Genomic DNA, 144,179 nt, shown 5'->3' on the forward strand with positions numbered 1-144,179 from the left:
CCATCAGTGCTGTATAAGAGTTCCAATTTGTCCACAACCTTGCAAACACTTATTTTCTGTTTTTTTCGTAGTAGCCATCCTAATGGGTATGAGATGGTATCTCACTGTAGTTCTGATCTGCATTTCTCTAATGATTAGTGACGTTGAGCATCTTTTCATGTACCTGTTGGCATTTTGTATGTCTTCTTTGGAGAAATGTCTATTCAAGCCTGTTGTCCATTTTTTAATCATTTTTGTTGTTGTTGAATTTTAGGATTTCTCTATATATTTTGGCTTTGATTCCCTTATCAGATACATGCCATATATATATATATATATATAAAACTACATACTATATATATCTACATATATATACATTATATATATACATATATATATATCTACATACTATATATGTATACATATATACATTATATATACACACACATATATATGTATATGTATATATATATATACACACATATATCATTATATATATGTATATATATATATGTATAACTATGCAGGGGAGAGGAACCTAAGTATAAACACTGATATTAACAAAAATATTACCAGCTTTTTCAGTGTGGTTAGAGAAATGAATATATTTTTCTTCAGTTCAGTTCAGTTGCTCATTCATGTCTGACTCTTTGCAACCCCATGGACTGCAGCATGCCAGGCTTCCCTGTCCATCACTAACTCCTGGAGCTAACTCAAACTCATATTCATTGAGTCAGTGATGCCATCTGACTAAATTTAGGGGAAACTAAATTTTCCTTAGTTTCCCGTTTTCCAAATTCTATTTAACAGCACATTAATTTTAAAATGAAACATGCTTAAAATATTGGTTGTAAAAAAATAATAAAATGTTGGTTGTTAGGATTACAAAATGGAAAAATACTTGATATAAAAACACAATAAATATATTTATGGTATGGTCATGACTCTGTGTGTATAGATAGAGAATGAGAGAAAAAATGGAAAGAAAAGTGCCAAAATGTTAGGAAGCGTTGTTTAATATGGGATGATTGTTGAGTACTTTTTTCCTCTTTATTTTCTAAGTTTTCTGTAAGGTGTTTGTTGATGTTACCTTTATAATAAATGCATTTTTATAAGTATACCAGGATAATCATCCTCAGGTCCCCAAGTTTGCACCAGGTCTTATCTTGGCTTTCTGCTGAGACTTGCCTCACGTCAAAACAATGATAGGCCTATATATAGTGCATTAAAATTCTATTGTGTAATATTAGGATTTACCAAGCCCATAGCCAGATCCCAGGCAAAGCTGCTGCAATGATTTTTCACACTATAGATGAAAGAACACTGAATGGACCAAGAAGCAAGAAACATTGTTTCTATTCTCAGAGCAAGATCCTTCTTCAGGGAACTCATTTAATTCTGTTTCCCAATTTCTAAGCCTAAAGCATAGATTGCTTGTGAGACTCTCTAACTGCAGATCATAAACAGAAAGGTCAGCTCAGAAAGGTGAGATCTGAGTAGGACAGATGTAGAAACTTGGTGCAGAATGAAGCAAGACTCCAAGAGAGTTTGGGAAAGCAGGCAGTATGGTTTATGAACTCTCGCCTAGAAAAATACTGAGTAAGAACTCAACGAGTTAGGTCAAGAACCAAAGATTTCCCAAAATTCTGAGCAAACTTTAGACATCTGAGTAATGGCACAGAGCATTAACAACAGGGCTTGAATCACCCAAGGATTTTTGTACATTCTCTCCAGGAAAGGACAGAGTTTCATGGTAGGATCTGACCACATGGAATTTAAGTAGGGACTCCAGGCTAGAATGGAGAAATGTACAGAGAAAAATGCAGTTCCAGTTACATAAGCATTTCACTAAGAAAATACTATGCTGAAACCCAAAAGTTTCCTTTAGTTCTGGGAGGCAAAGTACTTCTCAAAATAGCACTGTCCAAGAGAACTTGTTGAAATGATGGAAATGTTCTGTATTTGTAATATTCAATACAGCTACCCAGGTAGCTCCTGGTTATATGGAACTATTGAGTAGCAAGTAGTAGCCACTGGGTTTATGGAAACATACAGCAAGTGCAACTGAATTTTTATTTCATTTAATCAATTTAATTTTAAATGTAAATAGCCACATTTAGCTAGTGGCTACCATATTGAGCAGTACAGCAAAGGTCCAACAGAATCCTGTTGTTCTTTACAGTCACAGAACATAAATAATGAAAAAATTCTGTTTTTAGATATGAAGAACATTACATTTTTCTTTGTAGCCTGTATACAAACATGTATAAATGTTGTGTGTGGTATGGTTCCATAAGGTGCTAAATCAGTTCCACATATTTCACAGAAATCCATGCCCTTCCCAGAGTAAACCTAGATTAACCACTTTCTGGGATCAACCTGAAAATGCATTCACCCAAGATGAACCAGAAATCACCTTTGCTCCAAATGAGCTTCTAAACTATGGACAAAGTGAGACAGCACCACAGGGCTGAGTTAACAGCTCTTAGGCCTGCCTTCATCTTTTTTATTTTTTTGCCTTCATCTTAAGTTCAGACCAGATTTGGGCTCTGGGGTTTGGAAGGCACAGCTGGACGTTCTTTCAGTGGTACTCACCACAGAATCAATGAGCACAGACAAGGATATTCCTAAGTGAAAACTGTCTCTAAGTTTTCCCTAAGTGCAATAAGTAATAGAGGCCTGTATAACAGTCAAATTGCCAAATTTCTAGGGAATTTCCTGGTGAACCAGTGGTTAGGGCTAGGCACTTTCACTGCTGTGGCCCAGATTTGATCCCTGGTTGATGAACTAGGATTCTATAAGCTGTGTAGTGTGGACAAAAAAAAAAAAAACCAAACATACAGATTTATACTCCAGATTCTAGACTTAGAAATGCAGAAACATTCCAATTTATTCCTACCCTGACACAATGAAGAAAAGTGAGAGATAACCTAATGCCAAAACAGGTTTATTGCTTATTACACACAAAAGAATGTGAGCAACTTGCAAGTATTCAATATAAAAAGACTCAGGACAACTTGCCTTCTTTTCACCCTAAGAAAGCATACCATCTCCAGGCAAACAGAGTGCAATCAAACTTAAAGTTTACATAACAGACATACTTTAAAGAAGTCCCTGCTATTTAGGAAAAACGACAAAACTGTCTAAAAGTAAATGAAATGAAAAAAACTTAGAACTGTTACACTGATTCCTGTAGTAACATTAACTATTGCTTGTCTATAACATAAGATAGACTGAAAACTTAAATTGAAAAATAAAGTTGGATTTTTTCAGCTTTATTGAAGTATACCTGATAAACTTACTTATTAGTATTTTAAAAAGGAAAAAAGTTCTGATAAATTTGTTGGGTATCATTTTTTTTAAACTTCTGGCTAAGAGTTTTACCAACCCCCTTCAAACCAAAAAATACAACAAAAAAATTTTAAGTATAGGTTCTTCCAGACACTAAGTCCAAAATTTTTCCCTTCTTCAAATCTTTTAAACCCATATTATGAGAAATAATTTAGTCTGGCCACAGGGAACATTTCTACAGAATGACATAATCAGAAAATCTACTTCTTCCATTATTTAACTTATTCATTCCCATCCTAATCAAATTCCAGGAATACAGAAAGTAAGAGGATATAATTTTCCCTAAAGACTGTGACTGAGGTAAAACTGAATTTACAACATGAGAAACTTAAGCACTGAGGAAGGCCCTGATGGCAGAGGAAATAAGCCACCTTAATGGCTTCAAAAACAAATTGCAGATCTCTAAGGCAGATTGGGAGAATCTGGATTTAACCAGGAATCAGTCTTTTCCAAAGCTGGGCAGGGAGGAAGTGTGGGAAGCACAGCTTTTCTAAAAGGATGAAAAATGCCACTTGGAGACACTCTGGTTTCCTGAGGAAGGGAAGGAGACACTGAAACATCTTGTTTTGTACCTTTTAGATCTTCCTTGTTTTCCACCATCAATAACTGTTCTATCTCCTCTTTCAAAGATAAACTTGTCTTAAATTCTTGTTTAGGTATCTTGAGATGTTCTTTCTGAGTTATTCTCTGGTCTTTAACCCCCTCTGACTCAGGGTAATTTAGGTTGTAACTGGAATCCTCGCTGGCATCTTCCTTTGTGGGAGGTAGATATTGAGGCTCTACCGTGGTTTGTTTACTCTTAGATTCTTCTTTCAGTAAATTTACATCCTCATGAGATGTAATATTTGGAGCTTTATCTTGTGTAGAATTTTTACAAAGTAAGAAACCTCGTACTTTTCCCTCTTTCCCTGCCGTCTCTGTCACGGATTTCTTTGGATGCAGTACTGTCCTTATTAGGAGTCCCTGCGCATTTACTCTATATTCTTTTGCCGCTTTCTCTCTGCGCTGCTTCTGGAAGTCCTGGAGTTGAAGCAGTTCCTCGGGGAGCTCCATACATGTAGGCTAAGAAAAGAAAATGAACACAAGTCTACTATAACTAAACTTCTGAATATAGTCCTTAAAATCACTTCTACTAAACAGTATTTGGCAAGCAAGTATCTATTCAAATATGTTCTTATGGCACCCTCTAGTGTCTTCAACTATAATAGTACTACTTTTTGAGTAATTTAAAATATGTTGAATCCAGTTTTGTATGTTGTACATGTGTGTATACATAAAGATTATACAAAAAAAGTAAGGGTCCATTCCAATCTTGCCCCAACTGCCTTAGCAGGTACACCCTGTAAAAAGCAGCTTTTTGTGAGCCTCCCAGAGACAGCCTTTGCATATTTGATTTCTTACTAAATATCTTTTCATTCGATTATATTTTTCATTTTTTATTTTCCTCCAACTTTTTATTTTGATAACTCTAAAAGTATTTAATACAAATTGCAATATTATATTTTTTCCATCTTTATTTTTCCAACTAAAAAATTTGTCTTAAGAGATTTTTCCATGTTGGCAATTTTAATGGCTGTATGGATATACCATATTAACAAAACCGTTGTTATGGATGGATATTTGGGTTGTTTCCAGTATCTTGTCATTACACAAATGCTACAATAAAGGATATATTAAGAAAATGTGCTCTCTGTTATGAGGCAAATAATTTTCCCCAGGTTGCTTGCCCTTTGACTTTGTTCACAGTATTTTCACTATACAAAATTTTTGAAGTCAAATTTATTTATCTTTTTTGAATTCTGAGTATTTCTGTTGCATAGAAAAGCAACCTCTCATACAAATCAATAGCAAAAAAATAAATAATCTAATTTAAAAGTGAGCAAAGGACTTGAATAGACAATTTTCCAAAGAAGATATTTAGATGGCCAACAGGTACATGAAAAGGTGCTAAATATCACTATTCATCAGGGAAATGCAAATCAAAACCACAATGAGATATTATTAACACTTCTTAAGATGCCTATAATCAAAAAAGACAGAAAACAAGTATTGGTGAGGATGTGGAACAAAGGGAACTCTCATACACTGCTGAGAGGAATGTAAACTGGTACTGCTACTATGGGAAACAGTATGGAGGTTCCTCAAAAAATTAAAAATAGAACAATTATATGGTGCAGCAATCCTATGTCTGGGTACATATTTGAAGGATTATGAAAACAGGATCGTAAAGACACAGGTACATTCCTTGTTCACTGTGTCATTATTAACAATAGCCAAGATATGTAAACAACCTGTGTCTATCAAAAGACAAATGAATAAAGATGTGGTGTATATATATACACACAATAGAATATTTTTCAGCCATTAAAATGAAGGAAGTCCTGCCATTTGTAATAATATATTTGAACCTGGAGGGTTATGCTAAGTGAAATAAGCCAGAGAGATAAAGAAAAATGATGCATGGAATCACTGATAGATGAAATCTTAAAAAAAAAGGAAGCATCAAACATGTTACTTCATGAAATAGAATATAGAATGGTGGTTCCCAGGGGTTGAAGGAAAGGGAAATGGGAAAATGTAAGTCAGAGGGTAAAAACTTACAGTTGTAAGAATAATAAGTTCTGGGGATCTAATGTACAGCATGGTTACTATAGTTAATACTTGAAAGTTGCTGAGAGTATATCTTAAGCATTCTCAGCACACACACAGAAAAAAGGTAGCCATGAGGTGATAGATGTGTTAATTATCTTAATCTTGGTAATGATTCCACAATGTATGTCGTATCATAATGATGTACACTTTCAGTTCAGTTCAGTTCAGTCCCTCAGTTGTGTCCGACTCTTTGTGACCCCATAGACTGCAGCACGCCAGGCCTCCCTGTCCATCACCAACTCCCAGAGTTTACTCAAACTCATGTCCATTGAGTCAGTGATGCCATCCAACCATCTTATCCTCTGTCACCCCTTTCTCCTCCTGCCTTCAATCTTTCCCAGCATCAGGGTCTTTTCAAATGGGTCAACTCTTCGCATCAGGTGGCCAAAGTATTGGAGTTTCAGTTTCAACATCACTCCTTCCAATGAGTATTCAGGACTGATTTCCTTTAGGATGGACTGGTTGGATCTCCTTGCAGTCCAAGGGACTCTCAAGAGTCTCTCCAACACCACAGTTCAAAAGCATCAATTCTTCGGTGCTTAGCTTTCTTTATAGTCCAACTCTCACATCCATATATGACTACTGGAAAAAGCATAGCTTTGATTAGACAGACCTTTGTTGGCAAAGTAACGTCTCTGCTTTTGAATATGGTGTCTAGGTTGGTCATAACTTTTCTTCCAAGGAGTGTCTTAATTTCATGGCTGCAGTCACCATCTGCAGTAATTTTGGAGTCCCAAAAAATAAAGTCTGCCACTGTTTCCACTGTTTCCCCACCTATTTGCCATGAAGTGATGGGACCAGATGCCATGATCTTAGTTTTCTGAATGTTGAGTTTTAAGCCAACTTTTTCACTCTCCTCTTTCACTTTCATCAAGAGGCTCTTCAGTTCTTTACCTTCTGCCATAAGGGTAGTGCCATCTGCACATGAGGTTATCGATATTTCTCCCGGCAATCTTGATTCCAACTTGTGCTTTATCCAGCCCAGCGTTTCTCATGATGTACTCTGCATATAAGTTAAATAAGCAGGGTGACAATATACAGCCTTGATGTACTCCTTTTCCTATTTGAAACCAGTCTGTTGTTCCATGTCCAGTTCTAATTGTTGCTTCCTGACCTGCATACAGATTTCTCAAGAGTCAGGTCAGGTGGTCTGGTATTCCCTCTTTCAGAGGGAATTCTCTTTCAGAATTTTCCAGTTTGTGGTGATCCACACAAAAGCTTTGGCAAAGTCAATAAAACAGAAATAGATGTTTTTTCTGGAACTCTTTTGCTTTTTCAATGATCCAGCAGATGTTGGCAATTTGATTTCTGGTTCCTCTGACTTTTCTAAAACCAGTTTGAACATCTGGAAATTCACAGTTCACGTATTGTTGAAGCCTGGCTTGGAGAATTTTGAGCATTATTTTACTAGGGTGTGAGATGAGTGCAGTTGTGTGGTAGTTTGAGCATTCTTTGGCATTGCCTTTGGGACTGGAATGAAAACTGACCTTTTCCAGCCTGTGGCCACTGCTGAGTTTTCCAGATTTGCTGGCATATTGATGCAGCACTTTCACAGCATCATCTTTCAGAATTTGAAATAGCTCAACAGGAATTCCATCACCTCCACTAGCTTTGTTCGTGGTGATGCTTCCTAAGGCCCACATTGACTTCACATTCCAGGATGTCTGGCTCTAGGTGAGTGATCACACCATTGTGATCATCTGGGTCATGAAGATCTTTTTTGTAGAGTTCTTCTGTGTATTCTTGCCACCTCTTCTTAATATCTTCTGCTTGTTAGGTCCATACAATTTGTCCTTTATTGTGCCCATCTTTGCAGGAAATGTTCCCTTGCTATCTCTAATTTTCTTGAAGAGACCTCTCTTTCCCATTCTATTGTTTTCCTCTATTTCTTTGCACTGATCACTGAGGAAGGCTTTCTTATCTCTCCTTGCTATTCTTTAGAACTCTGCATTCAAATGGGCATATCTTTCCTTTTCTCCTTTGCTTTTCGCTTCTCTTCTTTTCACAACTATTTGTGTACGGCTTCCCCAGACAGCCATTTTATTTTTTGCATTTTTTTCTTACGGATGGTCTTGATCCCTGTCTCCTGTACAATGTTACGAACCTCCATCCATAGTTCTTCAGGCACTCTGTCTATCAGATCTAGTCCCTTTAATCTATTTGTCACTTCCACTGTATAATCGTAAAGGATTTGATTTAGGTCATACCTGTATGGTCTAGTAGTTTTCCCTACTTTCTTCAATGTATGTCTGAATTTGGCAATAAGGAGTTCATGATCTGAGCCACAGCCAGCTCCCGGTCTTGTTTTTGCTGACTGTATAGAGTTTCTCCATCTTTGGCTGCAAAGAATGTAATCAATCTGATTTCTGTATTGCCCATCTGGCGATGTCCATGTGTAAAGTCTTCTCTTGTGTTGTTAGAAGAGGGTGTTTGCTATGACCAGTGCGTTCTCTTGCAAAACTCTATTAGCCTTTGCCCTGCTTCATTCTGCACTCCAAGGTCAAATTTGTCTGTTACTACAGCTGTTTCTTGACCCCCCTTCTCTTGCATCCCAATCCCCTATAATGAAAAGGACATCTTTTTTGGGTGTTAGTTCTAGAAGGTCTTGTAGGTCTTCATATAATCATTCAACTTCAGTTTCTTCAGCATTACTGGTTGGGGCATAGACTTAGATTAGCGTGATATTGAAGTGGTTTGCCTTGGAAACGAACAGAGATCATTCTATTGTTTTTGAGACTGCATCCAAATACTGCATTTTGGACTCTTTCGTTGACTTTAAGTATACATAATTTTGTCAACTCTTCCTCAATAAATTTGGTGAAGACATTTTCCTACTGTGAGATAATTTTCTTTTAATACTTTTTGCCATTAATTTCATAATTCCATTTTTTTATATAAATACTTGATCCATGGGATTTACTTTGGTGTAGCAAAATATGTAACAATACAACTCTGATTTTCCTCCTTCCACAATGGTTAGTCAATTGTCTAAAGCCATTTACTAAATAATCTTTTTCTCACTGATTGGAAAGTCTACCTTTATCCCAATCATTACTGATATATATGAAATCTATGTCGGGGTTCTCTCCTTTCTTCCACTGATCTGCCTATACATGTATCACTGACATTTAACATAGACATATAATATGTTTTAATATCTGACAGGACTATTCTTCATTATGCCTATTCATCCCTATAAACATTATAGTCACAGTTTACCAAAATAATTACAGTTTTAATATTTTTCCTAGAATAAAGTTAAATTTAAAAGTTAATTCAGGAATAAGTGATAGGCAAAAATACTTAATGTCCCCACACATTTAAATCCTCTTTTACACCATTCAGTAATACTTTAACATTTTCTTCATCTCTATATAATCTATTTTTTGTTACAATTATAAATGAATGTTTTTCTCCCATTATATTCTCTAGCTGTATAATTTTATGTTATATTTGTACCCTTTACCAAATTGCCTTTTTGTTTGTGGCAGTATTTTCCAGTCGATTCTCTTTAGTATTTGAATGTATCATGAGTAAGTCATAATTCCTGTTCCTCTTGTTCAATTTTTATAGCTCATTTTTTCCTAATCCCACTGGCTAATAGCTTCAGAAACTACTAAAGTAGTGGTTATAGTCACCAATTTTGTATTTTGATATTAATGTTCCCAATCAAATATTATGTAGTCTTCTTGCTTGAGATATGCTTTATCATGTTAAAGTATCTATTCCAACTTTAATCAACAATGTACATAGAAAATTATCAAATTTTTTCAGCAAATAACAGTGAGAGTAAAATATTAAAAAGATAAAAAACTGTCCTTTACAGTGATAAATGAAAAACATTAAAATTCTCCAATCAAACTAACTATACAAGGACTTTTATGTTGTTCTTTTTTTGTTAAATGGTGAGAGCAAAATACATAAAAGTTACAAAATAACCTCCTCAGCATTTATGAGATAATCTTAAGGCCTTCTTGGCCCTAGTAAAATATACAGAATTTAACATAATATAGTCGCTCAGTCATGTCCTACTCTGCGACCCCATGGACTGTAGCCTGCTAGGCTTGTCTGTCCATGGGGATTCTCCAGGCAAGAATACTGGAATGGGTTGCCATGCCTTCCTCCAGAGGATCTTTCCAACTCAGGTATTAAACCCAGATCTTCCGCATTGTAGGCAGATTCTTTACCATCTGAGCCACCGGGGAAGCCCATAATATTTTCTATCAATTACTAAATATTATGAACATAATATTAAACCATGCTTGTAACTATAATCCAGAGACACATTAATGGAAAATATAGGGGTTTCCATGGTGGCGCAGTGATAAAGAATCCACCTGCCAATGCAGGAGACATGAGTTTGATCCCTGATCCAGGAAGATTCCACATGTGGCAGAGTAACTAGGCCTGTCCACTACTTTTACTGAGCCTGTGCTCTAGAGCCCAGGAGGCTGCAACTACTGAGCCCATGTGCCGTAACTACTGAAGCTCACATACCCTAGAACCTGTGTTCTGCGACAAGAGAAGCCACAAGAAGAAGTCCAGATACCACAATGAAGAGTAGCCCTCGTTCTCCACAGCTAGAGAAAAGCCTGTGCAGCAAAAAAGATCCAGGACAGCCAAAATAAAATAAATCAATACTTCTAAAAATAAAAAAGCGTGATACACTGAATGGAGTTTGTATCAAAACTGCTATTATTTTATTTAGGACTTTGCATCAAAATTCCTAAATGAGAATGGTTTAAAGCAGCAGCCTGAGAACTTTTTATGTAAGGAGTCAAATAGCAAATATTTCAGGCTTTGTAAGCCACAAACATGGCTTCTGCACACTTTTTTTTTTTTAACAACACTTTAAGACTCTACAAATCATTTTTAGCTTGTGAGCTGTATAAAAATGGGCAAGATTTGGCCTTAATGCAATAGTCTATCAACAATATAAGTTTTCTTATATTGTGCTGGCTTCATAAAAATAACTAATGAAATATTAAATTTATCCTTTCTTTGAAAGACATATTTACTGGAAATATAATTTAATATTTAACAAAGGAGTTGGGACTTCCAGCACATCAACTTTTAGTTTTATTGAAATGCACGTCACCAGTTGTATCATATGAAATAAGTGTCAGTGATCATAAAAAATATATGTATATTTATACATATATAAATACATATAAATATACATATATATAACACATATATACATGGTAAAAAAAAAAAAGTGCTCAAGTAGCTGCATTAAGCCCTTCAAGAATATTTACCATCAAGTCTGCTGAAAAAAATCTGGTGCAGCTGTGAAGACTGGGTATCACTGTGACCCCCCATGAGAAAGCAGAAGTCTTGAAAACAAAGCCACAGAGTGGTACCTACCTCCATGCCTCCAAGTCGGTCTGCAGACCCTTCTCGGTAGGTGTTTAGGTATCCGTCCACCAGGGTAGTTAGGTCAGACATCATTTCATCCAAGAGTACCAAGCGAAGGGGGAGCAGGTAGGTAGCTTCCAAAGCCAAAATTTTCAGCAAAGAAGGTGAAAGCGGTCGTGTGAACCACAGTTCTGGGTTTTCCTAGAAATATCAAAACAATTTTCTCAGAATCTTAAACAAAACTTTAAAGAATGGTTTATTTAAGTTTTGCTTAACTTAAATCACCATTACTGTCATTTTCTTCAGTTATTACCTTCTACTTTCACACAATGGGTAGCCTTCTGAGAATATACACACATACACAAACATACTGTGTGTATACATTTGAATGTGAGTATGTAATGGGGGAAAGATGTGGGGGAGGGAGGGAGGGAAGAAGGTGGATAGGGGGAAAGAGAGAGAGGGCTTGAGAGAGAGATCAGGGCTTCTCACGCAAAACTGGAAGCAGCAGGACTGATTATATGGCCAAAACTGCAGCCAATATGATCATGACTTAAGTTTACATGCAAGGCTATTAGAAGCTGAAGAAAATCTATCTAACTTTGGGGGAAGTAATTGGCATGATCTTTGTTCCAGTGCCTTAATCCAAATTCCCAATAAAATCCCCCCTTATCCAACTTGAAAATTTATTTTAAAGTACTTTAACCAACAAATCTGGATGCTGGTTTTTTTCCCACTTGAGACCACAAACTGCTCCCATTTGAAACAACTAAGATTTTGGCAATGTCCATATGCTTTTCAGAGAAGCTGTCATTTTTCTATTTAATATGCTAATAATCCCACTCACAAGACACTTGAAAATATTAATGTCATATGCGACATACTTTAATACTCACTCGAATCCATCTTTGTCTCACTTCCAGAAAGGAGAGATGTTTAGGGGCTATTTTAAGGTGTCTGATTAAACTCTCCTGTAAAGTACTAATGCAGTTTGGAAGAAAGCCACCCGTTTCCACGGAAAATTGAAGGACATCTGCTACCTGTGGCATTCAAAAAGAACAAACAGACCAATCCATAGAATATATTACAGACAGCTATCTCATGACAGAAATATATTTGGAGAAGTGTCTTTAAATACCATTTTTCCCAAGAATCCATGTGACAGACAATGCCATCAGAAAATTTTAAGTTGTTAGGTTAACTTATTCCGAAAAATTAGAAAAGAAAAAGGACCACGCAACTTTAATGTGTCCCTATTTTCTCTTCCACTTCTTTTATTTGCCCACGTTATGATTATTTATTACTCTTTGGTGCCTTTAACAAATGGGGAAAGGAAGATAAAATTAAAGGATCACTTCTACTTATTAGCAACTCTGGCAAAGTTTTGGTAAGGAAAGCTAATAAAATTAAGAATTATAATCATTATTTATCTGTGTGTGGTATGCTAAATAATGGCCCCTGAAGATATCCACATCCTAATTTCTGGACCTGTGAATATTATCGTAAATGCAAAATGGACTTTGCATCTGTGATTAGTTAAGGATACTGAGATAGGGAGATGAATTATCTGGGTGGGCCCTAAACATAATCACAAGTGTTCTTATACGATGAGGCAGAGGGAGATTTTATTACAGTCAGAGGAGAAGGTGATGTGATGATGAAACAAGAAATTTGAGCGATATACTTTGAAGATGGAAGGAGTCACAAGCCAAAGTACAGGTGAAAGCTGAAAACGCAAGGAAACAGATTGTTCTCTCACAGCCTCCAGAAGAAACTAGCCCTGAGGACACCTTGACTTTCACCTGGTGAAAATGATTTCAGATGTCTGACCTCCAGAACTGTAGGAGAGTAAATTTATGTTTTAAGCCACAAAGTTTATGGTGATTAGTTACAATAGCAACAGAAAACTAATACACTGTGTTAAAGGAAGACAAATTGAAATAATTCTGAATTCCTGCTTCTCGCACTATGAAAATCTGAAAAGAAAAATATGGAAAGACATGCCAGGGACTTCCCTGGTGGTCCAGTAGTTAAGACTTAGCCTTCCAATGCAGGGGATGAGGGTTTAATCCCCAGTTGGGGAACAAAGATCCCACATGCCTCATAACCAAAAAAAAAAAACAAAACCAAAAAAACCCAAAACAGAAAATAGAAGCAATATTGTAACAAATTTAATAAAGACTTTTAAAAATTAAAAAAATGACAGGACAATGTCTTCATTAGACAACATATATGGGCTCTAATCAAGAAGCTGAATGGCCTCAAGGGAATGATAAGCAATTCTTTTACAATATGGAGTTAGCAAAGAAGCAATCTCTATACAGTGAATGCTCTTGAAAGAAGACCCACAGGTCTTCTGGCACAAAGTTCATTATAAGCAGATACATAAAGAGCAAACTTCAACCACATACAATAACATAAAGTTGAACTTTTAGGAATTTCTGTTTAAAAATAATTGGCTAACTCGTTATTTTAACCCCCCTCAAAGGTTCTAGGTTTATATATTCAAGATCTTCCTTTCATGGCATTAATCTAGAAGATTAGAAGAACTTAAATAATACATAATGAAAATTAGTAGTTTTATGGCTCTCACAGACAAATCAGAAACCCAGATTAGCTCTAAATCTAGTATAGTCTAGGAATTTCTCTAGGTCCTTTAGACCAGAGAAAAATCACTTATCTCCAGGGTATTTGGGGCCAGAATAGGCTTTGGGGGCACATCTAGTACAACCTGCATCCCTGAGCTAGAAGCCCATTAGCCATTAGCCTTAACTGATACCCGGTGGCTTAGATGGTAAAGAATCTGCCTGCAATGCAGGAGACCCAGTTTCAATCCCTGGGATGGGAAGATCCCCTGGAGAAGGGAATGGCTACCTAGTCCAGCATTCTTGCCTTGAGAATCCCATGGACAGAGGAGACTGAAAGGCTACAGTTCGTGGGGTCGCAAAGAGTTGGACACAGCTGAGCAACTGTCACTTTAACTGATACATGTGTGATAAAGGCATAGACATGACTGCTTACCTCACAGTAAGAGTCTGTGTCAGATTTCCAAATAACCCTAAAATTGTTCGAGTTTCTGAATGTTACAGAGCTTAGAGCTTGCTTACTTGAAAAATTCTGGAGCAAAATGAAGGGAAAAAACCCTAAATACTTACTAATAACTTTTCTGCAGTGCTTCTACAGTTCACCAAATGTTCTCACATATTGTACAAACATATTACAGAAGAAGTGGGCAGGAATGAGGCACACACAAAAAGACTTCAATCACTCATCAGACAATGCTTATTTTCTACAGAAACCATATGTACAATAGATTGATTCAAGCGTTTCCCTACATGTACCTGGGTGTCAAAGACATTATTCAGCAAAATTCCATACTGATGAGAGAGGCAATCAGAAAGCCAACGACAATCATGGATAACCTAAGGAATCAGAAGACAGAGTTATTAGAACCTTGTTATTACTCTTACTAGCAGATGAATCAGCTTACACACTCACCTTCAAAATTCTCTTGTCTTCTAATACCATCTGAAGTCCATTGTTGAAAGCACGACTTCCCAGAAGGAAAATGTCAAACAAGTAAACCCGGCTATTTGTGGCCACCTGCAATAGACCATCCAGACACATATTATAAGACAGAGCTAGGGAAGAGGAAGACATGAAAGAAAGGTTCAAGAAAGACCTGAAAATAATATTTAACATCCACATTTTTAAAGTAAACAATATGCACTCATTGACTCTTAGGGAAATAGGTTTAAATTTATCTTAAGTTAAAAAAAAAACCACACTGGAATCAACAAGTCCACATAGCTATTTTTTTTTCACACTGCTATATTTAAAATGGATAACAAACAAGGTCCTACTGCATAGCACAGGGAACTCTGCTCAATGTTATATGGCAGCCTGGATGGGAGGGGAGTCTGGGAAGGAATGGAAATGTATATGTAGGACTGAGTCCCTTTGCTGTACACTTGAAAATATAACACTCTTAATCAGCTATACTCCAATATAAAATAAAAAAGTTTTTAAAAAATCCACAAATACACTATCTCTGTGATCTTTCAAAGGAAAGAAAAGGACAAGTTGGTGGTTTGGCTTTTAGCTTTTTTCTTTCTCAATGTTTTACATTTCACCTGTGGCATCCTAATATTCCGGAATTATAGGTTTAAGGGGAACTAACAGTATTTAATTCTCAATAACACAAAATGCTATTTCTCTGAATTCCATAACATGCATGGTCATGTTAGGTGTTACATAAAATTACTCAGAAGATCCTTGTCCTCTAGCAGTTTAAAACAGGCAACAACATGCTGGCACAAATGGTAGGATGTGAAATACTGTCATTTTGATCAATTTTATACAATTATAAGAATTATAGGCTGTTTCTGATCATAAAAGTCACAAAGGTTATATAGTTGTATAATGTGCTGAGTCAAAGAATAAAGGTAAGAACAGATCCAAATAGGCCTTGAGAGCCAGTTATGGGACAGGCGGATGGCATCTTTGTCATTTCAGGAGCTACTGTTGGTACAGTTACAATTACCAGGCCAACCAGGCACCCATTCTCAAATCTTTCACGTTTTTGCTAGAATGTGACACCTGAAATAGTCAATCTCTGCTCTTTCTCTACCTCTTTAATTATAAAAATTGAATAGACACATTACAGAAGCTTGGAAAATAATTCTTTGCTAGACTGCAAACTCTGTGAGAGAAGAGATTATGTCCAACTCACCACTCGTAACTGAAGCAACAACTAGAACAGAGCCAGGCCCGTGGACGGCTGTTATCCATCTTTTCAGTGAATCAGTGCATCATGCAGTACAACACTCCCTTCTTTTTTTTCCATATAAAAATGTATATGACTCTAATAATATGCATTCAAATCTATACCCTGCTTTTTTCTCTCATAAATTTTCAAACATTTTTCTATACTATATTTGTCAATTTTTGGCAGCCACATAAGATCTATCAAATATACTGTATTATCTCCTACAGTTAATTATTTAAGTGGCTTCTGACTTTTCATCACTATAAATGCTGCCAAGATGAACAGGTTCGCACAGAATTAATTTTTTCTCCATATTTTGAATTATTTAGGATAGATTCCCAGAAACAAACCTGAAAAGTGTGCCAAATGATTAAAAAAAAAAAACCTTTATGACTCTAAACAAATATTTGCTACCTTCACCTTAGGACATAATGTTATATCTGAAAATATTTGACAACAGATGAAGGTTAAACATTTAAATAATGTAAAGTCAAAGAAAAGCAGTCAGAAATACTGACAGAAAAAAAGCAGATTAGGAAAAACAAAACAGAACAAAGAAAGAAACACAAAATGAAAATAAAGGTATAGGAATTGAAGGTGCCAGATACTAAGAAAAGTGAGGAGCTAGAAATAAGGTGATGGGCTGAAGGTCTGTATAAGTAAGTCTCTAAGTTACCCCTTTCCATTCCCATGGAGGACAGAAGATATATTCTCTGGATAAATCCAATGAGACAGGCTCTAGGGTTGGGAATATAAGATATAGAAGAGGGCAGGGGGTTGGTAACGGAGTCAGAAATGAGTCTGCACACTGCATTCTGAGCCTCCAGGCCTCTTCCTTGTAGTTTCCAGCTTGGCATCACCAGCTTGCATTGGAACAAGAGGATAGAGGGCTCCAGGAAAAATGGCTTCAACACAAAAATGCAGCCCAGGTTATCAGAATAGACGTAAGCCTGTGAAAAACTATACCAAGGGGAAAATATGGGAAGGCTTAGCCACAAATGAAAGGAAAACAAAGCTAGTAAGATGGCAATTATCAATTCTATGAAAAACAAAAAGTTGGGCAAGAAAAGAATAATCTTACTGGCTCAACAAGGAGCAATGATTACATAGTCATAATCACATACAGCCTGAATCCTGTCTTAATCAAAAATTGGGATATAAATTCCCCCCCCAAAAAAAAAACAACAAACAACACCTCACCAAAAACACTAATTTAAAAAGACACACAACCCAATGTTCAAAGCAGCATTATTTACAATAGGTTATTACCTGGAAATAATCTAAGTGTTCATCAACAGGTGAAAGGAAAAAGAAGTGGTGGGAGACGCACGCGCGCGCGCACACACACACACACACACACACACACACACAATGGAATACTACTCAGTCATAAAAAAGAACACACTTTTGTCATTCACAGCAACATGGATGGACCTGGAAGGCGTTACCAGACACAGAAAGAGAAATACTGTAGAATATCATTTATATGTGGAATCTAAAAAATACAACAAACTAGTGAATATAACAAAAAAAGAAGTCAACTCACAGATATAGAGAACAAACTAGTGGGGAAATATAGGGGTAGAGGGGAGCAGGAGGTACAAACTATTGGGTGTAATATAGGCTCAAGAACGTATTGAACAACATGGGGAACACAGCCAACAATTTTGTAATAACTGTAAGTGGAAAGTAACCTTTAAAAATTATATAAAAATATGGGTTTCTCTGGTGGCTCAGTGGTAAAGAATTTGCCTGCCAATATAGGAGACACAGGTTCAGTCCCTGATCCAGGAAGATCCCACACACTTAGGAGCAACTGAGACTGTGCACCACAATTATTGAGCCTATGCTGTAGAGTTCAGGAGCCTCAACTACTTAGCCCGCTTGCCCTAAAGCCCAGGCTCCATAAGAAGAGAAACCACCACAGGAAAAAAAACCTGTGCACCACAACTAGAGACTAGCCCCTGCTTGTCACAACTAGAGAAAAGCCCATGCAGCAATGAAGCCCCGACACAGACAAATTAAATAAACTAATCAAACTATATTTAAAAAATCAGTTGTATTCTTATAAAAAGTTATATAAAAATAAAAATTCTTAAAAATTGGGATATAGCTACACTGGTAGGCTCTATGGAATATGGGTGTTACAGAGAGCAAAATCTTTATTTAGTATAATAAAAGTTAATAATTTGTAAAACTAATTAATAAAGAGAGAACAATGGCAAATTATCAGAAAAAGGAAAACAGAAATATTTCAACATGTTAAAAGTCACTGCCTCTGTATTTTGTGTGTCTGGTTCCCTGGTTTTTGAGGCTGCTACCAGAGGATGCCCCTTGATGGCACGGCTCTGGTGCTGGGGTGGCTTGTATTTCTAGGTCCTACAGGACTGTGGCAACTGGAGGGAGAGTTCTTGGCAGGCTACCACAACCCCTGCCCAGGGCACTACACAGACAGTGGACTGGGGCACATACTCCTGTCTTTCTGTGAAGGAGAGCTCTTTGCTTGTCCTGGAGCTTCAGCCTGAGGGGCAGGTACCAGGGTTGGTACACTTTAGTGGACTATGGAGTTGCACTCAAGGAACATAAGCTATGAACTCCATCTTAACGCTTTCCCTTGCCCCAGCTTGCCGATATCACCCAGAAGAGTGCTAATACATTCATCTGGAACCCTGATTTCTGTAACTGCCATGAAGGGGACATCTCCAGATTGCCCAGCTCTATTGGCCAACAAGGTTTATACTTGTGGTCCCGTCAGTTCAGTTCAGTACCTCAGTTGTGTCCGACTCTTTGTGACCCCATGAACCGCAGTACGCCAGGCCTCCTTATCCATCACCAACTCCAGGAGCCCACCCAAACCCATGTCCATTGAGTCAGTGATGCCATCCAACCGTCTCATCATCTGTCATCCCCTTCTCCTCCTGTCCTCAATCTGTTCCAGCATCAGGGTCTTTTCAAATGAGTCAACTCTTCACATCAGGTGGCCAAAGTATTGGAGTTTCAGCTTCAACATCAGTCCTTCCGATGAACACCCAGGACTGATCTCCTTTAGGATGGACTGGTTGGATCTCCTTGCAGTCCAAGGGACTCTCAAGAGTCTTCTCCAACACCACAGTTCAAAAGCATCAATTCTTTGGCGCTCAGTTTTTTTAATAATCCAACTCTCACATCCATACCTGACCACTGGAAAAACCATAGCCTTGACTAGACGGACCTTTGTTGACAAAGTAATGTCTCTGCTTTTTAATATGCTGTCTATGTTTGTCATAACTTTTCTTCCAAGGAGTAAGCATCTTTTTATTTCATGGCTGCAATCACCATCTGCAGTGATTTTGGAGTCCCAAAAAACAAAGTCTCTCACTGTTTCCACTGTTTCCCCACCTATTTGCCATGAAGTGATGGGACCAGATGCCATGATCTTAGTTTTCTGAATGTTGAGCTTTAAGCCAACTTTTTCACTCTCCTCTTTCACTTTCATCAAGAGGCTCTTTCGTTCTTCTTCACTTTCTGCCATAAGGGTGGTGTCATCTACACATCTGAGGTTATTGATATTTCTCCCGGCAATCTTGATTCCAGTTTGTGCTTCATCTAGCCTAGTGTTTCTCATGATGTGGTCCCATAGGACTGTATACATTTGCATACTTTAAAAAGTTGATGGCCGAGGGTCTCATTTCCAGTCGCCCTGAGTCTATGTGCTGAGATCATCTCCATGGGGACACTGACAGGTCTCGGGATATCCTCAACTACTGGGAGTTATTAAAACAGGCTGCTTAGACAGCAAAGAGGTTTGAAAGACAACCAGGAGCCGAGGCAGAGTTGAAGAACAAGGTAGGCTGATGTAAGTCTTCATTCAAATGACGGAGGACATCGGTTGGCAATTCAGCTGGCTTTTTTGGCCCACAAACCCTTTAAATACCAATCCATGGGGCCCTAGTGGTGAAGAATCCACCTGCCAATGCAGGAAACTAAGAGACAAGGCTTCAGTTCTTGGTTCAGGAAAATCTCCTGGAGGAGGGCATGGCAAACCACTCCAGTATTCTTGCTTGGAGAATTCCATGGACAGGAGAGCCTGGCAGGTTACAGTCCATAGGGTCACAAAGAGTCAGACACAACTGAAGCGATTTAGCACACACACCCCTTAAATACTGATGCTGCTGAGTTTGATTCAAATGTGGTTACCCATCCTATAGCTATTCAAGGCTCAGTACAAACTTCTTTGGATATAATAGAGACCCTCATCTGACATCTCCTTGATCCAGGAAAATGAAAATGACGTGGCAGAAATCTACTGTGGAAAGTTACCAACCAGAAGGAAAGATAAATTCTCTGTATATCTAAGGCAAGAGAACAGAGCTGAGAAAGAAGACCTTAAGTAGAGCCTATGAGACATCACCGATGATTATAAAGCTCTTTCCTTTTGAAAATAATAAACTGAGTACGAGGAAACTGAAAGACATTCCAAACAAGTTACAGGACAGCAACACTGGGGTGACATAAAAAGACAATTAAAATAAATTTACCAGTGAATCTACAATTATTTCAAAAGTTTTAAGAACTCTCTCACCTGAAGCCAACATAGTTTCCCATGACGACACACATTAGCTCCTTCTGCTGCCACACTCAGGACACTTTGCTTCTTGATGTGGAGCATCTGGTGAGAAAAGAAAGAAAATAAAAATCTCCAGGAAATAAATGCTGCAATTATGACATCATGAATGGTACAAGTAAAATTGCTAGATGTAAACAAATTGGATCATACTTTTTAAACTTACAAAATCCCAAACACGTTTGCTTCATGCACACACAAACACATACACACACATCACACTGAATACCTCTGATCTTCTTTTCAGTGTTCACAAAGTTATTCCACAACTGGAAAATAAATCATTCATATCGCAAATGCTAATAAGAGTTGAAAACTCAGATACCTTTTGTAACCACTGATGTTACAGTGAAAAATTTCTAGTCCTTATGGAAAGATTCTTCATGCAAAAAACAGCAAACTAATACAGGGAAACTTACTGTACCAAAAGGGAACTCATGGTGGCTGAGTCTCACAGTATCTACTGCTCAGAATGAGAAAAACACAGACTCAACAGATCCTTTAAAGCCTTGAATTCATTAAATTATTCAAAACTGAAATAAGAGTATCTCTCAAACACATGCTGGTCCTCTTATTATCTACAATCTTATCATATTTCAAAACATTATACAATTCTAAAATCCCTACTCCATAATCCATGAAAATATCTATATGGCAGAAGATTCTCCCCATTTTACAGGTAGATAAATTACTCAAGAATAGAAAGGCAAAGCAATGTACACTAGCACAATATCTTTCTTTTCAGAGCATAAAGTTTTCTATACTCTGCGTATCTTTCATCAATGATTAAAAAAGGGGACTGAATTTCCATTCCATTCTCAATCAATCAACAAGAAGGCTGCAAAACCAGGAAAAAAGGCTGTATTTCCCTATTGATGAGAATTTCCAACCAGCTCTTTAAATTTCCAGAGCAAAGGTTGTTCTCATCTTATTTTTGGCTGCTGTCATGGATCCTTTAAAGCACCTGTTGATATATTAAAAACTTCTTGTAACAATTAAAATGACAATGGAATAGCTATTTCTCTAAAGAAAATATACAATGGGAAAAGAATCTTGAAAAAAAAAGAGTAGATATATGTAGAACCAATTTACTTTATTGTACACCTGAAATTAATACATTGTAAGTCAACAATACTCCAGTAAAAATTTGTTAAAAATAGCCAATAAGCACATGAAAATACGTTTAATGCTATTAGCCTTTAGGGAAATGCAAATCAAAACCACAAAGGTATATTATTACTTCATACCACTAGGACGGCTATAGTTAAAATGACAGATAATAAGTGTAGGTGAGCATGTGGAGAAACTGGAACCCTCATGTCCTGCTGGTAGGAAAGTAAAATGGTGTAGCAGCTTTGCAAAACAGTACCAGCCAATCCTCAAAGAGTTAAACACAGAATCATTATATGAACCAGCAACTCCACTTGTAATTATCTATCCAGGAGAAATGGAAACATATGCCCACACAAAGACTTGTACACTGTCTGTTCACAGCAGCATTATTCATAACAGCCAAAAAAGTAAAAACAACCCAAGTGTCCCTTAAATGGTGAAAGGATAAATGAAATGTGGTATATCTATGCAAAGGAATACTATTTGGCAACAAAAATATATGAAATACCAATATGTGCTATAACAGAATTTGAAAATATTATTCTAGGTGAAAGAAGCCAAACCAATCACAAATAACCATACATTGTATGTGCTCATTTATATGAAATATCCTAAACAAGCAAATTCACAGAGGCAAAAAATAGATTAGTGGTTGCCAGGGCCTGGGGACTGAGGAGGGATTGGAGGTATTGGCTAAGGAATATGGGGTTTCCTTTTGGGGTATTAAAAATGTTCTAAAATTAATTGTGATAATGGAAGTACAATTCTGTGAATATGTTAAAAGCTGATGAAGCATACATTTTAAATTGTCAAATTTTATGGCAAGTGAATTATATTTCAATAAAGCTGTTTTTTATAAAAAAGAATCTAGTTGAAAGTTAACACTCCATTAAAAAAATATACCTGGGCACACATGAGCATAAGCTTGCATCTAAACAAAAAAACCTAATGACTTCCCTAACGTCTATCTGTGAATCATAACCTAGGCTGAATAGTTAGTTACTGCCACATGTCAAATTAATAAATCATAAATAAATTGCCTAAACAGAGCATCCAGTCTTAAAAATATAAGTAAAAAAATTTCTGACTCCCCTCTAAAACTGCCAATGACTCTCTATCTTACTCAAGCAAAACTTGAAATCCTTATGTCTAAAAATCCCTATCTGATCTGCTTCCTGCCCACTTCCATTTCTTAACACTCTTGCACTGTGGTCCTTCCACAAGGACCTCCCTGCTGCCTCTGCACACAAGTCAAGTGTGTTTCAGCTACAGGGCCTTAGCTCTTGCTAATCATGCCTTCTTTAACTTTTTTACCTATATATCCACATGATTAGCTCCCTTACTTCTTTTAAGGTTTCTGCTTCACTGTCACCTCTTCACAGAGGTTTTCTCTGTCTACCCTAAATAAAATAGGAACTCCTTGACATTCTATTCACCCTAGTACACTTTTGTTTTCTTTATAGCATTTATCAATTGACATATAATTATTTATTTTCTTGCATTAAAATAAGCTTCTTCAGGGCTGGAACTTTATCTTTTGTTTTTTTCTGTTTTTCATACAGAATTTTTAAAATTAATTTTTGGTCATGCTGAGTCTTCATTGCTGCCTTTGGGCTTTCTCTAGTTGCAGTGCTTGGGCTTCTCACTGCATGGGCTTCTCTTGCACAGGCTCTGGGTGAGCAGGATTCAGTAGTTGCAGCACATAGGCTCAGTAGTTGCGGCTCTCGGGCCCTACAGGGTATGCTCAGCATTATGGCGAATGGGCTTAGTTACTCTGACGCACTTGGAATCTTCCTGGACCAGGGATCAAACCCATGTCCCCAGCATTGGCAGGCAGATTTTCATCCACTGGACCACTAGGAAAGTCCTGGAATTTTGTCATTATTTTATCCCAGACCTCAGAACAATGCCTGGCACAAAGCAGGCATTCAGATATTCTGTTAAATTATTAGGGAAAACACTGATCTTACAATAAGAGAAAAATTTATGAGACATAGACATGATACCCATTTGCAGACAATGCTGAGGATGACTAAGGGCAATACTTACTGCAGCACCAAACTTCTGCTGGAACTGATCAATGACTGTGTATGTCACCTCCTCTTCCTCTACAGGAGAACAATATTATATATATTTGTCTTCCTTGACAACAGAATAGCCCTCCCACTAATTTTAGCCATACTCCTAAACTCCAACTCAACAGCAACTCAAATGTCTAGAACTACTGACACTATGTCTAGAATACTGAGAACTACTTCATTATCACCTGTATCAGTCCACCCCACTATTAGCATCTGAATTGTCAACTGAGAATAAACAAAAGCCCCAGTGATGATAATCTCATAAAGTGAAATATTTACTCATTTCCTGTGATAATCCATGTTTCCCTCACCATAGGTTTATGTTTTGAATATTTCAAGACAAGTACTTCATTTTTTTAAAATTTTTTATACAGTTGTTAAAGGTTATACTCCATTTACAGTTATTACAAAATAGTGACTATATTCCCCGGTGTTGTACAATACATCCTTGTAGCCTATCTTACACACAATAATTAGTACTTCCCATCCCCCCCCTCCATATATCACTCCCTGGTAACCACTAGTTTGTGTTCTGTATCCATGAATCCACTTCTTTTTTGTTATATTCACTAGTTTGCTGTAATTTTTAGATTCCACATATGTGATAATCATACAGTATTTAAGATGCTCCTATATTGGGCACATATATATTTATAATTATTATATCTGGATTAACCTCTTGACCATTATGTAGTATCCTTTTTTGTCTCTTAAAACAGTCTTTGTTTTAAAGTCTATTTTGTCTGATATGAGTATTGCTACTCCAGGTTTCTTTTGATTTCCATTTTCATGTAATACTGTCTTCCATCCCCCCATACAGTATTTAAGACATATGCTTTCTAAAAGCATATTCATAATAAAAAATAGCATTTTAAAATTAATTAGTTCCAGTGATGGGCCAATGTCCACATATTTGGAATTCTCTGGATCCTGAAAATTATTTTTCTAATTATGTAATTTAAAATATTAGAGGTATAACATAACATATACTAATGTATCTAGAAGGAAACACAGGAGGAAATCTTTGTGAATTTGAGTTAGGAAAGATTTCTTAGACATGACATCAATAGCAAAATCCATGAAAGAAAGAAAATGGATAAACTGTATATCAAAGTTTAAAATGTCTTCTCTTCAAGAGATGCTTTAAGAGAATGAAAAGGCAAACCAGAGACTTGCAGAAATATTTGCAAAGCATGTATTTGAGAAAAGACTTGTATCCAGAATATATATAAAAAAAAACTTCCAGCACTGAATAATAAGAGAACAGTCAAATAAGAAAATGAACAAGATATGAATAGACATTCACCAAAGATGTTCAGATGTCAAATAAGCACATTAAAAAGTCCTCAACATCCTAAGTCATTAGGGAAATGAAAAAAAACAACCAACCAACTTCCAATGGTTTCTCTTCTCACTGCAGAGTAAAAACCAAGCCCTTTTAATGATCAACAAAATCTTCCACGATCCACTCACCCCACCTCATCCCAGACTGTTCTCCTTACTCCAGCTACACTCATCTCCTTACATCAAATCACGGCATATTCCTCTTTCAGGCCTTTGCATTTGTTCATTATTTATGCCTAAAAACCAGTTCCTCCGATATTCATACATTTTGATCCCTCACTTCCTTCAAAATTTTACTTTAAATGTCACCATTTCATTGAGACCTTTTCTGGACACCCCAAAATTGTAAATCCACCCTCTTCACACATTTCTTCTCTTTCATTTTTTTTTTCTACTTAACATGTGGCACCAGCAAACTACATAGTATACTAATTTATCTTATTTAGTGTGTTTCATGCACCATAACTCAAGGAGTGTAGAGATACCAAACTTTAGTATCCCCAGTGCCTGGCAGATAGTGTGCATGCAAATATTAAATAAATGAATCACAATCTTTTATCTTAATTTGGACCCTAGAAACAATGTCCTAGCTGAGAGTTCCATATAGAACTCTGAGTTTGAATCTGAAGAATTCTGAATCACAAAAAAGCCTAGAAATTCAGAGCCCTAGTACTCACCAGATGGGCTGTACTTGAGGTCACTCAGAAGAGAGGTTATTGGCACCTCAGGAGTAGGAGAAGCAGGCTTCTGTACATTTAGGTCTTCATCTTTTATTGTATCCACCTTGGTTCTTTCTGTATTTAGACTATAATTACATAAAACAACACTTAGGTGAACTTGTTCTTTGTTGTTAATGCCATACACACATCAGTGGTAAGGACTCTGGACCTTTCATAGAGAACCCATTCATCCACTGCTTACACTGATTTGAAGATACCATCTACCTGTTTCCTCATTTTAGGAACTACACAACTAGTGAATTAGAGTTAAGGTTTCCTACCCTAATATGTATATTTGGGTAACATCATAATTAAGAAAATCATTCCATCATACCTAACAGAAGAAGCCTTTTCTCTTACTGCACCGTGTTCCACTTCATCCAGTAGTTCCACTGTAAAATAACCAGATGGATTTCAACAGGGCTTCCAACCTGAAAGCAGTTTACTACTCCTCTCTCACCCACACCCACAGTTTGATTATGTAACACAGACAGTAACTGGGAATGAAATGTTAGTCCATAGATGACTTCACCGACCAGTAACAAATAGAGCAGAAAAGACCAACCAAAGTACTGAAGACCCTTAATCTACATAGCTTTCTTGGTCACTTAGCAGGATTAGGAACCTCTCTACATGTCCACTTTACCCTTTCTGTTCCAGGGCACTGTTGTGGTCAAGCAGATTGGTTCTAGAGATATCTTTTCTTTCCTTTTTATCCCCATCCTAATGCATCTTCCCTCACACTATGTACCATTTGGGGTTTTACTCTTAAATCATTCACATTGACTCTGTCACAGGCTGGTACACTAAAGGTCAGAAACATAAAAGGTAACAAAAGTTAGACTGGAAATCACAAAAGAAATATGAAAGAGACATTCCATAGAGACTCTGCAACCACTTTTTTATTAACCTAATGGTTCATGGAATACAGGGAAATATTATATTGATATATTATCATTGCTTCTAAGATGCACATTTTATTTTTTTTTAAGATGCACATTTTAAACAGCTCTGAAATTGGATATGACTTACAGTAAATACACATGATAACTAAACTGGCAGCATTTTTTTCTTTTTTTGGAAAAAGAAATAATGCACCTTACCATTGATGGCATCTAAGATCCAATTAAGTACACTTGGGTACTATTCAGTGGGGGGAGAAGCTTCTGAGGGGTCACTATGTTTCAAAATGTCTCTTTTCCCTACATTCTAAAAGTAATGAGCTTTGGTCAGAGAAAGCAAAATTCACTGAAAACACATATTAGTCAATTATTATTTTGTTTTTGTATTAGTCAATTATTATCCTTCATCTTGATAGTTCTTACTCAAGGTGCTTTTCAACACCTTGGAGACCCCTCCATGGCTGACTAAGCCACAGAGCAAAGATAGAAGGAGATGACCATTCTCTGAACTTAAAATTATGAATGAAGTCCAAATCGTGAGAATGAATTTAGGAGGAAATGAATCCATCTGCACAAATTCCAAAGCTGGTCAGTGATCAGCCTTCTCCTGAGTTAGGAGATGGTAGGAGTGATTCGTTCATTTACTTTTACAAACTCATCTACAGCCTAGCTTTGTTCCAGTCCAGAACTCTACTCTACTGCAAAGTCTAACAGTCAAAACACAATTAAGAATCCCTCTATTACCACCACCATCACTGCTAATTTGAAAAGGTGTTCAAGAGACAAAAATTGTTTCCAGCAGCGTTCAGTTCGGTTCAGTCGCTCAGTTGTGTCCAACTCTTCGCGACCCCATGGACTGCAGCATGCCAGGCCTCCCTGTCCATGACCAACTCCCAGAGTTTACTCAAACTCATGCCCATTGAGTCAGTGATGCTATCCAATCATCTCATCCACTGTCATGCCCTTCTCCTCCTGCCTTCAATGTTTCCCACCATCAGGGTATTTTCAAATAAGTCAGCACTTCGCCTTTTCCTCCTGCCTTCAATTTTTCCCAGCATCAGGGTCTTTTCAAATGAGTGAATTCTTCGCATCAGGTGGCCAAAGGACTGGAGTTTCAGCTTCAGCATCAGTCCTTCCAACGAATATTCAGGGCTGATCTCCTTTAGGATGGACTGGTTGGATCTCCTTGCAGCCCAAGGGACTCTCAAGAGTCTTCTCCAACACCACAGTTCAAAAGCATCAATTCTTCGGCCCTCAGCTTTCTTTATAGTCCAACTCTCACATCCCTACATGACTACTGGGAAAACCATAGCTTTGACTAGATGGACCTTTGTTGGCAAAGTAATGTCTCTGCTTTTTAATATGCTGTCTATGTTTGTCATAGCTTTTCTTCCAAGGAGCAAGTGTCTTAATTTTATGGCTGCGGTCACCATCTGCAGTGATTTTGGAACCCAAAAAAATAAAGTCTGACACTGTTTCCATTGTTTCCCCATCTATTTGCCATAAAGTGATAGGACCAGATGCCATGATCTTAGTTTTCTGAATGTTGTTTCAAGCCAACTTTTTCACTCTCCTCTTTCACTTTCAAGAGGCTCTTTCATTCTTCTTCACGTTCTGCCATAAGGGTGGTGTCATCTGCATATCTAGGTTATTGATATTTCTCCCAGCAATCATGATTATAGTTTGTACTTCATCCAGCCCAGCATTTCACATGATGTACTCTGCATATAAGTTAAATAAGCAGGGTGACAATACACAGCCTTGATGTATTCCTTTCCCAATTTGGAACCAGTCTGTTGTTCCATGTCCACTTCTATTACTTCCTGACCTGCATACAGATTTCTCAGGAGGCAGGTCAGGTGGTCTGGTATTTCCATCTCTTTCAGAATTTTCCACAGTTTGTGGTGATCCACACAGTCAAAGGCTTTGGCATAGTCAATAAAGCAGAAATAGCTGTTTTTCTGGAACTCTCTTGCTTTTTCAATGATCCAGCTGCTGCTGCTAAGCCACTTCAGTCGTGTCCGACTCTGTGTGATCCCATAGACAGCAGCCCACCAGACTCCCCTGTCCCTGGGATTCTCTAGGCAAGAACACTGGAGTGGGTTGCCATTTCCTTCTCCAATGTGTGAAAGTGAAAAGTGAAAGTGAAGTCGCTCAGTTGTGTCCAACTCTTAGCGACCCCATGGACCGCAGCCTACCAGGCTCCTCCATCCATGGGATTTTCCAGGCAAGAGTACTGGAGTGGGTGCCATTGCCTTCTCCAAATGAACCAGCAGATGTTGGCAATTTGATTTCTGGTTCCTCTGACTTTTCTAAAACCAGTTTGAACATCTGGAAGTTCATGGTTCATGTACTGTTGAAGCCTGGCTTGGAGAATTTTGAGCATTATTTACTAGGGTGTGAGATGAGTGCAATTGTGCAGTAGTTTGATCATTCTTTGGCATTGCCTTTCTTTGGGACTGGAATGAAAACTGACCTTTTCCAGCCTGTGGCCACTGCTGAGTTTTCCAATTTGCTGGCATACTGAGTGCAGCACTTTCACAGCATCATCTTTTAGGATTTGAAATAGCTCAACTGGAATTCCATCAGCTCCACTAGCTTTGTTCATAGTGATACTTCCTAAGGCCCACTTGACTTCACATTCCAGGATGTCTGGCTCTAGGTGAGTGATCACAACATTGTGATCATCTGGGTCATGAAGATCTTTTTTGTATAGTTCTTCTGTGTATTCTTGCCACCTCTTCTTAATGTGTTCTGCTTCTGTTAGGTCCCTACCATTTTTGTCCTTTATTGAGCCCATCTTTGCATGAAATATTCCCTTGGTACTCTAATTTTCTTGAAGAGATCTCTAGTCTTTCCCATTCTATTGTTTTCCTCTATTTCTTTGCACTGATCACTGAGGAAGGCTTTCTTCTCTCTCCTTGCTATTCTTCAGAACTCTGCATTCAAACGTGTATATCTTTCCTTTTCTCCTTTGCTTTTCGCTTCTCTTCTCTTCACAGCTCTCTATAAGTCCTCCTCAACCAGCCACTTGGCTTTTTTGCATTTTTTTTCTTGCAGATGGTCTTGATCCCTGTCTCCTGTACAATGTCACGAACCTCCATCCATAGTTCTTCAGGCACTCTATCAGATCTAGTCCCTTGAATCTATTTGTCACTTCCATTGTATAATCCTAAGGGATTTGATTTAGGTCATAACCTGAATGGTCTAGTGGTTTTCCCTACTTTCTTCAATGTAAGTCTGAATTTGGCAATAAGTTCATGATCTGAGCCACAGTCAGCTCCCGGTCTTGTTTTTGCTGACTGTATAGAGCTTCTCCATCTTTGGCTGCAAAGAATATAATCAATCTGATTTTGGTATTGACTATCTGATAATATCCATGTGTACAGTCTTCTCTTGTGTTGAAGAGGGTATTTGCTATGACCAGTGTGGTCTCTTGGCAAAACTCTCTTAGCCTTTGCCCTGCTTCATTCTGTACTCCAAGGCCAAATATGTCTGTTACTCCAGGTGTTTCTTGACTTCCTACTTTGTATTCCAGTCCCCTATAATGAAAAGGACATCTTTTTTGGTGTTAGTTCTAGAAGGTCTTGTAAGTCTTCATAGAATCGTTCAACTTCAGCTTCTTCTGCATTACTGCTTGGGGCATAGAGTTGGATTACTGTGATATTGAATGGTTTGCCTTGGAAACAAACAGAGATCATTCTGTCATTTTTGAGATTGCATCCAAGTACTGCATTTTGGAGTCTTTTGTTAACTATGATGGCTACTCCATTTCTTCTAAGGGATTCTTGCCCACAGTAGTTGATATAACAGTCATCTGAGGTAAATTCACCCATTCCAGTCCATTTCAGTTCTCTGATTCCTAAAATGTCAATGTTCACTCTTGCCATCTGTTTGAACACTTCCAATCTGCCTTGATTCATGGACCTAACATTCCAGGTCCCTATGCAATATTGCTCTTTATAGCATCGGACTTTGCTTCTATCACCAGTCACTTCCACAACTGGGTGTTGTTTTTGCTTTTGCTCCAACTCTTCATTCTTTCTGGAGTTAGTTCGCCACTGATCTCCAGTAGCATATTGAGCACCTACTGACCTGGGGAGTTCCTCTTTCAGTGTCCTAGCTTTTTGCCTTCTCATCCTGTTCATGGGGCTCTCAAGTAGCACACTCCAGCCACATACTGAGTGAGAAAGGGCAGTTAGCTAAGTGGCTGGACTTGTCTGCTTTAAAGGAAGTCTGGACTGGCAGTAATTTGGTGAGATTTTCATCTCTCCCTAAATTCTATTTAGTTCACAAAACAATCTTTCAAGAAGTAGTAATCTCTCATTTACAGGAGTCCTTTTCCTTCCTTGTATCTGCCTCAATGATAAGAAATGCACAATTTTATGAGGTCCCAGGTCTTCCATTCCCCCACTCTCTTCTACCCAACACTGATATTTACTCCTCCTTGGATGGCTTTTTGCTTTTGCATTCTTGAAAGCAAGAACAGTTCTTGTTTGCAACCTTTTCCCTCTTATTTCATTTGGCTTGTCTAAAGCACACTGACCAGATGAGTGTCTATATTCCTTTAGGCAAATAATTGGATCTATTCTTGCTAAATGATTTTTTGCTGGCAGAAATAAAGAGTGGGGCTGCTTCCTGTAATTGCAAACCCCAAAAGTCTGAAAACCAAAAATTTTGTGTAACTCTTTTGGGAGCAAAACCTGAACTGTCATACTACTTATAGTCCTATTTTATCCCACTTAGTATGATTCTCCACCCATTTTTCTACAGAAATGTGTTATTACAGAGTGCTGACCAGACCCACTGAAGTGTTATGTAATATGACCAGTATATACCCTTTTTTGTTGTTTAGTTGCTAAGTAGTGTCTGACTCTTTTGCAACCCCATGTGCTCCATAGGAGCCCACAAGGCTCCTATGTCCATGGAATTCTTCAGGCAAGAATTCTGGAATGGGTTGCCATTTCCTTCCCCAAAGGATCTTCCCAACCCAGGGATCATGCCCGGGTCTCCCTCATTGCAGGCGGAGTCTTTACTGCCTGAGCCACCATGGAAGCTCCCAAACCCTTTGTCAGGCTTTTAAAAATCTAGAACTAGACTGGGTTCTGAAACATTTGGCCCCAACGTTTCAAATAATGTACCGTGGATGTACTGTGAACGTGTGGTGTTAAACTCACTTGCTCAACAAGATAACTCTTCTCTGTTCAGACTGATAATTCTGCTTGCAAACTGACCTCTAATATTGAGAACCAGCTGTCCTCACATTGTAAAACCAAGATGATTAAAATTCTTTAAGACAGTTCTGTTCATAATACCTATTGCAACAGTAAGATAAAGGACAATTCTCAAATGACAACTTTAAGAGTTCATAAATGCAAGATAACATCTTGCGCCACCCCCTCACCACCAAATATTGGAATGAGGCAGAGCAGTGAGCTTCCTGCTACTGCAAATCCTGATACCAGCAAGTAGGAAACATGAAGCTCTCACCATTCACAATCTCATGTCCAAAAAACATCTTCACTCCTGGGACACTTAGACCAGTCTCTACATTCTTCACTGTTATAGAAAACAATTCATTTGATTAATAAAAAGAAATATTCCCTAAAACTGTAAGAAAATATGATACCTCTCAAAACTGCCCAAATCTGAGTTTTATTAAAATCACCAAATTATCTTCCCCAAGGAATAAAGAGTCAAAGCTAAAATATAGCTAAATTACAAAGCTATAACCTTGAAACAAGTAGTATAAAGAACAGAGAGAACCCCAGAATAATCGAAGATACACTAAAAGGGCAGTAGTAATACACCAAATTTAGACTTCTGCCAAGAATATCCTAAGGCCTCTGGGGCTAAGGACTATGTATTTATTATACTTCTACTGATTTTTATTCCACCTAACTCCAGAAAAAAAATTTTAAGGCATCTGACTACTTCTAGAGTCCACACCCTTTTCATGTCATGCTACATGATTGAACTATGAATTGTCAGAGACAACAGCCCAACTCCTAGACCAATTACAGGCTCTTCCATGAGTAGGTAAAGGATTTAGAAGTTTAGATGTCATGTTTACAAGACAGTGTCATTTTTTCTAGATGGAAATGCTCACAGCATCTGTATATCTCTACATCTCTCAGCAACTGAAAACATTGGAGTTTCACTCTCTCTAGTCCACTGAATATATTCTTTGCTGTTGTTGCTGTTCAGTCACTAAGTCATGTCTGACTCTTTGCAACCCCACTGACTGCAGCACACCATGCTTTCCTGTTCTTCACTATCTCCCAGATAGTGCCCAAAGTCACGTCCATTGAGTTGGTGATACTATTTAACCTTCTCATCTTCTGCTGCCCTCTTCTTTTGTCTTCAACCTTCCTCAGTATCAGGGTCTGTTCCAATGACTCAGCTCTTCACATCAGGTAGCCAAAGTATAGGAGTTTCAGCTTCAGTATCAGTCCTTCCAATGAATATTCAGGGTTGATTTCCTTTAGGATTGACTGATTCGATCTCTGTGCAGTACAAACTCTGCAGACTCCCAAGTCTTCTCCAGCACAATTCGAAAGCATCAATTCTTTGATGCTCGGCCTTCTTTATGGTCCAATTCTCACATCAGTACATGACTACATGAAAAACCATAGCTTTGACTATACAGATTGTCTAGGTTTGTCATAGCTTTCCTTCCAAGGAGCAAGTGTCTTTTAATTTCATTGCTGTAGTCACCATCTGCAATGATTCTGGAGTCCAAGAAAACAAAATCTGTCACTGCTTCCACTTCTCCCCTATCTATTTGCCATGAAGTGATGGGACAGATGCCATGATCTTAAGTTTTTTGAATGTTGAGTTTTAAGCCAGCTTTTTCATTCTCCTCTTTCACCTTCATCAAGAGGTTCTTCAGTTACTATTCACTTTCTGCCATTAGAGTGGTATTATCTTTATATCTGAGGTTGTTGGTATTTCTCCTGGCAATCTTGATTCCAGCTTATGATTCATCAGGCTGGGATTTAACATGATGTACTCTGTCTATAAGTTAAATAAACAGAGTGACAATATACAGCCTTGTCTTACTCCTTTCCCAACTTTTAACCAGTCTGTTGTTCCATGTAAAGTTCTGACTGTTGCTTCTTGACCTGCATACAAGTTTCTCAGAAGACAGGTAACTGATGTCTGATATTGGTTGTCTGATATTTCCATCTCTAAGTGTTTTCCACAGTTTGTTGTGATCCACATAGTCAAAGGCTTTATTATAGTCAATGAAGCAGATGGGTTGGTTTTTTTTTTTTTTTTTTTGGAATTCCTTTGCCTCCTTATGATCCAACAAATGTTGGCAATTTGATCTCTGGTTCCTCTGCCTTTTCTAAACCCAGCCTGTACATGTGGAAGTTCTCAGTTCATGTACTGCTGAAGCCTAGCTTGAAGGATTTTGAACATAACCTTACTAGCATGCAAAATGAGCACAGCTGTATGGTAGTTTAAACATTCTTTGGCACTGTCCTTCTTTGGGATTGGAATGAAAACTGACTTTTTCCTGTCCTGTGGCCACTGCTAAGTTTTCCAAACTTGCCGACATATTGAGTGCAGCACTTCAGCAGCAGCATCTTTTAGGATTTTAAATAGCTCAGCTGGAATATATCCTGAGGTCAAAGATCACCAACTGCCTATTTGTAAAATACCTGGTTAAGTTTACTATCTTATACTTGGCTCCCATGCATCCTTTGACAATACTGTTCTCTACTTTCTTGACTTACAAGACATTCTTAGTGTTTATTTCTTTTCCTACTAATTATCTAGAGTCATCATACTAAGCACCTAAGCGAGGCATCATGCTAATTTATTGCCTATGTCTAGTTATCCAGTAACATAATGAGACAGGCATTTCATTATCTTCATTATGGAGGAATCTGAGGCTCAGAAAGGTTGAATAACTTGCTCAAGGTCACACTACTAGTAAAAGAGTCAGGATTCAAACCCAGGCCTCAGTGATTTTAATATGCATCTTATAACCAGCATTCCAGCGTCTCCCTGATTTGCTCCCTCTGGTCTCCTCAGCTGCCTCTACCACCACCACTTGTAGCTTACACACCGATAGTCCCTAGGGTTATGTTCTTCATCCTTCTTCCTTCTCCTTGAATGATCATATCCACTTCCTAGTCATCCTAATCCCTCATTTCTCCAATATGGATTATTTCTCTGAGGTCAACTAATGGCAGACTTACTGCAAGATTTTTCAAACTGATCATTATCTTCGTGCAGTAACCAACAAACCTGTTCCTCTTCCCATTTCTATCAATAGTAGTATTATACATCAAATCTCAGTCAAATGTAGGAGTCATTTTCCATTGCTTTATGACTAATTGACTACTAAATTACTAATCCCCTCTCTTAAGCATTTCTAGAATCTGTCTTCCCCATTCCTTGACAAGATTAAGCTCTGACTCCTTTACTTCCTCTTTACTGTGTCCCTTGATTGCCTGAATAGTTCCCTGTCTATTCTCCTTGTTTCTTGTTTCTCGCTACTTCAAAGTGTTCATTTTACGCTGCTATCATAGTGATGTCACTCTCTGCTTTGCCCAAATAGTACATAAAATAAGTAAATCAGGTCAATTCATTCATTTAGTCATGCCCAACTCTTTGCAACGCCATGGACTGCAGCACACCAGTCTTCCCTGTCCATCACCAACTCCTGGAGCTTGCTCAAACTTATGTCCATCAAGTCAGTGATGCCATCCAACCATCTCATCCTCTGTTATCCCCTTCTCCTCCTGCCTTCAATCTTTCCCAGCATCAGGGTCTTTTCCAAGGAGTCAGTTCTTCGTATCAGGTGGCCAAAGGACTGGAGTTTCAGCTTTAGCATCAGTCCTTCCAATGAATATTCAGGACTGATTTCCTTTAGGATGGACTGGTTGGATCTCCCTGCAGTCCAAGGGACTCTCAAGAGTCCTCTCCAACACCACAGTTCAAAAGCATCAATTCTTCAGTGCTCAGCTTTCTTTATGGTCCAACTCTCACATCCACACGACTACTGGAAAAACCATAGCTTTAAGTAAACAGGTATAAAGAAATACATTCAACCTCCTTAGGAATATTTTTAAAAACATGCCAAAATAAAATATCACTCTTTGCCTGTAATACTAATAAACACTGAGGAAAGCTACACATTTGCATTTCTTAAAAACCCAAGGCTAGGTTATCTACTGAAATTCACTCACACATTACCAGTAGCAAAGTAAAAACACATAACCTTTTGAAAAACTATTTAGAAACATGCATCAGAAACATTTAAAATATCTATAACTTTCACCCAGAATTTTCACTAGGAACTATTTCTAAGACAACAATTATAAAATGTAACAAATATAGAAATGTATTTTATAATTATAATTTATTATAACTCATAATTATAAAATATATAATTGTATTTTAATTGTAATTTACTATAATTTATAATTATATTACAAAATTTTTTAAGTTTTTAAGCTTTTGTTTTAAAATGTCTAGCCAGAAACTGAAGTTTCAAATAACATAAGAAAATGTTACGGTGTTAATTAAAAAAATGCATACATGATATACCCAATTTCTTATGTCAACTACATGAAAACTATGTAATTAAACACTAAAGAGAAATACACCAAAAATTTCATCAGAATTGAACACTCTGTTGAATGAGCATGTCACATTTACTGTTATCTACTTAGTGCCCTTTATTCAGGCTACCAATATGCTCATTCTCCCTAGATAACGGTGTCTGTTAAATTTCCAAGACATCTCTTTAAGATGAGAAACAACCCCCTACCCTATCTTTCCTCTTACTCCTGTCTTTAACTCCACCAGCTACTACCATATGCCCTTGAGGTTTGAAGCCACATGGTGAAGATGGTACTACAGAAAGGTAAAGAACAACTTTGGGTAGTGTCAGAGTAGCTCTGGGATACCTGCCTTCTTTTACATGATTTGTTTAGCCCACTAGAAGTGATTCTGTTTCTGGCAGCTGAGCACAGCTCCTAACTGATACAGCATTAAAAATTTTAGGCAAGTAATCTGAAAATCTATATGCCTCCCACTTAAAAGATATTTCAGATTGTTTCTCTTTGCTTTCAGAAGTTCCAAATGTTATGACATGTGAAGTCCTTCTGATCTGCCCCATGCTTATTTTTCTTCTCCAGCCTTATCTCTCACCATATCCTTACATTGAAATTTACTTAGATTGTCTTTTGGGGCTGCACCACAAGGCATGAAGATTCTCAGTTCTTTGACCAGGGATAGAACCCCTGTCTTGGGCAGTGGAAGTGAGGAGTCTTCACCACTGGACCTCAGGCAAGTCCCATACTTAATGTTTTCTGAATGCACCAAGTTTTCAGTTCTCTACTTTTGCATATGCGGCTACTTCCTAAAACAATGGTTCTCTCAAAGTGTGTTCCCCATCACAGAATCAGCATCACCTGGAAACTTCTTGGAAACACAAATTCTTGAACCCCACTTAAGACCATAAGAATCAGAAACTCTTCGAGAGGGTGGGAGGCATCAATCTGTGTTTGAACAAGTCTTTCAAGTGATTCTGAAATATAGATGAAGTCTGAGAACCACTGGCTTAAAACAACTTTTCCCACTGTTCCCAACCAGTTAACTCTTGTGAAGTTACATCTAATTCCAAATACAGTTCCGATATCAATTCCTCCTTTGGGAAGCCTTCCTCACTGTCTCAGATCTAAATTAGAAACTTTGTGCTTCCATAGCGTCCTGTGTGTCCTTCTATCAGAGGATATCACATTGCATTATATCTTACTACTTGTTTTTTTTTTTTTTTTCTACTTGTTTATCTGTCTCTTTACTAGCCTAATTTTTTCAAGGACAGAGACCAAATTATTCTTATCCATATCCCTGGTACTCAGCACTGTGCCTGGGATATAAAACTCAATAAATGATTACCAAATGAATTAATATTACAAAAGCCTGATATAGTCCCATCCTAGCCTACAAAAGTTTAACTAATAATGGCTTAACAATAGTAATCTATCAAATGTCATTTACACATTTCAATTGTGAACTTGAAACTTACTGTGCCAGGAAAACAACTACTCTAACAAGTCAATGTTCTAGATGAATAAAAACTCTATATCGAGGCTTCAAGGTGAACACATGTAAGAGGCTAAAAGGGTGGCATGCTTAGACAGTAGAAACTCTGAGCCCATTCCCACAAACCTTGCCCTATAAAACTCCTCCATCTGGCTGTTCCTGAATTATATCCTTCATAAAGGAACTGGAATTGAAACTGGGAGGTGTAAAGGCTACACTATGACCGTGAGGATAACAGGTGAACACTGAAGTAGCAGGGTAGGAGCAGAAGATGCCTTATCTCTCCTGGAATCTTTCAGCCACTGCACTATTCCTCAGCAATCTACCTCTGGGCTTCTTTGTGCATGACAAAAATTAGCCCCTTACTGTCTCTGGAATTCATCTGTTGAAGCCAAAAGCAATTCTATCTAATACAGTGTTCATTTTTAATTTCAAGGTGCATTGAAAAGATGTACCCAATTAAAAAAAAAACCTATATACTGAAATTTTCCACTATCATGTCAATAAAAGTACTGAGGTGGACAAGCCAGCATATACAGTCATATTGCTCCATTAGGGAATATAACATTCTAATCTTCCTCCCACCTTTCCCCTAAAATAGGAATAATGCCACTCTTCCAGTTGCTAAGAGAGCGCAGAATCATCACCCAAATGCACTTCTTAGTCTCCTAAAAGGCAGGAGATTATGAGAAATAAAATGAGACCTTTCTTCAAAACAACAATCTTGTCAGGGTCCACATGTTGCAGCACTCCTTCAAAAATGCCACAAACTAATGTGAGTCTCACTCTTCTCCACAAAATCTGGTTGAGGAAATGGTAGTCACTGCTGAGATCCATGCTATTTGATTCCAAAAGGAGTCTTCAAATAATCTTCTTTAGTATCTAAATCCTTGAAAATAAAAGAGATCTATGATTTTTTAAACATTTTGGGAGAAATGACGTTATTTTTCCGTTCCTCATCCTTGGGATAAGAAAAATAAAAATATTCAAGTAATTCTGTTTATTGTTTAGAATTATAATGAGAAAAAGATCACTGCAAGTATCAACTCTAACTTATACATGGGAAACTGAAAGACTTCAGGCAAAGAGGGTTTGATTTCTTTGTCTATGAAATGGCCTAATATCACCTATCCTTCCTTAGCTAAATGGAGCAAGAAGAACGTTTAGAGGCCTTTCAATAGCATATACATACACCATTTTAACATCAGCCAAAAAAACTAAAAGATAAAAAAAAATTATATTGGCAAACACTTGACAACATATGTTGCAATGAATTGTTTACCCAGAAATGTCCAGGATCTAATCTCTTCTGGATATAACCTCTTCTAGATTAATAACATTTCCAGAGTTTCACACTGTTAACAACCAAAGAATAAGTGAGTTAGAGTCATCACAATTTCTGCATTACCAATCCAGCTGCCATGTCACCCTGAGGGTCATTCCACCCCACCCTAGCCACAGCTCAGGGACTCGGTTGCTGTAATGTCACCAACCATGTGCAGCCTGACAGATTAAACCGCCACATGCCACACAATGGTTTTGTAAAATTCAACTGTTTTTGTAAAAATGATGTATGCTCATTATAAAAAGGATAACAATGCAGAAATGCACAAAGAAAAAACTTCTATCTTGCAGAAATAACTATCATTCACAGTAGATACTCTTATATTCCTTAGTGTAATACTGTAATTTAAAAGATGAATTCTTTTTTTAAAAAAGATCTTTTAGAACAATCCTGTTATTTGGATGTCTTTGTATTTTGAACCTCAGCTAAGTGTTTCTCCACAGTGGTTTAAATTTAAAAGCAGCTTGCCTTCACCACACTTGGAATAGTCAACTAGTGAATTTTGCAACTTAGTTTAACTACAAAACATTGACCAAATAACTAAGGCCCAATTCATCTAGGAAGAAGGTGAGGTTACATAGTGTTTTTAACCAGATAAATAACATACACTTTAATATTTTAAGGTCTAGCAAGTGTTTTCACAACTGTTATTTATTGCCCACAACAACTGCCTGATTTACATATGTAGAAACTGAGGCTTAAATTAAGATTTAAGACACCTGCCCAAGGTCACACAGCTAGAAGGTAGTGAAACCTGAACTAAAACCAGGCCCCTAGTGGAGATGCGTGCAGCACGGAGTGTTAGCTTCCAGAGGGAACACAGAACAAGTCACTAGAGTGCCTGGAAAAATCATTCTTCCTTGTTCCAGTCAACCCAACAAGCAAAAGGGGAATTTTTACAGAAATAAAAGAGAATATAAAAATGGAAAAACCAGCCCTTAACTAGAGGTAAAAATTAACTTACATTTTTAAAAGATACATAAGAAATAAGCTTGTGAAATGCTTGAGAATAAAGGAAATTTAAGAAATGTTAAAGTAAATCAGAAAAACATTAACACAAAGCAAAGAAAGCTCTACTGAGGACAACTGCAAAACGTTAAGATTCAAGATTAGTAAGGAGCAAGGTCAGGATCCAGAGATGGGCTTCACAGCACACTCAAAACGGACACTCAAGTTGCTGACAACACAGATTTTTCTATCATACTTATACTCTCAAGATAAAAAGAAGCTCCTGTGGCCGAGACGGGCATATCCAACATGGCACCCTCTACTTAGGAAGGAAGACATCATTAAGTCAGAGGAGAGCAAGTCAATCATGAAAACAGCTCAGTAAAACTAGAATCTCTGTAACCTAAGTTGACTACCAGCCCGCTAAGACAGTCTTCTAGGGCTTAGGTACTAAGTGAGATCTGTCAGAATTTGGTTCTTCTGTAAGTGAAACCAGTTTTGTACAAAGCAACAGGGGCGGCGAAGGGGTGTAAAGGCATTGAGGCCACACCTACTGAACTGGTTCTCCTGAGAAGGTGTACTAATTTGATAGGTGGCTTTAAACGTTTTCAAGAAAACAAACAAAAATATGCCATAAGAACAAAATGCAAACTTCCTCATTTTTAAGGCAAAATAAGAAACTTAAACGGCGGGCCATACGTTAGAAAGTCTGTCCTCCGCCGTTAAGTTTTTTTTTCTCCAACGGAAACTTGTGCCTATTTCAGCCAAATAGTGAATTCCTCGAGCTTCAATCTTGAACTGAAAAAAGAAGGACTGCTTTTAAGAAAGAAATCTCGAGAAGTTCCAAACCCTGGGTAGCCGTTATCAGAGAGCAATCCCGAAAACAACGAGAGAAAAGTACGCAGCTCGGGCGCGCACACTCTGGAGCCGACGACTGCGCTGTTTCCCGAGGAGCCAGTCGGCGCGCGGTCCCGAGACTGGCTCGCGAGCGCCCCCTGCGGCTTGGAGGAGAGAGAGCCTCCAGGAAAAAACGAAGAGGTTCAATGCAACTCCCAGCATGCAGTTCCCGGGAGACACACCCTAGCGTTCAACCAAGCCACGTTTTGCCTCTCTGTTTTTGTTTCTCTCCGCAATCCTTACTAACTGTAGGGTGGGATTTCTAGTGTTAGAGTTCTGTGAGAAACAAGTTGGCTACACTGACTGCCACAGGTCAGTGTGTTGTAAAACAGTGGATCAATGGCGTTGCCCTTTTAGTTGCGGGCGCTAGGGCCAGCGTGGCATTGCCCCTTTAAGACCGGTGGCATCATGGTTCCGGGGGCGTGGTCCGTTTTTAGTTAGACGCGGCCCGGCGCTGGGCTAATTCATTCGGGGCTGGAGCTAGGAACGTCGACGTCGGCTCCAGCGCTGAGCGCAGCCTTACTCCCAATTGGCTGGGCCTCCGGCCTGCCCATCCCCGCGCACCACCCCTGGGTTCCCTGCCCAGTCCGCAGTAGAAGCACTGCCTTCTCCCTTCTTTGACCCCGGCCCTTCCTCCCCTTCGTCCCTCCCTCTTACCGCCGCTGTCGCTTCAGGCGCCCCTGCTCCCAGCGGAGCTCCCGGCTTGGAGATGGGGTCCCGGGCCTCCACGTTATTGCGGGACGAAGAGCTCGAGGAGATCAAGAAGGAAACTGGCTGTGAGTTCGGGTAGGGGGTGGGAACGCGGCCGGGCGCCTCCGGCTGGCCTCAGGACCGAGGGCGACTGTCGCTGAGATCTGGAGCTGGGGTGCCGAGAGGTTGGGTTCCTGGGCATCTTCCAGTGCTGGAGCTTCGGGGATGATGGAGGACCTGTTCTTACAGCTAAGGCTACCCGAGGTGGGACTCTGGCTCTTGTGCGGCTCCCCTTCTTCTCAAAGACCGGAATCGCGATCACCCGTAAATCACTGATCCCGCTCTTTTCTCCTTCCCCTGCTCTTGAAAGTCCCCGAACTCTTTTCCTTTGTCTTTCCTCGTACCAGACTTAAATTCAGGAACTCTGGATAGGTCCTGTAGAAAACATTGTCTTCGTTCCTGTGACGTTTCTAGGCAAGGACTTGAAACCACTGACAACTGTGGGAAATCAGACAAATTCTTGCCGCAACTGGAAAAATAAATCCAGAAAGTGAGATCATGTAGTAAGGATTTGGAAGATATGACCTGGTGATGGAACACCTTAAAGAATCAGGGGTCTGAGAGTATGAGACTTCCTTCATTCTGAGCTTGTGGAGAAAAAGCGCAGATGTTGTCACTACCAGTTTTTTATTTACACTGAGGATAGTGGCTGTCCTAATTTCAGATATATTGATTTCTACTGTGCTGGTGTATTTCATGCAGTCCCCATGGAAATTGGATGTGCTCCAAAAATCTCAGTGAATTTGTAGAGGAACTGATTTTTATAGTCTAATCTCTTCCGCTGAATCTGAAAGGGGCAGATTCAGGGTTTTGTGGGTTCAGAAGCTCTGTAAAACACCATGGTACATTTGTGTAGCCCTTGATAATGCATACAATATTTTCTCAGTAATCCATTATGACTCTTGTATTTTACATGAGTTATGTAAGCATCTGGGCTCTGAGTCTTCATAATTTCTGTTTTTGATAATGAGATGGCCACAAAGTAACTCAGTGATCCATTTGCAGATAATATTGAGTGCTGGGGGAACCTCGGAATCACTCAGGCAAGGGTGGCCTGAGATCAATTAAATGCGTCCCATGCTTTCTGATAGCCCAACTTTCTAGAATCTTCAAGTTGGAAGGGATGTTATCTAGCCTCATCCCTTGTCATATTGGTTTACTGCTTTCAGCCTCTCCTAACTTACAGTCATTAAATCTCTCTATAAAGATTTTAAGGAGCTCACCACCTACCAATGAGTCCTTTTTATGATTTTGAATGAAGAGAAGAAAGTAGGTAGATGTCTATAATGTGCAGTACTTGTTTAGCCACTTGACCTTGTGGTCATTTTATTACTTACTCTGATTCTAAGGGTAGAAACATAGACGGTTTGGATTCAGCAAGCATTTTATTACATTTTGTGGCTATGACCTCTGGCCACACTTGTAAACATAAGAACTACTTTAGGTCTAAGGTGACACCAGAGTTAAAGCATAATTTCTTAAAATAAAGAGTCACATAATGAGGGAGTCTAAACCAGAGTGCTGGTGGGAAAAAGGCTGTTCTTCCCTCAAGAGGAAGGGAGCAGTAATCCCATTCTGGTTTTATTACATTTGACCAAATGAAAGTGGCCTCGATTGCCTTAGGACTGTAGGTTTTTTCACTGTGTCTGTGAGAATGGAGTACTCCTGCAGAGCTATTTTCCTAGTTGCCGAAAAGAGAATCAAGCCTGAGGGAGCGTCTCAGCCACACCGGGACAAACGTACATATTGAGCCAGAAAGCCTAATGAAACGAGTACTTATTGAATTTTTGCAGTGTCTGTACTCACTACGGGGAGAAGGAAATGGCAACCCACTCCAGTATTCTTGCCTGGAGAATTCCAAGGACAGAGGAGCCTGGTGGGCTGCCGTCTGTGGGGTCGCACAGAGTTGGACATGACTGAAGTGACTTAGCAGCAGCAGCAGCATACTCAGTACGATACTGGGTATTCAAAACAGGTAGTGACAAAAGATGCCCACAACCAGGTCATGGAGGTACGCCCACAAGAGTTTGGATTAGCATCAAACATGAGATAACTTAAATTGTGTAGCACCCCTTCCAGAACTCAGGGAACAGTCCTTGTGAACTGGCCTTGAGGAGAATAGGAATTGGGCCATGATATATGCATCAATTGATTAGATTTGGATAAATTAAGCTAGAGCATTTTGAGTGGCTTCCAGGCATCTCCCCTGACCTGCTATGGCTGTCATCTGCTTTGAGAGTTGAGCTGTCAGTTTATCCAGTTAGTGCCCATCAGCAGAATTGATTTTTAAAGCAGTAATCTTAGCATGATGCAAAAGGTTTAGAAGAATAAAAACAGCAAACACCTGAGGGTGGGGTAGAGCGATGAAATTAGCCCTATTTTCCTCTGCTTCTTGTTCTATTAAGAGTTTGGGGAACTGTCAGTCCGAAACACTTCACGTTAAGAACAAGTACAAGACATTTCACTACTCCCTTTGCCAGAAGAAAATGTACCATAAATAAGTAAAATTGACTTTATATGCAGTATGAAAGCTTTGCATGGGTAAGTCTAAATTGGTTAGGATTCATATATGACTAGTTTATCCAGTATTTGAAATGTAATCTCTTAAGTGTTTAGAAAAGTACTTCTAAGTAAGAATTCCTTGTACACCTTTAGTTTTTTTTTTTTCACCTTTAGTTTTATCATCTGTAAATGAGAATAAAAATAGTACCTACTTTATAGAATTCCTAGTGAGGATTAAATGAGAAAAATGATGTCAACTACTTAGAATAGTGTCTGGATATGTAATAAGCACCAGGTGTTAGCTATTTTCATTTTGAACTATATAGGTAACAACCATCTTATCGTGAAAACACCATTAGCATGTGCTAGTTATAAAAACCATGTCTAGTATATAATTGGAGAGGTGACAGTATTTTGCACTTTTCCTGTTTTCAGGGGATATTGGACTAGGAATCAGGTTTTCCCAATTTTAAGAAATAAAACTTTGGAAGGAGTAGAAATCCTGATATATCTAACAGTTTAAAAAAAAAATACTGTCTAAAAACAGGAGTTGGCATAAAACATTTGCTATATTGTCTTAGTTCTGTTACCTTCTTTCACACTTCAGTATTTCTATAAGTTAAAGTCATTTGCGTAAAAGCTGTCACTAGGGGAAAGGTCACAGTGTCTTGGGAGTTTCCGAAATCTCCACCCTTAGTTCCCTTAACTATATGGCAATAACCTGGCTGTGAATTACTTAAAACCTTTTCAACAAAAATAGCCACATAATCTGTGAGGAACAATTCACGCCAACTGAGTAGTGATAAATTCCAATTGATTTATTTTTAGTCTCTGTCTTCTGATATGTGTTACGTGATATGGCAAAGGTGCTGAACAGGTTTGGGAAGTAAGTTCTACAGGCCAGTGAGAAGTTCTGTTTGTTTGAAAGGGTGTAGTGATGATGGCACTAGTGTGGATTTCTCTATAATTGTAACAAAGAGCACAAGCCTGGCAAAGGCAACTGCTTGAGAATAATTTCCTGAGCTAGAATGTAAGTGGAAGTTCAACTGAAGGCTGTTCCTGCCTCATGATACGGGACACATTCGTGGCCCTCAGCTGCCTTGCCATAGTGCCTGAGGGTTCTGTCACTGCAGAAGACCCTGCTGCCTGCTGTCTCCCGGCTCCTATTGAAAGAGCATTGCACACATTACTAACATCTTCAGCTGGTTTTGGATTAAGTGATTTGCAAAGCTCTGTACCTCCCCCACCCTACCCCCACCTTTTTATGATGAAAAATTTCAAACATACAGAAAAGTTAAAATAGTATAATGAACATTCATATAATTCAGCATTTTAATTCAACAGTTGTTAACATTTTGCTATATTTGTGTGTGTGTGTGTGTGTATTCTTTTTGATGAACCATTTTAAAGTTGCAGATAGCCAAACTTTTCACCCCTTAAGCCTTAAGCATGTATTCCTGAGGACAGGGATTTTTTTCCTACATAACCACAATACTATTATCACACCTAAGAAAGTTTGACTCTGGCTAGGAAGACTGAGGAATGCGGGTGTTAGGGAGACTTTTCATTATATACACTTTTTGTACTATTTTTACCATGTGGATAGATTGTTTTCTCAAATTAAAAAAAAAACAACCTAGTATAAAAAGAAATACAATTTGAATGTGTTCATTGTTAAAAGTAACCTGAAGTATAATACTCTAAGTACTAAAAACTGACCCCGTGGGCTAAATATTATGTAGTTATTAAAAAGCACTCCAAAGCAACATAGAAAAATTATGAATTAATAAATGAAAAATAAATATTATAACTATGTTAAGTGTCCAAGTGACATATTAGGTAATATATGAAGACATGAAAACAGTGGCGTTGATATTGTAAACAAATTTTGTCTTTTCAAAAAATCTTTTGAGTCATTCTGGAACCAACTTATTTTGTGAAAACTAAAAAAAACTTTAGTTCTAGAGCAAGATTTGAGGCCTGAGGCAAAAGCCTGTTCAGGTTCCTGAAGAAGACGGTTGTGGCTGGCAGAATCAAGAGAAAGGTGGAGATTAATTAGTACAGCAGTAAAATTGTACCTGCAGGCTCACAGAGTAAGGATAATGATGATAATAGCTAACCTGGCATGCTTACCAGGTGCCAGACCTTGGCCAAGCACTTTTCTCTCTGGACTTAGTTAGTTCACTGCACAGCCCCATTCACTCAGCCCTCATTGGTGAGCTGTGGTGCCATGATTGGAATGAGAATCTGTCAGCCTGACTCTCAGAGGAGTGTTTACTGTGCACACCTGCCTATCAGGCAGAAAGGTCCCCACCTGCTTCCTCAGTGTCTGGGCTCCTGCTGGCTCTGCCCTGGTGGGGGTGGTTCTGCCTCCCCCTCGGCTCTCTGCTCTCCTTGAGAGCTAGTACAGAACAGAGCCCAGGCTGGCTGGAAACCTGAGGCTGAAGAATTTACTGCTTGGCCTCTCATACTAGCTTTGGGCCACTCACTTCCTGTTTCTCCTGCGCTTGCCCGTGTTAATTTTGTCCCATTGTTCCCAAAACTGCAAGTGGATTTTTGTCGCTTGAGCTGGGGGAGGAGGACGACTATCAGAACTCCCTGAACCACCCCTTTACCCCTGAAGGTACAGCCTAGGACAAAGTCCACACTTGTCCCACCCTTTTTGGCTGTAGTCTTTTCTCCTTTGATAACTATTTTTTCCCCTCCTATCTCCAGTCTACCATGAGATTAAACTATTTCCCAGAAATTCCTTTTTGCATTTTCAAAGTTTCATTGTCTACCTGTGGTTAGTGCCTCATTTTAACTGTCAGCTTGTACCTGAGTTAGTGCGAAATGAGGAACAAAGTAACTTCCTTGTGGATGTCATCTGAAGATGGCACAACCATTTTACAGATGGCCTAATTTTCTTTCTTGGAGCCCATTCCTTTACTCGGAACTCAGTGGAGCTCATGCAGTTGCAGAGAAAGAGGCTGACCCAAGGCTGTAGTGATCTTTTACCCAAAGATCAGCCCTGAGGGAAAAGATAAAAGTTACTGATGCTTGGGGAAAAGTAAACTAGATTTTAAAAATACTGTCTGTTTCACATATCCCAGTCCTTAATTCAGCACATGTTACCTACCCAGCTGTGCCAGTCTGAAACATCAAACTGATTATTAGGGATGTGTTTTTGATCAAAGCTCAAATTTTCATAGCTTCTAAGTCAGGGTACTGAAAGGTGAAAGTTTCACACTTTCCTTTTAAACTAAATTTAGCTTTGTTTTGTTAAATCTTAACCAACTGACATTTAACACAGAGTCTTAATTAAGCCTAGACTTCACCCCTGAGAGTCAATTTTGTTTACTTTTGATTTATTTTCTAACACCTTTCATTCTTTCTGCTTTGACACACTAGAGGTGAGTTAGTTGAGACATCACCACTTTACTGACTTTGAAGCATTTAATGGTGAGCTGGGACCAGAAGGGCTGCTGGTTTCCAAAGGGTCACTCACATTCAGGTTCAATTTGAGCAGAGGACAACTTCTCCAACTGCGACTAATTCTGTGTTCTTCAGTTTCCCACAGTCAGATCACCCGCCTCTACAGCCGGTTCACCAGCCTGGACAAAGGAGAGAATGGGACACTCAGGTAGGCATTTCCTTTCTTTATTTCCTGCTAGTGTCTGAATAGCTGCTTTTATCCAGAGAGCTGACATCTGGCAGGCAGAGAGCAGAGACCATTTCTTCACGCATCTTTAAATGTTATTGATCCACAAGGGACTTAAATAAACAAAACAATGGATTTACATTTATCACTAGGTGCTTGCTGCTTTACTCCTGCTCCCCTTAGTTTGGTTGGCCATTACTCTGGTCCTGGAAATGTACCTTTGGGAATTTCAGCTCTCTCTGCTTGAATTTTCCCACAGCCCTTCCCCAGACATGTTAGCTTTCAGGAGGCTGATCCATAGCAATCCAAGGTGGTCTAAGTTGTTTTGTCCTCTTTTCTCTAATTTCTCAACTCAACCCAATCATGGTACATCAGTTTACATGTATTAATGTTAGATAAGGTGGTTAGTATATTTATCTAGAGCAGTGTTTCTCAACTATTTCTCACTCGGGCTATTTTCTCAAGTGGCCAAATATCTGGAGACATTTTGAATTGTCACAACTGGGGAATGCCACTGATGTCTAGTGGGCCAAGGCCAGGAATGTTGCTGAACATCCTACAACGCACAGGACAATCCTTCCTAAATGTCAGTAGTGCCGAAGTTGAGAAACTGGTCTAGAGTGACTATATGACTTCAGATTTACTGTAATGCTCTGTCATTTTATATTTGTAAATGTCTTGTCATAGTCAAATGAAATATCTCCTGAGCACCACCTCCCAACCTAATTCTTAAGTAGCACCTAACTCTTGTCACTGTTGTTTCTCAGCTTTGATTGACTGATAGAACAAAGCTGTTTGCCTTTCTGGTGGATGGCAAAAAATAATATAGGCTTCTAGCACAGGTGTAGGGTTAGCATAAAAGGGGAAAGAATACAGTTGCTAAGCCTTTGTGTATAATCCTCAGGCAGAAGAGCTTAGAAATCTATAGGGCCATGTTTGTTTAGAGCCACGTCTGGCTTCTCTGGAAGCTGGAGTTGACCAAGATCATGCTGTCCAGTCATTAAAGTCAATGACTATTGAGTACCTATCATATGCAAAGACCACACTTGGTACTTTGTCTTTTTAATTTAATTTTACTTTTGAGGCAAAAGACATAACATAAAATTTACCATTAAAAAGTGTACTTTTTAGTGGCATTAAACACATTCACAACACAGTCTAGTTCTAGAACATTTTCATCAGCTCAGATGGAAACCTCTTACTCATTAAGTAGTCACTTCCCATTCCTCTTTCTATGGACATTTCATATAAGTGGAATCATACAGTATGGGGCCTTTTGTTTACTCACTCTTTCATTTAACATGGTGTTTTCAAAGTTCTTCCATAGTGTGTATCAGTACTTCTTTCCATTTTATGGCTGAGTAATATTCCATTTTGGGCTTCTCTGGTGACTCAGTAGTAAAGAATCCACCTACCAATGCAGGAAATCTGGATTTGATCCCTGGGTGGAGAAGATCCCCTAGAGAAGGAAATGACAACCCCACTCTAGTATTCTTGCCTGGGAAATCCCATGGACAGAGGAGTCCAGTGGGTTACAGTCCATGAGATCGCAAAAGAATTGGACAGGACTTAGCAACTAAACAGCAACAACAATATTCCATTGTATGCATAGACTATATTTTGTTTGTTCATTCATCATTTGGTGGGGATTTGAGCTGTTAACATCTTTTGGCTATTATGAACATTTTTGTGTGGACTTATGTTTTAAGCATATAAACTTAAGCATATGTACTTGAGCATATACCTAGGAGTAAAATTATGGGTCCTATGATAATTTTATGCTTAATTTATTGAAGACCCACCAAACTATTTTCCACAGCTCTGTACTATTTTATATTCCCACCAGCAATGAAATGCAAGTTCAAATTTCTCCTCATCAGCACTTTTTATTTATTTTTTTAATTGAGGGATATTTGCTTTACAGAATTTTGTGGTTTTCTGTCATACATCAACAAGAATCAGCCATAGGTACTCCCATGTCCCCTCCCATCTCCCTCCCCATCCCACCCTTCTAGATTGTCACAGAGCTCCTGTTTGAGTTCCCTTAGTCATATAGCAAGTTCCCTTTGTCTGTCTGTTTTACATGTGGTGTAAATTTCCATGTTACTCTCCATGCATCCTCTTCTCCCCTCTCCCCATGTCTACAAGTCTATTCTCTATATCTCTTTCTCCATTACTGCCCTGAAAATAAATTCATCGGTACCATCTTTCTAGATTCCATATATATGTGTTAGTATAAGATATTTATAATTCTCTTCCTGACTTACTTCACTCTGTATAATAGGCTCTAGGTTTGTCCACCTCATTAGAACTGACTCAAATATGTTTCTTTTTATGGCTGAGTAATATTCCATTGTATATACGTACCACAGCTTCTTTATCCATTCTTCTATTGATGGACATCTAAGTTGCTTACATGTTCTAGCTATTGTAAATAGTGCTGCAATGAACATTGGGGTAAATGTGGTTTTTCAGTTTTGGTTTCCTCAGGGTATATGGCTAGGAGTGGGATTGCTGGGTCATATGGTGGTTTTATTCCTAGCTTTTTAAGGAATCTCCATACCATCTTTCATAGTGGCTGTATCAATTTACATTCCCACCAGCAATGCAAGAGTGTTCCCTTTTCTCCACACCCTATCCAGCATTTATTGTTTGTAGACTTTTTGCTCATCAGCACTTATCATCTCTCTTTTAATTTTAGTAGATGTGAGTGGTAGATCATTTTGGTTTTGATTGCACTTCCCTAGTGGCTAATGATGTTGAGCATCTTTGTGCTGCTTGACCATTTGTATGTCTTCTTTGGGGAAATGCATATTCAAGTTCTTTGCCTGTTTTTCAACTGGAGTTTGTCTTTTTTTTTGTTAAGAGTTCTTTTTATACCTGAGATACCAGGCACGATTTGCAAATATTTTCTCTTATTCTCTGAGTTGTCTTTTCACTCTCTTTCTAGTGTTTTTTGAAACACATAGCTTTAAATTTTGAAGTCCAGCTTACCTAACTTTTCTTTTGGTGTGCATGCTTTTTGTGTTGATTCTATGAAACCATTGCCAAGTCCACAGTCATGAAGATTACCCCTATGTTTTCTTCTAAGAGGTTTATGATTTTAGCTCTTATATTTAGGTCTTTGATTCATTCTTCATTACACCATGAGGACTGTGAAATCTTGAGTTCCCCTACCAGGATTTGGACCTGGGTCCTGGCAGTGAAAGGGCCAAGTCTTAACCACTGGACCACCAAGGAATTCTCTCATTTTTGAGTTTCTTATGTGTATATACACACACACACACAATTTTTTGGTATATGTACACAAAATGGGGAAAAAAAAGGACTTCCCTGGCAGTCCAGTGGTTAAGACTCCTTGCTTCCACTGCAGAGGGTGCAGGTTCAGTCCTGGTGGGAGAACTAGATCACACATGCTGTGCAGTGTGCAAAAAAAAAAAAAAAAAAACCCAAGGAAAGCAAAGTGTTGTGTGTGTGGCAATAGATAGAAAGAAATTTAAGAGTCAAACCTTATTTTTTGACCTTTGGATATCTAGCTGTTCCAGCAACTTTTGCTGAAAAGACTATATATATTTGTACTTGAAAAATAAATCAGACTAGAATATCTATATTTCCTTAAGCCCAAATACTTGAATAATTTACTTGAGTTTGGGATTACGTCTTTCTCATAAATTAAGATTTAACCATTAAGTGAAGATACAGAATTCACATTAGTTTTGTGTCCTTTTCTTTTTTCTAGAAAGTAGGTGATTTGTAAATGTGTATATTTTAATCATTTTCATGGTTTGCTGGGAAAAAAATGGAACATCTTTTGTAAAAGGAGCTGTTTTTCCTCAGAAAAGGTGAAATTTTTCATGTGTCAGCTAGTGTTACCTGCTCCTTAAAATGAGCAATATTTGCTCAGTCCCTAAAACATAATTTCACACTCTATGGAAAGCCAGTGAACAAACTCACTCATTTGATGCATATCTATTAAATACCTGTAATGCACTAGACACTGTTTCTCTTCTGGTTTCTACAAATTCTTGGTAGAGGAATTTCATGGTTACCTAGATCTAGCTGACTTTTTTGTATTCAGCTTTACAAAGTACTTGGTCTAAATTCTGTGCTTTGATCTCTGTCATGGATGTGGATTAAAATTTGGGAAAAACCCCAAGCCACCTTGAGTGCAAGAGAAAATTACCCTGTTGTACTACATGTTTCAATAAACAACTAGCATGTTTCAATCAACCCTTGAACAAGGCAGAGTTAGAGATGGTGGCCCTCTACACAGTCAAATCTGAGAATAACTTGTAGTCTGCCCTCAGTGTACGTAGTTCCACATCCACAGATGCATCCAATGATGGACCTGTAATACTATGATACTTACTATTGAAAAAAATCCGCACATAGATGGAACCATGTTCAAGGGTCAACTGAGTAAGTAAATCATTTTGTTGTAGCCACCCATTGTCAGGAATTTCACACTGGCTGTGCCTCTTGACAATGGCCATCTCAGCCTCTGGCCATCTTGTTAGATTGTCTTCCCCTTTCTCTCCCTCCAGCCTTAGAGAATACCTGGTAAACTCAAAATTCTTTTTTTTTTCTTCTCCTCCCCCCCCCCCCCCAGATTCTTTCATGGTAAGAGAGTGATTTAGCTGTCTCCTTTACTTCCTTTAGTGCCAGACTCAGCTCAAGTCCTATCTTGACCTTTTAAGAACCCATCAGGGTACTCAGCTGAATACAAGTTAACTCCAGTCTTTTGTTACCTGTAACAGGCCCCACTTTCCTAAGAAAGTTATTAGGAGAAATATTTTCCTTCTATATTTTTTTCACTTTCCTCTCCCAAGATGCTGTATGTCTGGGGCTTGAAGCCATATTCTCCAGAGTGAGAAACTATTATAGAGTACTGTTCAAGACATTCTGTACTCCTTTTTTAAAAGTGTCAGTCTGTGTAGGAACATGAAGCAGAAACTATGGAAGGCTTTGGTTAGAAATGGAGCTTCAGCAAAGTGCTTTCAAAGGTTCAATTCCAAAGTATGTTTTATAAAACACTAGGTCCATGGCCTACCCATAGGTATTAAGTTAAAATGATTGGTAATCTTCAGATTGATATTTCATATACTATAACCTCACAAATCTTACTTTCTTCAGGTGCCATTATTTTGGGTGAAATATTTCTATCTCTGCCATTGAAATTGGTCTTTGAAAAGGCAAAACTGGGTCTTACAAGGTGCCCTGAAATGGTCCTTTGTAGGTCAGATCAAGGTGAGAGCCTGATCATTATCTGAATACAAAGAAGGCTTCTTTTGTTTAAATATCCTTGGAAAAGTGAAGGTGACCTTTGAAAAGGCAACTGGATCCATAAGATGCCCTGAAATGGTCCTTTGTAGGTCAGGTCAAGGTGAGAGCCTGGTTATTATCTGAATACAAAGAAGGTATCTTTTGTTTAAATATCCTTGGTACTGATCTAATCTATGGGGTTAGATGTTAGGATAACGACTACCCTTTGGGTTGGGGGGCAGATAGACACAGAGGGAGCATGAAGGAAGGAAGGACAATATCCTGATAGTGATTGATTCCTTGATTTGGGTGCAGGTTGTAATCTGCACTGGTGAAACTTCATCATACTAAATGCTTGTGATTTGTACTCTTCCCTGTATGTATGTTATACCTCATTAAAAGTTTACTTTAAAAATATCCTGTGTATTAAGCAAGTTTAACATTGGATCTTTGTTAGATGCTTTCTCTGATGTAATACCATGATGAAAAATATTCCTAGGTATTAAGTCATGCAGGTTATATTGACTCTAGGGAGCAGTACAGACCAGTTAAACTCTGCAAGGAAGTTATTACTGAAACTACTAGTTGGCTGTGTTGTTGTATATCACTTTTAAAAAGATTACCTGTAATTTTTAAGAGATTGTTGTCCTAAGTGGTAGCCATTTATCTGCTTAAAAACTGAGTGCCTTTGAGATTCATTTTCTTGTTTGACTTTATCCAGAGGATAGATGATTTCAATATCCTGGATAAGCTCTTGCTTTGTACAGAGTGCTCTCAGTCATTCCATAATGGAGTTTCACAGATGAGAACCATGATGCCAATCTAATTCTCATTCTTTTATTATAGTAGGTAATTTTTTTTTTTACTCTCTTGAAAGCTTCAAATATATCTTCCTGATGTTCTGAAATTTCACAAAATTGTATCTTTTTGTGGGTTATTTTTCATTATTCATTGCTCGGTATCAGGTGAACTTTCTCAATCTAAAAATATGTCCTTTGGCTGGAAAGTTTTCTTCTGTTATTTGTTTATTTCCTCCCCCTCTTCTTTCTTATTGATTTTTATGCCTTTTCTATTGGTTGGCTATTGGACCATCATGACTCAGTTTTCTCATATTTTCTGACTGATTTTTTTCCTTTGCTTTCTGGAAGATATCCTCAAATTTATTTTATAGACCTTTTGATGACCGTGTCTACAATCACATTTTTAATTTCCAAGAAACTTTCTTGTTCTCTGATCTCTGCTCTGTCACAGTGGCTTATATTTGTTTCATAGATGCCAAAACTTATCAAATGTCTATTGGGTTACTTATTAGAATACTTCAAACTCTCTTTTGTTCCCTGAAGTATCATTATATCTGTTCATCTTGGGGCTTCCCGGGTACTCAGTGGTAAAGAATCTGCCTGCCAGTGCAGGAGACGCATGTTCAATCCTGGGATGGGGAGGATCCCCTGGAGGAGGAAATGGCAACCCACTCCAGTATTCTTGCCTAGAAAATCTCATAGACAGAGGAGCCTGGCAGGCTACAGTCCATGGAGTTGCAAAGAGTCAGACACAACTGAGCATACATGCACGCTTTTCATCTTGATCTTACTCTTTTATGTTACTAATTTTTCCAAAATGCTGGTGAGCCTTTATATTACATTCTTATTTATGAAAAAGCCTGGATAGGTTAATGTAGAAAATGGGCATAGGCTTGTTTGTGGTTGGTTTCTCACAGGTCTTTCCCTGGATGGAAGGACTGACATCCATCCTTCTATACTCTGAGCAGGACCAGTAAGTTGGTAGACCTTACTTTAGGGCATGTGGTTAGGGAGCCAGGGGACAGATTTGCAGTTCTCTCCCCCCAGTGAAAGGACTGTGTTCCTGGGGAGCCAGCCTCCCATACTTGGCCAAAACCCTGCCCAGGTGGCTCTTCCAGTTTCTTTTTGTAGCAGCTCCCCATTTTTATTCTGGGGACAAATGGTTTTATGTTCCTGGGATGGGTGCTGGCAGCACTGGGCAGCTGGCCCATTCTTTAAAAGTTCCGGTAATTAATTTCCCTGAATGCTGTTAATACTTCCCTGGCCTGGCAGTTCTGAGTGTGGTTCCTTGCTGAGGCTGCAGGGCAGAATCACTCTCAACTCTTAGGCAGTTTCATGACCTTCTACTCTGACTGACTTATCACTACATTTGTGTCTGTTTTCTAACTTCCAGAATTTGTCAGAATTCCTTGTCTACTAACATACTCCTCCCACCCTGATTGTTTATGTCATGGCTGTATTCCTATGTGTAAATTTTTACTGACATTTCAGAGGGGTTTAGAGAATGAGAGGAGGTAAACGTGTGTGTGTGTGATCACTTTCTCAACCAAAAGTCAGACGCAGCTTTGCAAATAAGTGACTGGCCCTAGAATACTAAAATAAGGAGCAAAGACTGGGTTTAGAACTTGGGCACTTTATATGAAAAATTCTATTATAAAACAGAAAACCAAGATCATTTTATCAAGAACAGTCAATAATAATAAACTGTATATTGTCTAATAGTTTATGAACTGTTTCTTAATACTCTTTCATTTTTGTATTGATATTTTCAACTGTATTCCCCTTGATCTTAGAGACCTCATTGCATATACAATCTAAATTCTAAGAATAGAGTTAAAAAAATGTCAAAAGACAGTGTTTAGAACCTTACTGATGTTGGAAATCCATGACTAGATTCCTCATGGAGACTGACAGTGTTAGTCTAGATTGTGAACTCACCACTTGACACTAGACCTGATATTTTAAATTGTGTCTTTTTGCAGCTAAAATTACTTAAGCTTGTTAGACATTAAACTGAGGTATGTGGCCTTGCAATTCACATTAGCCTTAATCTTCATTTAAAAGGAAGTAGTTATTTCTTAACCTCTGTCAAACAAGAGGAGCTTACATTGTGTTGATAATGTGGACTTTGTGTTACAGAACATATTACATAATAAGAGCTTAGTACATGTTTGTTGAATTATATAATCATGACCTCCATAATTTTCTTTAATAATTTTAAGCAACTCAGTTATCTTCTGAATGTCTTCTTCTAGTTCATTTACTGATGTAAAAATTATTACTCTAAATGATGGAAGATTAGAATCCAGAGTTATTGTACCAGAGCTTTGTGCTTAGTCCCCTAGGTCATTTCTTACCTTTGTCGTCACCAGATGTGGTGTTGTTTAATTAATTAATTAAGCACCTTGTAAATGTTAAACCACAGGATCAGAGAGAGAGTTGAAGGCCCCTGGGTAAAATATGAACATTTTGTTAGCATCTATAACAGAGAAGGTAGAGGAATGTTTTATCTCTTCTATTAGTAAACGTCTTGAAAGCAGGAATCATCTTTTTGAGTTTATATTCCTTTTTACCCCCTTCTTATCTGGAAATAATTGCAAACCTACAGAAAAGTTACAAAAATAATGCAAAGAACTTCATATAACCAGTACCCAGATTTACCACTTGTTAACACTTTGCCATATACTTCAGTGTGTATTCCCTATAGCTAGGAGATTCTCATATCAAAATCAAGAAATTTAGCACTTTCTATGCATTATATAAAATTCTGTATTCTATGTGGCCCATATTCCACATTTATCTATTGACTCAGTAATGTCCTTCACAGCAGTTTTTTTCCCCTAGTCTAGGATCATGCATTGAGTTCAGTTGTATGTCTCTTAGAGTCAGTTCTCTTTGATCTCAAACAAGCCTCCGCCTTTCTCGGTCCTTCATGACATTGATATTTTATAGATATATTGTCTGTGTTGTAGATAGCTTTATACTTCTGGTATAGGATATCAACCCAGGAATTGTTTTTTTAAGAAAATAGTTGCTAAACATTTTTTGGGAGAGTACCTTTCTTTCAAAAAGTTTATTTAATATGGGAAAGAAGTGTAGATTTTTTAGGAAAAAGAGCATATGTTTTGACTTAGAGTTATTATTTAGTCACAGGCTTAGTTTTAAATTGCAGTTCTTCCACTTTTTACCTTTGTAACGCTGGACAGGTTACTTTATGTCACTGACTCACAACTTCCTGGCTCTGAAAGGGTACAGATAAACTGGTGACATGAAAAAATGAGACAAAGTATGTTAACAGTAGCACATGATGTGTATAGGGTGAATGGAAACTAACAAGATTCACTTTAACAGACTTCAGGTTGTGACAGGATGACTGCTCTTGCCATGTTCAAGGGTTAAATACTTCTCTAGCTCTAGCCTGTAGAAGGCACTGGAGAAAAGTCCATTCAGAGCACGGAAGCATGGAATCAGTTATCACAGTTTGTTCTCTACTGAGATGTAAATATCATCTAAGAATTCCTTGATTTCTTAAGTGCTGTATATCTTCTTACCAAGGGTACAGAGGCCCCTCTGAATTTTTCCTCCCATGTTCAAGCTCTTTGGTGTTTGATACTTTGCAGTTGCTGTTCATTCTACAAACTTAATAACTAAGTGCAAAATAGTCATGTTCAAAGAATCATTTACAAGGACAGCTTAGTATTTGCTTGTTGGTTGATTTACTGACATAACCTGTGTGCTGAATTCATTGGAATGTGACATAGTCAAATCTGGCTTCTTCCACTCCTGAGCTGGTGCAAGAAACACTTGGCAGCTATTAAAGTGCTATTCTTTGCAGTTATTTGGTATAATTTGCCACAGAAGTAAATTCCAGGAGGTAATATTCTTGCTCAGTTGTACTCTTGCATGACCGAAGGAGTTCATGCAAGGGCCAATGGTCTCTAACCCAAGGTGATTCTCTTGGCAGCCGGGAAGACTTTCAGCGGATTCCAGAACTTGCCATCAACCCATTGGGGGACCGGATCATCAACGCCTTCTTTCCAGAGGGGTGAGTACCTGCAGTTGTTGGACTTCCTTTTGGAGGCTAATCTGGAGTATTGATATTGGATGGGTCATCTCAGACCATGATCTTCCTCCTATTGGACGTTCCTAACTCAATCATATCTACAATATCTCTACCCTCTCTCTGTTTCAAACTTCAAATAGGTATGTTAGTTAGCCCATTTTCACAGTTCTGTCTTTAATCTCTGTCTATCTTTGATGTAAAATGAAACATTTTAAAAACTATAGAGATAATTTCAAATTTATAGAAAAGTTGCAGAATTTGCAAATAGTATGACGAACACCTGTATGTGTTTAGCCAGATGCATCTATTGTTGTATTGTTCATATTTTGCCTCATTTGTGAGTGCTCTCTGTCTCAGTCCTAGCCAATAAAAACATCGTTCAAGCCACATACAGAGTTACTACAAATTTTCTAGTAGTCACATTTTAAAAAATAAAAATAAACAAATTAAATTAATTTTGGATAAACAAGCTAAATTAACTTTGGCAATATAGATTATTTAACCCTGATATATCCAAAATGTATAAATCAGTATTTTAAAATTATTGTAGTATATATTCTTTTTCATAAGAAGTCTGGCAACTATTGTGTATTTTATACTTAACCATACCTATCAAGTACTAAAAGAATATTTTTCCAGCTTTATTGAAATGTGACTGACATGTAACATTGTATAAATTTAAGGAGTATAACATAGTGATTTTATATATGTATATATTGAAAAATGATAACCATAGTAATATTAATGAACACATTCATCATCGCATATAGTTATTTTTTCTTGTGATAAAAACTTTTTTTTTTTTTTTTTTTGTGATAAAAACTTTTAAGATCTCTCTTAGCAGCTTTCAAAGATACAATTCAATGTTGTTATCTATAATCACTAGGGTGTATATTTCACCCCCAGAATATATTTATCTTATAATTAGAATTTGATACCTTTTGACCACCTTCATCCACTTCCCCTATAATCTACTTTATTCTAATATATTATTGATATTCCAGTTTTCTCAGTTTATCCAACAATCTCCTTCCTCCACTGTAGGATCCAGTGTGGTTCAGTTGTTGTCATATATTCTTAGCTTCCTTTAATCCAGAATGTTACTTTTCTTTTCTGACATTGGCTAAGGATATAGTTGCCCTACCACACACATACTTTCTCAAACAGATTTAGGTTTGTGTAATTAAAACTAGGCATTTGATGTGCTTCACTGAACCTAATATACTGCCTTCAATATTTACTGAATCAATATTTACTGAATCGATTAGGTACCTTTTCCTGAATAAAGCTTATCATATATTCTTGTTTTAAGCAGCAATCTCTTTAACAATCTCTTCCTCCTTCCTTGTGACTTGTTTAAAGACCCAGAGGACTTTAAAATGTTACTTGGTTGCCAGTTCTTAATGAGACTGAAGTGTCAGTGAAAACACTCAATAAAATAAGTGGAGAGGAAATTGTAGAACTCTGAATTGAGAGCAGAGGAGTTTGCAAGTTGAGAAGTTGGTCCCTGAGTAAACTTGAGTGCGGGAGAAGACTGGCAGCCAGTTCCTGTGAAGACTCGATGAGACTGAGACCTGCCCTTTTCAGGTTCATGTTGACCATGAGTAATCATCTATTCTTCCTCATTTTCTGATTTTTTTGTCTCCCTGAAATGCCCTGTTTGTTTCAGTTGTGGTTTTAGTGCTGAATTCTTGTCTTTTTAAACTTCTTTTTTTTAGCCCTTGCAGAGGATTGAACTGTGTCCAGGGATGACTTTCACTTCTGTTTTGTTTCCAAACCTTTTGCAGTGAAAAGTAAACCTTGTAGAGTCATTTTGCCAACTTTTTTTTTTTTTTAGTGTTCCCTAGTCACATTGATCATTTGAAAAAGCAGCTGTGGAAAGCTGTTTTATAAAGGCCAGACCACCTTTGTGGTGACTGTAGTGGTGCCTGTCATCTTATTAATTGATCTCTTGTTAAGGACACAATGAGTGCTGACGTACTGAGGTGTGTATGAGGAGGCTGAGGATGGCGCTGAGCTACACTGCTCGGCAAGCCCCCCTCTGCGTCTTGCTCTGTTACAAATAGATATTTGACTTCTAGGTCGTATGCAGGTTCAATTTGGTTTGTTTGTTTGTTTAAATTTTATTTATTTTTCGCTGCAGTGAGTCTTTGGCTGCACTTGGTCTTTCTCTAGTTGTGGCAAATGGGGGCTACTCTGTAGTTGTGGTGCATGGGCTTCTCATTGTGTTGATTTCTTTTGTTGTGGAGCGTGGACTCTAGGGCTTAAGAACCTCAGTAGTTGTAGCACTAGAGCTCAGTAATTGCAGAGCATGGGCTCTCAAGTGTGGGCTACGTTGCCCTGCAGCATGTGGCATCCTCCTGGGATTGAACCTGTGTCCCCTGCATTGGCAGGTGGCTTCTTAAGCACTGGATCACCAGGGAAGTCTCTCACTTTTTTGTTTTTTTTTTTAATAGAATGAGATTTGAAAGTAGGACATTGGTATTTAGTTTCCTTTTACTCAGAGACATTATGTCAGTGATGTATGTTTACCTATTTGTTCTGGCATATGACTCTGATCTTATTACACATTCCATGATTCCTCAACTCTTACTCGTGTTTTTTATAGGTAATGAAAGGTCATTCTTTGGAGTACAAAGGGTTCATGACGTCGCCTTTGAACTCTACTTTTAGAAGGTCTCTGATCTGTATGTCTGCTCGCACTTGAGACCCGATATACCACATCTATTCAATGGGGGCAAACAAAGACTAGGATTTATTTTTAGGTAGCCGCGGGAACCAGACAACCTGTTCTTTCCATGACTGCCTTAGATAAATAACTATTCACATGGGACGTTCTTTTTCAATATTAAAAAGCATTCTTTATTCATTCAAGTTTTAGAATTATTTCTTATAAGGTTTACTGATTAACTGTGGCCCAATAAAAAGATTTTCTCTAATCTTCAGTACCCAAAAAGCTTTATACATAAAGAGGTCTTTCAAAGCATTATGAGGAAAATATCTATCCAACTGTGAGAGAATAATAAAATCATGATACAGCCACACGATTATGCAGATGGTTAAAATGTTTTGGAGTGTTTATATTGGTTAGAGACATGCCTAGAAGTTTTTAAAAAGCAAGCTACAAAATTACATATGCAGTATGTTCACAATTCTCCAAAAAGCACAGAAAAATTACTGGAAGATACATTAACAATGATTCTAACTGATTGGTAGAACTAGAAGTGGTATTTTTCTACTTTTTATCAAATTTTCAAAATGTATTATAAACTTTATTTCAAAAGCAGTTGTTGCGTAATATGCCTTAACCTTAAAATTTCACTAGGTATATGTGACTACAGGGGAGATATGCGAGGTGGATGGGGAGACACTGGGTTGAAATGGCTAACTTGCTGTTCACTTCAGAGCCTGAAGCAGTGAGTTCAAGTGTTGGCTTGTCTGGTAGCACAGCCTAACTGCTACTTACAGTCCTCTTTGGGAAAAGAAATGTAAGTAAATTTAATAGGTAACTGACTCTGGTAAGTCCTGTTACCTTTCTAAGTCTGGTTAATCATTTATAAAGTAAGAATAATAATACCTACCTCAAAGGGTTGTGGCAAGACCAGCTGAAAATATTTTATGAACTCTAAAGTACCATGCATATGGAAAGAGACCATTAAATGGACCTTCAGGCCATTCTAGCTATAACTGTTAATATATTAAATTCATAAGAAATAATCACCTTGATTCACATGTTCTTTTTGTTATCTTTCTTGATCAGAGAGGACCAGGTGAACTTCCGTGGATTCATGAGAACCTTGGCTCATTTCCGACCCATTGAGGATAATGAAAAGAGCAAAGATGTGAATGGACCAGAACCACTCAACAGCCGAAGCAACAAACTGCACTGTAAGGAGATAGTCTTCTGGCTTAAAATATTTGCTTTCTTACAAATATTTCTTACAAATCATTTATTTATTCATTCATTTACTGAACAATCATTCATTCAAACACAGTGGTTAAGAGCTCAGACCCTAGAGCTAAACCGGCTGGATTTGAATCCCAGCACTGCCACTTTTTGGCCCTGTGACTGTGGGCAGGTTACTTCAAATCCTTGGACTGCAGTTTCCTTTTCTGTAGAATGGGATATTAAGAGGTTTCACACAGGAAGGTTGTAAAGATTTGATGACAGATCTTCATCAAGTGCTAGAGTGACAGTAGTGAAAAAGATCCAGCCCACCTTAAAATTTGACAGATGCTGGGATGGCACTTAAGAGGGGTGGACAGCCAGGTTAGTGAAAGATTTCATTTTTCTCCCCATGCCTCTTGCCTCCTTTCTTTGCATACTTCTTAGATTTCCCTCTGTCCTTTATTGGTTCGTGTAGGATATTGCCTAATCCCTTATAATACTTCTCCAAGAAATTAAAATTGATTTCTCTTTTCATTTAACACAAGTTGAAGTTGAAATTGTATTGAATTGATCTTGCCCGAGCTTCTCTTACTGGGGAGCCCACCAAATTTTTACTAGATGATTTAAAGAAAAATTAAAAGGCTTTATAACATTGAAACAAATATGGATAAACTAAAGGATATAATGCTAAATTTGCATACATTTGAAAGATGGTAAGTTTTAATTTGTAGCCTTTGGCCCATATCCCCAGATCTCCCTTGCTATAGGAGTATGAGTTCACTCCTCTATTTCAGGTAGAGTTTGAGAAGTACTGAAATAAATATTGTTGTATAAGACAAGAAAGGTTTTTGAACCCAAGTAATAAAACACTGCTCTTCTTCACTACAAAATCATATACCTTAGTGAACAGCAAAAAACTCGAATACAAACAAAATCGAATATAGAAGAAAACAGAATTCTGATGAATTATTCTCAAATTTATTGGATACTCTATGTTTATTAGTGAATTTCACTTTCTTCTTTCAAGACTAAGTACTGTTTGAAACAAAGCCTTGTGTCTTAATGTTTTATGAGGTTTAGTGTATATTTAGTACAAGTTTGCCTGATGCTGACATTAGTATAGGAGATTATTTTTTATTCAATATTGTCAGACCAGGAGTTTATCAATAATTGAAAAAGTTGACTTTAGCATGCATAGAAAAGGATACATGGCTTAACATTTTAATTTACCTTAAAATATTTAAAAGCACATTCATTGGCCAACCTTTGGATGTAGGACCAAGAGTTGTTTGGGTTTGTTTTTTTAGAATTATTTCTTTCTTTTTATTTATTTAGTTTTTAATTGGAGGATAATTGGTTTCCAATGTTTTATTGGTTTCTGCCATACAACAATGCAAATCAGTCTTAACTATATATTGTTTTGTTTTGATAAAGTTCTGTTGATGGGAGTTGTGTGACATTTTTGCACAGAACCTATCTGTAATGTATAGTCTAAGATTTCTGGTTGCAGTTTCTTTTCAGTGGAAAGAAATCTTAAAGGTACTCAGAAAGCATTCTGAGAATAGAATTTTCCAAGTGTTTACATTTCTTCCTTCATCTTTTACATTTGTCCTGCCACACTTTCACAACAGTTTGGTTTTGTTTGTTTTTTTTTTTCCCCTCTCTTCAGTGACTTGATTTTGAGTCTTTCAAAAGCTGTCAAACTAATTTTCATTTAAAAAATAACTTTCTTTTCACATATGTTTCATTTCCTATTAAGTTATACAGTTTTATGAAAACCACAGATAGCACAATTCTAGGATAGTTGACAACCTGACTCTTGGTAAGCATCCAACTCAGCAGGTGGAGTAGATACTCCGGAGTCGCCCGTTGGCGGAAAGCGTACTGTGTGCCGTCAGCCGGAACGATTGCAGAGGGGAGGGGAGTGTCTGTGGATCAGTTAGTTGGTTAAGGAGAAAACAGTTGAGAGACACGCTGTGCTCTACAAAACTATGCTTGATTTTCTAATCCAGGATTAGAGGAGGCTCTAAAGGTTATCAGATGTAATACAGACCTGTTACCTGAATTCCCATTACAGCGTGGGCTCTACTTTTTTCAAGTCATGAATTCCATTAGCAGTTTGGTGAATACTATCAGTCTCACCTCAGAATGTTTGTGAAAGAATAAAGTGAAACATAAAATTATAAAGAAAACCAATTATATGAAAATACAATTAACAAAATGTTAAAACAACTTTGTGATGCAGTGATACTTCTTTATTCTGTGCTACATAACAGGATGTGATTTGGAGCCCTTTGGCTGTAGAGCAACTGTATATCTTGATTGTGGTGGTGGTTACATGAAACTACATAGGTGATAGAATTGCACAGAACCACACACACGTGCACATGTACACATGGTGAAGCCTGGATAAACTGTGGGTTGTACCACTGTCGGTTTCCTGGTTTTGATGGTATGTTACAGTTATGCAGGATGTTACCTGCAGACAGCCTGGGGTGAAGGGTATATGCAGAGGCTCAGAGAGATATCTGTACATCCACATTTGTGGTGGCGTTACTCATAAGAGCTAAGATGAGAAAGCAACCTGTATTCATCAGTGAATGAATGGATAAGCAAATTCATTAATTCACATTGACTCTAAAGAAAATATTCCAAGTAGCATTAGTGGGTATGGTAGTTACTTAGTGTATCAGCTAGGATACCTTCAGCTGAGTCAGCTGACTTCAACAGTAAGGAGCTATATTATCTCACTTTACAAGTCAAGTGCGGCACGAGTCAGGGTTGATTGTGTTGTCAAGGACCCAAGTTTTTCCTACTGCTCTGCTCTGCCATCCTTAGGGTCTGCTTCATCCAAAGGTGTGGCTCCTCATGGTCACATGATGGCTTTAGTGGCATTTAGGCCATGTGCTTCCCTGTTCATATCTGACAGTGGGGAGACAGACATACAGCATGCCCCCTAAGCCATGGGTGAGCTGCTGTTAGGAAGGGAGAAGTCCAGAGTGCCACAGAAATGGCAGAGTTTAGGGTGAGACAGAATAACAAGTGCAAGTTATGCATAGGTTTTAACCATTACTTTAGTCTTGGCTTTCAGATCAGCTTTTACAGAAAGCTGAATATGAATTAGAATTCGGTTGCATCCTGTATGTTAGGATCACATTCATGTAAGGAGACCAGTGAAACCAAAGCTACAGAAGGAGTCCTTGATGTCTGCTTCTCTGTCTGTATATTGGTTTTTCTGAATTTACCACAGAGCTGTGGAAGCAGCAAGAAGGTGCTTCTTGTAGACTGAAGAGAACCGCTGAACATCATATACCTAGCAACACATTTGCTACTAAGGCAAATTTGTTTCTAGTCCATCTTCCTCAGAGAATAGTCTCTTCAGGAACTCTGAGAGCATGCTTTGTCCTATCTGTTTTTCATGCCACAGTGAAAGAATGTCAAGGACAATGAACAAGGCTGAGCTATACCTATGTAGGCACAGGCCCAAGCACACATAGTACTGCTATTCTGTCTGTCTCCAGGAATGGTTCCTTATTAGTCCCTTCAGGTCATTGAGGTTATAATGTCTTACGTGGAAGGTACAACCCATCTTAGAATTCTCCAGAGCATGGTAAGCAAGGGAGTGGTCGATAAGCTTCCATTTTGGTATTCTATTTGTCCTCTGAAGTAATTTGTTTTTTATAACACATAATGAGTAATGTGGGAAATGAGTCTGCATGAAGACATTTTATTTGGATGATGAAGAGTATTGGTGAAGTGGAGTTTGGGAGAGTAGCCAAGAAGAAACTGAGCAGCATTATTCACAATGGCCAAAAGGTCAGAGCAATCCAGATGTCCATCAAAAATGAATGGATACACAAAATGTGGTATGTACATTCAATGAAATATTAAATGGCCTTAAAAAAGGAAATTCTGTCACATGCTACAACATGGATAAATTTACTTGATACTAAATAACAATAAGACTGACACAAAAGGATGAATATTATTTGATTTCTCCTGTGTGAGGTTCCTAGAGCAGTCAAATTCATAGAAAGTTGCCAGGGCCTAGAGGCAGTGGGAAATGGGGAGTTATTGTTTAATGGGTCAGAATTTGAATTGGGGATGATGAAAAAGTTCTGGAGATAGATGGTGGTGATGTTTACACAACAGTGTGAAAGTACTCAATTGTACACTTTAAAAGGGTCAAGTTTATTTTACTACTTTTTTTTTTTTAAATAAAGTAACAGTGATTAAAAGGTAAAGGTTTGACTGAGAGCTTTCATTTTCTTTCATCATTAAAACCAAATTGAATGCCAGACACTATTTTAGGCCCAGGATACAATGATGCATAAATCAGAAAAGGTCTTTACTTTCATAGAGCTTATGATCCAATAAGGGAGACAGACTATTTGGAAAAAGACAAATGAATAAACAGAATTTGTGATCATGGCAACTTCTGTGAAGAAAATGAATACGGTGAGAAGAGAAATGAATGGGGGTGTCACTGCTTTAAAATGAGGGGCTGGGGAAACTTTTGTGAGGAGTTGAAGCTTTAGCTAAGAATGAGCCAACCATGCCAAGAATAGGAGAAGTGTGGTCTAGGCAGAGGGTATAAAGGTATAAGGTATAAAGGTCCTTGGGTAGAAATGAGTGCTTGATGTTCAGAGAACAAAGAAGCATGATCAAGGAAAGAGTGAGAGCAGGGCAGAGGAGAGAAGAGGAAAGCAGAGAGGTGACGCAGGTACATGGCACTGATCGCGCTCTTCCTGTGTGCCAGACACTGTTTAAGACGCCTTCCATGTGCTAACGCATTCAGTCTTCAACCCTCTGAGGTGGATTCTGTTACTCCCACCTTGCACCTCTTGGACAGCTGGGGCACAGAGAGGTTAAGTGGCTTATTCGCTTAGACATAGTAAGTAGGCTGTCAGAGGCAGGACTCAGCAGAACCAGAGTCTTAACTACTGTGCGTATTGCTCTGATGTCAACATCAGGAGCTCAGAGGAGGGATCCAAGCTGGAGTTGCCCATTCGGGAGCCATCAGCACTAGATGGCATGTAAAGCCCTGAGGCTCGAGGTGAGAAACTATACTTCTGGAGACAGGAGAGTCCCAAGTCACAGACCAAGAATGGGGGAAAGGGACAGGAAGAGAGGAAAGAGAGAAGCTAACAAAACGGCCCAGTCATTTGGCATTTGACCATGAGTTATCTCGGGGAAAATGCTGGTTCTACTGGTTCAGGACCAGAGCTGATTGACGGAAATCCAAATCAGTTAAGAAAGTACTGTTAACTGCAGTTTTTTCTAAAAGATTCTATCGCGTGATCTCTCTAGTTACCCCTCTGGGGCTGTCTAGTCTGTTCAAGCTGCTTTAACAGAATGTCATAGAATAGGTGACCTAAGCAGACGTTTGTCCCGGTTCTGAAGACTGGACTCAGATTAGGTTGCCAACATGGTCGTGTTCTTGGTGGGGGCCCCTCTTCTGGTTCACAGTCTTCTTGCTGTCTTCTCACATGGGGAGGGAGGTGGAGACAGAAAGAGAGAGGGATTAAGAGATCTCCTGTCTCCTCTTTTTATAAGGGCATTAATATCCTCATGAGGGCCCCAGCCTCATGAGCTAATCTAACCCTAATTACTTCCCAAAGGTTCTACCTTCTAATAACATCACATTGGAGTTTATGGTTCCAACACAAGAATTTGGAACATTCAGTCCATGGCAGCTAGGTTTCAAAAATTAGCTTTTCAGGTTTCTCTAAATACTCTGTCAGAAAGAAATGTGTTTATTCCAGTATCCAATTAAGAAATTCAGAAGCATATTTATGGGTTATATAGCAAGCAGATTTCTATCCCAAAATCACCCTAAACATTGCTTAGTAAATAACACATTTTATGGTATTTTAGAATGATAACAGCATATGCAGAAGAGAGAGGGTATGTGTATGTGTTTAAATATGTATTCTATATTGAACTATAGTTGATTTACAATGTTGTGTTAGTTTCAGGTGTATAGCAAAGTGATACAGTTATTCATGTACATTACATTTGTTCTTTTTCAAGTTGGTAATACTGTATTAAACACACATTCATTTTGGAACACTTATGATCCTGTCCCTTCCTTGGGAGTCAAAAACTTCCTAATCATATAAATCTCAAATTTGGTAAACATAGTTACTCAACTAACCAAATTAAAGAAAACTGACAAACATCAGGGAAAATCTCTCCTATTTACTCCCCCTTTGAGAATTTTAATATGTACCTTACAAAAAGTAAATTGGATTTTTCTAAAATTTTTACTTGGACTTTTAGTGGACTCACCGCCCTCCTCCCTGTTTTTTTTTTTTTTTTCCTTTTGGGGGAGGCAAGGGGTGAAGTTTAAACTTGTAGATATTCATCCATGTTTTCATGCCTTTGCTCTCAGTGTTAGCTCTGCCTGGAATCCGTCCTTTATCAGATTTCTGTTTATCTTTCAATACCTTGTTCAAATGTTACTTGAACCAGAAAGACACATCTGCAGTATGCTGTGTTCCCTGGTATTTCATGTGTATGATAGCATTTTGAATGTATTAAAGTGCATAGTGTGTGTGGTGTTCTCTACTGGATTGTGAATTTCAAGGAACCAGATCTAAATCTGTGTATCTTGATAACTATAAAGCAATGGATATGGGCCTTTTGGTATTTTCAGTAATTTCAGTACCTTCAGTACCTTTTGGTTTTCACTGCTGAAAACAAAAAATCTTAGCGGCATACTTGAGGTGATTCAAAGCCTCGAAAGTACAACATTCAGCTATTATATGGTAGTCATGTCCTCAGTGTGATGTCTCACAGTGCCTATAAAATCATCCAGTGTTACCACACTATTCACTTGGTGGCCCTTTAGGAACATGACACTGTCTGAGTGATTTCTGCTCTTCTGAATTCTCTCTGTCAAATATCCTAGTTTCTGAAAGATCTATCTATTGTGTTTGTTTTTTTTTCCATTTATTTTTATTAGTTGGAGGCTAATTACTTTACAATATTGTAGTGGTTTTTGCCATGCATTGACAAGAATCAGCCATGGATTTACCTATCGTTAAAGAGGAAGAAGCATGAAGAGGCCAGGAGACCACCAAATGCTTGGTCTTTCTGTTGAAGACAAGTTCCTTTACCTTCAAGACTCCCAAGTGGAAGAGGATTATGTCAAGTCTTATTTGAGGCAAAATGAAGACTATAGCCTGGGACACAGCATTTCAGATAGCTCTGAGAAACTGCTCCAAAGAGGCAGCAGGGAAAGCCAGTATATGTGATTTGGGTGAAGGGGGAGTACTTGCAATCAGGCACATATATTTTGTAGAAAGTTTCTGCTAGTCTTGTGAAGGTTAATGCTCATCATGAGGAGCAGACATCACCATGAAGGATTTCAGTGCTTTTCTAGATATGAGAAGATGCAAGAATTGGTCTCATAAAATCAGCTCTTGAAAATACATAACTATCTGAAGACCTGTCCTGCCAGTTTTTCCCAGAACACGGAGTACCTCATTTCTGCTCTCCACCCTGAACTCCTTTTACAGGATGTTAAAAATCAGCGGCTGCAGAAGCACATGATTCAGTCTTATAGAGGTAGATGGCAAGTGCCAATTTGTAGTTGACAGTTATTTGAAATTTGACACGAATTTGCCGAAGTGGTCATTTTTCCACAGTAATACATCCTGTAGTCTGCTGTCTGGTGCCTGTATGGCTCCTGTTGTTGACTCTCCCTGACGGTGGAGAAGACTTGATGGTCTGTGTAGAGATGGCCTAACTGACAGAATCTCTGATGGGATTTGGGTTTTTTGTGGGGGGGGAGGGAGGGTTAACATTCTAAGTTAAGAAGAAGGACATTCGATTTATATTTTTTATTTTTCCAATGAAAGGCTGTGTTTCATCCATGCTAAGATGCCATCATTTATGAGATGCATCCCAATTCCTTAAAGTGTCTTAAAATCAGTTACAAGTGTCTTTAAATCTCTACAAATAAGGGCAGTTGCTCTTGGAAAAACTATTAATTCATTGTCAGTTTTCTACCTGGTGTCCTTTATATACTTGTTTCTTTGAGAAGGGACAAAACATTATTGAATTTCCACTAAATTCTTGTTTTTTCCTACCAGTTGCTTTTCGACTGTATGACTTGGATAAAGATGACAAGATCTCCCGTGATGAGCTGTTACAGGTATGTGGGAGAATTCCAGTGCACACGGCTAGCTTGTGTTTGGGCCCTGCTGACTTGGTGATGTGGGCAGGAATTGTTTTTCCCTTCAGTAAGCCTCTGTTTAACACCTGCTATATGCAGCATCCCGTCCTGCATATATAGGATAAAGCAGAACAGATGACCTGGGGAAACTTGAAATGGCTCATTGAGTTCTCACAGATGTCACCATTGTTTAAAAGCTAATTAAATATCTTTTAAGTGCAGGCTGGCACCAAAACATGTGAGATGGTTTAGATCAAATAGTTCAGTTATTGTCAAAGCAGCTTATTGGTAATTCTGATGACACTTAGGTAAATGCGGCTGTTTCATATGTCCTTAGGCCTGATGTAAATAAGAGTCAAGGAACTGCTGCTGGGACAGTGTCCGCTGAGCCATGGTTCACTGTTCTTTGTTGCTCCCAATAGATAATTCCCAGTCCTAATGGCAACGACTGGCGTTTCATCCTGTTCGTGTTGTCCTTCTCTTTCCCTGTTCCCCCTTTCCTAAACACAAGTTTAGGAGGAGAGAAAATTCTCCTTTTTCCTTTTTTTAATATTTATGAATCATGGGACTTCCCCGGAGGTCCAGAGGTTAAGACTTTGCCTTCCAGTGCAGAGAGTGCTGGCTTGATCTCTGGTCAGGGAGCTAAGATCCCACATGCTTGGTGGCCAAAAAACCAAAACATAAAACACAAGCTATATTGTAATAAATTCAGTTAAGACTTTAAAAATGGTCCACATCAAACAAAATAACTTCAAAAAATTTTGCATATTTGTAGGATCCTAGGGGGCTAACACATTCAGGAATTTCCATGGGGAGGTTTCTCTATTTCAAGATAGAACTAAAAAGTGAAGTGCTTTCTAGTTACCTGGAAGTGAGTCTGAACTCATTGCTTTGAGAAATCTTCTCAGCTGAAATTAAGGACCAACCCAGGGTATTCCTATTAATACATTTCTGTGTCATAGTAAAAACGAAAACAGTCTGCAGGTCAATGATTGTGTCCTTTGGTTTTGAATTGGGGACATCTTTTTTTGTAAGAAGATTTCACTTTATTTAAAATTGCTACATATGGGCTTCTGAGTTCTGAAGAGAAAAATAGAGGCAATCACTCTATGGTTGCAAGTTTTTATCCTCTGGTCCAGATCTAGCCGCCAGACAGATATATTTTGGAATGGATGGTTGATTTTTTCTTTTTTCCTATTAAGATAAAAGAGCCTGTGGCAGGGTATGAGGAAGAGATCATGTGGCCAGAGCGCCAGTCAGTGACTAAAGTGTTCCTCAGGCCTGAAATGACTTTAGAACAAATGTGCTTATGGATTATTGAGGTGTCAGAGAACTAATGTTATCCTAGCAAGAAGAGAATTTGAACATTTTACCAAAGTTTACAAAATTTACTTTTCTAAATGCTGCCATTTCTAAAACATTTGGTATTATGCAGTTCTTGATTACTCAGTGGATATTAAAAAAAAATTTGCTTTTTGTCATAAGGAAAGTCTGAGTATTCATATTTTCCTAGTTTGATTTTTATAAAAAGTTCTGACTGAACTTTTACAGGTGATGGATATATTTATTATCTTGATTGGGATGATGGTTTCGCAATTATATGTACATATGTCAGAACTTATCAGGTTGTACATTTTAAATGTGTACAGTTTACTGCATACCAGTTTACTTCAATAAAGACAGTTGCTATACTCATTTTAAGAGAGTAGCATAACTTGGACATGAAAATCTTGTAAAGACTATAATAAGAAAATTACAGTGCAATCTCTTTTACTCACATGGATATATAAATCCAAAACAAAATATTAACACATCAAATCCAGCAATATATAAAAGGAATACTATATTGTAGCCAAGGTGGCTTTATACCAGGAATTTGAAGTTGGTGTAAAAGTAGAAAACCTACCAGTAGTATTGTTAACAGATTAAAGAAGAAAAATCGAATGTTCTTTTTCATAGAATTTTTATAAAATTCATCATCCAGTCATGATTTTTTATGGTAGGGATATTGACTTAACATACTTTTTGTAATTTTTAAATTTTTATTGGAGTGTAGTTGATTTACAGTGTGATGTTAGTTTCTGCCGTACGGCAAAGTGAGTCAGTTACATGTGTATGTCCTCTCTTCTCTAGATTCTTTTCCCATATAGGTCATTACAGAGTTTTTAGTAGAGTTCCCTGTGCTATACAGTAGGTTCTTATTAGTTATCTGTTTTATATAGAGTAGCATGTATATGTCAGTCCCAGCCTCCCAATTTTTTCCTCTCCTTCCCCCAACAGCAATTCATGATTTTTTTAAGTCTTCAAACAGAGAGAGATGGGAGCTTTCTTAAACTAATAACAGATATATACAGAAAACCTCATCACTCATTTTAAAAACAGTAATAATAAAAGTTCCATTTGCTAATAAACTTCTGACTGGAGCTAAAAGTGACACTGTGGAGAGGTGGGAAGGGCACTGGCCAGGTGTGGAGGCCTGGGTAGACAGCGTGGGCCACTGGCTGCTGGGACCTGTGTGCCCTCACTGACAGAGCGGGTGAGTGATTTTTACACCACCAGTCATATACCCACCGTACACAGACAGCACACACACACAGTTCAGCTCTATAATTCTAAAAGTAAAACACTTCGGAGAATAATTGGACTGGGACCTAAAGAAACTGCTGTTTCAGGATGGATTTGTCTAGTTGGCCACACAGTCACTGCATGAGTGCTTGGTTGCTAAGTCCTGTCCGGCTCTTCCGACCCCATGGACTGTAGCCTGCCAGGCTTCTCTGTCCTTGGGATTTCCCAGGCAGAAATACTGGAATGGGTTGCCATTTCCTCCTCCAGGGGATATTCCTGACCTAGGGGTTGGAAACATCTCCTGCACTGGCAGATGGCATGTTTACCACTGAGCCACCTGGGGATCCCAATCACAAGGAAGATGACAAATGGCTTGGCCAGTTAAAGTTTTTGCTAGCATTGCCTCTTTTTATTTATCCTTTAATTTGTATATATTTCTCCCCAAATGTACAACTTCCAGTTTTTAAGAATTGACTTGGGGATCAGGGAGTGTTGATACAAATCAGTATTTCAGTTCTTTTTTTTTTTTCCCCAGAATATCCCATAATGTACTTCTAAAAATCAATTTTAAGAGATTGGGGAAGGGTGTAAAGGAATAGGGCAAAGGGAGCCCTGTGAACAGCTGGCTGAGAAAGTCTTTCTTTCCTCAGGGAAAGCTCAGCTCTTACCTGTTGAAGACAGGTGGTGGACTAGGGCAATGCAAGGCATCATAAAAGTACCCTGTCCCCCATTTCATGTTGTTTTAAAAGTCATTTTATTAAGAGTTGTTTGTTTTGTTTAAGGTAGCAATTTTCAATGTATATTCACACCCTAAAAATGTTAGCAGAATAAGTGGGGAGCCGGTGGTTTTTTTGGTACGTTTGGGGATAAATTTGGTGAAAGTGTTTTTTAATTCTCTTTATCACAGTTCTCACAGCCCTTTAACTATGCTTGTCATTTTTCTAAAAGAAGGGATTTAGTATTTAACCCCTCAAGGATCTTTATGTTCCTTGACCATACTTTAGGAATAGTTGAGCTAATGCATTGCTAAAGCAAACTGTATTCTGTTAAGATTCCAGAAAGTCTTACCAAACTGACTTAAGCCTATAAGTGACTAATTTGCCTCATGCAACAAGAAGCCTGGGAATATATTGTCCAGGTTCGTACAGTACATAAATGATGTCCAGGAACCAGGCTGCTTCTTACTGTAGCATCCACAGTACATTTGACTTTCATCTAATGGTCCCAGGATGACTGTTGTTTGGCATCATGTCCACATCCTGGGCAGGAAGAATGGAGAAGACCAAAATGCAAAGGACTCTCCCTGAAGGTCTGCCTTCCTATTCAATAACTTTACCAAAGAGTTCTGCTCATATTATTGTCTAAAATGGCCTAGATGAGAAGATATGTGTTTAGGCTTTTTGGCTGTTATAATAGAGGATATCAAAGGAAGAGAGTGTAGGGGTGGCTTTTTATTTTTTAAATTTTAGTAAGAGAGTCCTTGTGACCGCTAAGTCTCTCATAATTCCTGGCTCTCGGTCCTGTAGGTGCTACGCATGATGGTTGGAGTGAATATTTCAGATGAGCAGCTGGGCAGCATTGCAGACAGGACCATCCAGGAGGCTGATCAGGATGGGGACAGCGCCATCTCTTTCACAGAATTTGTTAAGGTCAGTCACTTACAAATCCTACTACGCAGGAGAGAGGGAGAAAAACATTAGAGAAGAGTTTGACACAGCATCTCCTGTTGTAACCTTTGTAACTGTAGCTGGGTTTGTTTGTTTGTTTTTTAAACAGGTTTTGGAGAAGGTGGACGTAGAACAGAAAATGAGCATCCGATTTCTTCACTAAAGGACTGAGACCAAACTATTTCTTGCTTTCTAGTATTTAAGAACTGGAACTTGAAAGCCCTCCTATCCACCAGTCCCACTTCTACCCCATCATTCCCCTTCTCCCAAAGTACTACTGCTGTTGCATGACAACCCCAAATATGTTCCGTCAACGCAAACCTGCCTTTGGTGTATAAATGGGGCATTACAGAATGGTACACCCGGTCTAATTCTGTTCAGTGTTGTTCGCCGGATATCTCCATTTCTAAATGTCACCTTCCCTTGTTCTGCTGCTGAATGCCATGCGTCCATCCAGTCTGAGAAAGTGAGAGGGAATCAACCCAAGAACCAGCCAGCAAAGTTCTTTGACTGGATGTGAACCATAGCCAGGCTGCCTTCCCACCAGCTTGGCTTTGGCATGCTCCTTCATCCTTTTTTATATGTCCTTTGCTTCCACTTCTCTTTTGCCCAACCTACCACTCTCTTAGTCTTTCAGTATCCCTGGTTTTTATTAAGCTTCCATCTTCCCTGTTCTACTTGGCATCCCCAGTTACGCCTGTTAAATATATTTCAGACTTGGCAGTATAGTTCAGTGGTCTGGCAGTTTTTAATCTACCTTTACTCTTAAATAGGTATCTGGGATGTTGCCTCCCCAGGAGCTTTTCAGTAACCAACACTTCTCTCAGAAGAATGTCTTGACCATCTCTTGGTCCCCTCTGCTCTGTCACCAAAGGGCTGTTGGTTAGAGATGCTCTTGAAAGATAAAGATAAGAGGTGTAGAGCCAAGTCTTCTAGGTGGCTTGCCCAGGTCGCTCTACCTCTGGCCTCTGATTCTCAACACACATACCTACGTGGCTGCTCTTGTTAGTACAGTGTTGATTCTCTAGAAATTAGCCATATGCCTGCAGCTTACTTCGTCTGAGGATAATGTCACCACCAGAATGACTGCTCTCACCATTTGCTTGGTGTCTTTCTCATGGCTTTTTGAACAAGGAGGCTGGGCACCCTAAAAATATTCCCACCTCTGCAGCATGATTTATGCCTTAGTGTGATGTTCCCTGGAATGCTTTTCACTTCACATGTCTAAGTAGAAAGATAAGTGCCTAACTTATCCCAGTCCATAAGATTTAAAAATTGTCCTCAATGTCTTGAGGTTTTGCACAAAATTATCTCTGAATTTTACACCTGGCACAAGTTAATGCTGGACGCCATAGTCAGCTCTTAATACAGGTCCAAAACTTTGAATGTATCGTGTCATTAGCTGCCTGGTTACATTGACTTCCTAGCCCCTCTCATAGACTACTGCTAATCCCTTAGGAATGAGAGCTCTGGCATTGGTGACACAACCTGAAGTGGCATTACAAGCCTTTGCTTGAACCAGAGCAACTCCTCTGCCCCAAGGCAGCTTAGTATATATGTCACTGAATCAGGCTGTGGTCATCCTAAGAGCTATCTTTATGCATCTGTTCATCCATGTATCTGTCCTTGGCTGATTCTCACTGACTCGTTGCTTGCTTGCTTGTTTCCTTGCTTTGGAAGGCTATCCAAGATGTATACACACTACTTTAGGAAGGGAATTGCTTAAAAAAAAACACTGCAGAGCATTTGGGAAGAGTGCTTAAGAAAGAGTGGCCAGGCTGGATGACTCAAGTATAAATGAGAGAGGATTTCATAGTGAAGTATCAGTGTGACTTTGTGATCAAGTGATGTAATATAGGAATTGTATAAAAGGGAAGAACTGTCCAACACTGGTCTGTTAGTGAGGTACTTCAGAGGCTTCTTGACCTGCATATTTAAAGTTCCTAAGATGATGGCTTTTTCCTCCTTTTGGCTGTGTTTTAATCCACGGTTGTGCCTTATTGTTCCATTAAAATTGTATTCTTTGATCCATCAATAAATACTTGTGGTTAAAACAACTTGGTTGATTTTTGTCCTCATGTTTTATAAGAATTTTTCATGACTCAGTCCCTTTCTTCAGGTTTGAAATCATAATGTGTCGTCTTTACTCGGCTTTATGTCTGTGCTATAAAGTGCATTTATTTGAATATAATTGAGCATGACATGAGATTCTGTCAGTATTTATATCTGCTGCTGCCTGGACATACAAGGCAGAAGTGTCTGTCTCGTGGCTGGCACTGAATGCCTCTGAGCATGACTGACAGCCTCAGCCACTTCCCACTCTGTCCAGGTGGGATTCCATTTCTGTTCTTGAACCCCTGACTTCTTAAATGTAGAAGAGGTCTAAAATGGGATATCTGTCTATTGCTTGTTATTAAGTTGTCCACAGTCTCAGTGGTGTAGTGTGCCCAAGTATTATTACTTGGCTTTTCACACTTTGAAGTTTCAGTCCACTATATAGGGTATGAGTGATTTCTTATTTTAAAGTTTAGTGTCATGCCACAGGACTCAAATCCTATAGGAGTCAATCCTATAAATTCTAACACGATACCACCTTCTTTTCCCATCCCTCTGCCTCAAAAGTCCATTCAAAATAACTTGCACTGTTTTAGCTTTGCTTCACTTTGAGTAATTTTACAATCTGGAGAAAGTGAAAAATAGTGGAGTAACCATAACATCAGTTTTGGAGGAACTTTAATATTACTGACCATGCCATAGGTATACAGTCTATGTCTAAAATAAAACAACTGATACTGTAAAAAAAAAATTTTAAGAACATTACAACATTACTTGCAGTTTGAAGAGAATCCCCTTAATCAATTTTTATCTCCCTTGGTCTATGCATCCATTACATATTTTTAACATAAATGAAACATAACATGAGATATCAGCTTTTAGAAATTAACCTTGTGGTATTTCCCTATATGAACTGTTCTTCCCTGTTTATATTAATGGTTGCATAATATTTTACCAACTTGATGTATATTTACTCAGCCATTACCTTGTTTGCTTGCTTTCCAGTTTGATGTTTTAAAATAGTAATACAATGAGTGCCTTCCTACCTATAATTCTTTTTTTCTTTGAAAACATTTTCTAGAAGTGGGATTATTAGAGCAAACTTTGGGCATATACTTCAAGCTTTGATAAAGAGAATGCCACAAGCAATCTAATTACTCTCCTTTACCATCAGTGTTCTTTTTAGAGTGTGTTTCATGGTCATCTGTGTTTTCAACTTAATTATAGAATCATGTTGCCAAGTTTTGTGTTTAAAACGCTAGGAGAACTGATTGTCTTGATGGGGATTTTAAGTTTTTTTTTTTAATGTGGATCATTGTTAGTCTTTATTGAGATGGCAGTATAGTTTCTATTTGTTTTGCTTTTTTGCCATGAGGCATGTGGGATCTTAGTTCCCCAATGGAGCATCCAGGTATTGAACCCATGTACCCTGCATTGCAAGGCAGATCCTTAACCACTGGGCCACCAAGGAAGTTCCTAGAAAATCTTGAATGATCATTTCTGTCAGGGATCTTACAGAATTTCTAAAACAACAGAGGTTTGCCTAGATGATTTATTGACAGAATACTTGCCGGCTAATTCATAGACTTAACTAGGTTCTCCAAGTAGTTATAACACTATTTTGCAAAAATTTTTTGTATTCGTGTTTGTTTTTGTTTTTAGGAATACACAAAAGAATATCTTCAGAATTTTATACATGAAGGGGGATGATTGTCAGGAGGAACAAATAAATGAGAGACAGTCTGCATCATCCCAGTTGACACTTTTATAGTTTTTTGTTCTTTGTTAGTTCCCTGTACCCCAGGAAGAAAAATACCTGTTCTTAGGGATTGTGTTGACTCTAATCAATTTGAGAATTGCTATCTGAACAATATTGAGTCTAACAATCCATTTTCATGGAAAGTCTCTCTTTATTTAGATCTTCCTTCCTCTCGTCATGTTTTGTAGTCTAAAGTGTAAAAAGCTTGGACTTGTTTTATTAAATTTTTCCTAAGCATTTTATCCTTTGGGATGCTATTTTGAATGCAGTTTTCTTAGTTTCATTTTTGTTATTAGTATAAAGTTGATTTTTGTATACTGTTCTTGTATCCTACAACCTGCTCAACATATTCTAGTAGTTTTGTTTTTGCTATGTGTGTGTATTCCTTATGACTTTCTACAAAGGATCATGTCATCTAAGGACAAAGTTATTTGTCTTTTTGCACCGTCTGCCCCCTCCAGTACAATATAGAGTAGAGGTGGTGGGAGATGTTTCCTTACCTTGTTTCTGATCTTAAAGCCAAAGTATCGTCTCACCATTAAGTGTAATATTAACTGTAGGTTTTCCCATAAATGCTCTTTATCATGTGAAAGTGTTAATTCTCCTAGTTGTGTCAGACTCTTTGCGACCCCATAGATCGTAGCCTGCCAGGCTCCTCTGTCCATGGAATTCTCCACGCAAAAATACTGGAGTGGGTTGCCATTCCCTTCTCCAGGAAATCTTCCCCACCCAGGGATCGAACCCTGATCTCCTGCATTGCAGGCAGGTTCTTTACTGTCTGAGTCACCACTTCTGTAAAAGTGAGATTTCTTGGCCTTATCTGAAGACTTAGGAAACTGGATCTCAGCTGCAGCGGTAGGGAATCTGTACTTCTAGGAAGCAGCTCAGACGACAGCCTTAATGGTGTCTGAGGACCTATACTGCCCACTTATGGTTTTTCCAGTAGTCATGTTCGGATGTGAGAGCTGGACAACAAAAAAGGCTGAGGACTGAAAAACTGATGCGTTCTAACTGTGGTGCTGGAAAAGACTCTTGAGAGTCCCTTGGAAGCAGGGAGATCAAGCCAGTCAATCCGAAAGGAAATCAACCCTGAATATGCATTGGAAGGACTGATGCTGAAGCTGAAGCTCTAATGCTTTGGCCACCTGATGAAAAGAGCCGACTCCTTGGTAAAGACTCCGATGCTGGGAAAGATTGAGGGCAGGATAAGGAGGGGGCGGCAGAGGATGAGATGGCTGAATGGCATCACTGACTCAATGGACATGAGTTTGAGTAAGCTCCAGAGTAGGTGAAGCACAAGGACGCCTGGTGTGCTGTAGTCCATGCGGTCGCAGAGTCGGATAGTACCGAGCGACTGAACAACAGGGTTTAAAAGTTCCTGGGCCCAGAAAATGAAACTACTAGTAAACCTAACGATGGCTTAAAATAGTCACGCGGCCTAGCCATAGACTTCCTAACGACGAAGTTCCGCTGCTTAAACGCGGAAATAATTTTACACTCTTAAGAAATGAATTAAGAAAGTATTTTTCCCTATTACCTCAAACCTGAGACCCAATCACCGGCAAAAACAAGCCGAAAGAGTGGGGCTAGAGCTATTGATTGACACACATTCCAACCAATCTACAACGGAAGAAGAGCGCGCCTGCGCAAGTTATTATCCAATCTGTACTCAGCATTGGCGGAAGAGGCGGGGCGCCTGGAAACGGCCGCCGCAGGGTTGGCGGACTTGAGAAGGAGCGAAGATGGCGGAGTGAGGCTCGTTGAGGCTATCTGGCCTTTGGGCCAGGGGGCGGGCCGGCCCCCGGGCACTGGAGTGCTTCTGCTGGCCCGTGCGAGGTAAGCTGGGAAGGCTGGGGACGGGGAAACTAGCAGGATATGGCGCGGCCCAAACCATCCCAGGAACAGAGTGCACAGAGCCTGCCCGCACTGGCGCGGGCCTTGGCTGGGCGCTGGTTTCCTTCCGAGCTGCCCTAGGGCGGCCGCCCCCGCTTTTTGAAGGTGTGTTGCACCTCTTCTCAAACCCGTTCCGCCACTGACCTTAGTGCCTTGGCTTTGGCTGTGTTTGTGCTTTCGATTCGTTCCCCAAAGGTTGCACCCACGCTGGTGTATATCTGGCATTCTCTGTGTCGGCCATCAGTTTATCTTTGAAGAATATCTTAGTTTTATTGGTTTGTTTCTGTTCTTCGTCTCACAACTTCGTGCACACTGTTTTGCCTGAGTCTCGGGTCTCAATCGAGGCCGGTCCGAGTTCTGAGTGTTTTGTGTCCCCGTCCCGTTGACCTTGAGATTTGATAGAACAGGTCAGGTTCCCCACCCTCCCACGCCACCCCGCCCGGGGATTTTAATTTGAGTCTGTGTATCGTGTGTGTACTCTTGCTTAACTCTGTTATATCCATTTATTCCCACTACCACCTCTCAAACTTTTTTAAGGTCTGAGAAAGCAGCTTTGTCCTTGTATGACCTGATAGTTGCCTAATGGCGCGTTAGTCTCGGCTGACTAGATGGAATTCACCGTAGTTTTCCAGAGCTGAAAGAGTCAGTGTACAATTTAATTTATATATATATATATTTATAGAGAGAATGAGGAAGAGTTTGGGGAATTATCATTAGAAAGTAACTTGTTTAATGGGGAGAGGTTACAAAGTGTAATACTCAGGCATTTCTATTCTGTTTTTGTTTAACTTTATGGGATGCGTCTTTTTGTAATTTGGGTTGTTATGACCCCTCACATTCGGTCTTTCAGTTAAATTGTGGGAAGGGTTCCTCTTATTAGGTTTCTGAGTTGGTGAAGTCTGTTTGGAAACTGACACGTTAGGCCCGGTTCAAATGACGTGTCCTTTACAAATGAAGGTGACTGGTACACTTTTTTGCTGGCCCTGGATTTAGCAGAGCTGAAAATACCGGGTGAAGAACTAAAACCTTTCTGTTGCTTTCGTCTGAAGTAGTTTTTTCCTTTCATTTAGGAAAGTAAAGAAAATATGGGGCATAACATTCTTCCTTCCTACCTTACAAACAGGGGAGTGGTCATCTTTACTAAAGCAGAGGTCTTCTGTGGGAGGAGAGGGCCCACAGCATCATCAGATTCTCAAGGGGAACTTTGTTTAAAAACTTGAGAACCACTGTCTCAGGAGTTTTGACATCTTTATAAAATTAATACCAGTGCAGATAGAGAGTAACTTCTTTTCTGATTGTTCCTTCCAAATAGTTTTTATAATGTTTTTAAGACTTATTTGGTTCATTTGAATAATTATGCACATGGATGCATATAGCACAAATAAGGGCTATATCCTTACTGTAATTTTTTTTTTCTTCCCCTTACTGCAGGAAGAACAGTTTCCTTGCCATTTAGGTGCTTTTATATTCATCTCAAAAAGAAAACAAAATGCTGAACTCGGGATTTGGCAAGTGAGTAAAAGTAGCTAATGCTTTCAAATACTGTTAAAGTAGCCCAGAAATAGCTAGACGGGAGTGGAACAAGAAATCATTAGCTTCAACTGAGAATGAATATCACAAGTGACTATATATGTATATTTAAGCTAAATCATTTATTTTCAATAAAAGCAATGTATTAGATATAAAAGAAAATAAAAATTTGATCATTTGCCCAAACCAATAATTTTTATTGGATAAGGAGGAAAGATTTAAGTAGACTGTAGGAGAGGAATTGATAAAATACAAATGTTACTGGGCAAATTTTAGAGTATATTCACTTAAATTTGAATTATAAAGCCTTTTCAGTACACCTTTATTATCTTTTGGTATGAATCTATTCTGAATTTACCACGAAAGTAAAGTACATTATGTTGCTCAAAGAGCATTAAGTGATAGTGCTTTCACAGTAGACAGTAAACTTATGTGCAAATTAGGGTTCACAGCTACTGTATTAGTTTCCTGGGCTATAACAAAGTACTACTAAGTGGGTGACTTGGAGATCAGACATCTAAAATCAAGGTGTTGGCAGGACCATACTCTTCCTGAAGGCACTTGGGAACGATTTGTTCCAGGCCTTTCTTCTAGTTTTTCGTAGTTCTTCAGCTTGTGGCAGCATAACTTCATTCTTCACAGGGCATTCTCCCTGTGTGTGTCTGTGTCCTAAATTCTCCCTTTTATAAGGACACTAATCAGATTAGGGGCCCATTTGGCTTCAGTAGGACTTCATCTTAATTACTTATGCAGTGACCCTGTTTCCACATAAGGTCACATTTTGAGGTACTTGTAAGACAACATATGAACTTGGGGATGACATATGACATAGTTCAACCCATAATGTCTACGTACCTTGATTGTAATATATGAAAACATTCAATGTTCAACTGCTTTAAGGATTAAAATCTTGTATCCCAATTGTATAAGGTGCTTAAGTATAGTCAAACTCATAGAGCCTGACAGTAGAAGGGTGGTTGTCAGGGGCTTCAGGGAGTGGAAATTAAGATTTATTATTTAATCAGTACAGAGTTTCAGTTTTGTGATACGAAGAGTTATAGAGATGGATGGTGGTGATGGTTGCACAATAATGTGAATGTACTTAATGCCATTGAACTGTACACTTAAAAGGGTTAAGATGATAAATTGTATGTTACGTGTATTTTACAATCAAAAAGTGAAAAAAGGTACATGAAAAGTTCCAACTATGTATATTTTAATATTACGAAAAGGAATAAAAACAGAGGAAACAGAATAAGTGCCCTTTAGTTGGTAAGCGTTTTTATCTTATACCTTTAGAGTAAAGGCTTTGTTGCTTGGATTTATAACTTATAATTAAGTCCATGCAAACTGTTGAATAAAAATTCAGCTGAGTTAACTAATTTTAATTGAAGTATAGTTGATTTACAATGTTGTCTTAATGTCTTCTATACAGTAAAGTGACTCAATTATACATATATATACACAGATAAACATTCTTTTTTGTATACTTTTTCCATTATGGTTTATCCCAGGACTTTGAATATAGTTCCTTATGTTAATACAGTAGGACCTTGTTGTCCATCCATTCTGTATATGATAGTTTGCATCTACTAACCCCAAATTCCCACTCCATCCCTCTCCCACCTCAACTCCCCCTTGGCAACCACAAATCTGTTCTCCGTTTATGAGTCTATTTCTGCTTCATAATAGGTTCATCTGTGTCATATTTTAGATTTCACACATCAGTGATATCATACAGTATTTCTCTTTCTGACATCACATAGGATAGTAATCTCTAGTTGCATCCATGTTGCTGCAAATGGCATTATTTCGTTCTTTTTATGGCTGAGTAGTATCCCATTGTATATATGTGCCACATCTTACTCATTCATCTGTTGTTGGACATTTAGGTTGTTTCCACGTCTTGACTATTGTGAATAATGCTGCTGTTAACATAGGGCTGTGTGTGTCTTTTTTAATTATGTCAGCAGAGTAAAGATCAGATTGGCTTCATTAAATGATTCATGAGTCAGGCAGCCTCTCATCTAGCAGATAGAAAGGACCTCCACTGAGCTGTAGAAGAGGAAAGGTGGGAATGGGGCAGAAACTAGCAAAAAGTGCATTATTTCAGGGAAGGTCATCCTCCTAAGAGGAACAGAAGGGTTCTGCTGACCAGGCAGTTCCAGACTGACTGGTTAAAGGTTACATTTCTGCAGGAGGTTGAAACTGCAGTTAGGTTAAGTATTAAATCTTGGTTCGGTGATGTGGGGTTAGCACAAGGGACTCCATATTGGACCTGAGTAATAGAAATTTTACATTTGTATAACACATTGATAGCAACCTATAAATCTATAGGGAACTGATAAGCACTTATCAGTGCTTTTGTACTTGTACAAAGTAAGTGCTTTTGTATTTACAAAGTACCTTTAAATTCTGATACAGAATGATCTCTAGTATACTTTAAAGGAAAAAGCAGGGTGCAGAACAAGGTGTATAGTGTACTTTCATTTACAGGGAGGAAATAAATCTACTTAAGCAGATCTATATTAGTATAGTCTATCCATATTTGGGGGCAGAAACTGTCCAACAAACCCTGCATTTGTTTCAAATAAGACACTTTAAAACTTAATTTAAATGACAGTGATACCCACTTTGTTTCTGAACTGTATTCTGAATTTACATAGCAAAATAAGAAAGTACTTAACTCCTATGGTATATCATTCTTCATGTCCTTAGAGGAAGCTAAGTGTATGAGCTATTTATTGATGCATAACTAATTACCCAAAATTTGGTGGATTAAAACAACAGTAAACATTCATTATCTTTCACAGTTTATGTGGGTCAGCAGTTAGGGAGCAGCTTGGATGGTTTCTGGCTTGACGTCTCATAAGGTTATATAGTCAAGATACTAGCTGGGATGGTAGTCATCTGGTCTGATTCTATGGTGGCTCATTCACATGGATAGCAAATTCATGCTGGTGGTGGAAAACCTCAGTTCCTTCCACTATCAGCCTCTTCCAGGGCTGCTTGAGTGTCCTTATGATACAGCAGCTGGCTTACCCCAGAACAAGGCAGAAGCCTCAATCCCACCTCTGACCTTGCCTCAAAGGTTACTCACTCACTTCCTCATTCTTTTGCTCATTGTTTGAACACTAACTAGTATACTGCAATGCAGTTTTGACACTAACCATCTGGAATTAATGCAGACCCCCCACCCCCACAAGTCAAAGGGCATGACCCCCAAGAAAACTGCCCTTACTTTAGATGTCAGCTGTATTTTGAAGGATCCTCAGGACACTTCTACTTCTGACCACTTGGCTGTAGATTCAGGGATTCCGATGACCCTGTCAGAACCAATTTTTGGTTTCATTGGTTTTGCATGTTGTTTTTCTGTTGTCCATTTATCTGAGCTGTAATATTTATTTTTCTCTTCTTGCTGCTTCAGGTTTAGTTTTACTCTTTTTCTAGTTCCTTAATGTATAAAGTCAGGTTGTAGATTTGATACCCTTCTTTAATTTAAGCATTTACAACTATAAATTTCTCAGCACTGCTTTTGCTGCATCCTGTAAGTTTTGGTATATTGTGTTTGTTTTCTTTTGTCTCAGATTTTTCTTTTTTTGACTGCACTATGTCTTCAGTGCACAGGCTTAGTTTCCATGTGACATCTTAGTTCCCTGACCAGGGATTGAACCCATGTCCCCTGCACTGGAAGGTGGATTCTTAATCACTGGACCACCAGGGAAGTTCTTGCCTCAAGATACTTATTCTCAAAGTTCCCTTGTGATTTCTTCTTTGACCCATTGGTTGTGTTAGAGTATGTTGTTTAATTTCCACTGGTTCATTTACCGTAAACTCCAGAGATTGGTGGTCTCCCTCTAGGGACAAGGGGCTGTCAAAATTTTTTATTATACAGTGGTTACATCAACTTTGATTCATTTTTCGAACAGATTATTACAGGGGTTGAATACCAGGGGCAGCAATAAGGGGGGGACCACCTTAGAAGCTACTACATAAAGTCATTCGACTCAGATCCAGCTGGCACAAGAGCTACATTGAAAATTCCTGTTTTATCTTTTCATCCTCTCAAGTCAAATTTTTTAATATAAAAAAATTATTTTTATAAATTAAAAGTAAATTACTTTTTTCCTGTATCATCAGCAACAGTAAACAAGTGAGTTTAGGGACCCAGAAATGCCTAGTAAGGCACCAGCTTTACCGAATGTATGTGTAAGTTTTATAGATCACAGTGTATAGTTGTAGTTTCTTCTAACTCTAGAACCTGTCTATTTAAATTTTAGCTTATGTTGGCTAAGTGTATTTAAGAGCCCTGGTATTCATTCATTTCTTCAACAAAATTTTACTAAGTGGTTCCTATGGGTCACACTATTCTAGGTGCTTGGGGTTTCAGTGAACAAAACAGGTTCCTTCCTGGTGGAGTTTTCATTTTAGGACATATGACAAACTTACGGAGGTTGCCATAAGTTTGTTTTCTATGTGAGTCAGTTTCTGTTTTATAAACACATTCTTAAATCATTTTTTTAGATTCCACATGTAAGTGATATCATATAATACTTGTCTTTCTCTTACTTCACCTAATATGACATCTCTAGGTTCATCCATGTAGCTGCAATAGCATTAAGGAAAAGGCACATTAAAAAAAAAAAGCTTCTTTAGTACTTGCTTGATTTACATAGAATTCTTTCAGCGTATTTATTTGTAGAAAGAACTAGTTTCCCCCTTCAACATTACTACCAATTAGAATTGAACTACAGAAGAGTCCAGTGGCTGGTACAAACCTTGAACTTGCCAGATTAAGTTTCTGTAATGAAATAGCTCTGTTCTCCACATCATTCTAAAGGCCTGTCTGTGGATCTTCTCAGGTCTTCCTCTCATTTCCTCTGCTGCAGTTATACCAAAGGCAAGTTCTGTCGTTCTTTTCCTTCTGTTTGATTCTGAATTAATTTACATTTGCCTTTTGTAGGTTTTAAATCAGAACTGTCAGCAGTCTTGTCTAGTTCAGTTTGGAATTGAGGTTTTTGTTGTTGTTTAATCTGTGTTGCATACTAAAAATGGAGGGCTGGGAAGACTGGTTAGCTAGTCACCATTGGCCATTTTTGTAAGCTTAAGTAATTTATTTAAGCTTTTGATATGCATTTGTAACTTATTATTTTATATACACATGTACATAAAATTTTGACTTCTCAGATGGTGCTAGTAATAAAGAATCCACCTGCCAATGCAGGAGATGCAAGAGACATGGGTTCAACCCCTGGATCGCAACATCCCCTGGAGTAGGAAATGGCAACCCACTCTAGTACTCTTGCCTGGAGAATCCCATGGACCCTGGTGGGCTGCAGTCCATGGGGTCACAAAGAGTCAAGCATGACTAGCACACTCACACATAGATAAAATTTATCATCTTAACTGTATTTAAATGTGCAATTCAATGGCATTAAGTATATTCACATTGTTGTGCAACCATTACCACTGTCTTTTTCCAGAATTTACTCACCATCCCAAACTCAATACCCTGGTCAATAACTCCCCACTCCCCCAATCCCCCTAGTTCCTAGTAACCTCTATTCCACTTGCTTTCTCTCTGAATTTGCCTCATCTAGGTACCTCATGTAAGTGGACTTTATACAGTATTTTTCCTTTTTTGTCTGATTTACTTCTGCAAATATTTGCAGTTGTTATGTTCAATAGTAATGAACTGCTGATGCTTTTACATGCTTGCATTGGGTGATCATGGTACAGTACATACTGTTTTACCTGTGGTTATAGTTTACAAACTTTTTATTGTTCACTCTTAGTCTTAGGTAGTTGAAGATAATTCTGAGTAAGACGATACACATGGTTTTGCCCATTAAGTATTTAAACATTACCATTGAAATACAGTACCACTTTTAAACACAGATGTTTTACATAGAATCATTTCATGGCTGTTAAAAACTTGGAATATATTACTGATGTTTAACATGAAATTGACATGTATATCTCATTTTATATAATACTAGTTTTTATATAAATCTTTTTGTATATATGTACATATTTTTTCTGGCTATTGCTTCTGCTTTTCTGATAATACTGAATTTGGTGGTGTGGTTAGATATTTTCTTTTAAACAATATGCAATCCAAGCAGTTTTTTTTTTTTTCTGTGTTTTTAAATATTACTTTGAAAAAGTAAGGTCTTGTAGAAGTATCTATCTTAATCCTTCTGGTTTTTAATTTATTTTGTATTTCCAGGTATTTCTACATTGTCTCCTGGAGTGGGGTAGTCCTACTTCTTTTATCCGGTCACCTTCCCTATTGAAATGTGGATATCTCTTCTCTACCCTTTACCTCCATGATTTGGATTGGAAAAGGCTGCTTTTCTTTTTGTTCCACCACTCAGATTCAACACAGAGAAGCTCCTGGGGTGCAGTCATCCTGCCAGGTTCTTTTGGAAGAAAGAAGCAGCTGACATCTATCTTCAGCTGTTATTTGCTTAATCACAAAGAAATTATTTCAAAAGCTGAAGGCTGATGTCTGGTTTGAAACAGATGCTTTGATGGTGATGTTTGTGAATTATTTACCTTTTGTTCCAAACAAGAAGACTGAATATAAATAGTAGGACATCAGGGTTTTGGGTTTTTTTAACGTCTTCCAGTTTTAACCATTATCATGATAAGCACAGTTGAGACTTGGCAACAGTAAATTCCAGATATATGTTCTAATTTGAAGTGAAAGAGATGCTTAAAGAGATGGCTTACATATGTATCTAAATCCTGGCTTATCCTTTGACATGGATTTACTAGGTAAGAACAAAGGTACCATTTTGCAATAAAACCCTTGATGTGATAAAGAAGTAAAAAGACAAGATATCACAAGGTTACTTTCATATGTGAATAAACCATCACAAACCTATAAATAGCTATTTTTACATATGTAAGTCCACAGTTTGGGATGATAAGAGGAATTTCTCTCCTGGAGAAGGAAGCTGTGGTTGACTTCATTCTCGGAAATCTTTGGATATTTGGTATTTTTAAATGTTTTTTCATTCATCTAAGGAATGACCACATTGTGCAGATGCTAACCTTATGAATGCATGCTTGGGTTTAGTGAAAGATTGGTAAAAGGAAACAACAGTTTTGACTCCAGTGATGGAACCCTCTTCACCTCTGTAGCATGAGAGACCTACTCTATTACAAAGTGTTTCATTCTTTTTTGTGGAGTCTTATATAGCGCTTGAGACTCGGTTTTACATGCTGCTAAGGCTGAAAGAAAAGTGGCATAAGTGGATTTTCTCTTCAGAGGATGTGATGGACCCTACAGTATGGCCTGCCTCAGCTATGGACATAGAGGAGTGGAGGAAAAAAGGAGGACAGTTTCCGTATTACTCCTTTCTCTTAGGAAAAAGAAGTGAAAATGCTTTATGCAGCTCCGTCTGAGTTTATGGCATTTCACATTCTTACAGCTGTTTTTTGTAAAAGCATAAATAATTTTCTTCCTTTGACCCAAGATGCGTTCTTGGGTATTTGATTTGTTTTTCTAGGCAATAGGTGTAATGTTTGACTGAAAAGGCTTGGACTCAGGTAACTTTCTCCAGTTGGAACTGAACTTTCTTATCAGAGAATGGACCTCAGAAGAAATGTACCCAAACGTGATTGGTTCAGTGTAGATTTAGAAAAATTCAGAGTCTGAAAAAAGGGGGAAAAAAAACCCCCTCAAACAGGAAAAATAATTCCAATAAGAAAAGTAATGCACTTCCTTTCTGTTAAAACATATATTACCTGATGAAGTCTATAGGGTAAAGCTGTCCTTGCTTCCAAATCAACAGAGAACCATTGTATGAATTGCCAGGTCTTTGCATAAGAAGGAAACCTTTTATAATAAGTCTTTGTGAGTAGAGAAAGAATTTAAAGCTGCTTTGATGAAATTAAGATCAAATCATGTTAGATCATCTCTGTGATATAGGGAATGTTTGCCCAGGGCCATACGTGCTGTGCTGCTGAAATCTTGGGAAATATTTATCAGAATTTGAGAGTGATCAAAATAGCCAAAAGTGGAAAATAATTAAGCATTCTTAATCATTAGTTAAATTGGTCAGCTAGTTTGCATTGACATAAAACATTTTGGCAAAATAATTAATATAGATACAATATAATTTCCTTTAATTGTGAACAATTAGTGGTAAAGCATAGTCAAAGTAGCTTAGATAAAGGTAACTTAAATTTTTCTCTTAGTAACTTCTCAGCCATTTCCTGATGTTTTCTCTCAGTATTTTGGAATTGTTAAAAACAGTGTAGGAATGCTTTTAGCAATGGAACCTGCCTATATGAGTCCCATTGGCATGTTGAAAATATCACCTTTGTCTGTTAAACCCATCTTCCCCATTTTTTTTCTTTTTTGGCAAGAATCGTTTGGCAGGGTATAGAAGAGACGTGTACCAGCAGCACCAGTGAAACTGTCTCTTTCCCACTTGTTTAAATATGTGTGTGTGTATCAGACTCATCTTCTCAAGTTGCTTTACATATTTTCATTTCACAGCTTAGGAGACCACTGCTTAATGCTTTCTTTCAAATTGTTTCTGCATCTTCCATGATTTTCATCAGATGGCATTTAACAAAATGAATATATGCCAGTTGTACTTGCCCAGTGTTTACTTATTGCATCTACATTCTTTTCCCTGATGTATTTTGTTCCACTTCATGACGGCAAAAGATGTAATTTTAGGCGGGACTGTGCCTCAGTCTGTAGCTGTGCCTACTTCCTTTACTTTGCTCATGCGTGTTAGCTGGCATTTTTTTCTTTTAAAAAGTTGAACAAAAACGGGATATGTGCAATAGAAATATATATATGTATATTTTTTTTCTAAATACTTGTGGACAAATGTTACAAGTTGTTTAAGAACAACAAAATCACCAATGTCTTCCATTCTGAGACGTGTATAGTTTTGTAAGCATTAGTGCTTGGTAGCATATGTAGTGCCATGTTAGGGGTTAGTGCATGAGCCTAGTGATACTTTAAACTTCAGGATGAATTACAGAAAATAATTAATAGTGTAAAAAGATTGGGAAATCTAGACCTTTTGTTTTTCCATAAATATCTGAATCTGTGATATTCTCCCTGGGGAAAAGAGATTAAAGCCGAAAGTACTCATTTAGGAATAGAAATGTGGGGTTACAACATGAGATACTGTCTTTAAGGATATTTAAGCTTTCCATTGGGTAGCTGGAAAGCAGTTGCCTTTGTGTCTTTATGAAACCTTACATCAAAATGAGGCCCTATTTCATGATTTGGCTTTGCTCTCAAGTTTGAAGTGAGATTGTTCTTACACTGTTTTCACATTGTATGTCTGGTAGGTTTATTGTTTTCCCACTCCTTTTGCATCAGATTATATTTTGCATGTTACCAAGATTCTGTGTTTATTGCTTAAGTGACTTTTTCTAATCTGCAGGCCATTTATGCTTCCATCTGCAGTATGCTACATGTTAACAGAACAACACTGATCAGTAGTTCAGAGTGTCCTAGATGAATTTCTCATGGGTTTTTCCTGTTTCCAAATCTGCTGAATTGTTTATTGATGGGATTCCAGACCTTTTCATGAGAATTGGAAGTGTAGCTAAATGGAGCCTTATCTAGGCTGCCATGTATTAACTCTCTGCTTGGTTATAGTAATTGCCTCAGGCAGCTTTCACTTTTTTCTGCTTTCCTCGTAGAAATAAAAGTTTGTTTTGTTCTGAAAGCATAGCTTTCTGTAGAAAAGAAATTCCTACCTCTAAAAGCTTTCTTGAGAACTTGGAAATGGCAGTTTTCTGGGGTGGTTTTTAGATCTCAGGAGAGTTCAGGATAGACACAGATTCTACAGTTAGTATGATATGAAATGCAAAACATTTTTAATGTGGTGTAACACGTGCAGAAGCAGGCTTAAACAAATAGACTCTTGGGCAGCAGATCTCCAGGGACCCAGGTTTAGATTCTTAGATTGTACTTAAAGTGGTTGTACTCTTGTTTCAAGTAGTTGAGTGCCTGGGAGAATCCACTTCTGAAAAGCATTGAAACGTTTTTAAAAATACCTCTGAAAAGGTAATGAATGCAAAAAGCAGAATATATAGGAAAGAATATTTCCTATTGAAAAAAAAAAAAAAAAAAGCCATAAAACAAGCTGATAATTTTCATGAGGTAGAATTTCAGTAGCAATAACAGTTTTGCATGTATAATAAGTTGCATTAGCAAGGTTGTACAATAGACTACTACTTGAGTTTGAGACTCTGCGATCAACAGAATTCCATGAAAGGAAAAAGATGTTCTAGATAGAATGTATAAATGTACTTTTAAAAAAAAAACTATGAATGTGCATGAATATATCATTATGTGAGAAATAGCAACTTTTGTGTAAGTCAAAGTTTAAATACTTTACTTGGTTGCCAGAGCAGAGGGTTAAAGCCTCATTAATTTTACCTTACCTGATGCTTAACCTGCTTTGTCACCTCATCTTTCTCCAGTAGTTTCCTGGGTATATTTTTTTAAAGAGAGAAAAGTTTGTTGTGTGTATATATTTATGGTTTAAAAAACAAACCAAGAGCTTGGATAACTGGCTTTTCCTCATGCCTATTAGTGTAGGGGAGTTAGGATTTAAAGGTGTTAAGCAAAAGGATTGAAAGGAATGGCCAAAGACAGTACATCATCTAATGTAGATGTGCCAAGGCCTGTGGTCTGTTGACACCTTATTTTAACAGGAACCCAGCAAACTAGTTTCTTGATCTGAAGAATAACACAGCTCTCACATCTGGATGTAACGGTGTAACAAAGGCGACTACTTTTACCTCATGTTCACCTTGGCCATTTAGTACCTTGAAGATACCCAAAAAGAGTGTGTTCCCTTGTTTCCCAGGGGAAGAAGCTGAAAGGTAAATAGAGTGGGTCTAAGAAATAGTGCCTCTTGAATACTAAATTCTTAAATGGCAACTCCAAAGGATAGAGAAAAGGCTATCTTAAATGATTGTAGCTCCTCTTTATATGTCCTATGCCTTCAGTTGGTGTTAGAGGCATTGGAATAACCAAGCAATATTCAGACATCTGCACGATCATGAGGACACCACTGCATATTACAGTGATGTCGACAGTTTAGTTAATTAGAACAATTAAAATATTACCCTCAACAGCCACATTAATAGTTCTAAATGCTCAAATGTGCTCTTAAGTTTTTGTGGTCTCAAATTATGGTTGATTATTTTTCAATATTGTGATCCCATGTTTACTCTTTATGTACCTGTGATATGCAAAATATGAAGAGACCCTTGGCCTCCAGGAGTTTACATTCTCATGGTGCTGCTGGTACAAGCAAATTGCTTCTAGTTTATTCAGAACATTGCTTGGCTGTTAATTATACCATGTTAGGAAGGATTCCTTGGCCAACAGTTTTCAAAAGCAGAGGGCTATGCTAAACTTCAGGGCATTGATTTTTGAGTTTACATTGTATTAGCTCTGCTGTTCATAAACTCCTTTTCCCCAGGGAGCTGTGCAGGTATGCTCATTAATGTGAATCAGACACCATTCTGCCTAAGAGCATTTTCATCATCTGTACCACCTATGCTCTTCTATGCCATCACTGTCAGTAAATGGCCAAGAAAATTTAACTGCTCCAGAGGACATCTGTCAGTACTCTTTTCCCAAATTTTTACATTATTCTCTACCCGAAAGGACCAGAATTTGCAATTAAGCCTTTTATAACTGAATAGTGGTCCTAATTTTAACCTTTTTGTCTGTGACTTTTGTAACTCTATTCTGAAGCAGCATTGTGATAGATGTGGAGCAGCTGCCTGCATTTCTAAGCAATCACTTTATTAACCTATATTTTCAGTTGAAACTGCATGTATCCTTGTAATTTTCCCTAATTCCTCTTAGTCAAAGAGTTTACTCTGCATGTTTATTAAAACTGGGTCTGGATGAAAGTATGAGCAATAGTGGCAGGCCCATAACTCTTAAGAGTATAATCCTAATGCATGGTTGAAAATGTATAGTGTTAATGTGGTTACTAGTAATTATATATATCCATTTATTAGTAATGAAGCAATAGACTTAAACCACTATCTTGAATTATTGTTTGGATCATTAGTTTTCATTTTCTAAGTAAAGACTCTTTCTTCCATTGAAAATGGGAGCTAGAAGATAAACAGGGGCAACCACAAGACATTCAGACTGTCAGGAATAGAGCATAACAGTGCTCACCCTCTAACCTCTCGCCTGCTTCCATTAGTCCCCAAGCATGTTTAAAAACAAAAGGCACAAACTAAGCATGTTGAATAAACAAACAAGCTGCTGTGGTTCTATTCAGGTGCAGAGTTTCAGAAAGCGTATGGAGTGCCAGTGTGGAAGATGTAATCAGGAATGGGATTTGTCTGATAACCAGTCTCATTTCCAAATCATGCTAGTGTTTATAGTTCCTAAGGACAAGAATTAAAATACTCTTCATTATAAAAAAAAAAGTTTATGTGGCTTAAGTTTGGATCTCTTTAAGACTAGAATCTTGAAAGTGAATAGAAACAATAATGCACATATTTCAGACATTCCAGGATTTTCAGGTAACTGGGCAGCTCTTTGGATGGTACTGCTGTTAACCCAGCCATAAGAGTTCCTTCCAGCAAAGGAGCCCTTTACATTTTATGGAAATAGTCCTTAAAATATACACACATCTGTGGTTTGGTTTCTCTGTTGTTCCTGTAATTCAAATTTTCAAAGAAAAGTTTTATAGCCAGAGTTTTATCCTTAATATTTTGGTTAGACTTCATAATTGGTTGCCTAAAGTTTTTTTTATGCCAGGTAAAAAGGAGCAATTTTTCCCATTCTGAAGAAAAATCTTGTCATTTATTTTCTTGATGTAGAAAATAGACCAGTTTATTGTGATAGCCTACAATTTTTTGAGATGATTTCTGATTTTGAAATAACCCCTGTAAGAACATGTGATCATGACAAATGTACAAATAGGATTCATTGTATCTGAAAGAGGCCTAAGTAGAAGAGAATTCAGGATTAGACTGGTTTTCACTAGGCACCATCCAGTTTCATGTTCTGTGATTGAAAAATATTTTTTCCAAAATTATTTCAACCTGATTTTAATCTTTGCTGTGGGATTTGATTCCAAATACCTTTGGATAACTTTCCAGTAGTTAAAAATTGAATTACTAATAGTCATTTCACTCAGTTCAGGAAGTGAAATGTCATATCCCATATGTAAAGTTTCTCTTTGATACTTACCAGTAACAGGTCTGCCAAACAAACTAGTAAAGATTGAAGGACAGAGTTTCTCTAATCTGTTTCCATTGTTCCTCTAGGGCATATTAAAATGTTAATATTAGAAATCCAAACATCACAGATTTCTTTAGGAACTCATACTTCTAAACCTTCAAGTCAGAATAGATATGTTAAGGTTAGAATTTTCAAAAGATTTTGTCTCCTTTGGTGATGCTATGCCACACCAAAGATTAAAATGTTTCTCTCCCAGGGATAAGTATTCTGGCAATAAATTATCATCAGTCCTTAAGCAACAGTAATGTTTTGACCCTTACCTTAAGACCATGTATCACTGGTAATTTTAAAAGATTCATATTAGAATAACCTTCACATAGACTTACTTCAGTAGCTTGTTTTTACTTACTGTTCAGCATCTTCTCCCTCCCATGGTATATAAGATAATGTTACAAGACTTTCATTGACTGTTTGGAGTTTTACAAAAGGCCGCTTGCTTTCTAATCTATGCATCTTTGGGACTGTAGATGAAATTTTATTCTTTGCTGTAAGAAGGAACTGCTGTGAGTTAGAAGCTCTGCACCTGTGTACATATATATTTTGGCAATAAAGCAGCATGAGCTGAGAATGCACTCAAGTTTCACTCTGTTATTATTTGGAATGGGTAATTGTAATGACGCAGTACATTATGGAGACTGAAGAAGGGGTCTATTCACAGACCTGTGCTGAGGCAGGCTCCAGATGGCAAAGAAAACAGAGGACCTGGGTTTCTTAACATCAACTTGTAGCAGTTTCTGGTGTAGTTCAAGGAAAAAACAGGTAACCGTATCAATAAAGAGGCACCACATTTAAAGTATGCCCTTATGCCATCCCCCTTTTTAACCTAAATTTAGGGCAAACTTTATGCTAGGTCTAGGAGCAAATGTGTAGTTTCTGGTAAGGAAAAAGTGAGCAAAGTCCAGTAATGATAAAATTATTGCAGATAATCCATCCTATCTGAAATATATAAAACATTTAAGATGCTTTTATATTTAACTTTAAAAAGTTAAATAGAGGTTTTAACACTAAGATAGCTCCTAAGTTCAGGAGAAGAAAGTTATTTCAAATTTAAGAAAGTAGATGTTACAAGCTTCCTTGGCTGTTAACAAATGAAGAACAAGCTATGTGGGTTTTGTGATGTGACAACTAATGTAGTAGTTCCTTCCTTTGATTTATGAGACTTCATTTAACACAGTGGTACATTCTACTCCCAGGTACTGTGCTAGATGGTGGAGTTAACAAAATTGAGATGGTTTTTGCCATTAATTGAGGAGCTTCAAAGTGTACAACTTGGGAACTTTCAATATGCAATTTTTTAGTTCTTATAAGTACATGGATTTTTTTTTTTTTTTTTTTTACTTTTTGGGTGCACCATGTGGCATGTGGGATCTTAGTTCCCCAACCGGGGGTTGAACCCATGTTCCCCACAGTGGAAGCAAGAGTCATAACCGCTGGACCACCAGGGAAGTATTAAGTACATGGAATTTTGAAAATACTTTATTCAACATATATACAATGCTAAATGATATCTTTACAGAGTCTATTAATATTAGCCAGTCATTGATGTTAGACTTCCCATAGGAGCTCTTATACCACTAAGGCTTGTTTAAAGGTCAGTCATTTGTGACTATCAATTAATACAACATTTATAAAAGGCATATACCAAAATTGTAAATGAACATGCCCTTTGACTCTGTTCACTGTAGGAATTGTTCCTACAGAAAAACCTGGACAGATAGGCAAAGACATGTACAAGGGTCCAGTATAGGGATGGTTAAATTCTGATGCATTAATATGACTGAATCATATGTAAGTGTTAAGTAATTGGTGAGGCCTGGTATAGAAAACTGTGACATGTGCTATACAAGAAGCAGGTTGCAGAATAATGTGAAAAATATTACTGCCTATTATGTCTGTCCACATGAATTAAAGTTATAATAATTAGCATTTATTAAGCATTTACTATTAAGCACTACTCTTAATTACATTAGATGTATTCAGTAACTCATTTAATCCTCACTGTAGCCCTAGTTAGCTTTTAACCCCTATTTTAAAAGAAGAGTTTAATTCTTCAAGTTCATGGCTAATAAGTACCCAAGCCACAATTTGAACCCAAATCATCTGGCTTCCAGATTGCTCTACTGTGCCTCTCAAAAATATAAGGGAGAGTGTACTTTACTTTGACACACATCTACTATATCTGACTTTGATTCTAGAGTAAACATGTGATTTGCGTTTGGGAAAAAAATTTAAAGTCAGCCACCTTAATTAGATGTCAAGTTCAAGCATTTAATTTTCCATTGAAAGTTTACCAAAACAGCAAATCCAAAGTTAGGGAAAACAGCTACATAAGACGAGCTTAATTTAGATTAAATATGTTGAGGCAGACATACCCATACACAGTACAAACCCCAGGATGATTCAATAGAGACTATTACTGGGTCTCATTCTTCAGGAATAGAGCTTTTCTGGTACTGTTTATTGCCAGAGGCTTCCTCCTTACTTAACCAAATTTTGCAAACTATAAAGCATAAAGCAAGTTGGAATTTTCCCTCTCAAATATTTTTAAAGGAAAATACCCTTTATGTAGTCAAAAAGGGAAAGAACTTGCTATTAAATCTACTTGCCATGTCTGAACCATGTTACCCTGTCTGCACACCACCCCTTGGCTGTATCATCTCTTGACTGTACTAGCACCAGCCCCTCTAGGTCTGCTTGCCTCCCTCTAGGTTCTTCACAGGACAACCGTAATGAGATTCTGAAAAAGAAAATTTGATCCTGTCATAGGCTTCCTCCTTTAAAATTCTTCCAAGAGCTTTTCCTTGTTGTTGGGATAAAAACAAATATCCTTCAGGAGGCCAATAAGGCTTTGCAGCCTCTGGTTTCTGGACACTATTACAACTCCTACATGTCTTTTTAAGGGCCTCACAGGGCCTTCATATAAGCTGTTCCCTCTATAAGCTTATTAACTCCTACTAATCTTTCAGACCACTGCTGAAACACTTCAACAGAAAGACCTTCCCTGACCCCCAAACCAGGTCAGTTACCTGCTATATGTGTTTATTTCTCTTAAGTTCCTTTTCCTCAAAACCCTTACTACAGTTGTAATTTTAAATGCCTTCATGTGGTTATTTGAATGTCCATCTCTAACTAGATTATAAGCTCCGAAGATACAGAATAGTGGTTTTTGCTTATTTCTAGCAGCTAGCGTAATATTTTATAGCTACTAAATGAATAACATGATAAGCTACTGAATCAAAGTGCTACATAAAGCAAAATAATGAGAAAATAGCATTTGGTGAATATTTGGTGTTTTTATCATTCCTTTCATTACTATCCTGTTATTACTATTCCTTTTCAGTTGTAAACTGAAAAGGTCAAGATAAATATATATTACAGAGTTAACTTGTTGAACATTACCTACAGAAATATGTATGTACTTGTATTTCATGTAACAGAAAAATGATTTCTCAGTATTCATATGACAATTGCTCCATGTAGGAATAATAGTTAATTAACATAACTACAACTCTATTTTCAGGCCAGTCATGCATCTTTAGATCAGAGCATTCATGGGACATTGGCTCTTAATTCTTAAATTTGCAATCAGAATGTTTTCAAAAATAAATATTATGAAATTGATAAGAAGCCAAAATAAATTAAGACAAATAGCTATGAAACCTGGACAGAAGTCTCCTGTTTCTCATCTTCTAGAAACAGCTTCACAAATCACTTGGAAAATCAGTCTAGAGGTAAACATAATAACCACATTTCCTATCCATTCTTGATGTTTCTTGAGAAGTGATCAAACAGCACCTGTTGTTGAAGACAGCAATAAGGCCTGCCTCTGATACTCAACCTCTGATTCTGAATTAGTTTGTTAGCTTGGACTGGTCAGGAGGCACTTCCTTCAGAATTTTCATGAGTGAATTTAAGCGGGTATGTGTTAACATTATCTTCTCTTTCAGCTGGGAAGAGAAATATAGATATCAGGGCATCTTAAATTTAACTTTCAATCTGATTCTAGAAGCCACTTCAGATTAAAACTAGTGATTGGGAGCTGGTAATATTACAACACATTTCATAAGTACATTTGTTCTATTATGAAAGGACTTTATACAACAAACCTAGAGCACAGTAAGGTGACAGATACAAACTTTCCTGTGAAAAAAGACCAGTCACTGATGCTGAGCATTGCTACTTCTAGTATCCTTCCTTCCTAGCCCTTATCACCAGGTAAGTGTTAACTCCGAAACTTGGGAAGACAAGAATAAAGTATGATCAGAAAGCTTGTGGAGACAGAAGTCTTTTCCTCTTTTTTCCCCCAGCTCAGAATAGCCATATCTAAAACCAAACTTAATGGTGTTACCCAGTTGCATGAAGTTACCATGGATAAGTCTTAGTTAAAAAAAAAAGAAAAAGAAAACACCCAACTTATTTCTGACATAGCACAAATCTACTTTTTATGATTTCAGATAAAAGAATACTAAAAATACATCGGGAAGTTTTGCTTAAGCAGGTCACTGTAGAGCCCATTAATCTTATTTGGGTGCCCTTGGACATAATGAATCATTTTTGTTACTTTCAAGATTTTTTTTTTCAGTCTTTAATGTTCAACATTTTTGCTGTGTATTGGGTATACTACTACTACTAAGTCGCTTCAGTCATGTCCGACTCTGTGCGACCTCATAGATGGCAGCCCACCAAGCTCCCCCATCCCTGGGATTTTCCAGGCAAGAATGCTGGAGTGGGTTGCCATTGCCATATTGGGTATAGTTCTCTGCTTCTATCTTACCTGATAAATGAGGTTTATCGAGGTCTTAGACATGTAAATTGTTTGTCATCAAATTCAGGTAGTTTTTAACCATTATTTCCTTGAACATTTTTTCTTTTTCCTCTCCCTTTTGTACTCCCATTACCGAAGCATATTTAGGCATGCTTATGGTATCCAACAAATCTCTTAAGCTACTTTATTTTCCTTCCTTCTTTCTTTCTCTCCTCTTCAGATTGCAGATCTCATCAATCTGTCTACAAGTTTGCTGATTCTCCAATCAGCTCAAATGTGTTGTTGAGCCACTCTACTGAAATTTTCATTTATTTATTGCACTTTACAATTCCAGGATTTCCGTTTAGGTTTTCTTTTTTCTTTCTCTTTAGGAACATTCTCTATTTAATGAGACACTCATCAGACCTTCCTTTACTTCTTTTTAAGTCTTTAAAAAAAAAATCATTTATTTATTTTTGGCTGTGCAGGGTCTTCTCGCTGCACAAGCTTTCCTCTAGTTGCCGAGAGCAGGGGCTACTCTCTAGTTGTGGCACACACGTTTCTTGCTGCGGTGGCTTCTTTTATTGCAGAGCATGGGCTCTAGGGTGCACAGGCTTCAGCAGTTGCGGCATGCATAGGCTCAGTAGTTGTGGCGCACAGGCTAAGTTGCTCCACAGCATGTGAAATCTTCCCAGGCCAGGGACTGAACCTGCGTCTCCTGCACTGGCAGGCAGATTCTTCACCACTGAGACACCAGGGAAGCCCCATACCTTCCTTTACTTCTTTAAGCATGGTTTCCTTTAGCCTTTTGCACATATTTTTAGGGCTTCCTTGGCTCAGTGGCAAAGAATCCACCTGCCAATACGATCCCCTGGAGAAAGAAATGGTGACCCACTCCAGTATTCTTGCTGGGGAAATCTCATGGACAGAGGAACCTGGTAGGCTAGAATCCATGGGGTCACAAAAGAGTGGGACACAACTTAGCAACTAAAAACAACAACATATTTTTAACTGCTGCTTTCAAGCTTTCGTTTGCGAAGTCTCAACACCTGGGCCTTTTCAAACAGTTTTTGATGCCTGTATTTTATCCTGTGTATGGGTCTTAACTTGTTTTTGCACAGCTCCTAATCTTTTATTGACAACCAGACATTTTTATTTTTGGCTGTGTTGGGTCTTTGTTGCCGCAGGGAAGCTTTCTCTAGCTGCAGTGCCAGTTGTGGTGCACGGGCTTCTCATTGCTGGTCTCTTGTTGCAGAGCTCCAGCTCTAGGGCAGGCAGACTTCAGTAGTTGTGCAGAGGTTCTAGAGTGCTTGGGCTTCAGTAGCTGTGGCACATGGGCTTAGCTGCCTTGCAGCATGTGGGATCTTCCCAAACCAGGGATCTAACCCATGACCCCTGCATTGGCAGGCAGATTCTTAACCATTACACCACAGGGAAGTCCCGAAAAACAAACATTTCAGATAATATATTATAGCAGCTTGGGTTATTAAACACCTGCCTACCTCCATCCAGATGGCTCAGTGGGTAAAGAATCCGCTTGCGATGCAGATGTGGGTTTGATCCCTTGGTTGGGAAGATCCCCTGGAGAAGGGAATGGCAACCCACTCCAGTATTCTTGCCTGGAGAATCTCATGGACAGTGGAGCCTGGCGGGCTACAGTGGAGCCGGACAAGACTCATCTATTTTGACAGTGCCCTGGGACATAAATTGCTCCATAGCTAATCCAATTAAAATCAAACTCATTTGTATGGGTAGTCTTTAAGGCCAGTCTTCTTTTGTTCTAACCCCAGAGGGCTCTTCTTAGCTGTCTGTTTCCCTGAGTCTCTCATAAATTTCTAACTTGTCTAAGGTTTAGCTTTTTGTTCACATAGACTACCAGTCTTCTTAGTTGCTCACCAACAAAATCTCCATTGTTTTGGGCAGCATCCTTAGATTTGAATATGCCCATACTCTTCCAAATAAAGTTAAATCTCTGGAAGAGATTCACAGCTACCTTTTTTTTTTTAAATAATCTGCCTTTTTTATGGGCTGTCAAGCTGGGGTGGAGATAGTGTCTCTCAGAATAATACCTCTGCTTTACCAGCAGGGGCCTGGACAGAGGTAGCTTCTGGTCTTTTCTGCTTGCCTCTGTCAGCATGAAGTGTCTGCCTTACAAGCATGCTGGGGCAAAGGACTCAGTAGGTTAGCACTTTTACCCTACTGTGGCTTTGGCAAAACTTGCAGACTACAAATGCCCGTTCTTGCCTAGAATAGAGCTTCTAATGAGAAAGGCTGATATTTAGCCTGCCCCTCCTGGGAAGACACCACAGCCCGAAGCTGAGAGCTAGGGGAAAAGGACCCCCGTGTTCTTGGCTATATCTGCCCAGATGAAGTCTCCCTCCCTCTGAGCTGGAGATGCAGGGGAGGGAGAGAGGGAGCAGGTCGTGGCGTGGCTCTAATGCCACAGGCTTTCACTGCTCTTACCAAGGTTTCGTAGACTTGCTTGAATATCTCTTCATTTGCTTTATTCCTTGAAGAAAATTTCCACAGACTTAAGGTAGCTATTTTCTTTGTCATTTTCTTCAATTATGGCAGTTTTGTTGGGCAGGGGGGTCCATGGAGTTACTCAGGCCATTTCAGAAGTTATCTCCCATACAAATTATTTCTAATCACAGTATTTACTGATCCTGCTCACCAACTTAGTTGCTCAGAACAAGGTTTGTCAAACTATGGACTGTGGGGTGACCTGCTGCCCATCTGTTTTAATAAAGTTTTATTCCAAGAAAACTATATCCATATTTTATATATTGTCTATGGCTGCTTTTGTACTATAATAGCAGAACTGAAAAGCAGAGACATCATGGTTGAGCTTAAGATATTTGTCATCTGATCCTTTACAGAAAAAGTTTGCCAATTCCTGGCTTAGAACATGGTTTCATAAGCTTAGTTAACTGTACAAAAAAGAAAAATAAAACACTGTTCTATCCTAGAAAGTACTTAAACTCTGAAAAATAAATGCCCTGGTTACTAAATGTATAATTACCAAGGAATAAACTATTAAGAGTGCTAAAAACAAAACCAACAGTAAATTCTAAGGTTGTTCTGAGGGTAGTAAAGTAATAGCCAAATTTCTATTTAGAATGAGTCAGCAAGCTACCAAAACAAACCTGCTTTCTTCAACTCAAAGCCATCAAACACTAGTAAAACCCATTTAAATAAGAACACTTATTTAAAGCTTATTGTTATTAATAATAATGCTTTTCAACACTCTTTCCTCTGAGATATCTAAGTGTAAGGTGCTTGCAAGGAGGTCGGATTTATGAAGGATGACAGTCCATACCCAGCACAGAAAGGAAGAATAGGAATGTGGAGCTCAGCAGCTCTCCACCTCCTCCTGAACCAAACCTGACAATACGGCTTCACTATTTTGCTTTCTATCACAGATTCAGTAAGGAATGCCAAACCAAGTATAAAGAATTATTAGAGTATCCACCATTTCACTATCCCTAAGTTCATGGGTACAGATTATCAGGAACTGTCTATATTAAAGAAAACACACAACCATGATGAAAATTTACCTCTGCAACCTTTTCTGCTAGAGGGACGATGTGGATATCCATCTCAGATGCATTTATGATGGCTTTTGTTTTTAAGAGGTAGCTAGATAGAAAGCATAAAGAGAAAACATTAGTACCATACCACAGTTATGGTGATCAAAGAAACAAACTTGCAATACCTGTCAAGCAAAGATTGCCTTCTTCCTGATACCCATTTCTAGATTCATAATGTATTTTGCAGGAAAAGCATTCTCAATTACCAAGTCATCAGAGAGACCCTATGCCTCATCTCACCCCTTTCCAGCCCGGAATCCACTAGTCAAAATTACCCCAGGACAAACTAAAGCCAGAAAACCAGGGTCACATGAATAACTGTAATGAGTGTAGGCCTCACACACCACCAGTAGACTGTGTAGCACAGTTAGAAGGAAAGTAATCACATTGTGACAAACACTTGGTTGCCTACCCAACAGCCATTCCTCAACGCTCTCTTGCTAACAGAACCCAGATTTTGCTTAGGGCAGCAGTGTGCCCAGTCCTAAGAGATGAATCATACCTGTTCGAGGCTAACTCTGAAAATCTTATTCCCTACTGTCACATAGCTGCTTTCTCAGCTTAAGGGACCTATTCCCTGCATTCCCACACTTTCCATATCCTTTTCCTTCCAGTTCTGGATGCTACTATTTATGGATGTGACGCTTAACACCTGCAGCATACAAGAGAAAAAGGCCATGAGAACCAGCGATGCTAACCCACAGCTCTGTCACGGCTGAGCTGCTAGGACAATCCTGGAGTAGCCGACTGTCCCACCCTGTTCTTAAAGCCACTCTTAGGTTTTCTGTTACTAGCAACCAAATTCATTCCAATACCTACAGACATAGATGTATCATAGTCCCAGACTCAGGCTACTATACTTTCCTAATTTCTTTTTTTTTAATTTTTTATTATTTTTATGTTATATTGGACTATAGTTGATTAACAATGTTGTATTGGGGTGCAGCAAAGTGACTTAGTTATACATCTATCTAGTCTTCCTGATTTCTACTTAATCAAAAAGAATGTATTGACCTTTGAGTCCAGTTCCGCATTTTAAAGACTTAAGACATTACTTAAAATCAATAGTTTTTTCAAATTTATATTAAAATTTTTTGTTACTAAAAGCTTACTTCCCTAAGCAAAAACTCAATTACAACTGTGCTAAAGTAATTCCTTATAACTGTTTCTAAAAAAAGATTTGAGGTTATTAATAGCATACATTTAGAGATACTTTTCCTCATATCTTTAAACCTAATTCTAAATAAATAAAATTATTTAAGAATGATCTAGATAATGAAAGAAATCCCAATCCATCTCAAGAACATATTTCCTGTTAAAAATCTGCACTGAAGAACCTCATGATAAAGGGGTTTATCAAAGCGCATTAAAAAGAGAAGGAAAGTTCTGTTTTATGAATGGAAAAACAGGCTTTGGAGTTAAGACATGGACTCAAATCTCAGCTCCTCCACATCTCCAATCCCATTTTCTTAAAAACACATTGAAGGAAGCATAGCACCTGGTCATCAATGGCTGTTTTTGTTTCTGATGATAATGAAAAAACTTTGATGGATGTTTCAATTTGTAGAAATAACAGAAAAGCTTAACAAAAAGTAGAATTTATAATTAGAAATATAAGAAATATCTAAAGTAATTCATAAGAAGGAACAACCAACAGGGAACTTTTTCTGACTTTATAAGGCCACGTGATAATTATTTTTTACTTAGGTCAGGTCTGTTCCTTATCCCATCACCTGGGAGTAGTATCACACAGGATACAGATATGCCCACCACGTCATGCACTGTGGGAGGCAAACAGAGGCTGGGTACGAACTTGAAAAGTGTTTATCACATCATTATTTTGCAAAAACTTCCCTTCCAAAAGGTCCTGGAATGAAAGAGTATCTTCACAGTATGATTATCAACATGTGGTGGTATTATGAGACATTTACAATAGTCATATATTATGAGACTATATTTTGGTCCCATGGCCATCTTTTTTTTGTAAGAGCAGTATAGCACCTGGCTTTAGCATCTTCTCTAATACAAACATTCTGCCTTTTCTGGAAAACGTTTCAAAATTTATTTGCTTAAGAAAATGTAAGTCTACTTACCACACCATTTTGTCACTGGAAAGGCAGAAGTGGCCTCTCAAGGCAGCCAGGGCAGCATGGGTAGAATATAGGTGGAAACCAATGGGAATCTCACAGGAACTACAGAATAAAAGGTTGTAAGTGCTGGAGGAAAAAAAAACAGGATATGAGTAACAAAAAAAAAATCAGAGAACAAATACAAAATAACGTCTCTGGACTCATTTCTAAAAGCTAGACTATAATAGGAATGAAACTGAAGAAATGTCACATTCAAGAAAGGTTAATTACACCCTAGATGACAGATAACTTTGTGAATTCTGGCTACAAAAGCAATCATGGATACACAACTGTCACTTCACTAAAGTAATTTATATCTGAAAAGCAGAAAAAGAGCTAACTAATCAGATTAACATTTAAACATATAAAACTATACATAACCATATAAATTAGCCACCATCAAGTCAATTTTCAGTTGAAGTAAAACAGTCAAGTTGACTAGGGCTTATTAAGCAATTTATTAATAGAATGCAAATCAGGATTTTTTTGCAGATGTAACAACAACAAAAAAATTACCCAGACAAAATGAAAAAGAAATTGTATGATCCTAGCAAGTCATCCTTTATCCTCTAAAAGATAAGGAATCAGGAAATGTGGTTTTAGTTCTATTTAAACCATTTGAGTAACTAATTTACCTTATTTGCTAGTATATAAGACAAAACACCTCTTGATGAAAGTGAAAGAGGAGAGTAAAAAAGTTGGCTTATGGAGAAGGAAATGGCAACCCACTCCAGTATTCTTGCCTGAGAAATCCCATGAAGGGAGGAGCCTGGCAGGCTACAGTGCATGGGGTAACACCTAATTTTATCTTGGCAATTTTTCATTTTTCCTCCAAAAGAGGCACTCCTCAGTTGTGTTAGCTTCGACTCCAATGAATCTGGACTGATCCCTGACTCAAGATACTTAAGAAAGACACTTATAGTGATGATATTCATAGATTTTATATATGCATTGAAGACATACATACCAAATCTTGTACACAGAAAAATTAGTCATCTGTACACTGAAAAGTCAAAAGTAATAGTTCCTATGTGCTGGGAACATGAGAAAATATTTTTTCTCCTCCCCCCCTTTTTTTTTTTAAAAGTTTTCCGTGATTGGGAGAAGTTTTTTCAAAATGGTGGAAAGTGAATTTTATAGAAACCCAGTAAATAATTTTCAAGAAAATTTAAAAAGCAAAAAAAAATACAACTAAAATTCCATGACTCCAACAAAACTATTTTAAGTTTTACACTTTCTTTGCTATGATTTGACCACATTCACTGTCTTATAGTTACAACAAAATAAATATTTATAATTTACTTACTAAGCAAAAAAAAAAAAAGTTGGCTTAAAGCTCAACATTCAGAAAACTAAGATCATGGCATCTGGTCCCATCACTTCATGGGAAATAGATGGGGAGACAGTGGAAACAGTGTCAGACTTTATTTTTTTGGGCTCCAAAATCACTGCAGATGGTGATTGCAGCCATGAAATTAAAAGACACTTACGCCTTGGAAGGAAAGTTATGATCAACCTAGACAGCATATTAAAAAGCAGAGACATTACTTTGCCAACAAAGGTCCGTCTAGTCAAGGCTATGGTTTTTCCAGTGGTCAGGTATGGATGTGAGAGTTAGACTATGAAGAAAGCTGAGCGCCAAAGAGTTGATGCTTTTGAACTGTGGTGTTGGAGAAGCCTCTTGAGAGTCCCTTGGACTGCAAGGAGATCCAACCAGTCCATCCTAAAGGAGATCAGTCCTGGGTGTTCATTGGAAGGACCGACTGATGCTGAAGCTCTAATACTTTGGCCACCTCACGCAAAGAGTTGACTCATTGGAGAAGACCCTGATGCCAGGAGGGACTGGGGGCAGGAGGAGAAGGGGACGACAGAGGATGAGATGACTGGATGGCATGACCGACTCGATGGGCATGAGTTTGAGTAAACTCCGGGAGTTGGTGATGGACAGGGAGGCCTGGCGTGCTGCGATTCATGGGGTCGCAAAGGGTCGGACACGACTGAGCAACTGAACTGAACTGAACTGTACTGAATTCACTGAGTACTTTGTTGTCACTTCTAAATCACAGTACAGACATGATACAAAGTTCACCAGGCAGTATTCAAGGACATAACTTTCAACCTGTGTTTTTCTCCAGGTTCCTAGGTTACAGCAGAATTAGTCCTGCTGTAGTTTATTACAAATTCCAGGTTTAATGCAAGTGTATAAGTCCTAGTTATGTCAAATGATTATAGTTTATAAAAAATGCTTTTCACTATACACTTAAAGATCATTTTCTCCTTTTTTCCCCTCCTAGACATAATTTTCTTAAATTCACTTCACTTGCACAACCCACGAGGGAAATGTGGCCCTCAGAAGATCTTAAAACCTTTACACAAATATCTTTTCCGTTTAATTAAAACATCAAGCTTGTACGAGACAATCAGGTAAACGGAGCATCCTTCAAATACACTGTATGAACGGTACAGACTTTTCTCCCAGTGGAAGATAGGAAAAAACTTCTCGTCTAAGTCGGTTCCACGCTCTTCAACCTCAATAAGTCAGGGAATAACTAGAGACAGTTCTTGAATTTTCAGTACGTACCTGCCTTTGAGCGAGCCTTCAATGCCAACTAGGAACGGAGCCTCCAAAACTACATTATTTGTGACTCCTAGAAGGCAAACACAGGTCAGAATGGCTATCTGTGAAGCACTGAAAGGGAAAGCCTCTGCCAGCCAGAAAGGCTCATCATGGCCACGAATATCATAAAAAGTTATTCGCCCCCCGCTCCTGGCAAAGGAGTTAATTTCCTTCCAAATTTTCATCCCGCTTTCCTCCCAGCCGGCTCTGTCACCCAGTGAGAAGGCGCCGCGCTCACTCACTGGAGAAGACCACGGCCCCGAGGGACCGCGACAGGTCCCAGGCGAGGTGCACAGAGTCAGCGAGCACGGCGTGGCACTGCGCGCACTGGAACACGGCGCACCGCTCGGGCTGCAGCCATCGCGGCAGCCGCGGGCGGGACGGCCGCTCCTCCAGCCCCAGCCCTGCGGGGCCGACCGGCGAAGACCCTTTCACCACCTGCGTGTCCCACTCCATGGAAGTCGTAAAAGAAGGTTCATCAATCGCCTTCTTAGCCCTATCACAGAAGTCACCCCGTGGCTGCTTTGCAATTCCAGAGATAGGCCTCCGCGGCCGAGCAGCCATCTTCCCGCAGCCGGCGCCACAGTTTCAGACTATTCAGGCCCCGCCCCAAGTTCGGTTCCTGCGTCCTCATTGGACAACGTGAACCGGGGGCTCTGCCGCGCACTTTGTTGCCTGGACACGCCGTTTGGCGCCTAGGTGTTGGGGAGGTGTGGAGGAGATCGTGGGTCAGGTGGAAGGGAAGTCAACCATGCTATTGGTCAGCACCAGAAGACCCCGCCTTTAACGCATTTTTAACCAATGGAAGTGCAGCTTACGTATTTAAACTCGCTTTAAATATCGGTTTGGTCAACGCTTTGAGTGGCGCCAGAGCGTTGAGCGGCGCTTTAGCGAGTTTAGTACGGGACCTCTGCGTGGTTGCCTGGATTGCAGTTCGCCATGATCGTTCCCTCCCTGGAGGAGCTGAACTCCTTCAAGTACAGTGACCTGCAGAACTTGGCCAAGAGTCTGGGCCTCCGGGCTAACCTGAGGGTACGGGGCCGGTGACGGGGGGTTAGGATATGTGGCTTCTTTGAGACGCTGTGGGAGGGGACCGAGCGGGAATTTCGAGGGCTGAGACGGCTGTCCCGGCCCTGGGGCTGTAGATTTTGGTTCACCCAAGGGTCCAAGTAACTGTGCAAAGCCGAAAGGGTGTCTGAAAGTTTTCACCTTTGTTGAGGGATTCAGAAAGATCCCCGCCTCCAAAATTGTTTGCTTTGGTTTTATTGGGAGTACTGTGATATTTATCAGGCCATCGGTTAGGAAACGCAGGCCCTTTAGAAAACTAAAGGAATGCTGCATCTAAACGCCAATTAGTACGCAGTCGCGAAAAACTCCAAACAGCTAACAGTTCTGTAAATTAAGAGGTCCCAAAATTTCCTGCTACTTGAATGGAAGGCCTGGAAGAAAGGATGATTTTTAGGGACCTCTCCCGTGGATAAGTTTTTATAACTCAGCTCTGATTCAGTAGGATCGTTCGTCTATTGGTCATTGTTGTGGTAGTTTTCTATTCAAAACCGATGAGGTCTTTGACTCTGATACTGCCAAACGTTTGGGGCAAAATGTTCAATTCGGGATTGGATGTATATATTGTTCTGTATATTTAGTGGAGTTTTCCCACATAATATTGAAGTATACTCTGGAGATTTATTCTGTAAGCTGTAGTATTTAAACTGAGTGAATGTTTAGATCAGTCCTCACAGATATTTTAAGTGGTTAAATTAATTAAAATAATCAGTACCCAGGTACCAGTTGGGGCTAAAGGATAAAGAACTATCTCTGGAGATGTTTTTGAGCTATAGTATGAATAATGGCTTCCCAATACTTCATGAACAAAGTCTTAATTCCTTAGTTTAAGTCCCTTAATTTTTTTTGCAGTCTGGCTGGAATCTTTTATCCAAGGCAGCAGCATCCAGACTGCTGCGTGAACACTTGGCACCTTTGTCCATCTTTCTGCCTTTGCTAATTCTGATCCTTTGACCTCAGATCCCTTTCTCTCTCCTTTATCTGCATGAATAATTTCCAATTACTCTTCACAGTCCAACTGAAATGTCATCACTGACCTGGCACCTTTTCTTTTCGCCTCCTCTTCCTTCCCTTGGCCACAGGTCCACCGCCTCAGTAATCCCAGGGACCCTCCACACCTTTAAGGCAGTGTAATTTCAAGTACTTTTTCTGAACTCTTGCAGGCTTCCACCATGCACTCTAGTTATTTGTATCTCTACGTTCTCTTCTCTACTGAATGTTAAGTGCCTTGAACAGAGATCTCATCTGTCCACCTTGGAAGTCTTTATAGCACTAAGTGCAGTACGTTTTATTTGGGATATGTTGGATTGTTATTCAGAACTACGATTTACAATCACTCCTTGGCAGTGCTAGAGTAATGCACCAGAGAGTAGTTCTTTTGACAAGAGTTATTATGGAGGTTTCCTACTTGAGTTTGGAGCTCTGGCTAACATTAAGGCCCCATAACTTTTGGATCTCTGAAGAGCTATTGCAAGTTCGAAAGTGGGGACTCAGGTTCAATTTTTCACTTTTTCTGAAAGTCTCACCTATGTTTTTCTCATAACCAAATGCAGCCAGTTTCTCCTTTTAAAATCTAACTTCCACGCAGTCAACAGTGTTCTTTTCTTTTTATAAATTTATTTTATTCAAGTAGAGTTGATTTACAATGTTGTGTTAATTTCTGCTCTACAGCAAGGTGACTCAGTTGTACGTATATATATTTTTTTTCTTCATTATAGTTTACCACAGGATATTGAATATGCTTTCCTGTGCTATACAGTACCACCCTGTTGTATATACATTCTGTGTGTAATAGTGAGATACTACTTTTAATAGTAAGGGAAAAGGAAGGGACAGTTACTAAGATTTATTGTACAGCCACTGGTCCTTTTCTCACTATTATTACAAGCTTAGATTATAAAGACTTCTGCTCTTTCCACTTTATTGCAGCTTCCTTCCTTCTCCTGGCAAAACTCCACAACTGGTTAAACCCAGCTATACGCTTAATCCTTACTTGTACTAACCAGCTGACCCTCGCTGGAGAAGATCATCTAACTTTGTTCACTGTGCTTAATTTAAATGTGACCATGAATTTAACTTATGATTTATTTGATTCTCCTACATGTCTTTGGTAGTCATTAATTTTCCCATTATTAAGGGTAATTATTTCCAATCTTCTTATCTCAAATTGGCTCCCTTCCAACACTTGATGACTTCTCCTCTTAGGTCATGGAAAAACAGATGCAGTCAAGCTGAGAATTACCTCATCTTTCCATCCCCAGACCCACCTGTTATATGTTATAGTAAAAGGCTGTGCCTAAGGGAAGCCTGGCCGTTTGTGCTAGAGATCCCATTGCCCTCTCTGGGGCTACAACTCCTGCAATTATTCCTCTCTGCTACATCAGTTTCTCTTAGTCTGCTGGCTCATTTCCATAATGTGCACAATCACATTTTATGTTAATTTTTATTTATTTTTACTTGTGTCTGTGCTGGGGTCTTCATTGCTGCTCAACAACTTTCTCTAGTTGTGGTGAGCAGGGGCTACTCTCTAGTGGCAATGCGTGAACTTCCCATTGCAGTGGCTTCTCATTGTGGAGCATGAGCTCTAGGGCACACAGGCTTCAGTAGTTGAAGCACCGAGACTCAGCAGTTGTGGCTTCCAGCTGCTAGAACACCTGCCTCTGCCGCAGGCACCTCATTTCATCATTGTTTCATGTTTGAGGTGTTCTCAGCATTTTTTTTTTTTTAATTTCTTTCTTTATTAGCTCTATCAGAATCTTCATTGTGTCATGTGGGATCTTCCGTTACTGCACATGGACTCTCTAGTTGTGGCCTGAAGGCTCAGTAATTGCCCTGTGGCATGTGGGATCTCAGTTCCTGGACAAGGGATTGAACCTGAGTCCCCTGCATTGCAAGGCAGATTCTTAACCACTGGACCACCAGGGAAGCCCTTTCACAGCATTTTAAGGTGTTCTAGAAATCTGTGCAGCATACAGATTTAACAATACTTTAAAATTTGCTAAGAGGATAGTTTTTTGTTTTTTTTTTTCCTGCAGAACCACATGACATGAGGATCTTACTTCCCTGACCAGGAATTGAACCTGTGCCCCTTGCAGTGTAGCGTGGAATCTTAACCACTGGACTGCAAGGGAAGTCCCAAGAGAATAGGTCTTATGTTAAATGCTCTTACCTCCAAAAAAACCAAAACCCACAGAATTCAAACAGAACAGTAGGAAACCTGGAGATGATAATGGTATGGTAGTGAAGATAGGTTCACAAGTGGTAAAGAACCCATCTGCCAATGCAGATGTAAGAGATGCGGGTTTGAACCCTGGCTTGGGAAGATCTGGAGGAGGGCATGGCAGCCCACTCTAATATTCTTGCCTGGAGAATCCCATGGACAGAGGAACCTGGCTGGCTATAGGCCATGGGTCACAAAGAGTTGGACACGACCGAGCAACTTATCACACAAACATATCAATTTGTATACATTAAATATCAACAATATCAGTCATACCTCAGTAAAGTGATTGAGGGGAAAATAAGTCAGAAGAACCAAGAGTGCCTAATTCTCTCCTACCAATTTACCCACTTCCCAAGAGAGTTTCAAGAAACAACAACAAATAGAAAAGAGTATGTTCCTTTATTACTACTAGCTGACATGGTGCTTGATACCTTGATGCAGAGCCTTCGGGTAAAACTCACAGCCTAAGCACAGCCTATCCTGTGCCCAGAAGCTCAAACTAAACTGGGATATCTGCCTTTCTTGCCTGGTTGTTGTTATTGTTCAGTTGTTAAGTCGTGTCCGACTCTTTGTGAACCCCTGGACTGTAGCCTGCCAGATCCTCTGTCCATGGGATTTCCCAGTCAAGAATACTGGAGTGGACTGCCATTTCCTTCTCCGGGGATCTTCTCAGCCCCGGGATCGAATGTCTCCTGCATCTCATCCACTGAGCCACCAGGGAAACCCATTCTTGCCTGGACATGTGGCCAGTTGTAAACGGTACAAGCAGAGAACAGAGACTGGTAGCTGGGCCCCCCTTGAGAAGGAAATCTGCATGGCTGGTAGAAAGAGGGAGCCCAGCCATGTGCTTGAGCTTCTAAAGCACAGGAAAACATAACCCATCAGATTGGTATTCCTCTTTCAGGAAAGACCTGGAAGAAAGGTTCCCTTGGTGGAAGGAGGAACTAGAAGTTCCCTTTCCCCAGAGACCTATAACCATCCTCCTAAGACTCTGTATTTGGAGTTCTCCATCTTTGGGTCTGAGCTTGCCAGGTGGTGCTGGTGGCTCAGACTGTAAAGAAGCTGCCTGTAATGGAGAAGACCTGGATTGGATCCCTGACGTCAGGAATGTCCCCTGGAGAAGGGAATGGTTACCCACTCCACTATTCTTGCCTGCAGAATTCCATGAACAGAGGAACCCTGGCGGGCTGCAGTCCATGGGGTCACAAAGAGACACGACTGAGCGACTAACACATGCACACATTTTAGGGACTGCCCACATACCTCCCCCCACTACCACCACACACACATGTGCTTCACCAGGTACCCAAGCCAGAAACCTGGGTGTAATAAAATTGCCCTTTTCCTCAGCCCCCACATTCACATTGATTTTACGTACTAGGAAGGTTATTAATTCATCCATGTAGCCTCAGCCCTGTTCTAACTCAGGCCACAGTTGTCTTCTGGTTTTCCTACGACAGCCTCCTTGCAGGTTCCCTGTCTTTCATCCTGCCCTCATCAAATGTATCATGCGCATTGTACAGACAGAGTCATCATCCCAAAAAATACAGAACCAACTGCCCTGCAACAAACTCTGTAGACTGCCTTTAAAGGTCATCCTCTTAAAGAGTCTTACAAGGCCTGGTAGGATCAGGCCCACTTTCCCAATAGTCTCTCTCACAGCCCATCTAAACAGCTCCCTGCTCAGCCCACACTGAACTTTAGTTCTTCAGACTGCACTCATTCTTGCCTTCCCATGCAATTCCCTACTTCCCACTCTCCTATTTGTTCTTCTGCCTCAGCATCTAGTGACCTCATGCCTTTATCTGAGAACTGGAATGTACGTTTACCTACTGAAGTCAACCCTAGTGCAGCACCTACCTGTGTTCTCACACGACATCTAAGCTTCCTTATGCTGGCATTTACCCCACTGCACTGTAATTGCCACTTTCCTCTCTGACTTCCCCATTGTGCTATGAAGTCTGTGGGGACAGGAACCAAGTCTATCTTGGTCATCCTACTCCAGCCTGTCTAGAGGACACTTTGATGAATACAAGAACAGGAGATGTCCAATGAATCTTTCTTGCTTATTTGATTTTTGACTCTACTGATAAGGTCTTTCACTTTTCTGCAGGCAGACAAGCTCTTAAGGGCCTTAAAAGCTCACCTTAAAAATGAAGCAAGAAAAGAAAATGAAAATCAGGTAAGTAACATTTTCATCACCTATTAAATAGCAAAACAATCAGTTAATGAGTGAGAAACACAGTTGGTGATGACTTAAGACATGGTATTTGTTACCAAAGTAGTTGTAAATCCTTTTATTATTCTTATAAATGGCAAAACTGCCTCTGTAGTCTGTTAAGCAAGATCTTTCAAATAAATGCAAAGGTTAATTACTAGTTGCTAAATGTATGCCAAATTGTATGAATGGGGAGGGAACTGGATTTGAAGTCAGAAAAACCAAGTAGGAGCTCTGTCTTTTGTGTGTATGTAACCTTGGAAAACTCATATTATTGATTCTTCGTTTCCTGTTCTTTGAAATGGAAATAACATCTTCTCTGCTGAATTTAGTGTTACGAGAATCAAATGCAGTGGAGACTATGAGAGTGACCTGTGGTAGTCTATGAACCACTGCTCCTGAGAGTGATTGTCATGGCTGCTGCAGACCCACACCAAAGAGTTTTGACAAGGCTTGATACCTAAAGGGGTCAATGATATTAGCCGTTGTTTTTATTAGTTATAGCGTAAATTAATTTGTGCACTTTTAATAATTTGTGGGCATTCCCTGGTGGTCCAGTGTTTGGGACTTGACACTTTCACTGCCATGGGCCTGGGTTCGATCCCTGGGTGGGGAACTGAGATCCTGCAAGCTGAGCAGTGCGGCCAAAAAACTAGTAATAATAATTTGCTTGTTTACATACACTAATATACCTTTGAATGCTTTGCTAGCCTAGTTTTTTAGCTTGGGTTAAGTGTGATTATTTCTTTTTGAATACTTTGTAATTCTTGACTGTGCCTATAATTTCATGCTGGAGAGTTTTAAAATTATCTCTTGCATATGTGATATGTTTTTTATTCAGTTTAAATTCTGATTCTTCCTGAGCATTGTAACTGTATACATGGGACATGGCAGATTAATGTCTTTTTTCCAGGATGAAATTCAGACTTCTGCATTCTCTTGTGATGAGACTGAGATACAGACCAGCAGCCAGGAACATGCTGAGAGGGAGCCGGATGACCATGTCACCAAAACCAGAGGAAGGCGTAAGACTGTCCACAGGAGCCCTGACTCGCAGGCAAATGGAAATGTGCAAACTGAAAAGAAGCTACCACCTGTGCCCAATCTGGTATATTATTAGGGAGCTTTCTCTTATTCGCTTATGAGGTCAGGTGATGGTAAACACTGCTCTGAGCTCAGACCCAAGTCTGGCTTTATCATCACACCTCAGGGACTGGCACTCGGGAAGTACTTATTAAGTACTAAGCACAGGGACTTCTCTGGTGGTCCAATGGCTAGGACTCCATGCTTTCACTGCTGAGGGCCCAGGTTCAATCCCTGGTTGGGGAACTAAGATCCCACTAGCTGTGGGGTGCAGCCAAAATAGAAGTATTAAGTTCAAATTAAATGTTTGTTAAATAAATAGGAATAGTCATTAAGTGTTTACTTAAGTAAGGTGTATAGTAAATAAGAGGGAAAGAGATACCGGTATCAAATACAATTTTTTTTTTCCTCCTTCCTAACTTGTCCTGGGCCTGGTGATCAGCTTGGTCTTTGAGCAGTGTCGTCATGAGATTCCAGGCACTTTCCCCACCGGCTTTGATAGGATTCTGGTTCTATTATCCTTTCATTCAAATGTAACTTTTATAAGATGGTCCTAACTTTTGTGTTCTAGCTTTGTGTAAGACCTTACTTGTTGGCCTGTCCAGGTCTTTCACTGTTTCTCCTCCCTCGGAGAGCTTCCTCTGCCATATATGCCTTCCAGTTGTCCCTAGTCTCTCCTGTGCCCAAATGCACATGCTCACAACACATGGTGAGGCAAAGAACCTGATCTGCCATTCAAAAGAAGCTTAGTCTCTTCCTTTTCTTCCTTTAACTCCTTTTCCCCCTCAATTTGGTACCTATCTTTGGAAGACAGTGATTACTTTTTTCTTTCCTTTTTTTAATGTCTGACTATAATGGTGTTTTTAATGATATAATTATTTTTTATTTTTTGGATATTTTTTTTAATGATATAATTTTTTTCTTTTGGCTCTGCTGGATCTTTTTTGTGACTTGCAGGCTCTTCAGTTGCAGTTCACTGGCTTAGTTTCCCTGCAGCATATGGGATCTTCGTTCCCCCACCAGCGATCGAACCCATGTCCCCTGGACTGGAAGGCGGATTCTTAACCACTGGACTAACAGAGAAGTCCCTAATGATATTTTTTTTTAATTGAGGTATAATCGACACATAACACACTATCAGTTTTGGGTGTACAATGTAATGATTCAATATTTGGGGTGATCATTTCACAGTATATACAGTGTCTAGTTAACATCCATCTCCTCACATGGTTAGATTTTTCTTGTGATGAGACCTTTTCAGATTTACTCATGGCAGTTTTCAAATGTGATTACTTGTCATTTAAATCATTTATTTCTTTCTAAAATTTGTAGCAGAATCATTCAGAGATAAAAATATGTGGCCCTACTGAATCCCAGAATCAAGAAAAGCATGAAAGCCAGGTTCTCAGAACTGCTGTAGAAATTACTTCTCCACCGAAAGAGAATCAAGGAGATGGGAATGCAGTGTCCTCGGGAAAACGTGGACTGGATGGTATGCAAGTCATTTTTTAAAAATCCAAAATTGCTAGGGTGACTGTGCTTTAGTTCACTAGGACTGCCATAACAAAGTGCCACAAACCGGGCAACTTAGAAATTTATCCTCTCACAGTTCTGGAGGCTAGAGTCTAAAATTAAGGTGTCAGTAGGGCCATTCTCTTCCACACTGGGGAGAATCCTTCCTGGCAGCTTTGTACCTCTGGTGATGGTTATAGACCTTGGCTTGCAGCTAAAGCTCTGCCTCTTCGTCATGTGGTATTCTCTCTGTGTGTCGTTTTCTTTATATTGTCTTAAAAGGACACCAGTTATATTGGCTTGTGTGTGTCTGTGCGCTCAGTCATGTCCGACTCTTTGCAATCCCATGGACTGTAGCCCACCAGGCTCCTCTGTCCATGGGATTCTCCAGGCAAGAATATTGGAGCAGGTTACCATTTCCTTCTCCACGGGATCTTCCTGACCCAGGGATCGAACCCTGCGTCTCTTGCATCTCCTGCATTGGCAGGCAGATTCTTTACCACTGCACCACCTGGGAAGCCCAGGTCTATCCCAGTGACCTCAGCTTAAGTTGATTACATCTACAAAGACCCTTTGCAAATAAGGTCATTTCACAGTTACTAGAGATTAAGACTTCAGCATATCTCTTTTGGGAAAACCTTTCTACCCAATATACAATTATATAGAATTTCCGAGGGTTTTGCAGTGAAAGCAAAAGTTAGAACCAAGTATAGCAGGCCATCAGGTCACCTTTAACAACTGGTAGAAACCAGAGTAAGAGTGATAGCTGGAAAGTTTCAGGCAGTTAATCTCTAGGTGGGGTGAGGGGAGCCCACATTCTGCCGATTAGCTCCTTCTGGCCTGCTCCAGAGACAGGTTCAAAGGCCTGTTAGCTCCCTCAAGTAGGACAATTAAAAGGGATCTTCATGGTCTACCTTCCCAGGAGTGTGAGTGTTTTATTATGATAAATGTATATTTTACTTAGTCTGTAACCTAAAAACTTCTCTAAACTTTCTCAACTAAATGTTTGTTTCAATAAAGCCAGAAGACACCCCTGGCAGTTCAGTGATTAGGACTCCTTGATTCCACTGAGTGGGGCGTGGGTTCTGTCCCTGGTCAGGGAATTAAGATCCTGCATGGTTCATGGTGTGGCCACCAAAAAAAAAAAACGGCCAGAAATCTTCAGTTCCCTTTTACCTACTAGGACTTGGTGCTTTCTGATTTCATCCCTCAGGAAGCCTGCCAGTTGCAGCAGTGTCTCAGTGTTAGCTTCATCCCAGCAGTCTGTCTGGGACCTGATGTTTGCCTGAGGGGACGGAGAGAGAAATGATCCACTCCTGCCCACCAGGCAGTCTAATGCAGAATTTCTAATGCTGAGCCTTCCCATCTTCCCCAGCATTTTGAATGTGTTACTAAATTTAGAAAATTAAAGGAGTAGAGGTTCTGATTCAGTAGGTCTGAGGTGAGCTTGAAATTCTGCAGATTTAATAAGCATCCCCAGGTAGTTCTGATGCATATGCCTCATAAACCCACTTTGAAATCTTGAGATGAGGGGACTGTAAAGAAATATGACAGAGTCAGAGGTGGGTATAGAATTACAAATGTCTGGTATTCCACCAATCATGTTGTCAAGAAGACTTACCTCTAGGACCCAGTTTTGAAGGCATGGGAAAAATGAGGGTAGATCCAGTAAGTCAGGTTTGCCCACTGAAGTGCAGGCTGTTTAAAGGAGAAAAGTCGGATCATGTAGTTTCTGGTGAGAGGAATTTTTTAAATTTTATTTAGACATAATTCTAGACATGAAGTTGTAAGAACAGTAACAAGAGTTCCTATATATCTTTCACCTAGATTTCCCAAATATTAATATTTTGCCACATTTGCTTTATTCTTCTACTTATATACATATATACATACTTATATGTGTTATATACATTTTTTCATAAACTGCTTGAGAGTAAGTTTCAGATATGTGCCTTTTTACCCCTAAATATTTCTGTGTGTTTCTTAAAATATAAGGACTTTCTCACAAATGTACAGAGTGCAGTTCATATTCCACATGATAGTTAACCTCTAACAACCACTTGTCAAGGTTTGGTATAGTATCAAAGAAGAATATCCACAGTTATCTTAAAAGGCCATTAAATAGTCTTCACTTTCAACCACATAGCTGTATATGGCAAAATTTGTTTTCATATATTACTTCAGCCAGAACAATATATCACAACATAGTGTATGCAGAAGCAGATGAGAGAATCCAGCTGCCTTTTATTATTAAAGAAATTGTAAAAGAAAAGAGAAAATAACCACTCAACTCATTTTTTTTATTTAGAAACTTTAGTCATTTTTAATTATGTTAAGGTATACTTGGGTCTATTTTTAGTGAATCAAATATCTTTAAATGTCTTAGTTTTAAGTCTAGGATGGTACATATTGATACATGAACAAAAATTCTTTGGGGTCCTTAATTTTTGAGAGTACAGAGGGATCCTGAGGCTAGAAAGTATGAAACTTGATAACTAACCTTATTTAGACAGACCTTATTTAGATTTCATCCCAGCAATGTCCCTTAAAACAAAGGCAGACTCATCCTTGGCATTTCATTGCCATGCCTCTTTATTTTTTTTATTTTATTTATTTATTTTTTTTCATGCCTCTTTAAACTACTTTAATTTGGAACAGTTCCTCAGCCTTCCTTTGTCTCCCAGTGCGTTGACATTTTTAAAATACAGACAGTTTCTTGGGTCCTCTGACTTAGTTTGTCTAATGTTGTTGATGATTAGAGTCAGATCATGCCCTATTGGCAGGAATCCCACCAACTAGGACATAGTGTTCTTCATAGTCAGCACCCCAGAGGGCTCAGGCATTGGTTTGTCCTATGACTAGTCTTGTTAACATGCATCACTTGGTTATGGAGGTGTCTGCTAGGTTGTTCCTTTGTTGTAGTTACTATATTTTCATTTATAATCATGCTGTGAAGAGTGGCTCTGATTCTTTACATATCCTATTTCATGGCTAAAGTCCAAGCAAAAGCCACTGCAGCCCCTCCAGCTCTATCTATTCATTCTTTTGTCTTGTTTTTTAGATGCATTGGGAAACGTTAAGGATGTAAGACTTCATAAGTAGCATTTCTTGAAAAATCACTTACACAGTATTTAGTAGATTGCCTCAAGCTAAAAATGATGTTAGAATGTGGAAGATAAGTAGAGGGAAATAGCAACAGTTATACACATCATGATCTTAACTAGATTTAAAGAACAAAAGCAAAACAAGCATAGAAGTAAAGGACCTGAGAAAATATGCCAGAATGATAATAGTGTTTCTTAGGCTGGTGGGATTGTGTGATTTTTATCGTTCTCGTTAAAACAACTAGACATGTTCATTGCAAAAGTTCTGGAAAAGTGTTTTTAAATTTCTGATAGGCTTATAAAGCTATACAGGAAGCACAAAATTTCTGTCTGCTAATTGTGGTGATGCTATAACTCTTTGTGCTCCTTACATACTATTTCTCCCACAACCTTGGCAGAGATTAGCACATGAAAATGCTTCGTGTTAACTTACATTTTTTTAAATTGAAGTATAATTGCTTTACAGTGTTAGTTTCCGTTACATTTCTTCATGGGAATAATTTTTAGAAATCTTTCATTTATTCTGTATCTTTGGATTCAGATAATGAAGATCCAAGGGTACCTTCAAAAAGAAAGAAGTCTCTCTACACAGATGGGTTTCCCAAACCTGGAAAAAACAAAAAAACTGCAAGCACTACTCCAAGTAAGTTACCCTGTTGCCTGGCACATAGAATGTTGATTGTTGGTATATTTAGAATACTTAAAATGCTGCTCAGCATGTATTAGAAATTCTGTTACTTATTATGCTTAGTGAGAATATAATTAATTAGAATAGCACAGAGCAGAGGTAAACTATTGCCCATCTTGGCCTGTCTTACAGCCCTTGAGCTAAGAATGTCTTTTACAGTTGTAAAGCATTGTATAAAAGAAAGAACATAACTCAGAGACCACATTGTGTGTGGCTGTCAAGCATAAAATATTTATTGTCTGCCCCTTTACAGACAAAATTTGCCAACCCTTGGCATAGAACTTTCTTAGCATTGTGCTTAGTCACTCAGTCATGTCCAACTCTTTTCGACCCCATGGACTGTAGCCCACCAGGCTCCTCTGTCCCTGGGGTTCTCCAGACAAGAATACTGGAGTGGGTTGCCATTCCCTCTCTTCTTAGCATTATAAAATGTCAAATTTAAGTAAAGGCCATTAATTAATTGGTGAGGTGGAGGACAAATCTGTTAATCTTTTCTTATCCTCTGGACTAAACCAAGATGTCAGTAGGCAGTGAAATGGAGAGATTGTCAGTGTTTGATAGTTTATAAGATGAATATGCTTTTCTCCTGAGTTTCCAAAAACTAAATGTTTTGAAATTAAAATTTTAGCAAAAATGATGTTTGAAGTTGAATATTAGGAATACTGAGATGAGAATAAATGTTAACAGAAAAACATAAGGAAGGTGAATAAATGGATTTTGTCTTGTTATTAATTTTCGTATTTGGGAAAATACTCTAGACTTTAAGAAGCTTCACGAGGCTCGTTTTAAGGAAATGGAGTCCATTGATCAATATGTTGAGAGAAAAAAGAAATATTTTGAAGAGCACAATTCATTTAATGAACTGAAGGTATGCTGATAAAATTATGTTCTTAGTGGTACTGTTTGATTTTAATGTTGATACTGTGTATTACATAGCATGGTTAATACAACTAGCTTTCTATTATTCTATTACTGGAATAGATTTGAGTTTAATGTATCTTTATTATTTTAAATTTGTTTTTGAGAATTTTCAAAACCCTCCAGATAAAGCAGTGAATCTTCACTATAAAAAATAGTTAAAAAGAAAGAAAAAACATTAAGAAAATATAACTTCTTAAAATTTTTAAAATAGAAAAATATTTCAAGTAAACAGTAAAAAAAAAAAAAAAAAACTAAAGAAAGGAAGAATTCCAAAATAGCAATAAGTTACTCTGTTTTCCACAATCAGACATTGTGCCTATCACTTTTGATGGGGAAAAACTGATTTATGGCTGAAACCACCTTCTTTTCCTGTCTGTAACTCAAAGGGAAAAGGGGTGACTAACAGTGGCTAGCTTGAAGGCTTACTGTCATAACTGAGCTCCCTGGACTGGGGGCCCTCAGACCAGGTAGTGCTGGACTTGAACTCCTTTGAGTAAGAGAAGGTGAAGTCAACCCTGAGGTTGAGTTAGCAGAAGAGTAGTGAGTTAATCAAATCATAGGAAGTTGATGTTACTGTCTTACATGGTATGTGTTGTTAAAGGGGTGCCTCACATTTGGATGGGAAACATTTTTTAATTTAATAATACATAATAACCTGCCTATTTCTCAAAGAATTTGAGCCAGTTTGTGGTATTACAGCACAAAACCAGTATAAAGCTGTTTTTAAAAGGGCAGAAAATGAGCACTGTTAGCATGTATAGTGTCTGCTATATCAATTATTGAGTTGAGTTTCAAGCTTTCTGATACCCATGGCAGTGGGGAAATGCACTGGATAATAAGCTCTAGATAATTAAAAAAAACAAACAAAAAAATACATGTGGTTCTTAGAGACTTAATCTTGGATAATAAATGTTCACTTGAACAGTGTTTATAAAACCACTGTTACCACAGTTGAAGACAGTGTTATCAACCTTCTAGCAAGCAGCAGCATCCCCAAGTCAAGACATTAAACATCTCTATCCCTTCATACTGATGTAACAACATGGGTGGACAATCCAGAGAAGAGATACTCAGTATGTCCATAAGAAGACTTTTAAATTTTAACAAGGGCTAAGTTTCACAGCATTCATCACCAAGTATCACAGCATTCATTACTGAATACTGGGGCAAGAGGCCCATCCTGGGAGAGAGGGAGAAGGGGAGTGGCCTGCTGATGCTTTACAGAAAGTAGATAGCTTCTTTCTCTGCACAGGCATGAGCTAGCTGCAAATACGCCTGGAAAGAAAGCCGCTCATTTTCCTTACCATGAAGCTGAGTCTACTTAAAAACTTTATTAAAAGTCAAGCTTTCTGTACACATGATATGGATGAATTAATTTTCTAGGTAAAAGTTAAGGGCAGAACAACTGCTTTAACAATAAACTTGAGTGTAGCCTTGAAGATGTATTGAATAAACGAGTAGCTTATCTTGTTACTTAGCTGACAGTCCCATCTGAATGAGTTTAGTTCTACAAATCCCACCCCAGTGTCACTGTTTAGTCAGGAATTAGCTGATGAGATGGGCTATTTGGTATGATCTATTTGGAGACTAAATAAAAAACAATGATAGTGATTTCACCATAGCTAATATGGTTTTCTTAGCAGTTGATATGTTTGGGGGTTGGTCCTTTGGAGAGTGATGGACAGTAAGAAGTGAGCAGAGGTCTAGAGAGAATCATCTTGGCTGTGACCAATGACTGTCTCCATGATTAGTTGCCTGATGGCTCCTCTATAATGGGATCCCAAACTTTGTGTCCCAAGATGCTTGTTTACTTTGCTAACAGTGAGAATGATCAAATTTTTAATATATGAAAAAAAAAAAACCAATTGAATTTGCATTTCTCTGATCATCAGATGTTACATGTTCATGTTACAAATCTTTGTATGATATAATTGGCGGGTTTTCTGTGAATTTGCTTTTTCTTAATTTTTGCCAATTTATGAGCCACTTATCTATATGAATGACGAATATTATATATTATGTGTTCTAAATACTTTCCCACAGTTTATCTTTTTAACTGTATTAATGGTATCTTACCTTGTGGAAGGTTTTATTGTTTTACTAAACTTTACAACTTTTCCTTTTAAAACTGAGGGTTTTGTGTTGCCCTTCCTGTCCGAAGATCATAAAAATATGCTTTTATTTTTACTGCTTTTATTATTTTCCCTATGTTAATCTTTAACCCACATTTGTACTTTCATGTATGTTATGATTGAGCTCCTCGCTTCGTTAGAACAGGATTTTTTTGCTAAAAGAAAGGGAGAAATTTATTAGATACATTGCAAACAAAATAGAGCTACTAGAGTCAGCATAATATTCTACCTGAAAAGCCAGAAAGATTGGTACTCAGTGTGAGTAGAATCACTTAAACATTTTAAGTTGCTCAGGCAAAGATGCAGAGTTGATGGTCCTGGCACGAAGTGAATTGTGAGGAGACAGTATAGAAAGTGGGAATTTTAGGAGAAAGAAGAAAACATAAATGGTGTGATTACATATAACAGTATACTTAATATACAACTAACCTGAGTTCTTAGCTTATGGTAAAGATACATATTTACTAAATATTTTATTTTTAAATTCGTCTCACAACATGAATCTCTTCTGCTTGTATGTTGAAATGAGAACTTAATGTAATTCTCTGCTTCCTTGTATTATTTCATAGGCTATAATCAGAATGTTTCTTTTGGCTCTACATTGTCAATTCCAGTAGTCCTATTTCTGTTGTCAGTTAGTGAAGTTAGATTTCTTCTGCCTGCAGCAGAACTAAGACTAATGATAGTAAAACATTCCATCACTCTTTGTGCTCTGACTGTATCTAAAAAAGATTACATAAGTGAAACCCTTCCCTGCTGTTTCATAGAGAGCATTCCCCTTCCTCTCTTCTTTTTCTTTAGGTTTTTAAAAAGAACTTTAAAAAGCTATTGGGGATCTAGGGTTGGGTTGGGGAGTAATTATTTGTAACTTTCATTAGCTTTTTACACAGTAGGTTCTTCTTTGAGTTTATATTTAATAAACTGCATATCATGCTGTCAAAGAAACCATCTTTCCAAGAGAACCATTTATCCCCCGTCTCTGGCCATGTGGGGGACTGTTTAGCCACCTGCTCTCTCTAGTGAGAAAATACCTGGGACATGGGAGCTGCGAAGGGCTTTCTGTAATACAGCACAACTAGAAGTTTCTATTAAATCAGAGCTATCTTAGCAGCACAGCCCAGCCTGCCAGGCAGATAGGATGGGGTGAGGTAGTAGACAAGGAAGGATGATAGGGTTAAAAGTGAGGATGAAATGGGATAAATGGGGCACTCTCCTGCACTTTGCCCAGGAGACAATACTGTCTAAGAGGCCAGGCTTTAATGTGCTGCATTTCGGGTTCTCCAGAGGCAGCCTGTCACTAAGGGAGTGCCGGCAACTCCAGTTCCTGCCCGAGGAAGACTCTCCGTGGCTTGTACCCCTAGCAGCCAGCAGCGCTTGCAAGGCCGGCCCCACGAAGGCCGGAGCGCCTTGTGTGTGAAGGGGTCAGCCAAGCACCCTGCTCCCTCGGCAGCTAAGATGAATGTCAGGTAAAGAAGAGCTCCAAACTGGAATCCAGGGTGAGGTCTCTAAGGCTTTATTGCTTTTAATACATTTCAGCTGGACTACATCAAATGTTTTAGAGTGGATGAAAAAGGAGAAAGGATTGGAATAGAAAGATCAGCAAACATTTAAGTTAATGTTTTTTTCCTTTATATTTGTGTTTTCTTGTTTTATCCAACTTTCCTAACACTTCATTCATAAGATAGAAAAGATAATATGGATATTTTACTTTATTAATTTAATGTATGTCTGCAAAGATGTCTATAGAAATTTTTCCATTGACTTAAAGTTGAAGCTGAAAATGTCTCAGAACTGACTCATCCTACAGTGTGAACGTAGCCCAGTAGGTAGTGCAGTCGCATAGCCGTCTCATGCCCTGTTAATCCCTGTTTTCTTTGCTTGTGCCTTTCCTGGCGTCAAGGTAGCCCCTAACTGTGATCGTCCCCACAGAGGAAGATCTTCAGGCTCCTTTTTTCTTTATTAAGGGCATTGCTACATTTAATAGAAATGGTGCGTGGTAATACTTCCGCAACATGTGCAATATCAGACATAGTTTTCAAAAGCTGAAAAATGCCCTTGAGTTTGGAATTTTATTTATTGAGTTGGCTTGGAATATGAGGTACTTATACTTGGCAGTTCTGATTGTATTTATTAATATTTAAGAACACCATGGTCAGGGGCTAGTCCTTGCTTCCTGCAGGGTACAGAACAGCCTGGACATGGTAGCAGAACCATTCCTACACATCTATTTTCTTAATTCTGTTGTAGAGTCTTAGTGGTCTCCCAATCCCTCTGACTTGCCCTCATCAGGAGAAGAAAGGGAGCTTCTTCAAGTACATCTGAAACTTGAGCCCCTTAGGTGTCTCCTTTGAATTCTGCTTTATGCTGTCATTGGCCAAGGCAGGGAGAGTAGAGAGTACAAGACCATATTTTACAAGTAACAGAAGTTGATAAATGATTTGCTGTACCATCATTGTTTAAAAACATTCACATTCTGTGAAAGACGTTCATGTGTGTAACAAGTTATATTGAGGCCCTTTCAGTGCCTGGTGATGGGTAGGTGGTGGTGTTTATAAGCTCAGCCCAAGTACTCATGTCTTATTCTCCACGGTCCTTTTTAGGTTTTCAGCTGCTACTAAAGATAATGAGCATAAGCGCTCACTGACCAAGACTCCAGCCAGAAAGTCTCCACATGTGACCACGTCTGGGAATACCCCAAAAGGCCAGGCTCTGCTTGGGACACACAAGTTAAAGACCACAAGGGGTGAATCTGTTGCTGGTAAAGAGACAAACCCCCCTCCCCACACTTCTGCTGCATTTTTAAGCCATGTAACATCCTAATAGGATTATTTCCTTAAAGCCTTTCCATATCTATAGAATCAAAAGCAAAAATTTCTCTAAAGCATTTATACTTGTGAGGGAAATTCCAGAGACACAGACAAAAACCTGATACCTTTGCCCAAGGTCTCCATCCTGTCCAAGACAAGCCCCAAGATGGTGATCCTCCCTGGAGAACATTTGGCCCCTCCTCAGAGATTAGGAGGAGGATCACAGCACTCATTATAGCCTCTGAGTGGTTCTGCCAGACCCTGAAACTAACAGGACCCAGAGTTTATGGAATAAATGCCATGCTATTGACTGGTAGCAGGGTGTATAAGCCAGAATGAGCCATATAGACAATCTTCTACACCCTGTCTACTTAATCATCGCCTGCAAAGACCAGGTGGTTTTCAAAAGAACACTGCAATAGCAGTTGAGGGTTTAAGACAGTGTCACCAACAGGTTAAGGCCTGTATTAGAACTGAGTGTATCAAAATTCCCTTGAGAGTTCTGCTGAATGTCAGGCAAGAGGAGCCTTGGTTCCCTGAGACCAGAGTAATCCAGCAGGAGTTCAGACTAGAGGAGAATATTGTTGTCATTGGTAATAATCAGTGTGGAGACTGGATTTTTTCATGCCTTTCACACCTAAATTAAAGATCAAATAGTGAAACTGATAACTATATTTCAAGAGAGAGTGCAGAGGTAGGAACAGAAAATGTATGATTCTTCCTCTATATGACCTCTCTCATTCCCATTTACCCTTAATCTTTTCTATACCAGCAAGCAAACATTCCATATAACATTCTAAATCATCCTGTAAAAGGGGAAGAAAGTTTGGGCAGAAAGCAGGGCTAAAAAAATGAAGAATAAACTTCCTTAAGATAGGACTCTTGTTATTTTACATGGGACATGAGCCACTGAGCAGCAGCCACCTGCCTAATACTGAGCAAGGACCCACAAATACGCACAGATAAGGACATGAGGAAGAAGCTACCTCTATGCCATATCCTGAGTTTTCTCCTCTAGGTTACTCAGGAGTGTGTCCAGCTGGGATGGGATAGTTTTCTTTCCCTAGTTATCAAATATGAATTTTATGTAGATGAAATCAAACTGATTTGTTTCTAATGATTTGCTTCATTCACTCTGTATGTTTCAAGAGCCATATTGATAAATGAGCTAAAGTTCATTCATTTTCACTGTGTTTTTCAATGGTATGGATATATTTCAACTTATCCATTTTACTCATGGACCCATGGGTATTTCTGACTTTTATCTTTTTAATATTTACTTATTTATTTTTGGCTGTGTTGGTCTTAATTGTAGCACGTGGGCTCTCTAGTTGTGGCACATGGGCTCCAGAGCACATGGTCCGTAGCCATGGCGGACAGTAGATGCGGTGAGCTGGCTTAGGTGCCCTGAAGCATGTGGCATCTCAGTTCCCCGACCAGGGATCAAGCCTGTGTCCCCCATGAGCAATTTTTATTATTTTACACAGTGTAACTATGACCATTGTGGAACACATCTCCTATCCATGCATAAGAGTTTCTCAAAACTAGGACTGGGGGGCTGCTGTCGGTAAGGTATGCAGACACTTACATTACTGGTTGAATTGTACCAGTGTGTCCCCTCATCAGCAGTGTGTGACCGCCCCGCTGTTCCCCTCCTCACCAACACTTGATAGCAACACAATGGAATGGCTTCAGCACAGGGGCTTTGTGCTTTTCTGTGTTGTTTCACTGCATGTTCCTAGATCCTGGTTACTTGCTCACATATTCAGGCAAGTACCAACATTTGACAATGGCCTGAATGCAACCTGTGAGGGGAAAGGATTATAAAATGTGTCAGATATATGCTGCCCAACTGTAGCAAAAGTGTGGCTTACCAAATTATACCATTCTGATTGATATATTTTTAACTTTATATTACAAAAATTCACATTCTTCACATTCACTTTCTGTAACCGCCTTCATTAGTGAAAACCAGAGCCATGGATCTTTTCATCTCTATGTGATTATGTTCCTTGCAGGCTTTATCTCTGTCTGTGTTAATGAAAATGTCACTATTAATAATATATAATCTTTTTAAAGGGTAAGGAATTCCCTGGTGGTCCAATGGTTGGGACGCCAAACTTCCACTGCAGAGAATGCAGGTTCTATCCTTGGTTAGGGAACTAAGATCCAGCATGCTATGCAGTGCTGCCAAAAAAAGGGGGTAAATAATATCAGGGAAACAGCTTATAAATTTACCCAGTTAATTTTTTTTGTTTGAAAAATAGTTGATTCACAGTGTTATGTTATTTTCAGGTATACAGCAAAGTGAATCAGTTATACATATAAACATATAATCTTTTTCAGATTCCTTTCCCTTATAGGTTATTACAAAATACTGAATATAGTTCCCTGTGCTATATAATAGGACCTTTTTTAGGTTATCTATTTTATAGGTAGTAGCATGTTTATGTTAATCCCAAAGTCCTGATTTATCCTTCCCACCCAATTAATTCTTAAAACAGAATTCTAAACTCCTGTTGATCCTAGGAAATGTCACAATATTTAGACTCTGGGGAGCTGCTGACAGGGAGACAAAGAGTTCTCTTAGTAACTCTTTTCTCCCCGTTTCTCCTTTTTAACCCAACTTCTGTTTCAGTCTGTTCATATTAAATTCTATTTAAGATTGAGCAGTGATACTTTAATAAAATAAAAACTTTAGCAGGTCTTTTATTCTAATTAAACCCTTGGATTTTGTTATTTTAGTTATTACCCCGTTCAAGTTGACAACTGAGGCAGCGCAGACTCCACTCTCCCATAAAAAACCAGTGTTCGATCTCAAAGCAAGTTTGTCTCGTCCTCTCAACTATGAGCCACACAAAGGTATGTGGGAATGTTTTCAGGTACAAGAGTTAAGATTAAACAGTTATGCATCTGAAGATGTGAAAAATCCTAGTGACTCAGTGGAAGCTATACTTGGCCTAGAATTCCTGCCTCTGCCCCGTGTCCACGTGACCCATAAATTAAAAACTGTCCATTGAACAAATACTAAATAATTCACTTATATTTTTGTTAACCAAAGACAGTTTCTAATCAGTGTTGCTAAAAAGCATTAATAAAACTTCAGCCAAAATCAAGAAACTTGAATATTTCTATGGGTACATGAATGTTTTCTTTATAGTTTTTAAAGGGTCCCAGGCTGAGAACCACTGGTCAAATCACCTGGGACATTTATTGGCCAGATGTCTCTCTTGGGCATATATTAAAGTATCTTCACATCCACTTAAAACATCAGCAATTAATGTAATCTATATGTCAGTGCTTCTGGAATTATTTTAAAACAAACTTCCTATAAAATCATGTTTATATAAGTGTTTAAATTACTACTAATTTTTTTTAATTACTAATCTTAATGCAACAAATATAATAAAAACTAAGTCTCATTTAGAGGTAAGAGTCAAACTGAACCATGATTTAAAAAAACTTCTCTCACTGTATTTTTCCTCCCCAAGTTTTCCCATCTGTGGCAATGGCACTTCTCTACTAAGTGTCAGGGCAGACATCTGGGCGTGATCTTTGGCTGTCCACTCTTCTTGACGCCATATGCAGGCCTTTCAACTCCATCTTTGAAACTGATCTGTAATTTGACCACTTTTCACCCCTTTATGGCTACTGCCTTTGGTCCTAGTCACATCATCCTATTGAATTTCTTGAATAGCCTCTTGGCCCCACTACAACCTTAAAAATGAATCAGAGCACATCGGTGCCTTGCTCTGAACCTCCTAAGGTTTCCCATCTCTCTTCCACCCTCATTTCGTTGTCTCCTCCCTTCTCTGACTCTGTGCCAATCACACTGGTGTTTTAGCTCCTCAGACACACTCGTCTCATTCCCTCCTTTAGGTCTTTGAATTTGTTATCCCTCTGCTCCACCAAGAACACTATTCCCATTGATCTTTTGCACAGGTTGCTCCCTTTTTTTAATGGGGCATCCACTTGACTGTCACCAATCTAGGAAGGTCTTCTCTGTCCACCCCCCGCCAGCCACCACACACACAAACACACACTCACACTCTTTACTCCTTCAATGCAGTTCAATCACTCAGTCATGTCTGACTCTATGACGCCATGGATGCAGCACACCAGGCTTCCCTGTCCATCAACAACTCCCGGAGCTTGCTCAAACTCATGTCCATCAAGTAGGTGATGCCATCCAACCATCTCATCCGCTGTCATCCCCTTCTCCTCCTGCCTTCAATCTTTCCCAGCGTCAGGGTCTTTTCTAGTGAGTCAATTCTTCGCATCAGGTGGCCAAAGTATTGGAGCTTCAGCTTCAATTCTTCCAATGAATATTCAGGACTGTTTTCCTTTAGGATGGATTGGTTGGATCTCCTTGCAGTCCAAGGGACTCTCAAGAGTCTTCTCCAACACAACAGTTCAAAAGCATCAATTCTTCACTGCTCAGCTTTCTTTATAGTCCAACTCTAGCACCCATACACGACTATCGGAAAAATCATAGCTTTGACTAGATGGACCTTTGTCAGCAAAGTAATGTCTCTGCTTTTTAATATTGCTAAATAGGTCATAGCTTTTCTTCCAAGGAGCAAACATCTTTTAATTTCCAAGGAGCAAACATCTTTTAATTTCATGGCTGCAATCACCATCTGCAGTGATTTTGGAGCCCAAGAAAATGAAGTCTGTCACTGTTTCCATTGTTAATTCATCTATTTGCCATGAAGTGATGGGACCGGATGCCATGATCTTAGTTTTCTGAATGTTGAGTTTTAAGCCAGCTTCTTCACTCTCCTCTTTCACTTTCATCAAGAGACTCTTTAGTTCCTCTTCACTTTCTGCCATGAGGGTGGTGTCATCTACATGTCTGAGGTTATTGATGTTTCTCCTGGTAATCTTGATTCCAGCTTGTGCTTCATCCAGCCTAGCATTTCACATGATGTACTCTGCATATAAGTTAAATAAGCAGGGTGACAATATACAGCCTTGACATACTCCTTTCCCAATTTGGAACCACTCTGTTTTTCCATGTCTGGTTTTAACTATTGCTTCTTGACCTGCATACAGATTTCTTGGGAGGCAGGTAAGGTGGTCTAGTATTCCCATCTCTTAAAGAATTTTCCAGTTTTTTGTGATCTACACGGTCAAAGGCGTAATCAATAAAGCAGAAGCAGATGGTTTTCTGGAATTTTCCAATGGGTGTTGGCAATTTGATCTCTGGTTCCTCTGCCTTTTCTAAATCTAGCTTGAACATTTGGAAGTTCATGGTTCATGTACTGTTAAAGCCTGGCTTGGAGAATTTTGAGCATTATTTTGCTAGCATGTGAGACAAGTGCAATTGTGTGGTAGTTTGAACATTCTTTGGCATTGCCATTCTTTGGGATTTGAATGAAAACTGACCCTTTCCAGTCCTGTGGCCACTGCTGAGTTATCCAAATTAGCTGGCATATTGAGTGCAGCACTTTCACAGCATCATCTTTTAGGATTTGAAATAGCTCAACTGGAATTCCATCACCTCCACTAGCTTTGTTCATGGTGATGCTTCCTAAGGCCCACTTGACTTCACATTCCAGGATGTCTGGCTCTAGGTGAGTGATCACAACATTGTGATCATCTGGGTTGTGAAGATCTTTTTTGTATAGTTCTTCTGTGTATTCTTGCCACCTCTTCTTAATATTTCTGCTTTTGTTAGATCCATACCATTTCTGTCCTTTATTGTGCCCATCTTTGCATGAAATGTTCCCTTGGGACCTCTAATTTCCTTGAAGAGATTTCTAGTCTTTTGCATTCTATTGTTTTCCTGTATTTCTTTGTATTGATCAGAGAGGAAGGCTCTTATCTCTCCTTGCTATTCTTTGGAACTCTGCATTCAGATGGGTATATCTTTCCTTTTCTCCTTTGCCTTTCACTTCTCTTCTTTTCTCAGCTATTTGTAAGGCCTCCTCAGACAGCGATTTTGCCTTTTTGCATTTCGTTTTCTTAGGGGTGGTCCTGATCACTGCTTCCTGTACAATATCACGAACCTCTGTCCATAGTTCTTCAGGCACTCTACAGATCTAATCTCTTGAATGTATTTGTCACGTCCATTTGTACAATCATAAGAGATTTGATTTAGGTCATACCTGAATGGTCTAGTGGTTTTCCCTACTTTCTTCAATTTCAGTCTGAATTTGGCAATAAGGAGTTCATTATCAGAGCAACCGTCAGCTCCCGGTCTTGTTTTTTTGCTGACTCTATAGAGCTTCTCCATCTTCTGCTGCAAAGAATATAATCAATCTGATTTCAGTACTGACCATCTGGTGATGTCCAAGTGTAGAGTCTTCTCTTGTGTTGTTGGAAGAGGGTGATTGCTATGACCAGTGTGTTCTCTTGGCAAAACTGTTAACCTTTGCCCTGCTTCATTTTGTGCTCCAAGACCAAATTTGCCTGTTACTCCAGGTATCTCTTGACTTCCTACTTTTGCATTCTAGTCCCCTATAATGAAAAGGACATCTTTTTTGGGTGTTAGTTCTAGAAGGTCTTGTAGGTCTTCATAGAACTGTTCAGTTTCAGCTTCTTCAGCATAACTGGTTGGAGCATAGACTTGGATTACTGTGATATTGAATGGCTTGCCTTGGAAACGAACAGAGATCATTCTGTCGTTTTTGAGATTGCATCCAAGTACTGCATTTCAGACTCTTCTGTTGACTATGAGGGCTACTCCATTTCTTCTAAGGGATTCTTGCCCACAGTAGTAGATATAATGGTCATCTGAATTAAATTCACCCATTTCCGTCCACTATAGTTCACTGATTCCTAAAATGTTGATATTCACTCTTGCCATCTCTTGTTTGATCACTCTCAATTTGCCTTGATTCATGGACCTAACATTCCAGGTTCCTATGCAATATTGTTCTTTACAGTATCAGACTTTACTTCCATCACCAGTCACATCCACAACTGAGTGTTGTTTTTGCTTTGGCTCTGTCTCTTCATTCTTTCTGGAGTTATTTCTCCATTGATCTCCAATAGCACATTGGGCACCTACCTACCTGGGGGGTTCATCTTTCAGTGTCCTATCTTTTTGCCTTTTCATACTGTTCATGGGGTTCTCAAGGCAAGAATACTGAAGTGGTTTGCCGTTCCCTTCTCCAGTGGACCACGTTTTGTCAGAACGCTCCACCATGACCTGTCCGTCTCAGGTGGCCCTACACAGCATGGCTCATAGTTCCATTCCTTACTTTGTCTTATATTTCTTCATAGCGCTGCCTGATGTTACCTTACTTGACAATTATCTACCTCTACCATTGGAAGACAGCAAGAATTTTTGACTTCTAGGTTCACTGCGATGTCCTTAGCACCTAGAAAAGTCCCTTGCACATACCAGGTTCTCAAAAAGTATTTGTCATGGGAATGACTGATCGTCCTAACTTCTACTGATGGTAGAAAACCTGGTTTAGAGCTTCACTTGTGCTTGCTATTTTATATCCTAGACAAGTCACTTAATTCCTTTATGAAAGGGAAAATAAATAAGTACTACTTCGGTGGCTACTAAGAGGGTCAAATGATGCAGCAGGTGTGATAGTCCTTTTTATAAAATGGGAAACACTGCAAATGACAATCACTAGTACTCAGAAACAGGTCAAACTATGCATGAAAAGTAATACATAAACATCTGGAAATTTGGTCACAATTCTAAAGCCAATAAAATAGTCCTACTTGTTCTGTTCCAAATACATGTCAATAGGTATCAATAATAATAAACTGCATAGATGAAATACTACTTTAGTATTAAACATACCTATGCAATCTTGGGATTAAACTACCTAGTTGTTATGGCTTCTTTGATGTGCCATATAATTGGATTCAGTATTACGAGGGTTGTTTTTTTTTTTTGTATTAAGATTTTTTTGTGACTTTCCAAGGATTAAAAAGTCAGAGAGGGAATTCCCTGGCGGTCCAGTGGTTAGAACCCTGTGCTTCCACTGCAGGGGCCTGAGTTCAGTCCCAGTTGAGGAACCTAGGATCCCACAAGCCATGCAGTGTGGCCAAAAGAAAATCTTTTTAAAGTAGAAGACACTTGTTTTTAGAGGAAAAGAAAGTAATGTTATCTGTGGAATATTAAACTAAAATTAATAGAATTATACTAGCAAATGTCTAAAAGCAAAGTATAAATGTTGATAGCAAGCAGATAGCCACGGATAAGAGAAAATTAAAATTATAAATACAAGAATCTTCTTACATTTGTTTGTCTCTGTCCTAAACTAGGAAAACTGAAACCATGGGGACAGTCTAAAGAAAACAATTCTCTACATGAGCATGTCAGCAGAGTTAGCTTCCACAAGAAAACTTATAAACAGCCTCGTCTCCAGACCAGGTAAGAACATAACTATTCAGTTCTATAATTCTTTTAATTTGGAAAACTCTATATAACAGCGGAGTCTTTGGGATAGAGTCACAGAAATAATGGGGTTTAAACAGAAGGTAGAAGTGGAATCATATACAGCACTTAAAGTACATGTGCCTAGGCAATACCACAGTGGGTTCTAATTCAGTAGGCGTGAGATGGCACCCACACATCTGCATTGTTTCTGAAGCTCTGCAGGTGATTCAGAAGACCCTGATTCAAAGCACTGCTCTTACATGACCTATCTACCCAAACAGTGCATCTGGATGTCCCTCCAAATATCAGTCATGTGCCCAGGGCACCTAAAGTATGCACACAGATGTAAATTCTCACACCCAGGGAAACCAGGCTTACTAGGCTTCAAGGCCCTACACAGAGGGAAACCCCAGTATGATCTTTAGAGGCTTCTTTCTTCATGAAAACCAAGTTAATGCCAGAGGCTGTCTTGGGCTGCAGCTGGTCCTGGTTTGGTCGATTCCCTATGAGATACCCTCCGGACACATATTTACCTATCATTTGACTAGACAGCTACCACCAAGACCTTATTATTTGCTATTAAAATCATTAACATGATTCTGGGCCTTTTTTTCCCCTTAATTCCTTCCCTCAAAAATCATAGTTGACTTAAGTCAATAGATCCTGGTTCACTTTCGTGAGACAATGTGATTTTGAGCTTGAATTCTGACTTCCACAGATAGAACTTTCTCACTTAGAACAAACTAAAAAAATCTACAGGGGTTGGGTTCACTCTCCAAGGTGTCTTCTGATTCTTTCATGCTTGGTTTTAGAATGCTGCCTTAACATAAGGAAGAAAAAATTTCTAGCCTTTTAACATAAGTGACTTACAGGTATGGTTTCCATCGCACAGACCACTGGTCAGAGCGCAGTGTCCTGTAAAAGTGTATTTTACACTGGATGTCATTTTACGTTTGGACATTATGCTAACCACATGTGCTTTAAAAGTGGTCTGTTTGGAGCTTCACCAGAGCCTAACATATAACCTGTCCTTTTGTAGGGAGGAGCAACGAAAGAAACATGAGCAGGAGCGAAAGGAGAAGAAAGAAAAGGTCCTGGGAGTTCGAAGGGGCCTCATTATAGCTGAACGTTCATAATTTAACATCCTGTAAATATTTCTTTCCTCTGAACCCTTTTTTGTAAATACTTTTATACTGTCCTCTTACTTTAGTCAAAAGACCTTTTTCTACTAACTTTGTTCATATACATATATGTAGTGCCTGTGGCTTCTTCACATGTTATATCCCTGAAAAGACATTACCTTTAAAACTCACAAACTCTTCTGAAATACCTTTTACCTAAGCCCCTGTACAACTAGCTCAGTTTTCTACAAAAGACCCATCATAGATTCTTGACCTAGATTTTTTAAGTCAAGTGCCCTCTGCTGGCTCTAGTAACAGAACTTCAGTCCTCTTCTAGGCAATAGCATTTTCCTGATGGTAGCCAATTATAACACATACTTTAGTAGAAATTGAACAATAACAAGTTATAGATAGGGTAAGCTGTGAAAGGCCACCTCTTCATCCTCTAGAGAATCCAGTAATCTTACTGAAACTGTAGGCCATTTGGGTTGGTAAGACATCAGTATTTTACCTATGTGAAATGTTTCATTTAAGCTTTTGTGTACTTCATGTAATTGTCAATTACATATCTCTGTATTCTTAAAAACAAAACTATAGCTCATTCTAGCCTGGCTTATTTAGAAATACCATACTGAAAGTTGAGGATTGTGGCTTTAAGGATTACTGTGCTCTGTCAAACTGATATCTTACTCGATTTATGGAAAAGACTAGAGTTGCTTAGTATCATATTCATGTTTGTTGCACCTGAGTGGAGTGTCTGCGTTTTGTACGGCTTGAGATTTTCATGAATAAAATTTTTTCCCATGGTGATAAGATTCATTCTTTGTAAATGAATTGGTTTCCAAAATTTACTTGACTGGCCAAGACTAATAAGAGTTGACTTGTACTCTTTGTGCATCCTTTCTTGACCTTCTACTCCTAGAAGAAATAATTATGTCTTTATTGTGTATTTTCACAGCACCTGTCAGATTCTATTATTTTTATACACATATGAGCCCAGAGAACATGGCACAGAATATGGCATACTCCTGGGTGCTCGATAAACTCAAATTTTGCTATCAAGAGGCAGAGACCAGATCAGTCAAGAAATGTCTGTCAACTACCCTGCTACTGTGAAGGGAAAATGATACAACTATTTTGGAAAACAGCTTTGTAGTTTCTTTAAAAATTTAAATATACATCTATCAGATGACTCAGAAATTCTCCTAAGAAATGAAAACATATGTCAACACCAAAACGTGCAAATATTTATAGCACTTTTATTCACAGTAGCCAAAAAGTAGAGAAAAATCCAACTGTCTATCAATGGATGGATTAAAAAAAAGCACTAAAAAATGAAATCCTGATAAACACTGCAACGTGGATGAACATCAAAGACATTATGCAAAGTGAAAAGAAGTCAGACACAAACTTACACAGAAAGTAGATCCGTGATTATGGGGCTGAGATGGGAATAAAGAGTTTTAGTTTTAGGTGTTTTAGTCACTAAGTCATGTCTGACTCTTGAGACCCCATGAAGTATAGCCTGCCAGGCTCCTCTGTCCATGGGATTTCCCAAGCAAGAATACTGGAGCGGGTTGCCATTTCCATCTCCAGGGGATCTTCGTGACTCAGGGATTGAACCCAGGTCTCCTGCGTTGCAGGCAGATTCTTTACCATCTGAGCCACCAAGGAAGCTGACAGAAATTTCCTAAAATTAGCTGCATAAAGACTGCACAATTCTGGAGGTCCAGTGGTGAAGACATCGTGCTTTCACTGCTGCGGCCCCCCACCAAGGAAGCTGACAGAAATTTCCTAAAATTAGCTGCATAAAGACTGCACAATTCTGGAGGTCCAGTGGTGAAGACATCGTGCTTTCACTGCTGCGGCCCCAGCTTCAATCCCTGTTCGGGGAACTAAGATCCTGCGAGCTGTACAGTATGCCCCCCCCCCAAAATCATTGAATTTATATACTTAAAACAGATGAACTTTGTTATGTAAATTACATCTCAATAAAGCTGATAAAGACAATTACATGAAAATATTTTAGGCCAACATGATGGAAAAGCTGTCAGCCTTGTGTATTCTTATCTGAAACTTGGCTCTCTTAGGATACTCTGGCTATATCATATAGTTTCCTATCTCCTCTAACAGGACAAGAACTGATCAGTTTAAATTTAGTCAGGGTCTTGTTTCTGGCACACGCAATCTCAAATACTTAAAATGACGGGGGAAGCAGCCAAGGATCATGCATCTTTGGAGCACCAGCAATGTAGATGTTATGGACTCCATGTTTGTGTCCACCACTCCCTCCCAATTCATATGTTGAAAGTCCTAATTCCCAATGTGACTTGGTACTTGGAGGTGCACTTGGAGACCTTTGGGAGGTAATCAGGTCACATGGGTGGAGCCCTCATGATAGGATTAATGCTATTATATGAAGAGAAAAGACTAGGACTTGCTCTCTCCATGTAAGGATAGTTAAGAAAGCAGCTGTCTACAAGCCAAGAAGCACTCACCAGACACCAGGTAGGCAGGTACCTTGATACTGGACTTCCCTGCCTCCAGAACTGGAAGAAATACACATGTGTTTCGTTTAAGCCACCTAGTCTATGGTAATTTATTACAGCAGCCCAGGCAGAATAAAACAGGTATTTTTTTCCCAGTGACTTCTATAGCATCTTTATCTTAATTTCTTCAGCAGTCTCCTCTCCGGATAACTAGATTAGAAAACAAAAGAAACATAGGGAGTATAATGGTAGAAGGCCATCAACCGTCATTTCAGAGCCTCCCTGTTTTGGGAACCACCTACTAGTATAGGAACTGTTCCTAACAGGAGTCATTCTAACCCAAAACAGTTGTTTACACAGTACCTCTGCATCATTAGTTGCATTCTTTAAGTTAAGGTATCACTTAAATCCTGGTTCCTCTCAACAGGAGCATTTAGCTATGTCTTAGGGAAGACATACCAGCCACTGTTTGGATACCATTTAAAAAAATACTTTATTTTTGTGTCACTGTGGATTCTACTACCCTCAGCAATAGAGAAATACCACATGATCACTATTTAAAAAAGTCTTGGATTAAGCTCTGGAGAATTTTCATAGGCAAATTCTTCTGTGTGGGCCGGATCTGTAAATACTCCAATAAAATCTATTTCCAAGAAGAATGGACCATCCACTTTATCAGCCAGGGTGAATCCAATAGATGAGATCTAAATTTAAAACAGAGAAATTAAAAAAAAAAAAAAAACAGAGAAATTGATCAAAATCTCATATGCTGATGTTGTCCCTGGAGTTTTAAAATTCCATAATTACTATAGCTTTGTGTACATACTATCAGCCCTTAACATGTTATACCATAGTACTCAAGTGCTGTGGCAAATTATAAAAAGAAGTACATGACTGCTTTTCTTTCCATATTCTACTTCTCTCTTTAAAACAGTGCCACTTAAAACTAATAAGTAAAAATGGATGTCTAATGAAGGTTCCTTGAAGCGCCCCTGAACTCTATTTTAAAGCTAAAGTAAAATGTAGGCATGCTAAAAAGATGACCACACTTAAATTCCTCCAAGCAAGGGGTTTGGTTCACAGGACAGTTCTGAGTCAGCATCTGTCTAGGTATAACAGAAGTATACTTAAATAGGAATTTTCATCTTTCATATGCCAGCCTTCAAAGATGAACTGAACTAATCCTCACAGTTCTATTTCACTAAAGGTAATATACAGTCTTTCCCTGATGCTGAGAAAGATTGAAGGCAGGAGGAGAAGGGGACGACAGAGGATGAGATGGTTGGATGGCATCACCAACTCAACAGACATGAATTTGAGCAAGCTCCAGGAACTGGTGATGGACAGGGAAGCCTGGCATGCTGCAGTTCATAGGGTCGCAAAGAGTCAGACAGGACTGAGCGACTGAACTGAACTGAATATATATGGTCTTCCCAGGTGGCGCTAGCGGTGAGGAATTCACCTGCCAATGCAGGTGACACAACAGACTCAGGTTTCAACCCTGCATTGGGAAGATCCCCTGGAGAAGGGAATGGCAACCCTCTCCAGCATTCTTGCCTGGGAAATCCCATGGACAGAGGAGCCTGGTGGGCTACAGACCATGGGGTCCCAAAGAGTCAGACACAACTAAGCACATGTGCAATACAGTTCTGAGTGAAAATACAGGAAAATGTTACCTTGTCGAGCGGAAGCTGGTACTGGGCATCCCGGATTCTTCCTTGATTAGAGAAGAAAAATTTGGAGAAAGGAATCTGAAAGAAAAAACCACTGACTTCAAAGCTGAAATGTAAGCAACTGAAGCATCTGTATAGAACTGCAATGATAAAATAATAATGCTTTAAATTTAATTCTAAAATTATCTAACATTATATAACAAGTGGCTTAGTCGTTTGGATCACAGATGGAAAAAAATTTTAATGAAATAATCTAAGTATTGCAAGAGAACAACTGTAAACCTTTGCAAGCCAGAAGTCCCAAAGGAAAAAATAAAGGAGTACAATTACAACTTTCTGATGGCAAAAAAAAAAAAAGGTATCCTAAACACAAAACTTTTACAGATAACTAAGAAAAAGATCACACAACCCAAAAGAAAAATGGAGATGGGAGAAACAGACACATCTGTATGCTGTTAGGAGGACGGCAAATTAGTCCAACTCTTAGAGAATAGCTGAGAGTTGTGGCACGCAAGATTCTAAGATGACCCCCAAGATTTCCACCTTTCAGTGCACATACACCTTCTTCCAGACATTCAGACACTAATCTCAGTGCTGCTGTGAAGGGACTCCACAGAAGTCGGGTCCCAAATCAGCTGACCTTAACATAGGGAAGATGATCCTCTGTGGGTGTGACAATCACTTGAGCTCATAAAAATGCCTGGTGAAGGAGGTTAGAAGCATCAGAGGGACTCAAAGGGGGAAGTGAGGGGGATTCTCCACTGCTGGCTTTGAAGACGGAGGAGCTCAATGGCAAAGAGTGTGGGCTGCTTACAGGACCTGAGAGTGGCTTCCAGCTGACAACCAGTAGAGAAACAAGGATATCATCACAACCACAGGAACTCAATCAGGCCAATAATCAGAATGAGCTTGGAAGTGGATTCTTCCCCAGAGCCTCCAAAAAGAATACAGCCCAGCTGACACCTTGTGATATCATCCTTAGAAGACCCTGAGCACTGAACCCAGCCATAGGCTGTCTAATCTGTGACTTACACAATGTGAGTTAACAAATATGTTGTTTGAAGCTGCGAAGTCTGTGGTATTTTTAATACAGCAATAGGAAACTAACAGCAATACCTCACAAAATTTGAAATGCTATAATCTGACCTGCCAATTTCACTTTTAGAAATTTATATTACAGATAAACTCTGACAAACACATAAAGATGCTGCTTTTTCTAATAATGACGGCAGAAAAAGGAAAAAGAGAGAAATAGTTGAATAAATTATGGTGCAATCATATAACTAAATACTATACAGCTAATATCAAAAATGCAGTATTAACAGATCTATACCTGATGCTGTGGGAAGACGTCTGCAATATATTATTAGTAAGAAGGAAGATATAGACAAAATCTACAGTGTAAACATCATCTGTATTATAAAAAACAAAATTTTTTTTGGCCATGCCGTGCAGCTTGTCGGATCTTAGCTCTCTGACCAGGGACTGAACCCTGGTAGTGAAAGCTAAGTCCTAACCACTGCACTGCCAGAGAGTTTCCCTAAAAAGAAATTTTTGAAATGCCTCCAAAAAACTAATAAATTTACTGTAGCAACTGGGAACAACCCTAGTGTCTATCAATAAAGGACTATTTCAATCAACTATTGGGTACCCACATAACAGAAAATACCAAACAAAATAACAAAAAATGAAGAATAATTATATATAGTGATATGGAATCTTTCCAGGATCTAAATTTTAAAAATATAAACATGTACAGAAGGTGCATAAAGCATACTACTATTTTTAGTAAAAAAAAAAAAAAAAAATGAAGTATATGTGCATATATATTTGCTTATTTAAAAAAACTGTAAACCTATGCAAGAAACTAATAAACATGGTTACCTATAGAGGGTGGGGGGGAAGGGTAAAAGGAAACTGAATGGGAGTGAGAATTCTTTGTACATATATCTATATTATTTTGATTTTTTAACCAAAAGAAGTGAATTAAAAAAACAAAACGTTCAGATTATTTATCACCTGAAACACTTGTTGACATAAAGTGAAAGTGAAGGTCGCTCAGTCATGTCCAACTCTTTGTGACCCCATGGACTATTACAGTCCATGGAATTCTCCAGGCCAAAATGCTGGAGTGGGTAGCTTTTCCCTTCTCCAGGAGATCTTCCCAACCCAGGGATTGAACCCAGGTCTCCCACTTTGCAGATGGATTCTTTACCAGCTGAGCCACAAGGGAAGCCCAAGAATACTGGAGTGGGTAGCCTATACCTTCTCCAGCAGATCTTCCTGACCCAGGAATCAAACCGGGGTCTCCTGCATTGCAGGCGGATTCTTTACCAACTGAGCTATGAGGGAAGCAAACAAACTCAATTCAAAGTTCATTTAATAAACCACCATTGCCTAAGATCATATTATTCAGAAAGCAAATTCAAGTGCAGTCACATCTCATTTCACCTGCTCCCTCCATTTCTGTTAAACAAACCTGGAAGGGACACCCCCATCCCCACCCCAGTTTCTCATTTTTGCATCCTGGTTTGGCACTTCAACTACCTCATTATTCAAAATGTATTCAAGGAGTATGTGTCACCCACCCCCCTCCCCCAACCTTTTGTCTTTTTGTCACATAATTTGATAAGATCACTGTCCACACCAAGGGAATTTTTTAGCCTGGAAAAAAATGAAGCTAAGAAGAATTAAATCTGTACGATTTGCTTAAAAAAAAGAAAAGGATAAAGAATTGTTTTCTGTCTACAAATGACACTAGCATGCATAATTTTTCCATTACTTTCCTCTGTTTTCTTTCTATAATCAGTGTAAATATTTGAGCATCTCACGTCTATTTACTAAGGGAGAATTATACATGAAGAAGTAAACAGCAATTAATGACATTTAATTTTAAAAAATCTCTTCCCCAATACTTCCCTTAATAATTTAAAGAAAGGTGTTACAAACAACTATTATTTCCAGCCAAAGATCAGAACATGTAACTTCAGGAAAGAAAGTAATAAGTAATTGCTAATGATTAAATGGTAATGATACTAGAGAATAATTTGACAATGTGCATCAAAGCTCTTAAAAATGTATGTATCATTTTTTTCTAGGTATTTTATTTCCAGGAAAACATCTAAGAAAATAACTCAGGATGTTACCTCAGAGTTTGATGTAACAGTGAAAAACGCTGAACACAATCTAAATGCACAACAATAGAGGATGGATTAAATAAATTGTGTCTATTTATATTTATGCAGATATTAAAACTGATGTAGAAATATATTTCAACAGAAAGTTGTTCATAAAATTCAGTTCAGTGAAAAATGTATGTTATAAAATAGCATTGGCACAATATTATTTTTGTAAAAAAAAGTGTAAATAGAAAAGTCTGAAGGTACATACTAAAATAAAAATAGTATTTTATTTCTGGGTAATGGTAACACAAGATTATTTTCCTTTTCTGCATTTTCTAGAATTTCTATAATGAAATACTTGTTTTATTTAATAACTTGTTATATGCATTACTTGCATACAAGTGTTACATATGTAGTAATTTTTGGTTACATATCTATATTATACATATCTATGTGTATGCGTACTCAGTTGCTCAGTCAGCCTCCAACTCTTTTTGATCCCATGGACTGTAGCCCACCAGGCTCCTCTGTCCATGGGTTTTCCCAGGCAGGAATACTGGAGTAGATTGCCACTTCCTCCTCCAGGGGATCCTCGCAACCCAGGATCAAACCCGTCTCCTGCGTCTCCTGCATT

General features: G+C 38.6%; 5 protein-coding genes and 1 long non-coding RNA gene across 10 annotated transcripts in view; 3 read left to right on the plus strand and 3 right to left on the minus strand.

Annotated features, from left to right (window-relative positions):
• Positions 1-2,910: 2,910 nt before the first annotated feature.
• On the minus strand, positions 2,911-41,203 carry EXD1 (exonuclease 3'-5' domain containing 1). 3 transcript variants are annotated; one of them, XM_043471518.1, is made up of 12 exons: positions 40,930-41,203; positions 38,642-38,826; positions 32,361-32,429; positions 26,303-26,360; positions 25,927-26,054; positions 23,874-23,932; positions 20,670-20,756; positions 14,839-14,943; positions 14,682-14,762; positions 12,225-12,380; positions 11,350-11,541; positions 2,911-4,392 (listed from the first exon to the last, which is right to left on the minus strand). In XM_043471518.1, exons 2-12 carry the CDS (start codon positions 38,772-38,774, stop codon positions 3,733-3,735), a joined length of 1,728 nt encoding a protein of 575 aa, XP_043327453.1. In that variant the 5' UTR covers positions 38,775-38,826; positions 40,930-41,203; the 3' UTR covers positions 2,911-3,732. The 3 variants fall into 3 exon arrangements, with proteins under 3 accessions (XP_043327453.1, XP_043327454.1, XP_043327455.1); XM_043471519.1 differs by having other exon boundaries at positions 12,237-12,380; positions 40,930-41,200; XM_043471520.1 differs by lacking the exon at positions 32,361-32,429 and having other exon boundaries at positions 12,237-12,380; positions 40,930-41,201.
• A 385-nt stretch (positions 41,204-41,588) lies between these two features.
• Positions 41,589-76,504, plus strand: CHP1 (calcineurin like EF-hand protein 1). The gene is made up of 7 exons (XM_043471526.1): positions 41,589-41,903; positions 47,929-48,001; positions 58,046-58,126; positions 61,905-62,032; positions 70,133-70,194; positions 74,307-74,429; positions 74,557-76,504. Exons 1-7 carry the CDS (start codon positions 41,837-41,839, stop codon positions 74,608-74,610), a joined length of 588 nt encoding a protein of 195 aa, XP_043327461.1. The 5' UTR covers positions 41,589-41,836; the 3' UTR covers positions 74,611-76,504.
• Positions 76,505-79,941: 3,437 nt separating this feature from the next.
• LOC122443420 lies at positions 79,942-95,529 on the plus strand. The gene is made up of 3 exons (XR_006270010.1): positions 79,942-80,097; positions 81,586-81,666; positions 87,914-95,529. It is a non-coding gene; the product is annotated as an uncharacterized LOC122443420 (long non-coding RNA).
• Positions 95,530-97,204: 1,675 nt separating this feature from the next.
• OIP5 (Opa interacting protein 5) lies at positions 97,205-108,662 on the minus strand. The gene is made up of 5 exons (XM_043471525.1): positions 108,280-108,662; positions 108,002-108,068; positions 105,385-105,507; positions 103,259-103,340; positions 97,205-98,904 (listed from the first exon to the last, which is right to left on the minus strand). Exons 1-5 carry the CDS (start codon positions 108,599-108,601, stop codon positions 98,809-98,811), a joined length of 690 nt encoding a protein of 229 aa, XP_043327460.1. The 5' UTR covers positions 108,602-108,662; the 3' UTR covers positions 97,205-98,808.
• A 220-nt stretch (positions 108,663-108,882) lies between these two features.
• On the plus strand, positions 108,883-137,080 carry NUSAP1 (nucleolar and spindle associated protein 1). Its single transcript, XM_043471521.1, has 11 exons — positions 108,883-109,069; positions 114,439-114,507; positions 115,457-115,651; positions 116,959-117,118; positions 120,784-120,885; positions 121,689-121,798; positions 125,268-125,449; positions 126,584-126,741; positions 129,536-129,652; positions 135,026-135,134; positions 136,180-137,080. The coding sequence occupies exons 1-11, from the start codon at positions 108,977-108,979 to the stop codon at positions 136,274-136,276; spliced, it is 1,392 nt and encodes a 463-aa protein (XP_043327456.1). The 5' UTR covers positions 108,883-108,976; the 3' UTR covers positions 136,277-137,080.
• A 2,138-nt stretch (positions 137,081-139,218) lies between these two features.
• The window catches only part of NDUFAF1 (NADH:ubiquinone oxidoreductase complex assembly factor 1), a 15,112-nt gene continuing 10,151 nt past the window's right edge, over positions 139,219-144,179 (minus strand). For all 3 annotated transcript variants that reach the window (XM_043471524.1, XM_043471522.1, XM_043471523.1), the window contains exons 4-5: positions 140,427-140,501; positions 139,219-139,454 (exon numbers count right to left, since the gene is read on the minus strand). In XM_043471524.1, the coding sequence (XP_043327459.1) occupies positions 139,308-139,454; positions 140,427-140,501 (222 nt within the window). In that variant the 3' untranslated portion in view covers positions 139,219-139,307. The remainder of the gene's footprint in view (positions 139,455-140,426; positions 140,502-144,179) is intronic.

Source organism: Cervus canadensis, chromosome 6 (assembly GCF_019320065.1).
Source record: "Cervus canadensis isolate Bull #8, Minnesota chromosome 6, ASM1932006v1, whole genome shotgun sequence".
Lineage (NCBI taxonomy): Eukaryota > Metazoa > Chordata > Mammalia > Artiodactyla > Cervidae > Cervus > Cervus canadensis.

Coding starts and splice junctions, on each gene's coding strand:
- OIP5 (XM_043471525.1), bottom strand. CDS start 108,601: ATGGCTGCTCGGCCGCGGAGGCCTATCTCTGGAATTGCAAAGCAGCCA. Junction 105,508..108,001: donor GAAGGCTCGCTCAAAGGCAG/GTACGTACTGAA, acceptor TTTTTCCTCCAG/CACTTACAACCTTTTATTCT. Junction 103,341..105,384: donor TCCAGTGACAAAATGGTGTG/GTAAGTAGACTT, acceptor CTTTCTATCTAG/CTACCTCTTAAAAACAAAAG.
- CHP1 (XM_043471526.1), top strand. CDS start 41,837: ATGGGGTCCCGGGCCTCCACGTTATTGCGGGACGAAGAGCTCGAGGAG. Junction 58,127..61,904: donor AACGCCTTCTTTCCAGAGGG/GTGAGTACCTGC, acceptor TTTCTTGATCAG/AGAGGACCAGGTGAACTTCC. Junction 62,033..70,132: donor CCGAAGCAACAAACTGCACT/GTAAGGAGATAG, acceptor TTTTCCTACCAG/TTGCTTTTCGACTGTATGAC.
- EXD1 (XM_043471518.1), bottom strand. CDS start 38,774: ATGGATCTCAGCAGTGACTACCATTTCCTCAACCAGATTTTGTGGAGA. Junction 32,430..38,641: donor GATTGTTGTTTTGAAGAAAG/GTCTCATTTTAT, acceptor TTTCTATAACAG/TGAAGAATGTAGAGACTGGT. Junction 4,393..11,349: donor ACCGACTTGGAGGCATGGAG/GTAGGTACCACT, acceptor TTCTTTTCTTAG/CCTACATGTATGGAGCTCCC.
- NUSAP1 (XM_043471521.1), top strand. CDS start 108,977: ATGATCGTTCCCTCCCTGGAGGAGCTGAACTCCTTCAAGTACAGTGAC. Junction 121,799..125,267: donor ATTCATTTAATGAACTGAAG/GTATGCTGATAA, acceptor CGGGTTCTCCAG/AGGCAGCCTGTCACTAAGGG. Junction 129,653..135,025: donor CAACTATGAGCCACACAAAG/GTATGTGGGAAT, acceptor GTCCTAAACTAG/GAAAACTGAAACCATGGGGA.